We start from the raw sequence: 142,598 nt of genomic DNA on the forward strand, positions 1-142,598 counted from the left end.
AACATTTTATTGAATCTGTTTATATGTTAGCATGGTAATAAAATGTCAATAAAACCACATTTGATAATCTGGTTTTAGTACCTGCTACATTTTTATGGGCTTTGGACTTTTCAACAGGCAGAAGACGAACACTGTCATCTGATCAGATCATCCTCTCCGCCACAAGTGTTGTGTTATTGGACATTGCTGTTTAATTCTGTTTTTGCTTTTTTTTTTTAATGTAACACAATGCATTTGCTTGTTAATGAGTAAACATACAGAATATGCTGGATATATGGTAGGTATGTTAAATTAGAAATGTGAAAAAATACCTCAAGTTTTATGTGTTTTCAAATATATTTCCAAATGCGCCTGATTTAAGAATACAGGTGGTGGGTTCTGTTTATTCGGCTGTCCTGCTCCATATCCAATATTCTATCAAGTCAGCAGATCAAGGCCCCCATGTATTAAATTCCTGCAGAGGATGGATGTTTTTTGCGAAAATCAATACAAGTATTTTTCCTCTTAATTCTCTATGTACTGCATGAAGGCACAAATGAATGATTTTTACTGTCGATATTCTTTCAAGTTTGATCTTGCCTGTGTTACTCACTTTGCAAACACACTGAACAAGGGATTTAATGTAAATAAAAAACAAGAAAGAAAGGTACATTTGGAACATTTTTAACTGCAAAAACCTCTAAACTGAACATAAATTATTACAATAAAGAAAATAAATGATAAGTTATTCTTTGCAAACTAGATTTTAGTTTTATTTTACTTCACTTCTAACATTTAGCTAGATGCTTTTTTTCCGTCACTGAAAATAAAAAAAAATACATTTTATACTCTTATAATTGGTCATGAGTCTTTTTTTGCACTATGATGTGTTTATGAAAGCAACGTTGTGTTTCGGTTTGTGCAGATTTTCCTAAAAGACTTTGCGGTGGGGAGTTTCATCACAAAAAGAGGATGTGAAAGATTTTAAATGCAGGACATCAAAAACAGATAGAGAAGACAAAGTCAAATGTATGTTTTTGATTTTAAAGGGTAAATTTACCCTGTTTTTTCATCTGTGTTCTCTAGATAAGTAACACAGTGTTGTCACATTTTTATGCATGAGCTAAGTATCAGAAAACTGATCATGATGGTTCAGGTCAGGTGTTTCTCCCCTTTTATTTCTGCAGCAGTGAGGTGAGGCCCTGGAGAGGAAATGTAGGTGGAGGAAGCTCACGGTGGGGCAGAGTTGTAGAGCCAACTGGGATTGAGTCTGAAGGCTAAAGTAACGTTTAACTTGAGGGTCTCGGCCCTAGAGAGGCAGAGTTGAAGAGCCAGATGGAGCAGAAGCTTCAGGCTCAAAGTATGCTGGTGTTGATTGCAACAGACCTGGAGAGACAGTTCACCGTGTTGCAAAGCTTGAGAGAAAATCTCGCTGAAGAAGTTGGAGGGTCACGACCTCATGGTGGGAGTCATTCAATCTGAGGCTGCAATGGGTTTAGTGGAATGGCAATATACACGGAAAACTGCACCAAGCTTTTTTCTTCTTTTCAGCAAAAATCCCATTGAAATAAAAAAAGCCTTTGCTAAACATAATACTAATGTCACAACAATAAGTCATCTTTAGCTGTACTTTCAGTATGTACATGATTTAGTATAAAAAATGCATAAATACTGGTTAAGACCACTGGCAAGTGCATGCTCACTTCTTCACTAGTCACTTTCTGAATCATGTCTGCTACTAAATGATCCATATAGTGGATTCTAATCATGACTTCAGATTCAGCATCACACAACTGGTTCAATTCATAAGTGATTCTATCACCATGGGAACTCATGCTGCACCAGAGTGTCTAAGATAAAGTGTTAAGCTGCTACCAGTTTAACACTTGGTTACGAATACGCACAGAGACAGGTCTAAATATGTCCAATAACTTTAAGAATAACTTCATGCAAGTAGAGTTAAATTTAATCAATAAACCATGTTCGGAAGTTCCTGTAAGCACAGATGTTCCAGTTATGACATCTGCAGCATGAAGTCAGCCCAGTTTCATCAAGTATTCACAGTTTCAACCATAAATGTGTGAACTTAACAGTTATACTCAAGGGGATAGTTTACTTGCATCAGCTTTCTGCTGCAAAGGTTCAGATGAACAGGGGAACAGTATGTAGCCTGTTTAATATTTTTTGGAACCATGGAGGAGGACGCCTCTGCTTTATTTCTGTGTGCAGACTCAGGTGTTGGCCAAGCAGCCTGACAGACTGATAGACACGCCTCCAGCCTTGCTTCTGGTTTGGCTGAAAACAGATGCTTTGTGGTTCTTGGAGAATCTTCTTTCACTAATTTTAGATTAAAGGTCATGGAGGTTTCATACTTTTTCTTAAGCGTGGTGGTTTCAGGTTTCAGGGTGAGGTGGTCTGCTGTACGTCTTCAGGCTTTCAGGAACTGGTTGTGCTGTAACAGTGGCTGCAAGGTTTTATTCATTTCTTTTTATCTGGTCAGGAGGATGGTTTTGGTTGTGAGTGACTTGTGCAAATTTATTTAAATAAGGTGAAGCAGGGGAGATTATTCTTTCTAATCAGTAAGTTATTTGGATTCAATTACTGCAATAAAATCGTGCTTTGTGAGTTTTCTACAAATTCAGCAAGAATAACAACATCATTTATAATATGACCTGAATGAGGAAGATAAAAAATATTGAACCAGCTGGTTGCAGAAGTGTTACCAGATATAAAGGAGTTTAAATGCCAGAAAGCATTTTTGATCTTTCAGAGAAAACCTGTTCTATGAAGTATTTTTGTTTTTGAGGATTACATTTCAGGTGTTTGTTCCTTTTAATGTTGTTGATTGTGGATTGCAGCTGACTGAAACCATAAATAGATACTAATAAAATTAATTTTAAATCCACAAATGTTTTATTATGATCTTACTCACTAAAAAGTTAAAAACTGAAAAGTTTTTGTGTTAGGATGAGGTAGTTTTTCGGCCACATCGAAATTAGTGTATTTCACAGAAACATTTTTTTTGCATCACACTAGTCATGTTATCAACGACCGGATTTTACTACTAGGGGAAATCGTAAAAGAGACCATAGGAAGTGGTAGGAGGATGTTTTTAATGAATTACTACATGAACAAACTCATAAACTTGTGATTTTAATTGTTCTTTATTTAACAGAAACACTCCAATTCCTAAATTGTATTCTTTTGATATTAGTGAAATGTTTAAAAAAATTAGTGCATATTTGTAATGGAAACGCAGCAAATGATTATTTGGAAACTTTGACATCTGCTGTTTCTGCTCCACTGAGTTTATTTGATGAGATATTAAATCATTTTTGGCTGTAGGTGCAGTTTGTGTGTTGGGTATTGTTAATATATGCCACCTCCTCATTATTTCCCATATGTGTTGGTTTCATGGTGGAATATGAACGTGATTTGTTTTAATAAGCAAGTGTTGACCTAAAATCTTCCCAGAATCACAAAACACAGGATCCTTGAGGGAAAAGAAAGACATAAGATATTGATTTTTTGTGGGTTTGGTTTCCAGTATGAAGTTTCTTAAGTTTGCAAAGTTTTCATTTTTGGGAGTAAAATTTTAACAAGTTTAGATAAATCTACAAATTGAACTCTGTTAGATGTCATAAAGTCATGTATCCTGATTGAAAGCTGGATAAAATGGAAGTTAGAGACATCCTGTAGTTGCCCTCCCCTGTAGTATTTTGTCCATTGGTGGAGAAAGTTCTCAAACATTGTACTTAAGTAAAAGTACAAATAAACAGACAAAAATGTATTCTAGTAAAAGTACTACACTAACATTTTTACTGGAGAAAAATGCTTAAAGCATTGAAAGTACTTGCTGAATGTATTTCTTAACGTGATGGTCTAGAATATAATAAAATATGTATATTTTCTTTAATACATCAACAATGTTATGCCATTTTAATGAACAATGCTGCAGATAATGCATGCTTTAATTGTGTTTACTCTCTGTGACAGTTTACTCTGGGACTTGTGATTCTGTGAATCAGAATTTCAGTGATGGCCAGCAGAGTTAAATCCAATTAAGCTAAAAAAGAATCAGGAAATGATTGGACCTTTGAAATGTTTTGTTTTACACAAAAGAAAACCAGTGTGTTAACCCAGCTTCTCCTGCATGTTTTCTTTCTCTTGGAAAAGTGATCTTAAGAAAGGAAATACTTAATTTTCATAGTTTTGTTTTTATTACTTCCTAAGGTCAAAGGTCTATGCTCAAAGGAAGTCAAGATCAAGACTGATCCACTTCAAAAAGGAGATAAGGCTCTGTGTTTGTAGGTTCAGGATGGGCCACCAGACTTCAAATAGCTGCATAGAGGCAGAGCAGAAGATCAACAGCAGAAGACAGGAAGCCAGAGGCTAAATTATACAGTGGAGAGAGATGGAGATCATCTTTGTGGTGCTGGGGGAGAGGATGGCACTGCAGCTTGTGGAGGCAAGGACAACCCAATCGCTCAGCCGCAGCGGGCTTGCCGAAGCTGAACGTTGGATTAGTTCCCTGTCATTGTGATGTACTCGATTGGGAAAGATAAGCTCCAAAAAACTCCCCCTTCTCTTTCAGACCCTGACCCAGCACCCTTAGCTCCGCCCCCCTGCTGGGTAAATCTCCGGAGTCCTGATGAGGCTGCGCTGGGGGCCAATGCTGTGGATTTCAGGCGACAGATGGGAAAGTTTGCCAGCAGCTGAGCTCAGCTGGCCTCTCTGAGTCACGTTTGAGTGTGCGCTGATGTCATCTTTGTTTAGGGTTGCGTGTCCAAGGCAGCGGGTGTAGTAGAGAAGTAGGTTGTGGCAGAAGTTGCCTCAGCTGTTGCCGTAAGTTCATTACAGAAGCCACAGCTGGCCTTCAACAGCTGTGTGCATGCTGTCCTGCAAAGTTATGCAACAGCTGAGTGTTTTAGCTACTGATAGAATAATAGATCACAACATCACCATCCCTCTTACTGGTGGGATCAAACTTGATACATGTTCTCAGGGTGTGTTTCTAATAGAAATTAGACATTTAACTTCATCAGTCCAAGGCAGTCCAACTAACTAACACGTCTAACCAACAAATAACAAACACAAGGTATGTTATTTGACCCAATAAAGGTTCAAAGTGAATAAAGTTACTGTATCAAACCTTTTTCAAATATATTCAAGTTTTTTAACTTTACAGTATTGGAAATGGAAGATCATAACCTGCTACAAGTCTACCACCAGAAAACTTTGGGCAGAAAGTTACAGAAAATAGTTTTAAATGACCAATTATATTTTCTTGAACAGATTAGGGTAGCTGTGGGTAACTCAAAGCATGTTTCTTTACATTTTCTGCTCAAAATTATTCTTAGATAATGAGATTCTAGGTCATTTCTGCACATTTTGAGCTCATTTCAGAATGAGTTATTTTAGCACTTATTACTTTAAAGTCAAGCTGCTGCTGGCCATGCCCCCTCAACTCAACGTTTACTGTTAAACAGAAGCACAATTATACAACCGTACATCTTTGAAAAGCATTAGTAGAGCTTCCTGTACAACCAATAGTGCAGTAGGTGGTTTCTGGATGGTAAGTCAACAACAAAACACTTGTCTTTCCCAGCAGCCATTGTACAGAGCGTACAGTGGTAAAACCAGCTCAAATGTACCGTATTGTGCTTGGGTTGCAAGGTAACGGAGCTGGGCTCGGCTGAGGTTGCTAGGTGATGGCGCAGTTTCCATGATTGTGACTTAACAATCGGGAGGTTATTTTCCAGACACTAAAACATTAACTTACTTCCAAAAACCAGCTGGGTGGCATTTTTAAGCACCGGGGCTGTTTTTAGAAGCAGTTGAGACTCAAATGGCAGTATAAAGACCTGCTAAATGTGAATTTTGCATAATATGTTTCTTGAAATGTTCTGATGATGTCATCATTTCAGATTTTATCAACCTTCTAATTTTTCAAATATATTCCACTGAATATTGATTGATGTTTTGCTTTAGACTAAAACAAGAATGAAGGGATAATTTTTTCACAGCAGTGTACTGTATATCAAACTTCAGTCTGATTTCTTCTGTTAAAATGGTTTTAAAACCCACTTCCTGTTATCAGGAAGTGGGTCTGTGATTTCTGTTTAGCATTCTGTTCCTCCTAAACAAAAATCAATTTGACCTCATTACAGTTTCCAGGCGGTTCTTTAACCTTTACATGCTGGGAGCCAGAGCATCCAGCCTTCTTTACGTCTCCTGCTCTACTTTTGTCAGCCTTTGATTTGTCAGGTTAGAAATCAAAACTGACTCTTATTTTGCAAACCCACGATGCATCACTCCACCTGTCGCTTGTTTGACTGACGGGTGGTAGGTCATGTGTTTTTTGCTGATAGAGGAGAGCTGGCGATTTTTGTCCATGTCAGCAGTGGATGAATTATGCAGAATGTGTCTCCTCACACATTACTAACTCTTATTACTGAGTGCATAGATCATTTGGAAGGGCAGAAAACAAGTAGGCTTGACATTTCTCCAGCATTTTCACCCAGATTACATTCGGCTGAGGATTGATTTAGTACAATTCCCAAAGAAACTCAATGAATGACATGAGATTAAATCTTTATTTCAGGATAACTCGCTAAAGCTTGCAGGAATCAGCACTGTTTAGCTTTTTAAAATAAAAATTTTACTCATTTTCTACAGAAGTTTGTAGCCTCTTTGCTCTCATGCTCCTTTTATTTAACTGACACTGATAGCTGTATTTTTATAAGGTACAAATCAGGTAAAATGCTATAGGAATCTTGCCATTCTGTAAAAGAAAAATAGGTTATCGAAGGAAAAAGTGTAAAACCACCTGATTAATTCCAGATACTGTTTTTCCCTTCCTAAAGCAGTTCATGGTTATTAATGATACACATTTTGTGTTAAATTAAAGTGTTATATTCTTAAAAATAATACAATAGACTGTGATGATTTGGAGTAAAGAAGGTTTATTTATTTACCTGTTCATTTGACTAAATACATTGGATTTATGTGGGAGTTATAAAATAACTTAAAATAGATTTCTTTGTTAATTTTGAATAAACAAACTTAAATCAAGTTATGGATCTGAAATAAAATGTAAAATTGAAAAAAACACACATACACCCCCCACGCACCCATCCAAAAAACTAAGAAGCACAAAAGAATAGAGTTGTAGCAGTCCAGCTTATTATTAAAATATACAGTGTGCTTATGCAGAGTTTAATCAGTCAAAAATAAAAACTGTTGAATCGTCTGACAGAAGATATTTTCTTCTGCAGAATTTGAGACTGAGATGGACTCATATGGAATAGACAGTGACAGAGACATGGTGGTGAAACCAGCAGTGAACAATGAAAATCAAGGCACTTAAAAAGAAGAAGAGGTGTGATTAGTGGAATTAAAATCAGGTGAGTACAATCAGGGGAACACAAAATAGCTGAGGGAGGAATCTAGGCAAGAAGGTGTCAGTAAAACAAAGAGCAGAGGAGAATCTACAAACCAAAAAACATGTCATGTCCAGATCTAAAAAAGTTCATAAATGAATAAAATCAAAAGTAATTGGCATCCATCACTCTGGAAAGGCCTGCAAAACCATTTCTAAGGGTTTAGGTCCACTGCTGAATAAAAATATTCATCTCAGATTTGCCAATTCTGAGGTCGGTAGCTGGTCGTCTGTTCACATTCTCCTTTTCTTGCAAGTTCCCTGGCAGGAGGGATAAGAGAGGTGTGAAATGGATCAGACGCTTTTAGCTGAGAGATGTTATAATTTGGCACAGGCTTTACTGCACAGCAGGGATTTAGATGGGCTAACCCATATGGAACTCAAAAAATGAGAATCATAAAGAGCAAAACTGCAGTTGTGCAAGGCAAAAACATCATTAAACATCTATTAACGCATCACTCTGTGCTTGGTTTGGTGTCCAGTTTTATTTTAAAGTCTCTAGCATGAGGTAATTCACCAGTTTGATTCAGCATTACATTGAATATGTCTAAAAGGAACCAGTCACATTTGATGAACTTAAAAAGGAAAACATAAAAAAGTTCCAGCTTTGGTCCCTTTTACTCTTGATTTTTGTTCAAGTGCTTAACATTTTTAAACACCTGAATCTTCTTCTTCTAATAAAGTGGTGCCATCATCCTTTATAGTGCTTATAAGTGCAGTCAGAAAACAACCGTCCTACTGAAATGCATCACTTAGAAAGCCTTGGGTATGATTTGCATCCGTCAGCACAAGGGAAAATAGCTTTCATTTCATGTCAATAGAGCATTTTACCATAGATTTAGTCAGTGTATTAAGAATTAAAGGCAAAATTTCCAGCTTTGAGTCTGTTGCAGAGATATGACCGTGTAATAAGAGAGAGGAGGAAACTGTCACAGTGCAGTAAACCGTTGCACTTCTTAATAAGGTTGATAAAAATCATCTTACTTCTTATTTTTGCCCACATCATAATCTCCTTCAGCATATTCAAACACTGTATGGAGCTGAGCAACCGTTCTACAGCCGTAACGATGCATGCAGAACGCACTTTTATCTGCTTTACACCAAATAATTTACTTTCTGAAATAAAATTATGCTAAAAGCGATTTTATAAAGAGCTGAAATACTTTCATAGAAAACACTGAGGGGAATTAACGCTCCGTTTAGCGCCACCAGTGATCTGAGACATGTGGCTATAAAGTACATCGATTTTCTCTGCACCCCACTGAGCCACAGTGGTGATTCCATTTATTTAAATTAGAGGACATTCTGTTTTTACTCCCACTTCACAGGGGCTTAATTGGCATTTACACTTTATGTCATTTGGAGGAGGGCAGGCAGAGTCGGAGTTTGGACTTTGTTCAGAGACACAGCGCTGCTTGGCTCTTCTGAACCTGAACTTATGACCTTTCTGTTTAAGCAAATGTGTTTAGATCACCGTGTCACCAAGCAACCAATTAAGTCTGCCTCACATGGTTAACATCCTAGTAGATGTTGAGCATGTGTAACTTGTGTTTCTGAAAAAGTGGATTTAGCTCCCTTCTTAGGATCCAGAAACGGTGTAATATTCAATGTGATATGATCAGCATTTTTACACTAAAGGTCAAGATGTTGATGAGTGAACAAAGGCTTTTGGAATTAAGTTAGAAAAAAAGAAGACGAGGTTTAGAGTGTTCACATTTTCACTTTTTCTTGACTTTTGTAAAAAAAAAACAGATTATTATGTATTAAACTTTTTTGAACTCGGGTTAATATTCTCATACTTTTCACAGAATCAGAATTAGATAATTAGCACAAAACTGAACTGTCATTCAGGTAAACAATTTAGTGCTAAAATCTAGTTTCTAATCAAGTGATTAAGATGTCTGCAGACCTCATCGATACGCTTTCTTCCTACACGTTCTCATTTTTAGGGTAGATTGTGTAATTTTGTTTTGAAGACATGCAAAAAATAACAGTCTCTTGCAAATGAATACATTTTTCACATACTGTCATGTAATGAAAACAATCGTTAAGATATTTTAATGTGATATCTGTGAGAGATTAACACAAAAATAAGTATAATTGTTTTTTTGCTTCTAGAAAATTTGTTTTAAAAATATATTTATTCTTGACTTACTTTTAGGTTTAGAAAATGTCAATATTTCATCATCTCTAATTCAAGTGAGCAAATCTTTCCTTAATTCACTACAAGAGTCCTTTTGCCTTTCTCATTACATTTCACATTGACTTTCCCAAAATATTTAATTTTACATTCTCTTTTTTAGGTGGTGAGAGATGAAATAGAGGAATGAAATGATTTTCATTTTTGGGATAGGAGTTGAGCTTTGGATTGGATTATGAAAACAGAGGAATCCCTGCGGCGCGGTAAGTTCCACCCTGTCTCATTAATACTGACATTCACACCTTCTGATGTTTCCAGGCTGCACCTGTTTGTACTTCAACCCTTAAAACGAAATCAGTAATTTTAGAAAGCTTTGACATTTATCCAGCTCAGTTTAGTAAAATTAATTTCAAATGTTTGACATAAGCGAACATCTGTGGCGTCTGGTTGGGATTAAGAAAATGTGCAGATCACTGGCTAATGTGTGATGTAAGAAATCTGACATGGTATTAAAAAGACAAACCAGGTAACTGTGTAGAGCGCATAGATGCATTTAGAATATTGTATTTTATTATGGTGCATGATGGAGCAGCTGTTAGAACTATTGCCTTGTAGCCAGAAGGTTCAGGTTCAGATCCTGGTCTGAGGTCTTTTTGCATGGAGTTTGCATGTCTACCCCATAAATGAATGTGTTTTCTCAGCATACTCTGGTTCCTCAAAGTTCAAAAACATGTTTTTTCGGTTAACTGGTCTTTCTAAATTGCTCTTAGGGGTGAGTGTTTGCATGGTTGGTGGTTTGTACTTTGTGTCTCAGAGCTGCTTTATGATGGACTGGCAACAAGTCCAGGATGCATCCCACTTGCATGGATAAGTGCGAGTATATACACTGGATAGATGTAGAGACAACAATGCAGGGTTTTCGAAATGCATTCAGGCAATCTACTTATCTTTCTGCCATTTTATGCATCTAGAAACTTACATTTTTGCCAGTTAATCTTTGCAGAATAATTCTGGTTCTGTCAGATTTGCTATTTTAAATCTTGCTGCAGATTCACAAAGGTTTGAACTTTGACTAGATCATTCTAACACATGCGTAAGCCTTGATATTAATTGCAGTTTATTGTAGCAGTTACTGTGTGTTTAGGGTCGTTGCCCTGCTAGAAAGTAAATCCCAGCTTGCAGTCTTCTGCAGCCTCTAACAGTTTTTTTCCCAGTACTTTTCTGTATTTAGCTCCATTCATCTTTCCATCAGCTCAGACCAGGATCCCTGCTGAGGAAAAGCATCTCCACAGCATGATGCTGCAGAGTGATATGCAGTGTTAGTTTTCCACCCAAAATAGAGCTTTGCATGCAGCCCAAAGTTTCTACTGTGACCTGGTCTAACATTTTCTACATGATTACTCTGAACCTTGGGACAAATTGCAAACAGGGCTTTTATTCATTTATTTATTTACATTTTTTTAGAGTTAATGCAAATTGTATTGAAGACAAATGTAGATCACACTTTTCAGTTTTTTATTTTAAAAATAAAATTCCTTCCACTTTGGAATTATACATATTTTCTGCTGGCCTATTACTTAAAATTTCAATAAAATATATGTAAAGTAAAACAAATCTGAACAGGTTTTGAATCTTTAGATTGGCTAAAACTGTCATGCCAAATTTTGGGAGCTTTTGGATCATAAGCATATTTCTTACAACACTATCTTCACTCTAAATAAACATTCTGCTTTCATGTTATAAATCATCAGGTACTGGATGGTTTCTGCAGTATCTTGGTGAGGTTTTTAGGGTAATATAACAATACATCATTGCACATGACTGAGGATTTAAAAGGCTGTGCAGTGTTTTGAGGACATAAATCATCTCTAGCAAGAATATACTGGTTTATGATTGTGGTGAGTGTCTCCGTGTCCTCGGCAGAGGTTAGTAATAGCACTACTTCTATTATGTGAGGCCTGCGTGTACCAGCATGGTTTATTATGAAGAATTTGAAGTAGGACTGGCCACTAATGTAGACATGACTAAAGCATTGCCATGCTGGACTTGCAGAAAATGTCTGATTTATGTTATTGCAGTGCTCCAAGCAGAGGCTGATACGTGTATTGCATCTTGCCAGAACAAGAAAAATATTCTGATTTCCCCCAAAGCCTAATAGCATTTTGGTCCCCTCTTCTTTGCAGAATTGGGGGGTTTCCAGCCCAGAATGTCAATTGTTTTTAAGGAAACTAATTATTTTTTTCACACAGTTCCAGTTAAATTTTGATACCTTTTTGATGTCTATAGATATTAAAATGTTTTATTATTTTAAAACAAAGTAAACACCTTAGAGCTACATTGCAGTGTAGCTGCAGGTAACCAAGGAACATAACGATAGTTCAGCATAAAATGGAGGAGACAGAAGTTGTGTAATGAAGAAAAAGGACCAAAAGAATAAATTTGTATTTTTTTGTTAAACAGAATGGGACAAAAAGCAAAGCAGAGACTAATAAAGAAATGTTTTAAAGTTCAAATCACACATTTTGCTTAAATGTGTTATTTTTTTGTTTTGAATTAAAGCTGTACTACTTGTTTTTGTGCTTGTAGCCAAATCTGGTCAAGACATGTAAGGCTTTACGTGTAAATAAAGCCTTACATGTTGGTAATAAACTGACATATGAGGGTCAGTGTATTCCTAGGAGGTGATTAGTTTCCCTTTTAGCACAGTGGCCTAATCTGGTCTCTTCCGGTGTCTCACTTCAACTTCTAAAGATGTGATAATGCAATTAAATAATCCAGTTGCCTCGTTTTAGGTCTATCTATGGAATGACGTGACGAGTGTAATCAGCAGACACTTTTAGCCTCTTCTAATTCGGAATTTATTTGAGAAAATGTAACTTAATTTGATCTTCATGAAACATAACCAGTCAAAATAAAGTTTACATGTGCAGCTCTGACTTTCAGCTTCCACTTTTCTTCTATTTGTTGTGTTTACACCACAAAACGTACCTCCCAGAGTCCTCAAGAGTGCAAAATGCTACTGGGCAAAGGCTGCTTTAAATGCTATAAAACAGAATGTACAATTCATCTTCTGAAATATTTAGTTTAAGAACATTTTTGCCTTGGAAATACAAAATATTCTCATCTTGATTTCTTTAGACTGAGGAATAAATTTTATTTTACACTACACTGTACTATTTCTGAATACTCTACCCACTGTGAGTAACTTCACTGAAAGAAAAAGCAAAAGATGCATAAGATAAAGACACACCTACAGTTTAAATTAAAACAAGACGTCTTGTTTGTGCACAAATACTCTTTTACTCTTACTGGAGTAAAACTATGTTGAAGTAGTGCGGCTCCTACTTGAGTAAATTATTGAGGTATTCTACTCACCTGTGTTTTCTTAGTGTTTGTTGCTTTTTTCTTTTTTTGCTTGATTAACACAATTAGGGCTAAAAGAAAGCCTCTACAGTGAAAAGCATTTTATTTTGTACAAACTGTTGCAACATCTCTAATGTTTTTGAATTTTTTAAGTGACAGTGCAAAGCTACAACATGTTAAGCCTTGTTCTCCACTTTGAACTAGATGTGGATCTCCAAGATGTGGAACCTTGGCTCTTGGTCATTGTAATGCTGCCTTCACTGCATGTTAGGATAACCACCTGAAGAGGAACACAGAAAGATGTGCCCTCACTGAAACTTGATTGTAAGCTCCATGAGAGAACTGAATTTGAACTGAATTTTGAAAGTAAAATTGCATACAATGTTTTCTGTTTACCCACAATATGTGTTATTTTTCATAAATCTATGTGCCTACAGAATTTGTGCCACTGATTTGCTGAAGGTACGTTGAGTAGGATGAGTGGACAATGTGTCTTCTGTAAACATATAACTGCCACCCAACATTTGGTTCAATGAATGTGCATTAAAGCATAATTTCACCCCAAAGAAATACACTTTTGAATTTCCAACTGTAAGTGACAACATAATAAAGCACCTGACATCCGGTTATATCTTTCTGCTTTGGCCCCCATCTGGTTGAACCTCTGGAAACATGCCTGTTCAAGAGACATGTACAATAATCTTAAAATGTAAGAAAAACTGCCAACCATTGTGACAAGTCCTTAAATAAATATGTATATCTTATAGTTTTATTAAATAAAAAACTGCATGCTTACTAGAAAAAGAATGTATCACCATATAAAAAAAACCCCAACAACTTCACAACCGTGACAAGAGCAAAGATAAGATAGATAAGATAAGATAAGATAAATCTTTATTGTCATTGTCACAAGGACAACGAAATTCAAAGGGTGCCATCAGTCGGTGCACATGCCCAAAAACAAAAAATAACTGTCTCACAATTCACACACAACGCAAGAGTCAACAAACAACTGGCAAAAAAAAAAAAAGTAAGAACAGCCACATTCTCACATACATCATTTATGATGATTAATGGTTGTTTTTGATTGCATTTAGTTTTGTTATTGCTATCGGGTAGAAACTGTCTCTGAGACGATTGGTTCTGGTTCTGGTTGCTCTGTATCTTCTGCCTGAAGGCAGCAGTGTGAACAGAGAATGTCCGGGGTGAGAAGTGTCCTTTGTGATGTGTTGTGCTTTTCTTAGACAGCGGTCGCTGTGCAGGTCCTCCAGTGAGGGGAGAGGGCAGCCAATGATTTTTTGGGCTGTATTCACAACCCTTTGGAGAGCTTTCCTTTGAGCCATAGTGCTGCTGTTATACCATACGCAAAGGCCCTGAAACAAAGGATGTTTGTATTACAACATTAAGGAAAAATACTGAGCAATATTTAACAGCAATATTTAACAGCAATTTAACAGCATATCTTTCCTATAATGTAATTATAATGTAACACATGTAATCTGAGAGTTTGGTTAAACTTCATTACATAATTATAAGGAAGTTCACACCAATTTCCCCCTTTAAAAGATTTTTGTTTGTTTGTTTTACTATTTAGAGCCATTTTAAATAGTAAAACAAAGTATGTAAATCCCAACTGGGGTCAGTGAGGTGCAGTTCCAGCACATTGTTATCACAGGTGTTATTCGCATTTCCCACCAGTCCGGTGGGCCGTGAACGCGGCGCGGCGCTGCCATGTTGTTGTTTTATCTTGAGCGCAGAGTTTCCAGCTGCTGTCGGTGTCTGCGGACACGGTGGGCACTTTTTCAGGGAGACGCGCTCCTTTACGGATATTGCCTGGAGTACAGCTAAACATCGAGTCACCGCAAAAGTTACCACACCCCAGGAGCTACCGTCGGGTATGTACTTATTTTTGGCGTAAAAGTTGTCTCTGTTGACACTTTACTGATTGGCCAATGCTCGTTCTGTGGGTTTTGGGCTACTTTCCCCCCACCATTCATGTCTCTAAAAATCCGCTTCGTGGTTTCAAAGAAATATTCAGGGGGTTATGAAACCAGTTTCTTTTTTGTGGTCGAACCATACGAAAAGAAAAAGTTTGCCTCGGTTAAAAAGCGAAATATCCGAGGCGTTCGGAAGCTAACATCTGAGCTAGCCTGCTAATGCTGACAACTGACACCGCTTTACCCAACTTTGTGGCTTGGAAAGTAACTTAAACTGAGGGTTGTGTCGTGGGAAGTCGTGATAACTTCTTGTGGTGAGCTGGTGGGTCCAGAGATTACTATTACTCGCTCATTCAAGGGCAGAGCTGAATAGAAACTCTCCTCAGGCCAAAGACCTTTCCGAATGTAATAAAATATATCTTGAGATTTTATTGATAAATGCTTTCCATAGCAGGAAAATCTTTGGAAATGTCTCCGGCCTACTTCAGTAATCTGTAAGGTCAGCCGGTAAATCAGTCAAAAATCCAGTATCATTCTTACAAAGTTTAGAGGTTATGTGAAACTTTTTGCTACCACAAAAAGGGAACTTTATCATGTCTTCACTTCTTCTGAGTCAGTTTGGGAGTGGAGAAGGATTGCACTGCTCTACATTCTCCATTACTATTATCCGTTCTTTAAAATGCTGGAGTTGGTGCAGGGAGAGTCAAAGTTCATTCATATGTAATCAGTAGTAATGAGATCATTAGCTATTTACAGCAATGTGGCTTTTAGTTTAAGACAAGATTTTCTAATTCCATCTAAGAAATAACTTTCGGATTACAGTTTTGGAAATTTCCAAACAAGGCGCTCTTTTATTTTCTTCTTCTTTTTAAACTCATCATATTTAAAAAGCAGCTTATAAATGGTACATTTCACCTCCCGCTTTGAAAGGTGTGAGTGTTACACTCAAAGTAGTCTTGCATGGTAAAAGGAAACTAATGCTGTTGAATATTATGATGGCTTTATAGTTTATGATTAAAACATGTTTACTTCATTACTCTTTAATACTGTACTACTTAGCAACTTTGTAGAAAGCATTCAAACTTCTAGCTATTCCAAAAAGCGACTTTTTCTTTTTTAGTTGTAGGTCTGTACACGTTTTTAGGGTTTTTGTAGACTCTGATGTGAAACTATGAATCATTCTTACTCATTTCTTACTGATCATTTTGTTTATTGTAATATATTTATTGTTACAAATTTTGATTTATCGTTGTTAGTTTAAATTCCAATTAATGATGTTTAAAGAAAATGCAAACTGTCCATATTGTTGTCTTACTATTTACTCCACTGTTTGTTCAATGAGAATATGAATACATGTGAATACATTTCATAAATATATTTAAATACAGTTACTGTGTGCAGTTTAGAGACATTATCACACTAAGTTTATGAGACTGGTGTCCTAAAGAAGGGTATTACTGCAATATTGCACAATTTATGTTAAGATGGCAATAGTGATTTGATTTGTTATTCATCGCTTTCCAAAACTATGAAAATAAATTTCACCTGCTGTTTTAGCCTCTGCTGACTCACAAATTAACCTTAGAAACATTGCAAAAGCAGCTAGTGGTTAATTTAAATTAGCGGTATGTTGTTCTGCTGGTTTCAGGAAATCAAAATTTTATCTTTTTTCTTACGAATTGATATCAACTCAGTATCTGAATGTTAAACTGTGGAATACACTCAAGCAGAAAATCAGATATACCCCCTTTATCTTACCGTTATTAGAGTATTAGTACTATACTTCAGCCAATAAAAACTACTGGCTTAAGTTGAAGCTGAAGTTGAAAAAAAATTCTCACATGCTGTGTCTGGTGTGAAGTTTTATTCCTGTTTGCAGAGCGAAGTCAGCCATGAAGAGTTGACTGACTGCCGTATAAGGAGTGAAGAAAGGGCAAAGATCAGGGGGGAGATTCATCAAGTGATCATGGAGCTTTGTCTCATATTATAATGGAGACTTTCTGTATGTCAGGCTTTTTGGTGGCAGCCTGGCATGGACAGAGTTGTAGTGGATCCGGGTAGGAAGTTGAACTTCAAGTATAATATTTAGTAATCTTGTTACTTGAGCTGAAAACCTCAGGTGGGGGAAATTTGCTCAGGAAATGGTTTGTGAGATAATATCTTGTACTTAAAATGTGAGATGCCTGTATCTAATGTTCCACAGGTATTAGAAATCTGTGGGGGTTAGGCAGGTCTCTCCAACCTCAACATTATAATCATTACTTGTGCAGGGGATTTCTGTTAGGCTGAGTGTGTCTAAACCGTTATGCTGCGGTCACAAACTCTGACAAAAAGGCACATAGTTGGTATTTGACCTTTTTGTAGGTAATAAGTTCCTCCTGGAAGACAAAGTTCAGATGTGGGAACTACATCCTTAGCTTTAGAGCATTCCAGCTGCGAGTTAGAGTGGGATTTGCTGACACAAGCTATCAATAATAGGAATTCTCTCTATTTTCTGCAGTGTTGTACAGTGCTGTCTGTTCCACAGGTTTAGAGAGATACAGACTGTTAGAAGTGCTAATAATAAGTTTGTCGTGGCAAATTTAGCTAAGTTGTTAATGTTCTGCATTAGGGATGCACAATATATCAGGACTAAAACCAGTGCCCGCCGATATGAGTAATTTTTGAAAGAAATTGTATCGTCGGATAAATAAAACTGGGCCGATTATTAACAACCCGTATTTATTTCCATTTTGTTAATGTTCGTATCTGGAGGGGAAGTGGTATTTGTTTGGTCATGTGACAATGATGTATCTAATGTAGCGCGGGATTGTGGGGAGTTTAGCTAACGCAGGGAAGGAGTGGTGAAGTCAGCGATGTGTTTTCTTTTTCTTCAAGGTGTCAAAAGGATAATAAAATATATATAATGTAGCTAATGTCTATCATAACAGCAACATTACGATCAGCCTAAATTTTAAGACTGGTGCATCCCTACTCAGCAGCATCTTTGCTTTCAAAGCTCGAATTGGTAGTTCATTCTTTTTGTATTTCTGACTTTGAAAATCTGGTTTCTCAGTATTTATTAGACACCATGAATTCAGCTCCACTAAAAGTAGAAACTAATTTAGAAGTGTAACTAAGGATGCACTGATAAATCCTTAATTTTGGGAGATCGGCGATAAGGAAGACTGTGAATGTTAGCTTCTGTGCTTAGACGTTTTCACTGTACGTATTAATGCACACTGACGAATATGTGGTGTTTGAACTATTAAAATATATAGTTAAATGTTTTATCAGGTGGTTGTGGTCCTTAAGACTCTGTTAGTATTTGTTGTTTGTAGCTATTATTTGTAGTTCTATCTATCTGTCTGTCTGTCTGTCTATCTATCTAAACGTTTATAGATAGATAGATAGATAGATAGATAGATAGATAGATAGATAGATAGTTTAATTTTAACATAGCCTATAAAATAATAAACTTTCGTGTTGTTTCCATTTAGCATTAAGACAAAATGTGATCAGAGGTGCCGTGGTTTCAGTTCTTATATTAGATTTGGTTGATGATTACATAATTCTAGCTATTTTTTCTCCTGTAGTAATAGGGGAAGACTCAAACACTGCATTGTTTTGCATAAAGCCTCAGCTGCATTACTGTGGATATCTTTAAAACAGAGAATCCCCTCCCCCATGCTGTTTAAAATACTGAGTCGGTTACAGATCCCAGAAATCCCGACAGATGTTAAAACAGCCAAGCCAGGTCAAACGAGGACTGAGCATTCTGAAGATGTTGGGGATTCGCTTAAAGTTTTTACATTATCTATCGGTTTCTTTTAGTAGTGAGAACAATTTGGACGTACAATAAATTTTGACTGGCATAAAGAAAATTTAAAAATAGTGGTTTGCTACACATGTTCTTTACATGAAGTATGCAGAAACGAGGCAGCTTTTTAGAGAAGCACTTTTAAAAGTCTCAGTTTCTGTCACCCAAAAAGCATTTTGCACTCAGATAAGTGATACTGAAGTTATTTGTGGTTGTTTGGACTGGGCCTAAATGAACTAGTATGAAAACTGTATTTTTAGAAATGTTAAATTTACATGTATCAAGTCATATACAGGAAATAACTGTGACCTGCTTTAGTGTAAGCTGGTCATCTGAGGAGAAGTTCTTCTGTGTTAAGTAACGAGTTCAGGGACAATAGTTTTTTGTAAAACTGACTACTTTTATTTGAATGCCAGGATCTTGGGCTGAGTTATTTATATAACTGAAATGTTCTTAGTAATCATGACAATTTTACATCTCTTTAATTTAAAATAAGTATATTTTTTCTAAAGCTAAAGTGATGCATTAAAGATGAGCTGTAAAAATGAAGCAACAACTTTTAATCTTAAGTTAAAGAATGAAAACCCCATCCTCTGCTTTGTGACCAATTCTGCTTTTACACATGCTTAGGAAATGGCAAGTTTCTGAAGAGTCATGTGTCTTTGGGTATTGTCACTATGTACTTCCTTAATCTACTGAAAGCAAATGCCTCGGCGGGAAATTACTCTCAGACTGATTCCTGAGAGACTTACTCTTTGCAGTTTCTCCCCAGGGCCAGCTCAGTCACTAACAAGTTACAAACTTATTAAAAATCCACTTTATATGTTGAATAGACATTTATTTTCTAGAAAAACACTATGAATAGACATTGAGTTTACTGCTGGCAAGTCACCCTGATCTTTACATCCTTTACTGGTTTAACTAGTTCTGCCAGACCTGACAGGTTGAAGCAAACTAAACTGTTAGACGAGTCAACATTCCCATCTGCCATGTTTTTTTTATTTGTGTACTTTTTTCTGTTCACCTTACCAGAACAGAAACTCTTCTGCTTTCCTGGGTAATCCAACCCCTTGGAAGATAATCCAACATGTCTTGGTTTATAAATAGATGCAGATTACGTATGTCCATAAACGGACCGTGTCACTTCCTGCTTGTCACAAGTAAACAAACTGATTACTTCATGGATAGGATGAGTATAATTGACACCCATAAACTGTTCTTTCTATACTTTTAATTACAGTAACCATGATTGCCTGTACCTCCCTAAAGCGGAGAAAAGGAAGATTATAGATATTAGCTTTTGTTTTACCGCTAAGATGGTTTACACTATTCTTATTATTACATATTATGGTATATTTAGTGTTTAAACTATCAAAATAGGCAGGTGTAACCTTTATTTTTTAGAAGGTCTCAAGTATTTGCAGATTTAAGCTTTAATGGGTGGCTGTGGTTCCGAATATCAGGAGTCCAATGTATTTTAAAAATGCACAATAAGGTCAAAACAAATAAGCATCCATACTTGCTAAAATTACTATTGACTTTACTACTGGTAAAGTTATGAGAAAGATAATTTGAGATATGAGAGTTTTACCACAGGAAATACTCTGTCTTCAAGTTTGATTTAAGTTCTGATTTATTTAAGTAAACGGCAGCAAGTTACAGTTGCTTTGTAAGCTTTGTACTCAGCTGAGAAACAAATTTCCTGTAACTAAAAATTTCTACTTCAGGAAATGAGTCTTTGTCTGAAAAAAGTGAAAATGTATTCGTCTGTGGCATAAAAAAATCCATCAGAAACTAACATTTGCATAAGATGAAGCTAATTCTACTTGCTAGTGAACGATGAAAGTTTCCTGTAATATTTCATCATCATCTTTTGTTTCATCATGTAGGTTTAATTTTCTTTGATAAGCATTTGCTGAGGTTAAATATTTAATGCAATTAAAAAAATCTAACTTTCTAAATGTGTAGTATGCTGTGAGTGAAACATTACTTTATGTTTAACAAGTTTGTTCTTTGTACAAGTTCTGAATTTTGTGCATTTGAGTTTAGGGCACAAAACAGTGAACTAATAACCTATAACTGATAAAACAGATTTATATTTGTCATGATCCAAACAGGCAAAGAACATTTAAAATTGTATTGATTTATTTTCTTTTAAGAAAGTGTGAAGAATAAATTATATCGAATGTTAGTAGATCTGAATAATCTACTAACATTAGATTATTAGCACAAATAGACAGCAGCACTGTCAAAAATAGACAGTGCTGCTGTCAAAAATAGACTATGATTTATTCTTTTTGCTTTTACTTGTCTAGTTTCAACTCTGCACATCAGGTAAAATGGGCCCTATTGGTTTTAATGCATTTAAAAACTGCTGTTGGACTGTTTTGTAGCTGCAATAAAAAAAACCTGAAAGTAATTAGAGTTTTTCTTGAGGCAGCTGAATTTATTTCAGTTGGATTCCCTTTTTAAGGATAAATGGTTCAAGTTCGTTGTAGGTATGTCAAATGATTAATTTGTTATACTTGAGATAATATGAATGAAAAAGTATTAAAAGTTCAAATGTAATTTTGAGCAAGAAAGAATTTTTGGGAAAAACTATTCTGGAACAGAAATTAACTTGAAATGTTGTTTGCTGAATAACATCTCTCTCTCTCTCTCTCTCTGTTTTTTAACAGTGTTTATGGCTCTCCTTTATTCTAATAGTTTATATATAAGTATCTAATCCCATGAGCTGCAATTTTGTCATCTGTTTTTTCAAGGGTTTTGCATCATGTTGTTTGGGAAAGAATGAAATTATAAAAGTAAAGATGTCTGACCACCCTGGCAGCAAGGTAGGAAAAAAAAAAACATTGTTCCACTGTATGTTAGGTATTTCTGAATTTAAGTAGATCATATTTTAAACATATGTGCTGCTAATTATTTAACTTCCATTTATGGAGAAGACAACTGTCCTGGAAGTGGCTGGTTTATATGATCTGTGGACTAGAGATTAAAAATAGCAGAAAGACACGCTACTTGTTGCATAACCACGGCAACAAGGTATTTATTTATTATTTTTCTCACACCCGATTAGCATCTCAGAAGCTTAAATAACATCTGAACTATGACTCCAAATTCCAGAGGATAAAAAGGAGACAAATAGCAGAGAGAAAAGGAGGAAGTTTAAAGAGGAGTGGCAAAAGCAAATGAGGTGGATTAGCAACAAATGATGGTTTCACCCAGGACATGTTACTGTGGAATATCATCTCTGCTGCTCAGATGTTAAGGTGTTAGCATGTCATACAGCAACAGTGTTCAGTCAGAGGCCTCTTCAGATTCTGAAAACTGACTGCTACTGGAGGTTCTTCCTGCTCACAGCTTCCACAACTTTGAAGATACTCAGATGTTATGAGTTATTACATTTAATTGACTTTTAGTATGAGTTGAAGCTGGACCTGTGATCAGAATTTATAAAATACACTTTAATAATTTATGATGCACTTCATTTGGAAAATGTGTTAAAGTGGACATAGTAGCATCTAACAGTTTGCTGATATCCACCTACTCATCATGTAAGCATTATTGACACGTTTACACATGCTCTTAGCTAATTGGTTTCTTAAACTCCTCGCCTTGTTTTAAATCTGCCTCAACCTGCAGGAGTTGTTGGTAAAAACCTGATTTTCTGCCAACTATAAAGACATCAGACAGATTTTCAACGGTTTGCTGTCCGATTGCAGTTTCCTCAGAGTACCTAATCCGACTATTGTTGACAACTTAAAAGTTAAAGTGTTATAATTTTCTTAGATGATGATCTGATCTGGCCACTAAGCTGTAATTTTTAAGTATTAAACAAGAAACAAGTCCCAGTTTACCTGGTAATAAAAGAAAAGTAAGATGAATAGTTGGGTAATAATTTTTTCAGTAAGGCAGATTGTTAAATAAATTATTGAAGATTAAGTATAAAATGTAAATCTAACATCACCTTAAGCAAGTTATTGCTCATCGGTGAAAATTTGCCGATATTTTCTTTCTGATGCAATGTTTCACAACTTTGACTTTTACCTTGCGTGTTTTATCATGTCTGATGAAAGTCAGAGAGTGGCTGATCTTAAAGTGAAAGAGTTAGATTTAGGATGCTGGTTAGAGGAGGATATCCTGAAGATGACTGAAGATGACTTTTTCTTTTTATTTAGAGACCAGTGGTTTTTTTGATTCCTTCTCTGAACTACTAATTATGTGCAGTGTGGTCTTTAAATATGTTGTTTTCCTCATATGTGCTTGAGACTTTGGATTTTTATTCTTTCACTTTGAGCTGTTTGAGGTAACAGCACGTGATCGGACGCAGTGGTTTTGACCTGATTTTAACATTTCCCCTCCTGTAATAGTGGAAAGAAAAAGAATGGTAATGGTTCTTAGGTTTGCATAAATACAAGGGGAAAATGTGACATTTTCCTGTTCCTGTGTGTAAGATTTAGTTTGCTCTTCAATTTGAAGTTTTCCTGCTACAGTTTCCAAATAGCTTGTCAGAACTAAATTTAACTTTTCATGAGATGAAATGCTTCCTCAATGCTGAAAATCTACCCTTTCATGCTACTAGAAAACCCACTATGCTACTAGAAAGGCTTAATTTTTGTCAATTTATTGTTTGCTCCAACAATGGCCCAATTTTAAGAAATAGAAATCAGTCTGCAGACCACTCTGCTTATAGAAAATATATTAATGGATATTTTGAGATGAAGAGCTGATATTGCTAGACGAATAAATATGCTGCAGAATTTATTATAGCTGGCACAGCGTAATTTATTGTGTTACATATTGACTAGAATCTATAAATGCTTAGTTTGTTTGATCAAAATTAAGTCTTGTAAAAAAAAAAAGAATAAAAACAGAAACTTGCACAAAAAGTGCTTCTTGTAATGTGTTGTAGATGCACTTAGGCCTACAGGCCGTGGTGGACAACAACTTGTCCCAGAAATTATTACGATAAATGATAATATTGTTATTTTGAGACCTTATGCAAGTAGTATGATGACATAATATTGCAAGTTAGGACTTTTGTGATTATCAAGCTCACAAAAAGCTCACATGTTAATTTATTCTGTGACTAATTGTTTTATTGCTTATTGCGACAGGCTTGAATGCACCTTAACCTGTCAGACGTACTTTCTAGGATAGTTTCCTGGCAGCTGCAGCGCCTCTTGTTTTCACAGCATCAACTCTTGCAGTAGATTAGCTTCAAATCCTTTTATCCTGGGTTCATTCCCACTCTGCCCTGTGCTTGTGTAATCCTTTTTATAGACATGACGGGATGTTGTTGACAGAGCAGGAGGGCTCCATGTTCAGGTCAGACTGGCTAATAACGCTGTCCTGAAGGAGACGATCCTCTACAAACACTGTGTATCCTCGTCTGAATAGTCAGAATAGCTACAGGAATGGGAATTCCATTTTGAAGAATAAAATAGTACTTATTCTCCAATGTTTTGCTTATCTTTATTATGAGTTTAGAGTTTAATACCAAAGTAGCTAGCAGCTCATTTAAAAGCTGTAGATGACAATAGCTTTGTTTCTGCTACAAATGATATTCTGCTAATGTTGAAAACAATTGCGGTGTTTCCATTAAGTAAGAAATGCAATTAAAATCGCACGTGAAAATACTTGTTCACACAATAAGTCATTTAAAATCATGACGCCGACGGACGTAAACGTGATTTCCCATGATCTCTCACTCTGTGTGACTCATTGCCTCCCTTTTTCTCCCAGTTGGGTAACACTGTAGGTTTAAGTTCAGGTTATCAAGAAGAGTCCTTGACGTGACATTATCGATTTACATTTTCCAAAGATGGATGGTTTAGCTATACTTTTGCAAACCTCTCAGATGTATTATTTGTCAAACCAATTTTCCTAAAGAGCTGCCTGATTGAAGTGCCTCTCTTGACTTTACCATGTCAAGGTTTTTCCTGTTAAAATAGAGCTGTGGTATTCCCCCTGTGGTACGTTTATGAGATTTTATTTCAGACTCATAAAAGTTTAAATCAATTCCAGTAGATGAAATTTAATCTATGGAGGAGCAATTTTATGAGCATAATATTCCAGCATGTAGTTCTACACCTATTCTGCTCCCAGTTGTTGCTGCTGAAACTTGACTTTTATTGAAAACTATAGATCTTATGACCCGACGCGGATAATATTGCTCTGCAAATGTTGGGTAAATTTTCCTGAAGATTGCCTGTACAACATTACTTTGTACTGACGTACTGCATGGTTATTTATAGCAGGTGACAGATACTACGGTCTAAAGTATGCCTGACAAAATTTCATGTGGGTGCTACATTAAAGGGACTATTGTGGATAATAAGTTAAAATTTACTTGGCACTCAGAGTATCTGCAAAAAAGGGCCAGCAAAGAGTGCTTTTTCTAAGAAAACACGTAGTTTCAGGTTGATAAGTCAACATTTATCTTGTTTTATAGATCATAAATTGAATCTGTTCTTATCTTTTCTCTCTGTTGATTTGGAATTCTTAGTATTGGGTCAAAAAATGCACTTAGCAGAATAATACATATACATAATAAGATCTTAGGAGTTGAACAATGAACACTTACAGATCATCAGGAAAGCTAGTGCCATTTTTGCTGACAGCTCTCATCCTTTACAAGCTGAGTTCCAGTTTCTGCCTTCAGGCGTCCGGCTCAGACTTCTCTGTATGAAAAGTAACAGGTACACTCCTTAGCACTCCTTTGTTCCTATAGCAATTTCTCTTTTTAATGGTAAGGGAGACTCGTACCTCGTACCTGACTGCTTGTTGACTTGTGTTGTTATTTGTACCATTTATTACTCACATACATTGATGTACTCCTATCATGTATGGATTTATATTTGATGTCTTTTTGGCACACTTTGTTGTTTTTATATACTTGCTGTAACATTAATTGCCCATTTGGGACTTGAATAAATCTGAATCTGAAGTAACTACGTTGCAGTTTTTATTGAGGTAGGACTCCATTTGAACCCACCCAGTTCAACATCTACAATACTTTAATGATCGAACCTGAGTGAATATTTCTGTACTGAAAGTAGGTTTGTTAAAATTCATTTATATGTAAGAAGGGGTCAAGCTGGACTCAACTGCGGTACGCCAATTACAGATTCTTCAAGGCAAAGTTTGGGATTTGATAAACCTTAACTATATTTGATGATATTACAAATGGATCCTTTGTTTTCCCAACAAATATGTCTAAAATGTTAGGTGCTTCCCTTGTTTTTACTATTAGTCGCACATAATTTCCACTTCTCTAAAGGTTTGTGCAAAATACAGAATAGTTAAGTTTTGTTTTCTCCCTCTTAACCCTAAAATGAGTCAGACCAAGTTGGCTAACGACCTCTGCAACAAGCTCTGTCCGCACTTAAATCAGGGAAATGCATCTATGGATATATATAAAAACATCATTGATGTGTTTAGATTTTTGGTGGGGTAAATTTGGTGGGGTTTGTCAACGCAGCACGAGACAGGAAAAAAACGTTTTAATCCCCTTGAAGGGGGATCTAAAGGCTAAGCTACACATTCCCCCTGCCTTTTTTTTTTTACAAGCATTCATTGTAATTTTGTTTCACGTCATTCTTTGTGTAAAACTTAATGATTGTTGCTCTGTCTTTGGAGTATTGTGTTCATCTTACTGTGTGCAGTGAGTTGAACAAACTCCTTGTACAAGCAAATTTGAATCTTCAATGAATTCTCAGCAGAGAGAAGTAGTTTTATCATCTGTTCTCCTCCCCACCATGTTGCTGAAAGAAAACCATTTACATGAAAGTACAATTAGTGTGTTTCCTTTGCTACAATGAGTTGTCCTCATAACAAGCCAAAGGTCTGCAGAGACTGTATTTATAGATGCGTTAAATAGGAAGAAGAGAGTAACTGAGTCTCCCTTCAACTTTCCTAATGAGAATTCTCAACAGAATAAGGAACCACAGGCAATGTAGTAATTATGAACAATGATGTTATGGGTCATTAAGTTTTATTTTTTTATTTACATGTTCTGAAAAAATTGTAAAGTAGCTATTATCTTCCCTGGTTGTGTTTAGTAATGTCAGCTCTGTCATCAGACCGGATGGGACAAATTTGCTAACTTTAAACTCCTTGCAGTCCATTATCTAGTCTGTTATTTTGGATTTTCAAATCTGTTACCTTTTCTGCATGTCTTCCTCCTTCTCTGTCTACCGATTTCCTGTCTGATATGATGCAAATAAAGGACACTACTGTCAGAAAAACCTATAATTAAAAAATAAATTATACACTGTTTGTTTCTATCACAAACCTCTGGAACATCTGGATCTTATTGTGCAAAGAATGATTTTTTTTATGAAATCACAAAAATTACAGACAACCTGAACATCCTGTTCACTAAAGACCTCAGTCAGAGGCTTAATTAGAACGACAGTAATACAGGCTGCTACAGATGATCTGTCTTGCCGACAGCCATTAGCATCTACAACAACTCTTTAACAAAAATTGTATGATAGGAGTTACAACATTAATTTTCCTCTGGGATTGATGCATTATTTTGGAAACAGAGAGAGAGAGAGAACAGTGCTCTTGATAAATTAATTACAAAACCTATTCTGCTTTTGTAACCAATTACCACAAAAATAAAAATAGAAATGAATTTGTCCCACAGTTAAACCACCAAAAACCCAGATCGGAAAATAATTGTGCTCTAGTTTTGCACTGTTTAAACTTAGTTTCCTGAAAACTGTTGAGGTTCTGTGAAAATATTAGCTGAAATTAATAACAAGGGATGTCTAAATCTGAAATATTGAGTTAAATAATGTGCACCTGCTCAGTAAGCATTTCAAAAATGAAATCTAAACGATTATAAAATGAACAGCTTGAGTTTCAGTGCTGTTTTGCTCCAGTCTACCAGAGTATGAGCTACATCTATCTGTCCAGTTGGCCACCGATGGATAATCAATGTATTTATGTTCTCAAATGATGCAGCAGCTGGTAACTTGTAGCTTTACAGACGGCGGTGTTGGTACATCCAAGCCTGCCTCCTCTCTCCAGCTGGCTCAAAGGCAGGAAACCGACACCAAGTCCCAACGTAATGCAAATAAATAATTGCTCGTGGCTGTGAAGGTTATCTCCTGTGTCCACCACTTTGACACTCATTGAGGGGATTCTTATCAGTATAGTGCGTTAAATCATTAAAGCTGTTAAACTTAGTTTAGAGTAGAAATGTTTGGGAAGCATTTGAACATGTGTTAAGTACAATTACATGTTATTATAAACTATGTCAACATATTTAATCCTCACTAATATAATCATTCTCCCAAAGCCAACAAATCCTTCATCTTTAAACTACTGTAGGTTATAAAGTAAAGCTGCCACGTTGTATACATGGATTGTATCAAAGTAAAACAAGATTTTTGAAGATAAATTGAAAACAATGTGTTTTTTCTGTCACTGTTTTAAATAATTTTTAATTAACTAAACATCAATAAAGTATATTTTTTACAGGTATGTATTTAAAACATTGTAGATCCAAAACTTAAAATGTGACTGAAATGTTTGTCTCATTAAAAGAAAAGCACTTCATTAGAATTTTGTGTTGTTTTTTTATTTGAGAAGAAAACTGAAAATTTGGTTTATTTTTAACATTAACAGCTGTTTTCTTTGAAAAGTCTCGTTTTGCTTAGCACGGTTATTAAAATAAGTAAAAGCAGATTTGACTCCACAGCAGTTGGCTTTTGAGTAAAAATAATTGCATAGATACTGTTCTATTTACTGAAATGAAAAGGAACCAAAAAGTGACTCAAATTAGTTTTTCTTTCTTCACCGAAAGCGAACCGTGTCCAACTTTTTTATGGCAGTTTGATCGGCCCAATTTTGACCCTTTTTTAATCCGACTTTTACGTCATTGGTGTCATAATTTTGCATCAGAAAAAACCAGTTGAAGTAAATCTGGTTGTAAAACAAGCACAGCAAATCAAATTTCAGTATATTAATGTAGCCTAAATTGTAACATACTGATTTTAGTTTTTTCTTTATTTTTAGTTTTGATTATTGCTTAAATTATATGAGAAAGTTGAAGACAACCTGAGAAAACTTGTTTGTTTTTCTCAAATCCTTTGTTTAAATAATAATTTTAAACAATATGAACAGTAGAAAAAAATTTATTTTGTCAAACTGCAAATTGCACATTTACATAAGACTGCCCCATCCAATATTTATGTGTCCTGTCCTTTACATTTCAGTTTTTTTAGTTTTTTTAAACTAATCTTGTGTGTCTTCTCTGTCATCATCACTACTCAGCACAAAAAGCTTTATTTTTCCTGATGTATTATCTTCCACCTTTTACTCTCCTCTGCCTTGCTTTGATTACTGCTTTGGGAGACTCCACTCTGTATTTATGGCACTCTTCCTCCCTGGAGGCTCCTGCTCTTTGTGGCCTCTGCTCTCTGCGGTTGGGAGCTGGTTGCCCGGCGCTGGGCAGCCAGCCCTTGCTATCAGGCTTGATGTGTCAGCAGCACCACTGTCCTCTCCAAGGCTTTTAAGGCAGATCACTTGCTCACTTTGGGTTATTAGTGTGCAGATCACTGTGGAGTCGGCCCAAGCTGTTCTGGCATTTGCTGGCTAATTAGCATAGTTTCTACTTCTGGAGGTTTTTAAAGGGCAGGGAAGGAATACGTTTACACCAGCACATTAATTTGTGTTACAGTTTTGTTGTTTGTTCAGGAGCAGCCGACCCAGCTTTTAACAAATAAGTGGAAATCAAAAGTCAGTGCATGCATCAGGACGACTGGCTGTCATTCACACCAACCCTGTTTAGTCCGCTTTAATCAAACTTAGTTTGTACTACTGTACAAACTAATTACTACTGCGCAATTGCATTTCCAATAATGCAAAGTCTAGTCCTAAAAACCTTATGTCTTGTTTCGTTTGAATTGAACTCCAGTGCTGTGTGAATGCGTACTGAACGCCAAGTGGAGACTGCTTCAAAAGCAGATTATAGCCCAAGGCATGCTGGTTAAATGCAACCAAAACAAACACTTGTGTCTGGAAATGGTCTTTTGACCAATTGTTAAAATCTGATGCAACTCTATTTTTTTTACATTTTCTGAAGAAGGAAGTTCCGCTCAGTATCTTCTTCAGAGGTTTTCATGTTGTTTGTTTCAGTTGTTCTTGGTGCAGCGCCACCACAGGTGAGGAGGGGAATGGATTTTTCAAAGGGTTTGGTACGTTTGATACAGTGCAGCGTTGAAAGAGAACCACACCAGCTGAACATTTTACAAATGTTGCAATTTTGGTCCCCAGTCAAAGAAAATCTACTGGACTATCAGGTGTGAAAACTCCCCAAACCAATATTCTTAAGCTGTTGCTGTTTTCATTCAGTAATTCATAGAAGTCCAACATATTGTAAGGAGCTCAAGCTGCATAGAAAGCCAATGTCAGAGTCAATTTAATTTCAATGCTATTAAGATGTTAACATAGTAAATATTGCTTTGCAAGTGCTTGTCAAGCCCATTAAACTTGTTCATGTACGGTAATTATAAATTGAAAAATGTATTTTTTAAATTTTATTTATTTATTGAAGCAAAATGTATATGTTTTGCTTTTTTTTTCAAATTAGTTCACCAGTCAACAACTGTTTTATTCCATCTTAACATAACAATGTCAAACACTGATAGCAGTGAGATAATTGAAAAATTAAAGATGTAATTGGTTTTTCAAACCATTTACCTTAGAAATGACCTCATTTAGACCAGTTGACTCAATTTAGCACCGTTAATTAAATCCTATTAAGTTATAATAACCTTTGAAGTTCCCAGCTCAGAGCTGTCTGTAAACATTTGCTTATTTTGAATCCCACTGAGACTTGGAAACTATTTGATCTAATTCAGATTTTTTGTTTTGTGCATTTAAGTTTTCCTTCTTGACCTGCTGAGTCCTGAGGGAAGCATTGAGCTCTGTTGGACCTAAACCGCCCTCTCTGTCCTCCTGCTGCTCTGAACCGTCTCTGTCTGCCGATTGATCCTCAGCATGGAGTGCAAAGTGCATTTGGAGACTTCTTCTTCTTCTTTTATCCGTTGTTGACTTCTTGGGTACAAATCAGATGCTTTTGTTGTCTTTGATATTTTAAAGGTTGTACCTTTTTTTTGGACTCTAATATCTGTCCGTTCTACAGGAGGTTGAACAGACTACGGCTTTAAGTCCTGCTGCTCTTTATTGATAGTTTTACTGCAGAATGCTGGAAACAAAATGCATGAAAAGAAAAAAAAATATCCATAGCAAAGATAAATGAAAATCTTTAAACTTATCCAGAACTGAATCTTATACTTGTGTTTACTGGCATTATCAGTCTGCACTCAACCCTCCAGACTTGCCGGAGAGACGGAGAGCAATCACCCTTTCATTACTATTGCCGCTGACCTTTGACCTTGACAATGCTCCATTGTGCTTTATTGAAGAAGAATCCAGCAGTTGTGCTGAGTTTCCAGTTAGGTCATAGCAGAAAATGCAACACTTCAGTGTTTTATTCTTGTTTTTTCATTGAGTTTTATTGTAAAAGTTTCAAAAACTGGGCATTTCAGAAGCAACCATTTAATATACATAACATATCTTTTATAAGGAAAGAAAATATGTATTTATGAAATATCTTAGCAATAACAAAAGGTTGAATTAGGTGGTCTGGTTGTTAATTAACTTCATTAAATTGAGTTTATTCACGTCTCATATCAAAATAAATGTAGCAAAACACTATAAACAGGTTAAATTTATATGCAGTAATGTCCAAATGGAGTTCAAATTAATCCACTTAATTTCAATTTAATCTCATCATGTATTCAAATTTAAATCTGATTACATACTGAGCAATTTGATTCTAATCATAATTCAGTACAATTATATCCAGGTTCTTCTGAAGGCAAGTGGTAAAAAATTATCTAAGGAATCATTTAAGTGTTGTAGTTTTTTTTTAATCACGTTAACTTTTTTATCAGTGAAGACAAAGTGGATCAGATCCAAAAGTATCTGCAGTTGCTGAATGGTGAGAGAATTGGCACTAATTTCCAAACTCGATTCAAAGGCAGACCTGCTCCGAAAATCAGCGAATAATCTGTAAGCTCTCACACAGCTTTTATATGCAAGCATTTAGAGAAAAATGCTCCCATATGTGCATGTATTTATGTAAATCACATCCACGGCAAATGGCGTAACGTTGTTAAAAACCAGAGCTGTTTGAGTCAGAGAAAATTACCGCCTGCAGAAAGCTTCCGTTAATTTTTCTACAGGGGAAGAAAATGGAGGAGATCAGACCACAACCTCCCCCACCCCTGATTAAAAATGAAAGATCTTTTTAAGTAGGTGGAAATAAGTAAGAGGTTTATTTCTTCTGACATAATCTTACAGGTTATTGCATTCTTTAGTAAAGAAAGTCATATTTTGTAATTTGACCCTTTTGTTTTTCTTCTGTTAATGTTATTTAATGTCAAAGTCACTTCATCATGATTTGGAAACACCTTTGCTACATGATTCCTCCACTCATACAGTCTTAAAGTTTTGACGAATGCCTTGTCATGTTGGGATTTTTTTCATTAATTAAGATAATAATTAATGAATCTTTCATCTTGTACTTTTGACTGGAGAGCGGTCAGCTTTGACTTGACGCAGCAATAGGCACAGATTTCTCCCATCTGCTTGACTTTGAAAAGATTTTCTTCAGCATCCAGTTTGTGCAATCAGAATCTGCATTCAGAATCTGGTAGAGAAATTAGCAGAACAGCTGCAAAAATGGAGCCAACTGGGATGCTTAGAGCTTCCCCCTGTGTGTTTAGTTGAGTTTTTAAATAGCAAAGATTCACCATTGTTTAGAAAATGTGGAATGCAGCTTATGTGTTGCTGCTACAGAACAAATATGTAAAAAGACCTGCATGCCAGTGTTTCAGGATATAAAACATTAGTTTCAAGAATAAATACATGTAAATCATAATGTAAATCTGATTTAAATTTCTATAAAACTGATCAATTGCTTCAGTACCACAGAATAGTAGAAAAATTTTAAAAATTACAAAATTTTTAGCACTTTACAAAACTACTTGGTTTTGTTAAAAAAAGTTAATGAAATCTTTTTACATGTAAATGAAATTTTATTGTGATCTGAATTAGTGTGATTGTGTTCTGTTCTGTGTCACCATCAATCTCCAGACGATGTTTCAGAAAGCTCTTATGATGTTCACCATAAAACCGGTGGCCAGTTAGACCTTATTTCCAAATAGTTATAACTACACGTACAAAGTCTCAGTAAATTAACATTTTCCTTCTGCTGATAATATTTCCTTCCGCTCTTCAGCAATATTACTGAAGAGCTGGGCTAGGCTAATGCTAGCAAACTTCCTCTCTGTTTTGATACGACTCTTTGATAATTTGGAAATTTGGTCAGTAATTTAGCCTGTATAAAATTTTGATAAATGTGTTTTTCCACAAAATATAGAACATTGTTTTGAACATCTTCCTTTTTAACAGAGTCTCTGTGATTAGGGAGACCTGTGTCTCCCTAATCACAGAGACAGGAAGCTACAGAGACCAACATAATTGTAAAGGTTGGAAAATTTAATTTGTTTCTTTGTTTTCTTTCCCCAGCAGGCGAGGTGAAGATGGTGGACCGGCTTGCTAACAGCGAGGCCAACTCTAAGCGGATCGGATTGGTGGAGAGCTGCTTTGGCGCCGCGGGCCAGCCCCTCGCCATCCCCGGTCGCGTGCTAATCGGAGAGGGCGTCCTCACCAAACTTTGCCGCAAGAAGCCTAAAGCCCGCCAGTTCTTCCTCTTCAACGATATCCTGGTCTACGGCAACATTGTTATCCAGAAAAAGAAATACAACAAGCAGCACATCATCCCTCTAGAGGGCGTCACCATCGACACGGTGCCTGACGACGGCGAGCTGCGGAACGGCTGGCTAATCAAGACCCCCACCAAGTCCTTCGCCGTCTACGCCGCTACCGCCACGGAGAAGTCCGAATGGATGAACCACATCGGGAAATGTGTGAGAGAGCTGCTGCAGAAGAGTGGCAAATCCCCGACCGGCGAGCACGCCGCCGTCTGGGTGCCTGACTCCGAGGCCACCGTGTGCATGCGCTGCAAGAAGGTGAAGTTCACGCCCGTCAGCCGGCGCCACCACTGCAGGAAGTGCGGCTACGTGGTTTGTGGGCCTTGCTCAGAGAAGAAGTTCCTGCTTCCCAGCCAGTCGTCCAAGCCGGTGCGCGTGTGCGAGCATTGCTACGGGATGCTGTCAGGAAGCCTCGGGCGGCAATCGGAGTCCATGAGCCGATCGGGCGCCAACTTCAACAACACCCTGTCGGACGATGACGACGATGACGACAGCAGTGACTGAGGAACGCCCAAACCTCCACAGGACTCATCTTGTCTCGCCACTGAGGAGAATATACTCTTCCTCTCAAGATATCACCTAATTATTTCCTTATTTTCCTTGTTTCTTTGATCGAATCTCGATTCAAGAAGAGGATTTTTTTTTTTGTTTTGTTTTGTTTTTCAGGATTCCTTTCTATGAACCTAAATGATGAATTTCCTCCGGGAAAAATTAAGTTCCTGAAACAGTAAATCATCAGGAAAACCTGGAAGTAACTGGGTGACCAGCAGAACTCTGGGATTAAGTCAGACTGTTCATCACAGCTTCACCTTGTTCTCATGCCTCCTAATTAGGCTAATTCACTACAAAACAAAGGTGCTAACGAGATATTACTCCTGCACTGTCCCCTCAACTTAATTTCTCCTGAATAGTTTCTGTTGCTCCTTGTTATTTCATTTCTACAACTTAAACTAAGACGATAATTAGCAGGAAACGGAGAGTCTTACCCCCCTAACGCCTCTGTCGGCCTTTCTTCTAACAGATTATGGAGTTTCTCTACACTTTTTTTTTGTAGATTTGTCCTCAGATAATTATAGATTTTTCTGTTTTTTTATCTGATGAAATGTAGATGCCACGCTAAATGTAGAGATTTTCTAGTTGAACTAATGCAGTTGCTTTTGACAAATCAGCCAAGGTCCCCAAAACTAACTGTAGCCTCCGCCTGTACTTCACGTAGTGCCTTCTAGCAAACTGAGCTTATGCATAAATGAAACAAAGCTGCAAAAAAAACAAAAAGGTAAAACCCACCCATCCAGGATGGGTCAACTCCTGAACACCAGGCAGATTATCAAAGGAAGTGTGTTGTGATTGGTCAGGATCTGGCACAGTGCCTTGTTAGTCAGAGGATGGACAAGAGAATTATGCAGACAGTCCTCAGGTTTCCCAGACAGAAAACTCAGTAAAATGTTGCATAAATCGGATTTTGACCTGAATATTTTCCTGTTTCTTTGCGGTTTCAGTTGGTTCCCGTATCCACCGTTGTTGGTTGCATGTTTTCAGAGTTGCAATCAGCCTCCTGAAACTCACCCGCCTGGGAATTCCTGGAATTTGGACCTAGTATTACCTCATGGGTGGAGTTCTGTGGAAAACAAAAGGAAAACATGACGATGGCTGCAGATTTTACTTAGCTGGCAAATTGCTTTTCGGGAACAAACGTTCAAGTGTCTTTTGCACCTGGATGGATTTTCTTTTTCTTTTTGTGTTTTGATTAGAGAGGCATGGAACAGATTTAGTCTGATTTCTGTTTAGTGTGAGAAAAACCTAATAGTGACCTGAGATGTTTAATTTAGTGCTCTAAAGAGAATAAACCCCCCCTGTTTGTGTAGTCTGTTTACTATAATTAATGAATGAAAACTAGTAGTACTTGCAATAATCAGGAAGGGGTTTTTTCCTGCTTACATATGCAATTCCTCTGTGATCTGAGGCGTTCCGGAATGAAAGTCAGGAAATCATCGCTGCGTCTTCCTGCCCGTCTCTCCTCCCTCCGCTGATCTGAGGTCAGATGAGTCAGAAAACAAACAGCGATCCTCTGAACTCCGCTTCCTTCCCCTCAGTCGCACTTTCCAAGGAGCGGCCAGAGTCACATGGCGCCGTCATGTGATCAGGGACCAAACCTGGAAGTGAAAGAGGGCTGGGTGGAACCAGGACTACCTGTCCCAGCCTGCACAAGAGTTCATGTCATTAGTTCTCAGAGAGTCTTCTGGAGAGTTTCATTCCTCTAACAGGAAGTTTAAAATAAGAGAATGTTTTATAATAAATGGATGCTGAAGCTGAAAAGCAAGCAGGAGTCAGAGGATTTCTTGCTGCATTTCTGCAAAAAAAAGAATAAAAATTAACATTAAAATGCAAGATTAACAAAAATATCAAACTCTTACCAGTGTTTGCTGCTTCCTAAATAATAGTATTGAAGATGATGCAGTGCTTATTGCAAACAAACGACATAAACATCTTTATACCTGCAGGATATTAGCTCAGAAAGTGTCACAGGTTGAGTAACACTTTATCCGTCCTAACTAAAAATCATTTCAGCCAGCCGTGAAGCGAAGCTGCACATCAGTATCACATCTTTCTTGATAAATACATCAATTCCTATAGAGTTTTGTAATATTTGAACATTTTTGTTTGCTAAACTGAGTCAGGATGAATTAATTATACTGTAATTAGTCTTTGTCTTCAGTGTTTCCATCATTATTTCTTCTGCCTGCTGTTGGAATGAAACTCATTTGAGTTATGATTAGAAACAGTTCGGGGAATATAAAGTTTTATTTGCTTTAAATTCAGATGATTATTTTTTGTTTTAAACTGAGCACTATGTGTTGTTTTTTTTTTTGTTTGTCTATACTGAGTCGGCATTAAACACACCGCTTACGGCAACAGAAGGAAAAAAGGGATTTTCTTATTTTTGTCTTATCGATGCAATTTTTGTGTTGCTCCGATTAAATGGCCACCTGTGATTGGAGGAATGAGCAGGTGTTGATCACTAACTAGCTGTGCTTTATAGTTGCTGTGGCTGATGTGCTGAACCCAGAAGCACCGAGTCGGGCCTCAGGTTTGCTGTGGATTGCACTTAAATAGCCGACACATGGACTCTGCTCCGGGTCGCTCCTGAAACATCCTGTCAGACTCTTTTTTTTTTTTGTTCCTGATGATTTTTGTACATGTGTGCAGATTTGTTTTAGGTTGCGCAGTCCTGATCATTACCAGAATTTGTCTGTGCTCTGCTATTTTTTCTTTCTGCTTCCTTTGAGCTTTTTCAAAGATGCTTATCATACAAAACACACCAAGTAGGAATCTTTATGATTTAATCCTCAATTTACAGACAGCATTTGCGGGATTTTACTGGTTTATATTCATAACACTCAGAGGTTTAAGGGGTTTTATCCTAACTTGGCCAGCTTGATCAACCAAAGTCCAACAGGTTTGATTAAAAATTAAACGTTTATTTGATGCTGAAGCATCAGCGTTGAAAAGAAATTCTTCCAAAATGAAACAGCAGAGCAAAAATCCGTTGGCTGCCCTGCAGCGCCCACACACATCCAGCCATTACCTGAGTAACTAGGTTACCTGAGTGCAAACAAACAGGTTATTTACCAGTTTACAGTTGACTGACTGTGCAACAGAATAGAAATCCAGCAGGGGATCGTCTAAATGCTTCCTGATGGCGCACATTTACAACACGGTTAAAATCTCTCCTCTTACTGATTATGTATTAAAGGTTTCTGATTACATTTATGATGCGTTCTCTCCATTTTCTTGTTTGTTTTTGTTTTAAACGCTGCAGCTTTGATTATGACAATGACGCATGTACACAAATGATCAAGTAACCTGATTTTTATTGTTTTGTGGAGGGTTTATTTTAAACAAAGCTTGTGATGGGGCCACCAAGAGAACGGAGAAGGTTGTATTAATAAACATTAAACAAGGATTTTCTTCAGCTCCATAGTCTATTTGTTTTATTTTTTCAGTGCTGAAAAATGTCAAAACTCCCAAAGGTTATAAATAAATATCAGGATAATAACCAGGTGTTCTTGTAATATTCTGATTAATGTTGAGCATTTCCCCTGAACCCTGGAAGGTCTGGAAGGTTCTGCATGATCAACGCTCTGCAACCTGCAGCTCTTTAGACCTTCCTCTCTTTTTAACTCTGGATAAAATGATAAACACCCAACCCTTTTAAATATTAATATCAGAGCTGAGCAACATGGTCTTGAAATGTACCAACAACATTTTTGGGTATTTCATAATAAAACTAATAGAAGTGAGTGAAAACTGTTTACAACTTTTTTTGTATTTTTTTAGGGATCTGCATGCCACTGCAGTCAAAGCTGCATAAATATTTAAGCATATTTTCATATTTATTTATCCTGTAGTGAATCCATAACATCAGAGAAAATAGCATAAATAATTGCAACAAAACAAGCAGTTTTTAGGGTTTTCAATAAAGTGAAAGTCTTAAATTAGTGCTTTAAAATATCTTTAACTCATTTAAAAAAAGTTTTAGTTGGCCTTCAAGACCTGTTATTGGAGCTGTGACTACATTAGTCAAAGGTTTTAAATGTTGTGGCAGGACTTTTTAACGTTTTTCTTTTTTTTTCCTCGTTGAATTTTCATGTCAGGCAAAAGCTGAGTTGCACGCAGGCATCTTATTGTTCTGACTCGAGGTGATTGAGGCTACGAGCAACAAACTGCTAATATACAAAGGAGTAAACATGCCATGTTTTTAAATTAAGCCATTTTTCTCATAAGTGAAATAATCTGACAGTGGAACTAGTAAATTTTTATTAATATCAATGAATTGTTGACTTAAAACACTCTTAATTGTTAGTTTTGTCTTATTTCAAGTGTTCTATGATAATTTGCAATAGAAACTAGACCAAGGATACTTGTTAAGATTCTGTGTTTTTGCAGTGTATAAAATAATAGATCTCTTTCCTTTCACTTCATTTTAGCACTACTTTGTCTTAGTTCTAAAATGACAAATTGTGAAGGGTAGGATACACTTGGATCAATAGATGTGATGCCTTCAGGTATCACACAACCAAAACAAAACGCCACCAAAGCCTAGATGGCTCAAGAGAGAAAATATGAAATCTTTATTTTGTGGAAGCTAGAAGCTGAAAAACTTTGTTTCCAGAGTTTTTGCTCAATAATTCATGTCCATCAGTTAATTTAACAGAATATAAATGTCCTACGGTGTTCGAAAGCTACACAGTACATGCAGCTCACAGTCACAGATTTGTGACTACACTACAAATCATTCAGTGTTTGCAGTGCTCAGATTTATTAGCAAACCTGGAAAAGATGTGTAAAAAGTCTTAAAATACTCTGCAGTATTGCAGCAGCATAATCTGACAGAAAAATAATTAATTTGAGTATATTTATTCAGTTGGGGGGAAATCATGCAATCATCAGTGGACAATTATCTGTACTTGTAACTGCATTCAAAATGTAACATTTCTCAGTTTTTTGCTTTATGCCACTCTTTTTTAAATTAATCAGTTCTGCAAAACGTCTAGCAGAAAAAGTTTCCAAAGATCACTGTCGGAGAGTTTTGCAGGAAAAAGTACTTCAAGGTCATGATGTGTCCATGGCAACCATTAGATGCCATTTATATGGCTATTGGTTGTTGGGGACATATTCGGAAAAAGAAAAAAACAAAAAATACTTTAGGTTTTGGTAAAAAACACTCTGTGCCAAATAGTGTACATCTGTTTTTTGTAAAAGCTGCAAACTAAAAATTTGACTTTCTGCTCAATAATTCACATTCACCAGTTGATTTAACAAAACAGAAACGTCCTGTGGTGTTTGAAAGTCTCACAGTGTGACAATCCTCTGGAGAAAACTCAAACAAGAGATGCACAACTGGAAAAAAACGACTCAGTTCACCTGAAAGAGATGTAAGCCTTTCTATGATTCTTTCAAAGACCTTTAAGCCCATAATATACATTAATAAAGTCACACTAATTAAAGTTTCTATTGCCTACTCAGAAGGATAAAGGCATTTTTGAAGTGGATTTTCTTTTCTGAAACCATTGGTTTAATTTGTTCCTTCAGAACCAGTCACGTCTGAAAAGATGAAATTAAAAGTTTCCTGCAGACGTCGGCTGCCTCCCAGATCCCAGACCTGCTGCTCTGCTGCTCCGCTCCTGAGAATATTAATAAAAATGAAAAGCCTTTGTGGCTCACCTGTGGAAACACACTGTCCCTTCTGATTTATCAAAACAAATCTCGGAGAAATTCAAACACAAAGATCGGATGATGAATATTAATAGTATATTCACACAGAGACTGAGACTCTGATGCTCCCTGGATGATCCTGTCCGTGTTGCTGCTCAGAGTACTGAGAAGCTGAAAAAGAATCATTTTTAAAGTGTAACTGCTATTACTGATGCATAGTTCACCTCTTACCCTGAATTTAGATAGTTTATTAAGGAAACCTCAGCAAGTTTTTAGTATATTATCATGAAATGTTCCTAAAGTAATTTAAGTTCTGGTGTACACTAACTGAATGCTCAATCATTTTCATTAATATGAAAAGTAAATTTGAAATGAAACCTGTCTTAAAGTGACAAAATGATATGATATGACTTTAAGGGAGAAATTGACTTAATCCAAAAATTAATAAACAGACCAGAGCTACACTATTAATGTTGAGTCAAACCAAAAGTTGATCTCTTCACGTTAGAAGCATTTTACCTGCAGATGAGCAAGCACACACTAATGCTATGTTATTGCATCCTAAGCAATAAAATGATTATTTCTTGCTTAAAATGCAATGAAATAAACATTGCTATAATGTAGTAAAATTTCTAATGTTGTCTAGTATTAAACAATGTTAGACAATATTGATTATTACAATAATCATTGTTGCAGCCCTAATTTATTTAGCACCGAATTTCAGCAGAATATAAAGCCGGAGTAAACAACAGAAACATTAGAGAAAACAGGGGAGACATCAGTGTTTGGTGTTCCAGATTTCCCCCAACCAAAAAGTAGCTGCCTTTCAATTGATCATGTAACAGTGCAAATTTTAAATTATGAAAACAAATTCACTTAATAGAAACAAGGCAACTAAAAAAACAAACAAAAAAAAAACAACTCACGAATTTAAAAAAAACAAAAAAACAGGTTTGTTTGAATGAGGATGTTTTCCGGCTTTATCAAAATTTGTGTATTTCGCCAAACTGGAGTGGAAACACATTATTAGCGTCACACCAGTCATGTGATAAACAACTGGATGAAACTACTGGCAGAAAAGACGAAGAAGACAACAGGAAGTGGTTGGCGGCTGGTTTGTTTGCTATGATTTGCTAAGGCTGAACAAGTTTATTCACATGCAAATTTAATTGCATTTCCTATTTAATGGAAACACCAACATTGCAAAATTGTGTGTTTTTTTTGTTTTTTGTTTTGCCCAACATTAGCCGAATATCGACAGAGTTTTGCGGACATTTGTAATGGAAGCGCAGCTAATGACATTAAGATCATCTCTGATCTGGTTGTCTGTTGTCTTAACCTGAAGTGATCTGGCTTTATTGTGGGATGATGAATAGATAATTACTTTTCTCAGTGTAAGGCCCCAGTGCCGCCTTCAACTTCAAACTGTCTGCAGCATCACTATGAGTGGCAGGTAGCCGAAGCAAGCAGGCGCCATTAGCGAGCTGATAATGGAGGATAATTGCAGTAATCATGTTGGTTCATGAAAGGGGATCCTCATCCTGCATTACACCAGTGCTGGATGCTAAAACTCCAGGTCAGAGAGGAGCCAGATGCTCTAATTACTTTGTGGTCGTGAAACTGTGAATATTTTTACATAACTGAAAAGCAGGATTTTCTTTTGTTCAGGATCCACTGAGAATGAGCAGAAGGTTTGGAGAAGAGTTAATTTTTAATATGGTACCCAAAGGATTCATGAGACCATTTTTTTGTGAAAGATTTAATGTTCAGTTCAGAAATAAAATAACAATTTATGTGACAATTTGAGGTGACAAGTATTTGATTTAAGTACTCTGCCTTTAATTAGTAGTAACTGGAACATCATAAACTATCACCTGCTTTCCAACTTGTCATTGCTTTTTGACCCAACATTGCTTCTTTCATTTTTAGTGAAATGCTGCAGAACATGCTGTCATGGTCGGGAGCAAGTACCTGAATAAACTGTGAGTGGAAAAAAAACTTGAGCTTTTGTAAAATCTTTAGAAATATTAATCCAGAAAAGCTTCAAAAGGCTGACTGGTTGATTTTATTCACCAGAAAATAATTTAAAAGCAAAATTACGGCAGGCTTTTTAACATTCTTTCTTTTGTTGTAAAAATAGTGGGTGTTTTTATTGTTGTTTTTTTTTTAGTTTGGCCAAGTCAGACTTTCTATGTTAATAAAAAAATGAAATGTAAAAGTAAAAGTAATTACCAAGGCCCTGCAGTGACCACAGGAAGTAAATCTAAATGCTTCTTTGTAACGGTTTCTTCATTCTCAACTCTTTAAATGCTTTACTTTACTGTTGGTTTTATTGTTAAACAGGAAAAACAACCATGAAGAAAGGAGATCTGAGGTAGCTGCACAGATTTACGGTAAAAGTCAGTGAGCTGGGCATCAGTCTCCATGACAGCTTTCAATGGCTTCAGGCACATCAAGAAAGTATTTTATTGAATATTGTGACAGTTTTTGAAATTGAAAACTGAAACTGCTGCATAAATGAAAAATGACAAGTGAAAAAAAAAGAGAAGCAATTTTCTCCCCAGCTACAAATTAAATGGAACCATTTATGTGACGGTTTTATCAGTTTTCCTTTGCAAAAACCTGGAGCTCTATCAGATTGGATGGGAAGTCGCTGTGAGCTCTCCTGACATAACCATTTGATTTAGATATGGGATTTGACTGGGCCATTTTTTAAATGCTGGCTGCATGCTTAGGCATACGATGGTGTTCAAAAGTTACAACATAAATCTGATGGGTTGTGTGGGGAACAAATGCCAATAACCTTTGTAGCAGTCAGTCAAATATGTTAGAATATTCTGGGGTTAAATGTGTTTTTCTAATCAGTTCTTGTGTGAACTATGTACTGACCCAAATGCAAACAGGTGTCGACAACAGTAAAAACAGAGAAAGTGAGACTCCCGCTATAGCATCTAAGCAGCACGTTGCAGATGTTCTTCTTCTTCACCTTGTTGTTTTCTTCCCACACAACAAGTTGGTACACTACCGCCACCTGCTGGTCGGTCTGTGTAATTTTTAAATCAGTTGATCTTGGTTTGTCTTCATCTACCATCCAGGATGGTAGATCCTGGAAGAGAGGACCTAAATATGAGGGCATACAAACAAAAATCATGCATTTGCAAAGGTCTGAAAATGACCTAGGCTTAACATTTACTGTGGCACACATTGAGTTTGTGGTGGTCAAGCATGGTGGGATGGGTTTGAGATCCCTGGTTTTCTCATGGGTAAATCTTGCAACTTTATTTGTGCTCAGCCCTGATTAGTTCAATTTTTTTATTGTTTATTATTTTAATCAGTTCTTGTCATTTTCATTTTATTAAAGGATTTTATATTTACATATTTATTTCTACTCATGGCATTAACTTAGCAAAATGTTACCTCTTCCCACATCAATATATGTATATAAAGCAAAAAATAAAAAACTACAAAAGCAATAAATGTTTGATAAAAGAAACAAACTTTCCAGACCTCATCTATTTATTACAAATTTTCTATCCAACTCTCTTTTTCCAATGTTTGCTGACACAAGAACAAGAAAATAAATGTTTGACTAAATAAGCAAAATTAACTTTCTAATGAATAGATATTGAAAAATGTTGAAAAGAAATGATCACATCTGGGGGGGGGGGAAACAAGTGAATCAGACTATTTTGAATATAAACAAGAATAAAAAGCATGAAATTACCTGGTGAGATGATGTAACACCACCAGCAGAAGATTTTGTGATGTCACTAGTGAGGCAGTCTGTGTGATGTCATCAACTAGACATATATGTATAGAACACAATTCTGCATATCTTTCATTGCTTGCTATATCGCTGACCAGTTCAGACATACTCAAAGCTCTTTCAAATACCGTTCAGGTAATTTAGAAACCGACTGATTTTAGAGAACTTATTCAAGGGAAAATGTTTCATCAAAACCCAAGATACCACAATGGAAAGATGGGACCCCAGATGAGAAGGGGATTCCAGCACAACTCCCAAGGCAGGTTCCCTCCTGTGCACCCGAATGTTTTACACGAGGAAATCCAAAGGCTGCGTGGTTTTTTGGAAATGGAGAGAGCCCAAAGGTTTGAAGACAACCAACGACTGGCCCACATGGAAGAAGAGCTGGAAGAAACGAAACTCCAGTTAAAAAGGCAGAAAGCTATCAAAGAAGTCTTCATCAACAAGTCCAAAGAGTCAAAGAGGGAACTCGAGAGAGTAGAGAAGCTTAGTGATCCAGCAGCTGTCAGCGCTGCGATCCTTGCTTCCAAGGTGCACAACGATGTGAGACATAAGAATAAGAAGATGCTGCAACAAGACTTTGTAGATTTAAAGACGGCCCATCTCCTCAGCCAAGAAGCATTTTCATCAGAAATCCAGGCTGAAAAAGAGAAAGGTAAAGCCGTCCAAGAAGAACTGGACAAACTCCAGACTTCTTACGAGGAGCTTTGCTCTAAGTATGAAGCTGACATTGCTCTGGTGAGGCAGGAGGCTGAGATACAAACGTTTTGTGAAGAGAAGGATAGTGAGGTACAACAGCTCCTTGAAAATCTAAGAGCTGAAAAGGAAGATATGTTTCAAACAATGTCAAAAGAGATCAAATTTCTGCAAAGCAGCGAAAAAAGTTTGCAGGACGAATTGGACCAGGTCAAACGTTCATATGAAGAACTCGACGGGAAGTATGATCGAGATGTTTCTGGACTTAAAGCCCAAGTAGAAACATACAAGAAAGAGATAGATCGGGAAAGAGAAGCCAGTTCAGAGAGAGCGAAGAAAGACCTTGAGGAAATCAACAAACTGAAAGCTGAGCAAGATCATCTCTATGAAACAATGACAGAAGAGTTCCAGACTCTGCAGCAGAAATTCAACGGGCTCGCAAAACATTTAAAATCTAATATAGGCCAGTATGAAGCAAGCCATTTTTCACTTCAACAGCAAGTGGAAAATCTTCAGATGCAAATAACTGAGGAGAAAAAAGCTCACTTGGAAGACTTGGCTCTTCTCCACAACATAAAAGCCATGAATGCCGACCTCCAGGAAAACACAGCAAAAGATATGAAAATCCTGCAAGAAAAAGAAAGGGATGCGCAGACTGAGTTAGAGAAGATTAAAGGTTTGTACCAGGAGCTGATTTGTAGATATGAAACGGATGTTGCTGCACTAACACAAGCAGAAAAATATCAACAAGTAAATTGTGAGAGAAATATTAAATTGGAAAGAGAAGATGAGGATCTTCAACTTGCAAACTCTCTGAGAGATGAGAAGGAAGACCTACAACAAAAAACATCACAAGAGTTTGCAGATTTTCAAGAGAAGGAGAAAGATTCAGAGAGCCAACCTGACCAGGTTGAAGTTTTACATCAAGAGGTTTCTTCTGAGGAGGATTTCTCAGAAGAAACCTCATCAGGTTGTTCCACGGATTTGGAATCCACAGCAAAGACGGAGTTCGCTATAGAAACCATCCAGGAGAATGTGGACAACCCAGATCCTAAATCCATGCAGGATGGTAAAAGGAAAAAGCCAAAGCTTTCAATTTGGAAAAAACTACGAAACATTCTGTGTTTGAAGAAACAGAAAAAAGAAGGAAAAGAGTGAACGAAAATCAAGAACGTTTCACTTTAACTATCATGCCATGCGACGCTCCGTCATGACAAAATTTAAAAAGGCAAGTTTTTTCCCCCATTAACCAACTAGAACAAAGATCCCTTCCTAACCCAATTCAAAAAACAATCAAACGCTAAGATGAATTTGAAATAGAAAAAAAGCGGGCAGCACGGTGATGCAGTGGTTAGCACTGCAGCTTCACAGGGAGGATGTGTCAGATCTTTGCTGTGTGGAGTTTGCATGTTCTCCCCGTGCTTGCGTGGGTTTTCTCCAGGTGCTCTGGTTTCCCCCCCACATCTCCTAAAACATGTAGGTTAGGTCAATTGGTCAATGTAAATTGCCCCCCAAAAGTGTTCAAGAAACTGCAAGAATTGCTTTAAAAATCACCTAAAAGTCTTGAGGTATCAGCACTAAATCTAAGACTATTCCTTACCCAACGATGGCCGCTTCCTCTACTTTAGCCCTTTTCCCTTCACTTTTTTAGTGGCAGATGGCACAGTGCCACAACAACACATAGCTCAATATTTATAGCAACCGATTAATTTAAGAATTAAAATTCTTCTTGTAATAGAAATGATTTCTGTTTATTTTCTCTCTGTTTTTGTAGTTTTATGGTTTGTCCTTTATTTTACCTTCTCTACTCACATTTTATGTTGCACTTGCATTTTTTCGTAGTGAAATGTGTTTAAATCCGGAATTTAAAAAAGGTTAACAGAAGGATCATGCAGTGGCTTTTTAAAAAAATGTTCAGGGTGACTGTGGCTCAGTGGGTAGAGTGGTCGTCTTGTGATCAGAAGGTTGTAAGTTCGAGTTCAGCTTCCTCCTGCCACATGTCGAGGTCCCCTTGGGCAAGGCACTTTTGTTGCTTACCGAGCTGCATATCAGTGTAAATGGGTGAATGTGACTGTAGTGTGAAGTGCTTTGAGTTGTCAAAATGATTAGCAAGGCACTACATAAGTTCAGTCCATTCATCTTTTTGTTTCTTTGATAAATCCTGTGTTTGTTTTTTTTATACCAAACATAAAAAAGCTGATTTAACAAGTTTGGACTTCTTCAGGGTCCCTGGGTGTTAAATTAAGGTTAGAATTACATCTGTACATAATATTAGATGATAATTGTAATCATAATTTAATACTCTGGACCCCAAAGAAGCCCAAACTTGTTCTATCTGGTTTGTTTGTTATAAGAAAAAACAGGCTTTATCAAAAATGAAAAGAACTGTGTGATCTTTCTGTTAGTCTTTATTTAGAAAAATTGATCCAATATAGTATAACAAACTTAACAAAAAAGTGCAATTTAACATGAAAAACTGAGTAGAAAAAGTAAAAACGAAGCACAATCCATGAAACAGAGAAGATAATCAGAAATTATTACTGTTAGTGAGGAAAATCGATTCTTAAATGAATACATTGCTATAAATAGAAACCTATGTGTTGTTGAGCTAATGTGTAGTCTACTGGTATAAAGAGAAGAACGACAGGATGCTCAACATCTACAGAGGCTGTAGACCTCAACACAGTTATCCCAGGTTCAATTCCAAGTCTTGGGTAATCTGCTGCATGTCAGTCCCTTCTCTCTCCTCCAAATCTCCTGTTCAATTACTGTTTAATAAAGGCCACTAGAGAATAAAAAACTAAAAATGTGCCTGCCACCACATTGTACTCGTTTCCTCATGTTGAAAAAAAAGAGAAAAAAATACAACTCTTTCTTGCTCTCTCTCTTGTTCTTAAATAATAAATGTTACAAACATATACATACACACACCCAACATGCACACACATACACATCCCTTCCATGGGCTGCCACCTTATCATGGTGGAGGGGTTTGAGTGTCCCAGTGATCCTCGGAGCTCTGCTGTCAGGGGCTTCATGCCTCTGGTAGGGTCACCCAATGCAGAGAGGTTCTAGGTGAGGAACCAGACCAAGTGCAGCCCAAATACCCCTTATGATGAGGACCACCAATGGAAACAGTGTTCCCTCTCCCGGACGCGGGTCAACGGGGCCCCACTCTGGAGCCAGGCCTGGAGGAGGGGCACGTTGGCAAGCGCCTGGTGGCCAGGCTTTAACCCATGGAGCCCTGTCAGGCTAAACAATAAATATTTAGTTTACATCTACATTTAGCATTAAGCTAAATATTTATTTAAGCTTAAGATTTAGTGACCAAGCTATATATATGATATTGAGCTAAATGATAAGCCTTGAGCAAGCTGAATACTTAGCTCTGAGCTAAGTATTTGGCTAACAAGGCAAATATTTGTCTCTGAACTGAATATTTAGTTCAGACTAGTTTGGAGTATTTAGCTCCAAACTAGTTCTACTTTATTCACACTCAACCATTTGTTGGGTTTCATCAGCTGTGACTTTCTGAAACCCTGTGAAAAAAACAAACTGTAAAACTTTTAATTTCACTGAAGAACCAAAACTATAAACTTCAAAAAATAAAAACTTGTCTTCTTTCAGCAAATTAATAACAATTTCAGTTCAAACTCTTGCAAAATATAACTTGGTTATGTTCATTCAGAGGGCTACGGTGCAACATGCCTCACAGATTTTTAACATTTGCTAACAAAAAATGAACCAAAATGAGCCCAGTTATTTTGGCTGCATGCAACAATAAAATATATTTTATAAAATAATTAGAGAACTGGTTATGTGCCCAAGAAACTAAGGATGAGTCCTGTTAGTATTGGCCCAAACAAAGCAACAAAGGAGTGGTTAAGGAAGCACATGAAGGTCCCAAAGTGTTTAAAACGATTCTCCAGACTTCAACATCTGTGAAGGAATCTGAAACTTTTCCAGGAACCAGGAAATCCAAAAGATTTAGTTCCTGTAAAGGAAAGCGAATCCTTGCAAGCCGGATCGGTGAACAATGAGACGTTTCCATGGTGCAAAACTGAAATTACTATTTATGTCAAAGCTGTTTGGGGACCGGTTATTATTACCCACGGAGCAGAACTATCTGCTCCACACTCGTCATAATGGAGCCCAATCAGGAGCTCATTCAGCGCCAGGCTGGACACATTCTGGCTCAAACCTTTGCCTGTGTGTGTGTATGCGGGCGTGTGCATGGGTGTGCGTGGGGGGGAGGGGTGTGGGCGTGTGTGTGTGTGTATGTGTGTTTAGGTACTTTCTGTAGCCTTGAAGGCAGAGTGGCTCAGGCTTTTTTTTCTTGAGGAACAAAATATTTTGTCCTTCTAGTTTATTTGGCTGTCCATCACATTGTTACTTTGGTCTCCATCAGGTCTGTTTGGGCTTTCATGCACTTTACAGTAATTTAGCTGATTTGTCACTAAAGCCATTCTTGTTAAAATGTTTTGTGTTCAGTAAAACTTTGCTCAATTGTAAATTAATTTCATACACATTGCTCTGCATGATTTGGAAACACTCAGGAATTGGATTTGCGATCATAATCTAAGCTAACAAGAAATACAAAACAAATGTGATTTTAGTGTTTATTTCTTTAATATTTTAAAATGTAAAAACATTTTAGTGTGCTATAGTAGCACAGCCATCATGCTGGGAATCGAGTGACTTTTTATTTATTATTCAATTCAATTCAAAAATATTTTATTTATCCTGATGGGAAGAAAAATGCTGTAACTCACATCATCCAAGAATCTTCAGTGAGTCGTCTTGTAGCCAAGAAGGATCTGTGTTGCAGTCAGCTTTCCAAAGAATCTGAGGAGGCTTCTGATAGAAAACTCGTTTTATGACAGTTCATTGGCCATAATAACATACTAACAGATTTGTTTCCAAACAGCAGAGATGATATTTGTCCTGGATGACACCATCAGTTGTTGGTAAAAACTGCTAATTAACCTCATTTGCTTCTGCTGCTCCTCTTTAAATCTCTGTCTTTCTGTGTGGTGCTTGAAATGTCATGTTATAAACATGGTTGGTTTGTGGTGAGCTTAATATTGCAGCATTAACATGTGTGGTAAACGACCAACAGGGACAGCTTTTCATGCAAAATGAAAGATGAAGAAATGTCATCTGACCTTCTGCACCAGCTCCTCATTTATTATTATTGTTGAAATATTATTTTTTACAATCAGAATAATGTCTCATTAAATCAGTCCTTTCAGGTGTTTGAATAAAAAATGTCCTTGTTTTGATCTAAGGTGAGAAATGTTGTGATAATTGGTTCATTAAGTATTCAGTTTTTTCAGGTACTTTGTTTTGAGGTCACTTTACTCTTCACCTAGAACCAACAATGGTGAATGACCCAGTCTTTTGTCGACATTTGTGACAGTAATGTTAATATTTTAATTAAAAGATTTTTTTTGCAGCTCAACACATGGTAAAAAAATATATATATATACATATCGTCCATTTAATCAAACTATTTACTGTCATCTAAACCCAACCACTAAGCCGTGTCTCATCATTACAATTTTTCTTTTCAAATAACCAAATAATATAGTTTGTTCATATGAGAAAAAAACTTTTAAGTAGTGCTTGCAATAGCTTTTCTAAATGAAAACAGCTAATCTCCAGTTTTATTTGAATAAAAACACACTGACACTATCTTCTAAATTGCTAAACTGATTTAGAAAATGTTGAAATGTGATGCGATTTGCATAAATATAGTAAAAAGAAAAACTGATTCCTTGTTTGTGTAAATTTGCAGTTGTCAGTCACTTAGGAAGCCTAAAGTGGCCTCCTGAATGAAGGCACATTTCCATTCAAACCTGTGTTCACAGACAGACACCGTGGAGCTGCAGAGCGTCGATCTGGACGCCTCACAGTTCAGAGAAGCGAGCTGAGTCATTACGACTGTTTAGCAAAGATCTGTTTATAATAGCCGTCTCATCGTCGGGCCACAGGAGAGTTCAGTGGCGCGGTTCCGTCAGTCAGTGTAATTATAGTCTCTGCCGTCCGCTCACTTCTCCCTTCAAAACACTGCAGCAAAGCTTTTACCAGAGATTTTATGACTTTTTAATTGTTTTCTGATGGTGGAAGGTTTATGTAACTTCCAATTTTTTTGATAAAAAGTATTTGCACTTGAATGAATGGATTTTCTGGTCATATCAAATAGGTGTATTTCGCTAAACTGCAATGGAATTTTTTTTTTGCGTATCACAGGAGTCATGTGATCAGCAGCCGGATGTTACTACTGGTGAAAACAACGAAGAATACAACAGGAAGTAAGATGATGGGGGTTTTTTTTGGACAGTGTGCAGCTGGCTCCACCAGACAGTTTGAGCATGGGGCTTCCTCACAGTTCATAAAATGTTGTGTCTCATTCCAAATTGTTATTTCCATAGTTCTTCTGTAAAGGAAGAACTATGTTTACATCTGTCACTGCTATAATTTTTAATGACTTACTGTGTGAACAAGCTTGTTTACATGTGATTTTTATTTCATTTCTTATACAATGGAAACTCCGTAAGTGCGAAATTGTGTTTTTTCTACATTAGCAGAATATTGACAAAGTTTTGCGCACATTTGTAATGGAAACGCAGCAAATGAAACAATATTTTAAATGGAAAATGAGTTGGTCTCTTTTACGGTGATTTGTGTTACCAGGTCGGGTTGTGTTACCAGAGCGCCAGGCAGGCTGTGAGTTTGCACATTTTCACTCATTCACGCCTCTAGCACTTGGTTTTAAAAATGAGTCATGCATTTAGAGGCAAATACGAGGTCACACAGGGGTCAGTTTTAATACTACCCAGACACAGCTAGCGCTGACGCTTAGTAAAGAGGGCTTTTTCCAGTGGGAAGGTCAGGGGTTCAGTGCTCAGCAGCTCAATTTGTCCTAGAGCAAGGCATTGTACCTACAATTACTTAGAAATCAGTTCAAAAGGTTTAGTGTGGGGAAAAAAAACCTAAACTGATTTAAGAAGAAGCTAAAGGTTAATAAAAGCTGTGATTTGGCAAGTTTCTGTTTCTGATTCTTTGAGTTTAAAATGTCATCAGTTTGTAGAACCAGAGGAAGTTATTTTTTTTGTTTTACCTGAATGAAATGTGCTCAGCTCTGGTGGGCGGTAAAAGTCACCGAGGTGCAGGAGTTTGCTCCCGAGTGGAGCTGTTGTCATTATGTGGCAACATTAGAGCTGGAGGTGAGTCTGAAGACACACGAGGTTGAGAAAAGGAGGCAGTAAAGTATGAAATTAAGTTCCCCCGGAGATGTGGGCAGCAAAGCGGTGGAAACGTACGTTCGTCTTGTTGTAGCCTGTTAGAGTGTGAAGGGTCTGCGGATGTCCAGCTTGTTTTCCATTTCTCCTGGCTGTGACTGTGCGGTCGGTCGGTATTGTTTTTACTATACGAGTCTGTGGGAGTTTCTGTCAGCATAGAAAGTGTCTCAGAAGCAGCTTTGAAAAGTTTGGCATCTTTAAATCAGTGGTGGTGTCAACACAGAGGGAAGTAAAAGCAGCCTTTCTTCTGAATCTTTTTTTTTTATTGATGTTTGCCGTTAAATTTAAAGTATCTTCTTGAATTTTTTAATTAAAAGTCTTGCATTATAAAAAAAGAAATAGATTGTAAACACTTAGCTTTTAGGTTATTTTCACTCTATGTAATTATTTGTTATATTAATGTACAATACAATACAATGTTTTCACTGTTCCACTGTTTCATCTCCAATAGCTGTAGAGGCAGAATTTACCCTTTTTTATTCAACACAATCAATATGTTGCTGAAATATTTGATATTTGATTTCCACTGATGAGTCAAAATTCACACATAAACTTCATAAACAGATTTTACCACGAGACTAAATTCCAGCCAACAGGTAAATATGGGAAACATTGGGCTTTGCAGAAAGTATAAGAAGGCAAATGAAAACGCTAAGATAATATTCTGCTTATTTAATCCCAACACTATTCAGTAAACCATGAAAAGGAAAATATATTTGAAAGAGATGGCCTTGGATGCATTCAATGAATGGGCCAATAATTAAAAATTAATTAAAAGCAGGCTAACCTTACATGGAAGTATTTTTTAATTTTTCATTTACCTTCTATAAAATATAGTGCAGAATTTTTTATTTAAAAATTTTTCACCCAAATTCTGACATTAAATAATCATACATGTATTGCATCTAATATATTGAGCCCAAACCTTTGGGTATTTTAATGAAGTAGACAAACACAAACCATTTTTAAAATGAATCTTTAATAAAAATTAGAAATATAAGCTTATAATAAAAGTGAAGGTTGATTTGCAGGGTCATCACTTTTCTAAGCACAAAAAAGGTGTTTTTATTTCCTTTAATTGGTTTTTCTAAGTTGTTTGCAACTGTTTAATAGTACAATTTAAATAATGACAAAATATGTAGTCAAAGTAAATTTTTTTTTTTACCCCTCCAGGGGGTCTTTTGTGGGCTCTAGTGTCCCTTATATGACAGTAGACTGACAGGAAACAGGAAGACATGCGGCAAATGTCGTCGGGTCCGGGAGTCGAACCCGCAACGGCCGCGTCGAGGACTCAAGGCCTCCAAATATGGGTCGCGCTAACCGCTGCGCCACCACGGCACGCCCCAAAGTAAATATTTTAGTGACCCCTCTGGTGACACTAAAAGGATAAATTGAACTGAAACCTTAATTTGACATTTGTTTGTCTTGAATTTTTCTGCATTAACATTTAAAACCATTAATATTCTAGGACTCATTAAAATTTCTGTGCCCTTATTTGTAAAAAAAAACAACAAAAAAACCTAAGAAAATTATTGAAATGGACAAAAAACAGGTTCCTACCCTGTTCTCTACTTTCAGAATTTGGGTCTTTTAAGGTTCGTTACTCAAAAGGAAAATAAGTCTGAATAATTTTTACTTCTTGTGATCTTAATCGTTTTACTTCATTTTAGTACATCTTTATAAAATGCTTGCAAATTATTTTTCTTTTTGCTCCTTTGGAAGTTAAAGCTTTCAATCTATGAGGCGGTTTCTGTGGTTCAGTTTCTGTTATTAAAATGGAACATAAGAGCAGAAACTATAAAAAAAAATACTAACCCAGGTAAAACATCTTCATTGTTTTTCAGATTGTTTTATTTCTACATTTGCAGGTATTGTGCTGCTCCTGAGTCTGCAGCGTCTGATCTGATTGACCTCACTATGACCTGCAGAGGTGAGTGAGGACAGAAAACATGATCAGAAAGCACAAAGCAAAGTTCAAATTCCTCTTCAAACTTAAATTCCTCATCCAACATTTATTCCAGCAGTTCAACTGAAAAGCGAAACTCGTGTCCAAAAGCATACAGAACGATTTAAAAGAACATTCATGGAAAGTTTGGTGCAAGCAGAGTTCTGCCCAGATCCTGAGTAGTTATGCTGTGAAGTTAAAAAGTAGCTGGAAGCCTCATTCATCAGGAATAAAATGACTTTTAATTGCAAAAATTGACTTAATTTGCTAGATAAATGTGTTTTTAATGAGATTTAGGGTGGAAGATCTGGGAGATGATGATCTAGTCTAAAATATGTACCGAAATAATGCAGAGTGCTTTCTGAAAGCGAATCTAAACCTCTGTGGGTGGAAACATTTCATCAGGGAAATAAAAGCAGCAGAATAAACATATCCCATCATACCTCAGTCTGGATTTAAATGAGTTACCACAAACAGCTGTCTTTTCAATCTATCTTTAATTTACAAAAGCAGTGCTGATCGCATTTTCCATTAATATGAACTCATCTCATCACACAGAGGAAATAGGTTGGACTGAAATCCACACAGTGTGTTCTGCATCAAAAATTAACCCAGCATTCATTCCTCATTTCAGATCTGAACATTTCTTCAGATCAGGGATCTGTACTTCCTGGAAGGTCAGTTTGTTTGTGGATCCACCCAGTCCCAAACGTGGACGGACCCGTCTGAAGCTGCAGACAGCAGCGTCCTCGGCCGCTCGGGATGCCAGACGTGGGTGGTGATGAAGATGGGGGCGGAGCCATCGCCGTGCTGCGAGGAAACCGAATGGCCGGCGTGCTGGAACAGCGGCGAGGCGTCCTGCGGCTCCGCCCTCCATCCAGCGGTGTCGTAAATCTGAACGAGTCCACTGAGTCCTGGAGAGGAGAGAGAGAACCTCAGATCAGACCCAATCTGGTTCTGCTCCAATGAAATGTTCTGGAGGCTTAGTGTAATTTAAGTGATGAGGGACACTCAAACAGATTCAATTAAACTTTTTCGTGATTGCGTGGCGAAGGGCTGCGTTGTGATTTATTTCCCCCTAAATGTTATTTTTGCCATGGCAGTCTTCCAAAAAGTTAAAGTTGCTGCACATAAGATTCCCAAAAGAGGTATTGTCATAGTTAATATTTAAAGTGCAAATAACATTTTCAAGCGCCATCTTGAAATAACACCGTTATTAAAGACAAAATCATGAGTTGTCAAAATGTAAAAGAAGAATTCCATGTTGGTAATTCAAGTTAACATCAACTGAATACATAGAACATATAAAAATGGTTTTTGCTTGTATGCAGGTTCACCTTTCAAAAGACGTGAAAGATGAAGTTAAATGAAAGGGAGGCGATTGGTCAAAAATCCACTGAGTTGGAGTGATGAGTCAGAAAAGAAGGGAGTCCAGAAAACATGATTGGTCAGACTTGTGGAAAAGTTGCGAAGACTGGAGAAAATGTATGAAAGATTGCTTTAATAATATGATTGCAACTTCCTGGAGGGACTGAGAAGTTAAAGGAATCGTATTCAAGGTAAAATGTCACAGCGAGCTGAAAAAAAAAAAACTCATCCATCCTGATAAAAGAAAAAATAGCTTGATGATGATGATGAATAATTATTTAACTTTCTCTCCCCTATATTAAATTTGACTTTTTATGTCACAGTGACATTAGACATGCTACTAGATTACACAGCCACCTGCATCTGAAGGTTTTTTCAACCAATTTCAGTGAATAAATGATCCATCTCAGGTTATTGAAACTGCTTTTCAAGGCGACGAAATGTGTTAAAATAACAAAGAGGTAAAAATAAAAATGCTTACGCAACATTAGATTAAAATTAAAGTGTTTAGTCTTTTGAAGGAAAGTATTTTCTCCCTCTCAGGAAGCTGGGAAACATAAAAACTAAAGCTAGCGTCTGATCAGAGAATACATCAAAAATGAACAATTTTGGCCAAAATTAGCAGAAATTTACTGTATTTTTACTCAGAACTTTCTGATTCAGCTGGTAAAAAATAGCTTTTACAGTGTGTGCATTAACCAACCTGACACTGAGAAGCAGCCGTCCAAGGCTGGAGCCCACGCCACCGTGACATCCTCCGGTTTCCTTGGCGACGTCTGGACGTCCAGCTGAGCCCGACACACGGCTCCTCCCATATTCCTGAGGTCTGAAACGACGGCCTGACCCGAGGAGGAGAGCCTGATGACCCTACACTGCGGCGCTGCAGAGGCATCTGTCCACCAGAGGGCGCATTCCCCTGGTGGAGGTGAAGCCTGAGGTGGAGCGGACGTCCGAGTGTCTGCGAGGTAAACGGTGCCGTCACAGCAGCTGGCGAGGAACGCCGTCTCACTCACAAACTTTAAGGAGCTCAGAGGTTCTGTCGAGTCGACCTCTGTTGGAAGATAAGAGCATCAAACCCTGAAACTGACATGACGTCCAGCTGCAGGTGGAGGTTCAGTGGTCTACCGAGTCTATAGAGAGTCTGTCCTGTGCCGAGCTGGGTCAGATGGACGGCGCTGCTCTGAGCTCCATGAAGGACTTCAGGCGACGAGGAGAGTCGAGCTGCGATCCTGCTGCCGGTCTGAGAAACGCTCGTCCCCGGGAGACTTCCTGTTTTCCTGATCACATCTGGCACAGGAAGTCAGCAAACAGTACAGATGGTTATTGACGTAGGTAATATTTTCTATTAAAATTCTGTATTTCCCATGATTGGAATAAAATTCATAATCCTGCTGGGGATTTATTCACAAAGGTTTAATTTTTAACGTAAAAAGCAGCGATCTCTTGACTGATGATCTGTAATATTTTGAGCAATTAAACTGCTTTATCTGGCGACATCTTGGCATTGAAACCACTAATAGTCAAGTTAGATTATTTTGAAGTCATGTTGTGTCAATGAGGAGTTTTAGAAAACTAAAACTCACCAGTGTCGTCTGCGCCGAGGTCCCACAGCTGCAGGTCGGAGTTCAGCCCGTCATTGGTCACCGCACACCTGACAGAACAACAGTCTTCTAAATCATGTGATCATGATCTATTAAAAAACTAGATGGCAAAGAGGTTACCTTAAAATAAATCAGTTAACCACACGATCAGTTAAAACGAGCTGGTTAATTTCCATCTGCATGTTTGTTTTTCTCGTGACTCTCTCTCTTTCTCCCAAAGACTGTTTGGCTAAAGTCTTCAGTCTGGTGCTTTCGTCTCAAGTCGTTCCTTTTTTGAAGGACAATTCTGTTTAAAGAGACTGAATTATTGTTTTGTAAATTTATTTTGGATATTTAAAATGTCTTCTAGATCCAGTTTTAAATGTTCATTAGAAAATAAAGTCTATTAATCTTTGCGAGGGCAAACTTACATTATTATGCCATTATTATTATTATATTACATGAAAATGGCCCAAAAGAACAATTTTATCATTTTTCGCAATAATTTGTGGGACAATTATCATGCAGCAAAATTTATTATCGCGACAGGCCTACCGAGGAACTAGATTTGGGGTTTTTATCATAGATTACCAGACCTGGTATCAATCTGCGAGTGAAGAATCCATCCAAGTTTCACTTTTTGAACTGAATTACTGAAATAAACTCATATTCTAATTTATAGAAATGTGTCTAAATCTATATAAAAAAGTAAGTTTTAAATGTAAAAAGAAGTTTATAGAAGTGTATTTATCCCACCTTTGGAACATTTGTTATTTTATATTGTGCATTAAGCTGCTTAAATAAGAATTAATGGCTTATCCTATTGTTTGACAGAAAGCCTTTGTACTCAGTTTAAATCTCTGTTTCTGTTTTAATTAGATTTCTACTTAATTATGACTTTCTTCCATAGAATTAATCAATTTACATTTTCCTCAAAGAAAATCCCAGAAGCTTTGAAATCGTCACACATCACAGAGCTAAAACGTCAGCAGGAAGAAGAGAGAAGTTTCAGCTCAGCATTTTTATGACCATGAAAGAGTCAGAACCGACCTGGTTCCTGGAATGTGTCTGAGGCAGCAAACTGGGCCTTCTGAGAAACCACCATGGACAACTTTGAAATCCCTCTCTGCACAGAGACCCTGAACACATCAGACCAAGAGGTTGTTTACCAATATCTGGAAAACTGCTTAGAAAAATCAAGCAAAGACAATTCATGCACTGTTTTTTTTTTACCTTCTTTTCATCGGCTAAAAGTTTCAGCGGCAAGCGGAGCTCCAAGATTTCATTTTTACCCGAGCTGTATCCAGCAACACAAACGGCTTAAAACACAGAAGAGAAACTAATATGTGATTTACAGAAATATTCACACCTTTTGAACCATTAAAAAAAAAAAAAAAACATTTTCACTTTAGTCATAAACTTGATGTTTTTTGGGGGAATTTTTATAGACCAACAAAATATGTGAAGTGGAAGAAAGCAGATAACTTCTCTGGAACATTGTTTACAAATACAAATATGAAAAGTGACATAAATATCCTTTTCATTTCACCTCATAATATTTGTATGTCATGTTTTATCAACAGGATTTCATTAAAAGAGAACTTCTTCCATGGTGTGTCTCTTTTAATGTTCAGAAGTGAATATTTTTGCCACGTTATTTAAATCCACTCACTCTTTCCAGACGTCCACTCGATGATCTGAGTGGGATGTTCCAGCTGGTACACATGAAGATCCTTATATCTGCAGGAACCAGAACAGACTAGAATAAAACAGGAAACCCAGCAGGACATTACTTCACATGACAGGAATACAGGTTGGTTCTGGTCTGCTGTTTTCATCTAAATATATTTTGAAGTGATTCTACTCCGGAGAACTTTTCATTTGATCTGGGTGTGCTATTTTTAATAGAGATGGGCATTTATCACATCATTTTTCATTTATTGTGACACATTTCTGAGAGTTAGTATTTATTGTTTCCACAAATTTCAACTATGTAAAAAAAAATATATATATATATATTACCGTAATATCAGAAATTGTATTTATTCCACCGTTTATTCCAAAAGAGCATCAACAAAGATCAGTAAATTTAAAATATATGATTAAATGTAGTTACTATGTGCAGTTTAGTTGTATAAATCACACTTTAAATGGTGTTCTGAAGCTTATTTCAAATGCGAATGTTTTTCAAGAACAATATTTGTTTTTGTGGCGCTATGAATGTCGTGCATTCACCGTTTCATTTTATATTATTTCCGGGTGTATGAAGACACAAATAAAAGCTTATTAATGTACTATGTGATCGTATAAGTGGAAGAAAACTATTATTTGGTTATAATTGTGCAAGGTGAAGCAGATAAAGTTAAAATTGTAAACTTATCGATGCGTGTTGGTTTAAAATAAGCAAGCCGAATTTTAAATATATGTCTAATTGATACCTAGAGCAAGTTGTTAACATTTTAAAACCACCTGAACTTACAAATGTGTAAATCTTAAATGTTTTAAGGGGATTTAGAAGAAGACATTCCATCGCTGGCAGCTGACACAGACAAAAACCGACCGTTTGATGAAGAATAAAAGTTTTCTCACGATTTCAAAGACTCAATGAACCAGTCATCTAAAATATCATCAATCTCCACAGCCTCCGTCTCTCCCATCATCTCTCTTTAAAGTCGCTTCATTGCTGCTGCTCCACCAGTTCCCGCTCAGTTTCCGTAACGTTTTATCCAGACAGTGGCCGGAGAGCATCACCGCCACCTGCTGGTGTGGAGTTCTCACTGGTTTAGAATATGTTTGGAACCACAAAAAGTTTTGGGTTTTTTATCATCTAATGTTTACATACAGGGAAAAAATAAATTTGCTTCAATGAGACATTACATTTTTTTTAAAATGTTATCACAGCAAATTTGCAACCATAAGACTTTTATTTAATATAAAACATTTCATTCTTCGGGAAATTCTATGTATATATTAAATGATATCACCTAATGGTGATATCATTTAATATATCACCATATTAAATGACCATATTAATGCCACCTAATGCCTTAGGTGGCATTATTTTTTATTACCTTTAAATAAACACAAACAGCTTATTTCTTGAGCACTCCTGGGGAAAGTTATTAGTGGATGGTTAATAGGTTTAAGGTAATTTCACTCTTAATTTTATTATGAGCAATACATTTTGGTTCAAAAACAAAACATTTCTCTATCCAGGGGAAAATGGGATCAGAAACAACAGCATTTATTTCAAAACAAATATAAACTGTACTGTATCAGCTAATACCCGGTTAGCGATTTTCGAATCAAGTCCCAATAATTAAAGCTAATTGGAATACCTACTGTATATGTGTCTGTAATTTCTATTTGTTGCTGTCTTGACTTAATACCTCCACACATGTTTCTTATGTTTCATTTGGAGCCTGGCTTGTTTGTTTCACTGATCCAAATTACAGTACAGCCTGCTGTAAGTGTAAAGGACTATTCCTTAGAGAAAGCAAGAACAGTTACGTAAAGCTGTTTCATCAGATGATACGTCTTCGTAAAAATGTTACAATATTTTTCTTTTTCTAAAAGAGAAACAAGACCTTCTGATTTTAAAATTTCTAATATGGTCAAAAATCAGATGAAATTCTAATTCAAATTCAAAAATACTTTATCAATCCCAAAGGGAAATTAATTAACTTTAATAAAATTTTCATTGACCTGTAGGATGCTTTATGGTTCGTGTTGACCTGTGTTTCCACCATCTTGGAAAGAAGAAACAAGCCCAGAAATGTGAGCAGCAGGAGCTGACCTGCACTGTTATTTAGTTTCATTCATGCATACTTTCCAGACTAACTGGTAGAATACATACTGAGCACTCTGATGGGGTCAGAGGTGACTGTTTGTGTTTTGATGTCATTTTAATGACATCAAAACATTAATGCTGTGCATTTGTGAAATGCTGTGCATTCCACAAAAACCATTTTTGTGGAATGCTGTGCAAAAGTATTTATCTCCTTAGAGATTTCTTTGGTTTTTGCTAATATTTTACACAATCTATTTGTAATGTCAGAAAATAATAAAGTGAGCAAATTATTATTATTATTATTTAAATTCTTTATTATGAGAGGGAGAAAAACTCATTTGTCATTTATCAGTTGGAACAGTGGCAGTTCTTGCATCATAAATGAAGCGTGGGCGGGAGCCCCTCTTTTTTTGCTGCCCACCATCCAATTCATGTGATGTGAGAAAGTTAGATAAAAGTAAACTTTTTTACAGAACTAAATAAATGTTCTGCTGTTTTCAGAGACTAAAAGAGAAGCAGCAAAAATAAAAATAAAAAACTAACTTAACGTTTTTGAGATGACATTTTCTATTATGATAGAACAAACATGAGAACATGGAGGTTCTACTTGCTGCACAAGGCACAATTAGCTGATACTTAATTTCTGTTCAGTGAGTTTAATGAGAAAAGAGCCATCACAGATTCTAGAAATGGCAATAAAAGACCATTAATTAGTCAGTGATTCAGATAAGCTCAGGAAGAAACTATAGAATTGAAAAGCTTCTGCAGCTGCAGACATGGAGAGATAAGTTTTAGTTTTCTACAATAAGGCAGGGAAAAATCAATATGAATCACATTATTCAGCCTCTATATTTGATATGAGGTTGGTATATTTCAACTTAAAGTTGTTTTGCTTGGAATAGTAAAAGTTCATCTTTGCCTGAGTTTCTGTCATTTGTTTAAATTTTTAAGGGATTTTTAAGGAATGTAAATATAGGGATTAAAAACTTTATGAATTGTTTATGTAAATTTGTAGTGAAACTGTGCTTTTAATAAAATCAAGAAACTAAGGACTGAAGCATTTACTTACCTTAGATAGGATTATTAGATAAGATTTCAGCTATCCTCCTTTTAGTGCGGAAATTTCAGATTTGATTACATAATAACCCACCTGTTGACAGGAAAAAAGCTTTTATGATGCTTTTGGCAACAATGCTACCCACGATTTCACTGCAGCGCTTGTTGGCCCCGAGTTTTCTCCTGGACAGACTGGTGACTGCATCCTGCCCACGCCATGCAGCGCTCCATCACTGCAGCTGTTGTTTTCCTTCCTCTCCTGCTCGTCTTCAGCAGCCTCATCACTCTGTTCTTCCTGCTGTCTGACAGGCGAGAGTCTGAGTCACTTTCGGTAAGTCGGAAACAAAGAATCCAACTTGGGGTCTGGATTACAATAAAAATCCTCCATGAATGCATGCCGGTGCATCTAAAAAAACTGTTAAATATTTTAATGGCTATGGATTAGAGATAAAAACAACCTGAAATTCAATGTCTCAAAAAATCAGAATATAAAATAAGATCAATAAAAATGACATTTCAAACAGAAATATTAGTCTTCTGAAATGTATGCTCATTTTTATTCTTTCAATGTTTGGTTCTGGTTCCTTTCGCGTGAATTTCTGTATCAATGCGGCATAACATGGAGGAGATCAGCCTGAGGTTCTGCTGAGGTTCAGGAAGCCCAGGAGTTCAGTTTTTCTCATCTTCCTCCTGACAACACACCAGTCTTTGTGGGGGTCAAAGGTCAGGACAGTTCACTGGCCAATCAACCACATTTAGAGGCTCAGGAAGCTTTTTAGATATTTTGAGTTTATAATATGATAAAGGTGTGACACCATCTTTTTCTCACAATATTTTAATTTACTGAGATGCTGAATTTTGAGTTTTCATAACCTGCAAGCATTAATCATGAAATTTACATAAAATAAGTGTTGAAATATTTAATGTATATATAACAAGTGAGTTTCACTTTCCAAAGTTTAGACCACTTTATCAGACAGCCTTGGGTGAGACGGGTTGGTCACTGAAAAAAGTATTTTATTTGCTTTTTATTTGAACGAACATGGACTGTGATACTTTAGTAATAATTTATTTGACTACATGTGTCTCTTGGAAGCAACATCCTGCTGGATATGAAGCAAAACGGGAATAAGCAAGCTCAATAAAACGCAAAATATGACCTTTCTGACTGGATAAGAGTGAATTTAAGTTAGATCAGACTAGTCATCACAGCACAGACCCGTTCATGTCTGTTGAAATATTTCAGCATATTCAGAGAAGCAGTCACACACTAGTTGACATAGAAAACTAGTCTTAACTTCTAGCTTCTTTTTGAGAAAACTAATTTAACACAACATCCTGCGTCATATCAGCTGCTGCTGCTGGGTTTTTAAAATCACTGAGATCTGACAGACTTTCTTCCACTGCTGTAGTCACAGCAGGAAAGCTTTTACCCTCCTGAGTTAGGAGAATTGTTCAACTGTCCATGAGATGAGCCAGTTAGCAGCACGAATAAAAAACTTTCCCTGTAACCCAAAAAGAAAAAGAATCTTTAATCAGAATCATTGTTTTCATCATTTTTTAATGTTTTAGATTTATTTATGAAGATTTTATATTCTTCTCTCAAAGCTATTCTACTGTTAGTTGTTATGGCTTTAGGCGAAACGCTGAAACAGTCTTTACTTGTTGATGCCTGGGCGTCTTTTTTTTGGAGATTTACTCAGAAATAACACCCATAAAATGAATTCAATATATCTCAGGAACTGCAGGGTATATTTGAATGGTTCTGGTGTCAAAATAAAAGTAACACTCTATAGAATACTTTGGAGAGCTAAAAATCAACACTTCTATTGCTGAGTGACAGCAATAAATATGGCACAGTCAAAACTGGGAAAAATATATATTTTGTGATGTGGATTTCTCTTTGAGAGAACATCTAGCAATCCACAGTACACTTTAAGACAGCGTCCAAAATTGACTAAAAGAAGTTGGATGCATTAAAAAAACAGCCACTTCATAACCCACATTTACTCCAAAATAAAGATATTTCTTAAATAAAAATCAAGGAATGGACATTGTGGTTCATCTTGGTTTGAACAATTTTCATATTTTTACAAACAACAATCTGTGTTCTGATTCTAAAGTTCAGACGGCTTCCCTCAGCATCATTTTGCCTGTTAATAAAACGTGACGAATCGGCCTGTGCAAGTGTGCAACCTCGGCCAGCCTGATGAATACTAATGCTGGGAAATAGGTCATCTAATGAAATGATGCACATCAACAAGCTGATGGAGTGAGCACTCACTCGCAACAGGTGGGAGGCAAAGGATGTGGCTTTTCTGTTTGTTTGTCCTCCTTGTTGACACATCACTTAGGAACGATAATTAACCAGCTGGAAGGCATAAAGTTTGTCAGAACACACTTAGCAATAAAAATAGATTTTGCGCTCCTTTAATTAACAAATGTTTGGATGTGATGGAGTTCTGATGTGAATAAGTAGAGGTCAGCTCTAAATTATGTATGATCTGTTTACTAAAGTAGCCAACACGCACGCCTGTCCTGACATTTCCTCTGCAGAGTGACAGAAACAGAAACTAAATGTTCAGTATGGCTCATGAGTTCAACCTCTTTTAATTCTAAGGTTTTGTTCCAGTCTAATGCAAGCTGAGCTTAGCAACATATCTCATTTTTTGATCCATAATATTAAAAGTTTTTCAGTTTCGGGTGGTGTAAAAATATTTTCTCAGCTTGTATAAATCCTTTGGTTCTCATGTGAGCTTATCTCAAGCTGGATTAAGTTTGTTTTACAACCTCAGAGTCTAGAATGCTTTCCACAGACTGCTTTGCAAACTCAATATCTCCATTACTCTAACTAGAGACAATATTTATCATCAAAATGGAATCACACTGGAGTGTGATTTGGCTTTAAATTGTGGAATAAAATTTCATCAGACTGCTCTCAGTTTTAAAAACAGGCCTTCGAGTCTGTCATGTGATGACATAAAAATCATGAACTTTTATGAAATGATTATAATCATTAACAGGATGGTTAACTCTTTCTAAATTCAGTACTCTTTCTAAATTATGATTAAATATTGATGCCATAAAAACATCAGGTCACTGATGAAATATGAAGGCAACACTAACAAATCAGTCATGATGTTTTATGCAAAAATTAATACATTCATATTTAATTATCAAGCATTAGTACAATTAATAAAGGATTGCTTAAGGGATAGAAACGTGAGAAGATGCTTAAAAGCAGAAATAAACAAAAACACTATTCATTTTAAAAAAAGTTTTTACTTTGATTTAAAAAATCATCTGCATGTCGACTTATTTGAAGATTGCTTGGTCTGAACCTCCTTTTTATTGTTTCCATGGTTGCACATTTAATATTCTAGCTCCCTCTCGCTATAGAGATAACATTGTTTTTAATTTTGGGTCAGAAACTGCACTGAGCATGCTCAGTACAGTAATAAGTAAGCGACAGAATAATGAAGCATTTAACAGTTCAGGAGATACAGAGGCTGACAGAAACCAGAAAGAAAATATTAAATATTGGTCACAATCAATTTATGTTTGAGATGAGGTAAACTCACAATGGGATTCCACTGATGCAACAGGAGGAGAGAAGAAGATAAAATGTATATTCTGGGATGTAAAAAAAGGGGAGAACACAAAATGAATGCAAACTGAATTACAATAAAGATTTTTCTCATATTTTCTGGATTGCTCTCACAGTAACCATAAACATGAGCTCAAATATTTAAAAATATTTCACATCTCAACAGATTTTCTACAACAATTACTTCAGATTTTTATTTTTTTCTCTAAATCTTTCCTATTACATTAGCCTAAAATATTTTAAAATATTATGATAGAGCAACATTATTACATGACATTTCTCTTTGAGCTGTTTGACAAATATGAATCTTAAGACTACAACCATCGTAGCTTCTCAGATTTTACAAACCCTGTTCAGATCGGATATTGATATCAGGTCAAGTTTCACATCAGTGCATCTCTGTTATACACTTAGTATTAAGGAACTGTTACTGAACATTAAATAAAAGATAAAAACATTCTACAGAGAACAATATTGGGACCATTGAGGAGTCCAACAAAAAGTTCTTAAATGTTTTAAAACATATTTTTAGATCTCCTCAGGTGGCTGTTTGATTGTTTCAGTTCACTGAGTTTAACAAAGCTGTCTCCAAGTTTCATTTATGCTGCCGGTTTTATCAGTTAGGATTTACTCCACCATCCAAAACACATTTCTGTTTTCACGTCCAACTCATTATTACTCAAACTAATAAGTTTTAGTTCCATCATCAGGTTTTATAGATGTTTTATAGATATGTCTGAGAAACTATCAGCTACCATTTGTGGTCCATGCTGTGTGAGCGGCATGTTTCCCAGCTGTGAGCATCAGTCCAGATGTTTGCCACAGACCCATCTGAGCTGAGGCTGGTCTCTGAGGTCCGTCGTCTCTGAGCTGGAGAGCCAGTTGCACTGGCAGGCGTAAGCCCGCAAACCTTTCCTCTTCTTCAGTTTGGCTCGGAGCTTCTGGCGGTCCGGCACGTTGTTCCTGCAGCAGCCACAGAGAAAATGGCAGCAGTTTAATCACTCAACATGCAGGCTGCTCATTTTAGCAAAAAGTGCAATTTTCTCATTTAACACACAATAACACAGTTATGCAGTCATCATGTTTTGCTTTTTTTTAAACTCAACTATTCGACATAGCCAACAAGAAAATTAACCTTCTGGCTGTGAGCAGAACTTTTAATAACATAAAAATATAGTTAGGCCACTTCAAAACTACATAAATAGCTTTTGACTTCCCTTATCAGCCTTTAGCAAATTCACTGGAAGTAAAACTGATGCAGTAATGTTTTTTCAGCATTTATGAATGGTTATAAAATGTTGGAAACTTCAAAAATCAATGTGAGTGTTATACAACCTATGGCCTGCAAAGTTTAAACATGATAAAGACAGAGAGATGAGAATTTTCATCATCTGCATTTCAATATAACACTGAAAAAACACAAGAAATATGTAATAAATAAACATTTGTAAATATTTTAGCACACTTGAAAAAAGACACAACTAACTGTTTAGCAAGATATATAGGGGCTTGTTTTAAGTACATAATTTTTAATATTATGTACTTAAATAATTACATAGATTTTTATTATTTGATGAAAAAGTACGACTTTACATCCACAGGCAGATTATTTCACTTACAGTATGACTTGGGGGAAAATGTCATTACATAAAATAATCTGGCTGTGAAACTAAAACTTCTTAAAATCAATATTAAAAAATTATTAACTAATAACAAGCTCCCATATCTTTCTGAAAAGTTAATTGTAAGTTAGTTTTGTCTTACTTCAAGTGTACTGAGATATTTGCAATAGAAACTAGATTTTAAAAAAATCTAGTTGGAAAGATTTTGTGTTTTTACAGCAAATTATCAAAAAAGAGCATTTATGAGTAAAATCAGTCCAGATGATCTGTTTAAGAATAGATTAGAACATGAAAAACAACTTTTATGATATCTGAGCTTCTTTTGGTTTCATCTCACTTCAGCTCCATGTTTAAGTCTCAAAACGTTTCTGCTTAAAACGGTAAAAGAGGAGGAAGTGCATTAAAACCTAAACTGATGAAACCAGACCTGTGTGTGAAAATGATTTTTGCCACCACCTGCCTGCACTGTTCATGAAAGGCAGTTAAGGTCCATTAATTCCTGCTATTAAAGGCTCATTTCTGGACCCACCGCCAGCAGCTGCAACACCAATGAGACGCTTGATGTTTTAGCTGAAGCTCCTGAATGCTTTCTGCACAGTTTCATAAGCTGCACTGTTGCCACATTACCAGCTGATTGGATAATTGCTTAGCAAAGTGCTCACTGAAAACAGGCTTTAGCTTGTTTTAACCAAAACATTTTAATTACCAGTTGTGCGACTAAATTGGTTTTATCCAACATAAACTCCATTGGATTTAAAGCCGTATGATACCGTATGATAATATTAGAAGATATAAAGAACAGAGTGAAGTTAAACCTCAGTCCAGCTGTTTTCATCACAAGTTCACAGCTGTAAATCTGCAGCTGATGTGTACATGTATTATTACAGGTCCCTCTGCCTGTTTAAACAGCCAAGTTTTAAAAAGAGCATAACTAAGAAGTTTTTACAACATATGAATACATGTATATATTTCTTACAATCTCCATCTGCAGATTACACCTTATTTTACAGTCTCTATTTTATCTATATTATTATTGCCAACTCATGATAACTTCTCCACCAGGAGACAAATAAATTCAATTACAAATTCAATTTAATTCAATTCCAAAAAGTGACAACATCAGTCATAAAGAAACCTGTGAGATGTTAACAGAGGAAGAACATGTGTTTAGATGTTGACATAAAGCTGTAGAGGTAAACAGAGCTTCTTCATGTCCTGTCTGGTTTATTTGTTTCGCTGTTTATCGCCGAGGGGTTGGAGCTGCGACTGCAGCTTTCTGTCTGGATGATTCCGCTGACATTACAACTAGAAGGCCAAACTCATCCTCCTGAGTGCTCCTGAGTGTCTCAAAGTGTTTTGAACTCAAAGTAGCACAAAAAAGAAAATCACACAGAGCTATACAGAAAAAAAGGTTAGTGATAAAATGTCAAGGTGTCAAATGATGTGGGTAGATGTGAGCGCAGTGGAGTTGGCTTTTCTTTCTGAACTACAACAGGCTGACAACAAAAAGTAACTTTAACAACTTCATCCAAATTTTACCAATGTCTTTTTTGTATTGTAGTTTTCCCCCTACAAAATAAAGAGAACGTTCCCATTTGAATTAGACCTACTTTGTTCAGATGTTAAAACTTATCACCCTTTGGCACATCTCAAACTCTGGTTCATAAAGCAACACTGACTGACAATAACTTGATAGTAATTCAGACCATCACAAGATGCAATCAAATCACCTTTTTAAAATGAGTTTTATTCCATAACAAAAAGGAACAAAAAAACTTCCTTATGGGTGTGTTGAGGGAGCTGAAGTACTAAAGAACAGGAGGTGGCAGTTCATTTCAGCTGTTTTAGCTGTCAGATACTTTCAAGGATCATTTCTGTGTTTAACTCCCAGAAAACAGCCGCCCACTTCAACTCCTTTAATCTCTTACAAAACAACATGTCTGTAAGAATAACATGTCAGAAACATTTTTTTATTTTAACATATACTGTGTTAAAATAAAAACTATAATTAAAAATAATTATAATTAACAAAAAAACAAATATATATTATAAAAATGTTAAGTTATTTTAACATAACATAAAGATTATGTTATGTTAAAATACATAACATTTATTATGTATGGGTCATACATATTCATCCATTTATTAGACGGATCTACATATGAACGGACGGACGGACAGAAGGATGGATGGACAAATGGATGGATGGATGGATGGATGGATGGACAAATGGATGGATGGATGGATGGATGGATGGATGGATGGATGGATGGATGGATGGATGGATGGATGGATGGATGGATGGATGGATGGATGGATGGATGGATGGACCATCATTCGATGGATGGATGGATCTTTAATTTAATGAGTTAATTTCATTGGTATCTTTTGGGATTAATAAAGTATTTTTAACTGAATTGAATTTTATATAAAAACTAAAAACTCTAAAAATTTTGTTTAAGTTACTGTTGAATTAAGGCCATTAGTTCCATAAAATAAAAATAAAATAACCAGGCAGCTTCAACATTGTCGAACAGTAAATAATGTGTTGTGAAAAACAGTTCATGAATTCTCTAACGCATCTAAAATAGCAGAAGATTGCAACACGATATGATTGCTGTTATAAACAGCAGAGGTTCAATGTTAGAGACGACTGGAGCTTCTCCCTGTCTAGTATCAACATATTTTACCTTTTATGCTCAGAGCAGAAATCAACATCAGGAATAGTGGGGATTCGATGATTCATTCATGTTATTTTTGACCAGATGAGGGGAAACAGCCGAACATAGCAGGACTGAGAATGAGACAGCAGCCAAACGTGCAGACAGGTGTAATAGATCCATCATGTCTCTTTGTGTCAGGACTGCTTCTCCCTGTTAGTTTCAGAGTCTTCGTGTCTGGGCTTTACAACCCGATGTGCTGAGTTCACTCTTCAGAAAACACTAACAAGCCTCACATTTCCATCACTTGTTGCTGCCACTGGATGATAAAAACAGGCTATATTTCTCAGCTTAGTGAAGCCAGAAGAAATCAAACCTTCAACCTCAAACATTATCAGATTCACCAGAAGCTTCAATATTTCTAACCTGATCAGAGGACCTAAATTAAAAACTACACTAAATCTCTGGGCGAAATATCCAGATCTGTTTTGACAAGCAGGAAGCAAACATCTCACTTAGAGAAGGATAAAGGATAAACTCTGCCCTCAGAACTTAATCAACCTCTGGAAGCACCTAGACACACCTCCGTCATCTGACCATGGCGGCCTGTCAAACACAGTTACTGTAACAAATGACACAGTGTCACATTAAATCAGTTCTTATCCCTCTGGGTGACGCACATCTACAAACAATGTGACCATCACCTTGGGGTCAACTGCACCAGAAGATGGGGGTGATGCTGGCCTCAATGTGCGGTCACGTTTTAATCTGCTCCTGATTTTATACTGAGAACGTAATTCATTTACAGAGAGCTAATCAATCATATCATAAAACTGTGGCTGGACACTGAATAGCAATGATTTTATAAGGGAGATCAAACTGCACTCACTGAATCAGGAATTAGACATTATAAAAACGTAAGAAAAAGACATTTTGTAGGAAATTGTCTTCACACTAGCTGCATTTCCAATGACTATACAACTGTACAATTTGTCACCCTTTGAAACACTAAACCTAATTTCAAACCACTTTCCAACCCTAATTCAAAAATTTTATTAAATAATAAAGTATAATTATTGAATAATACAATTAAATACCTTATACTATTATCTATTTTTGCTACTAAAATAAAATATGAAAAAAAGTAAAACTAAATGTAAATATAATATAAAAAGGTAATAAAATTACAAATTTGTCACAAATATTTAAACAAATCAGACATCTAAACCAAATTAGATCCAGGTATTATTCAACCAGTTCCTGGTTATTTTACATAACGCAACAAAAGCCCAAAACTGGCAAAAATGTAACATTTTTGTCTCAATTTATAAATCACTGGTAAAAGAACCTAAGTAATGACTTTATTAGTTGCCAGGTTAGATTGCACCGTTGTGGTTTTAAAAGGAAGCCGCTGTGAGCTGGTTTGAAATAACATGAAGTCTGCTTGTTTATATTCTGGTCACATTGATGTCCAGATTACAGAACTGTTCCCATCAGGAGGAAAGAGCAGCAGCTCTCATGGCCTGATGTGGATGTGGGCGGCTTAATGACGCTCTTACATTTTTTAATTTTTATTTTTTACAATGATGCTCACCTCTTAAAAACCAGCTTTTAACCCTCTTATCTTCGATGCTTTGCGTTAAAGAATGTTAAAGGAAGGAAATAATATCCGCACGGGTAAATACTGCCACCTATTGGTGAAAAACTAAAATGTCACCCAAAACAGCAGTTTCCTTTTCACTCTGTGAAAACAAGTTTTTAACTGGGGTTTTATGATCTGAAATTAATTTTAAATTTACTACAGAGGATTCTTTTAGGAATTGAGGGATGATAAATCTGAGCTAATCCACCAATAATAACAAAATATGTAATTCAAGATGATACCCATTAAGAGTAAGGCCATTAAGAGTATACACATTAAATATGTAGAAAAAGCCTCTGAATAAGCCTTCAGACTCACCTGAGGAACAGGTAGTCACATGATGCGTCCCATTCAGAATCGTCAAACATCAACACCCGGAAATCACAGGAGATGCACCTCAGCTGGTCACATGACCTATCCATACAAACACATTGACAACAGTCATGGATTTTTTAAATAAACTTCTATTAAACACATTTCATTTATCAGTGAATTATAGTTGAAAAGTGCAAATTCTGCATGATCAGAATGAACTGGGATAAGAAATCAAGGACACTGAGGTTCTGTGTCCTGATAAATCCAAAGCAGATGAGACTCAACAGACGCTGTTGGAATAAATTTATGTTTTCACACCTTTTGGAAGTGGCTGTTCCAACACCGTTTGTTACTGAGCTCCCACCGATGAAAACAGGACAGCACCTGGAAGCGGAACGGAGAGCGCAGAATGTCTCAAAGTGACACACAAATACACCGCAGGGAAAATCAAAGTCGCCACGGCAACAAGAATAAAAGTTTTTACTGGTAGAAAATGAGAGATAAGATTAAAATCTACAGCTCAGATATGTCCAGTGCCCATGTTCAGTCAGGTGCAACATTAAAAGATTTTCTTCCCAGTTAAAGTTAACTAAATTTTTTTCATAAAAACAGCAATACAGAAAAAAATGTTCAAAGTAGCATCTTTCTTTTTTCTTCTTTTGTAACTGTTTCGTTTTTTTTCTTTTATTCAAACTAAAATACTCACTTTCTTCCAGCAGTCTGTGAAGAGAGTTTCTTCTCTGCTTGTTCTCTTTTAGAAAACTGTTCACCCTGAAAAAGAACAGTAAGAAAGAGATTAAAGACAATTAAATAATTTGTTTATGACTGTTTCATTTATCTTGTGTCTAAATAGTTTTTTAAATCAAACTTTCACAGGAAGTCACATTTTGATAAAAGCTTCATGAAAAGCCAAAGAAGAAACATCCCATGTGGAAACACTTTGTGCAATTAAGAATTTTAAGAAATCAGTGACAGTTCTTGGAATAGTTTTACATGCTCAATGCAAAGAAAAAAATATGTTGCAAAAGATTTTTTTTTTTCTAAGAAACCGTTAAAAAAGCACAAACTAAATAAACTTTGGTGTGGCATCTATGGAGACACTGTCTTTTATTTTTATAATTTAAAATGATTCTCTAAGCACCTCTGCCACAAATATTTTACAGACATAAGCCCACCTTTGACTGAGGAGAACTGTCGTACTCATCCTCCAGTAATTCCTCCAGAAGGGCATCAATATCCTCAGAAACGCTGCTTTTATGTGGCTCACATTTTGCAGCACTAAGTCACAAAAACAAAATGTTACTGTACGCAGTACTGAATACCATCTGCATAATTTATGAATAGTGGTTTTCCAGAAAGAGAGGAGTTTCAAAAACTTTGAGCTAGTTTGCAAACTTCCAAACACTTTTTGCTGACTTCAATGGTTTAGACATTTTGAACTCTTAAGTTATTAATGAATGACAAGAGAGATTTATGAAAGCTTGGCACTTGTTGAAATCATTTTTAGCATAATTTAAGTATGATGTTCGTTTTTGAACTGTTATTTATAGCCAAAAATGGAAAAGCTTGATATGAATGTAAATTTCTAAGTGGAGGATACAATGTCAGAAAGAGAGTGTTCACTGAATGTTTTAGCTGAGCTAATTATTGGAGAAACATATAATCAAAATCAATAGAATGAATGCATTCATGTTATTAAGTTTAATTTTCAATGTAATTACAATTAATTTAAATGCTCCTGTATTTAGATTTATGCTGATATACAAGTACATAAAAAAATGTGACTATAATAAAAAGTTCAATATTTTTTGTCCCTCATTTCAGAAAGTAAGGATTCATCACAAATAGAGTGAAATATTTCAAGCCATTTCTTTATTTCTTGCAGTTTTGATAACTATGGCTTACTGTTAAGGTTTTCAGATCTCAACTTGCAATTAAAATTTCAATTGTTGCATAAATTCATAATTCACCTGTTCACCTTAAAAAACGCAGAAACATAATTTATCTGTACTAAGGTCAAACTGACACACAAGTTGATCAATTATTGGGAGTTTAGGTGATATTTATTTGCTACCAGCGAACATGTGCTAGCAAAAGTAGCTTTGTTTACCTCCATTCTTCCTGTTTATTTTCGTCTTTGTTACGTTTTACACCGGAAGACGCTGCAGAAGCTTTACTACAGAACTTTTTTTCCACTTCATCCAACAGCTCATCCAGGTCATCGTCATCCATGATGAGGTATTCGTGTTGGCCCTGCTAGCTTCGGAGCCTGATAAGCGCTCACAGGCCAGCTTCCATTACCGATCTCGGCGTTCGCCGTTGCTAGGTAACAAAGCGGAACTCGACCAAAGTCGAAAATAAATGCTCTTCAAAATAAAAGCCGAAATCGAATTACACTAAATACTATAGGAGCTTTAGAGATAGTCCCCTTGATAAAAAACACATTGTTGCTATGATTAAACATCATAACTGTCCCAAGGTAAAATTAAGAGAAAACATGCGTCCAGCTGCACAACATCCAAAACCAGAAGGAATAATTGTCCAACATGAAACATGCTAATGCCTCAACCTAAACAAAGTAATTCGGAAAATAAAAGACTAAAAACAGAACAAATCAGAACTAACGTGATAGTGCTAATTCAAAATATTGCCAACATGAGCTACTCAACTAGAACTAATTTTCAAAGATAATTAAGAAATGTAAGACATTTCTTTGCAAATTTCTTTGAGTGATTCAATTTATATATTCACACAGCCTGGAGGAAAATTACAAAATATGCCAGGCAGTCACATTTTAAAATAGATCCAAGTTCCAACAGTAAAAAACACCTTTTTTTTCATTATGTCAAAGGCGCATTACTACGGAAGAGGATTAGGGCCACCGAAAAAGAAAAAAAAAAAAAAGAATTCTGACTTTAATCTCAGAATTCTCTTTTTTTCGGTGGCCCTAATCCCCTTCCGTACATTACTTATTTTTGTAATCTGTAGCAGATTTTATTTTGAAAATCAAACAGGAAGTACTCTTACAGCTCGACTAGTTGAAAATTCATTTAAAATAAGGTGCTAGTACCATAGAACAACAGTAAAGCGGGCAAGCAAGATAACCGTGAAAGAAAAGAAGCATTTTCTGTTGTGGGAAAAAGAGAAAAACTCGTTGTCGGCAGGATTCGAACCTGCGCGGGGAGACCCCAATGGATTTCTAGTCCATCGCCTTAACCACTCGGCCACGACAACTGGATAGCATATAGGGTGTGTAAATTCCTTTTTATACATAGAACCAGATCGTTTTTCAATCTGTGTATTATTTTGTTATTATCACGATTTTATTTATTACTTTAGAAAAGATGGATACATAACATTAGATCAGTTTTTCTCAAACTGTGGTCCGTGGGTTCCCCCTAGTGGTCCGCGAGGTACTTCCGTGACGTGAGCTCAAAGTGCGACGCTACAGCTAGCTTTCCAAAGATTGTGTTAAAAGTAATAATTGGCGTAAAACCGGCTCACTCAAAAGGAAAGCTTCAGATACCGGTGGAAAGAAAACAACTCCAGGACTACTTATATGATCAGAGGAAGCTGAGATTTTTGATATGTCATTCACTAGCGACTGTATTCCTTTGAACGGCTCTATGCGGTGAGCCGTACAACTCGATTCAGTTAGACAGAACTGTTCTTTGTTTTTTATGACTTTGCTTGGTAATGAATGATGCTCTGCTTACACGTCTACTATTGTTATTTTTATTTAATTAAATTAAATTAATTAAATATATTTAATAAGTACAATTAAAGTGGACTATTTTTATATTTAATGTTGCAGAAAATGATTTTTTGTTTCTGCTGAAGCACTCAAGTCTATGTTTCTTCAATTGTGATTCCATATTACAAATTTTATTAATGCACATAAAACTTGGTGGTAAATAACAGCTTCTTTTTTATTTCCATGTGTTTGACATCATGGGGAAGCTTAGACTCCACACTTTCAAAATCTGTAAATAACTCAAAATGCCCAAGTAGATGGGTCTTCATGTTTGTGACTTCGGCGTGGCCAGTCATACCAAACGGCACCATTCTTCTCATTAGGATGAACAAAGAAAACAACAAGTCAGTTAAGAAGCTAATAGTTTTATTTCAGGTTGCATTAAATATTAAGTTGTGTTATCGCTGGGCAATTTCAGGTTAGGTGGTCTGTGACTGTTCAACAAACAGTCCTCAGACTAAACAGGCCGAGGACTTTTTCAGGTTTGAGAAACTTCATTAGATGATCCACTTGCATGTAAACTTAAGAAAAAGCGTGTAGTCACCATAACTTCTCATTTAAAATTAATAATGTGATGTTTTAATCAATCTATATATACATACAACACATTATAAATAAGTTACCCAGAATTCTTCATGTCAAAAAACAAAATTGATATTGGGAGGCGACAAAGAAAAATTGAACCAACAGTACAAGTTTTCACAGGAGTATAATTATCATACATGTAAATACATGCAAAAATAATAACCAAAATAATCTTCAGAAAGTTTAGAAGCACCTGCCTTTTTGAGTATTGTGAATCCAAACCATTCAAATTCAAGAGTTTGTGGAAGATTATCAAGGTGTGGACTATGATTATAGTCAGTGACCAAGCACACACAGATGTGTCACGAGCGTCGTGTTGTTAAGCCACTACTGAACCACAGATGTCAGAAGTTGTACAGTGTTTTTGCATGATATGAACAGCTGACACTTGGTTATTATGGGTTAGACTGAGCTGCATAACCCCAACCCTAACCCTAACCCTAGCTCCAGGACACTTATATCATTGGTACATCAGTGTCACACTGGTTTCTTTCCAGTTAGTAAATTAAGAAATTTTAACATGAGTGTATGCTTAATAAACTGTTTCTGTAGCCCAGAGATCTTCCAGTATTATACAAACATTGGAAGATGTACAGAGTTGACACAAACCCACACTTAGCTTGTAGTTTTTATTTCAAGTTTAATGAATTTCCAAAAAACCTTTAAAACATAACAAAAAGTTCTATAGTGCACATGACATGTGTAAGAGATTCTACGTCACAGTATTAGCTGCCACAGCGCGTTATCTTACTTCCTTTTTCCATTTCTGGTTTAATGAAGACGCAAGCGGAAAGATTAAAAAGGGCTTATGATGGATTTTCCCATTTACGTATCGATTACATGACATATTAGGTTCCTCTGCAACAGCAGACTTTACTTTCCTAATAGTTATAGCAAACATTTCATTATTTCTTCGGCAAAGTATAAAATCATGCAAGGTTAAACCAGGGCAACAGCTTTCAAAGTTTCAAACCCAAGAAAAATCCAGAACTAAGAAACCAACATCTAAAACTTTCCCCAGAGTTAAATTTGCACATAACGTGGGTGTTTGCATATGTCTTCACTTTTCAGTTCTTCTTTTAAAAGGTTAGTCTGGTTCGCCCCCTCATACACAGAGTTTCATGCTTTTCTCATCTCCACAAACAAAACAAGACTGGAAGAAGGAGAACATGAACACCAAAGCCTGAAACACACTGTAGTCAGATTCAGTTTTAATAAATAATATATCTTTCACACCTTTGCACACAGACACAGTATGAGAACATGAAACTAGAACTCAAGCTATCAAGCGCTGAGTTCTGGAATGGCTCAGTAGCAGCTTCTACCTACATAAGGTCAACTCGCTGTAATCCCACAACAATGAACAGAATATATTTGTCAACTAGTGTTTCTCTAACTTTTTTTACTTTCTTTGTTTAGCATAATTTCAATTAAACATTTTCATAAAACTTATATCTTGAAAGTAAAATAAAGAAAGACTGTTTAGTATAACTCTGGATTAACTCCCCCTTTCACACCTAAGCGTTATCATTTCTACCCCATTTTTTCCATTTCTTACCTTTAAGCAAACCATTTTGTTTACATGTAGTTCGTCAGCAGTATATCTATCTTTTCTCTACTCTAGTAAAGTATTTTCTTAAATTATGGGGACAAATTGTGATAAAAATGCTCCATTCTCACAAATTTTTTAATTGGATTTTCCTGCATACCAACTAAACGGACCTCTTGTTGGTAGATATTAATTACCAGAGAATTATCCCCTTGGTGGATGGTTGAAAAAAAAAAATATTTTTAAAGGTATGAAATGGTGAAAGGATGAAATGACCGGTTTGGGAACATAAACATCACAGTAAGAACAGCAGTCTGACAAAAAAAAGAGCTTTACCAGCTAATAGATGTTAGCCATGAAATGTCCTGTGTATGAAGCAGCTAATAGTGCATTTATATTGTTTTTTTTTTAAATTGAGGTATGGAGCATCCAAGCAACAGCTTGCTGTGTATCTTTCTGGCCTGAACTGGAGCAGCCCAAGCATCCTGGACGATCAAAGTCCCGAACTGAAACCAGCCTGCAGACACGTTGATCGTCTCTCCATAGATCCTTCCTCCTTGCTTGCATTTCTGCTGCCTCAGAGGAGGTGGACTTTGTCACATCTTTCTCAGACAGTCTTCAGACACAAATATGCTGCAACTTGGACACTTTGGGACCCAGAGTGTAAATTAGCATCAAGTCCTTCTTTTCCAGGGGCTTGAGCGGCGCGTTCAACGAGATTTCTTTCTTGGCTACCTGGATTCTGTCCTTGACTGTATTCTTCAAACATTTCTAGGGAGGGAGAAAAAAAAAACTTCATTTAGATGGGGAATAAATGAGGATCAGTCACAAATACATAGAAGATAAAGATTAAACAATGTGAAGGTACTATTAGAGAATTTTTTGCACTTACATAGCTCAAGAAGGAAATGAGAAGTGCGAGCACCAGCAGCGCTGAGGCAAAAATAACCAGCAAAGGGGTTTCAGGTCCGATGGCATCAGCAGGACAATCTGGAGATAGGAACAGAGAGAACCACTTAGAACCTTCCACGTTAGGGATAAATGTAGGGATTATCACAAATTATTCAAAAATAGTAGCAATGATTTTAACACCAAACGATTTACGTATATTAAAAAGGGTTAAAAGCTAACTGGGGCTTTGCATACAACTTTAACCTGTACCTGTTTATACAGGAAGATGTTTTTCTGTCTAAAACAGTCTTGATTTGATAACCACAATAACCCACTTCACCATGAGGGGACTTCTTTTTACCTGGTATTGTGAGCTTAACTTTCCCCTCCTGGTTCTGCTGTCCCACAGGTGCAGCCAGAAAACACAGGTACACTCCACTGTCACTGCAGGTCACGTTGGGCAGGACGAGGTCAAGGGAGTCATCCTGCAGCTCCACTTTCCTGGTCACGTCTTTGTACCATCTGGTGGTGCCGTTTGGGAGGTATTTGGCCAGAAGGCCATCGCGCTGATGAGACGAGTCGCTTCCAGCCTGTGAAACCACAGCAAAACTTGTTACATGTTTGTAGGAATCTGAGAGATCAGAACAAGAATCTGACACAAGATGTTTAGGAACAGAAGCAAACACAAGCTATTATATATAGTGAGTTACCAGTTCTGTTTATATCACCAGTTTTCTTCATTTTTTGTTATTTATAGATTTAAGTAATCTATTATTAGACCTTTTAAACTGCCGCAGGTTGTAACAATATTTTCTCAAATTTTCTGAAGGCTATTCAAGTTTTTATTGGACACCAGCTGCTTTTCATCCATTTTCAAAGGAGCATTTTACTGCCACTGAACCCTGACTTACAAACTGTCCTGCTACTAAAATGCTTCCCAGCTTGCTGGTATGCTGAAAACTCAGCAAAGAATCAATTAGGAAAAGGATCTGTAGGCTCTTTGTTACCAACTAGTCATCAGGACACAATTTGTTCCTGTGTGAATCTTTGAAAAGTAGAGAAGATAAATGTTTTTTAACTTTAACAGTTCGTTCAGAAAGCTAATAGCAGAAAACATTCTACAGTAAACTAAAGGATGACACATTTCTCAAGTTATGTCAAGTTTGTACTTTAGTATCTTAAATATACATCTTTAAAAAGGGGGTGGTTTAAAACTTTTACATAGAGCAATTTTCACTTAGGTATGTTGTACTTATTTGACTCATTTTCTTTATTAAATACTTGAGTTACAGGTTTATTACAGAAGGTCAATAAAATATTACATTATGCTTCCCAGGTTTCTGGTAAGAATCAATTTCTTTGCTGATAATCCTTTATGAGGTCATAAATCAGTAAACAATAAACATGTTTGTATCATTAAACAATAAAAAAAACAGTGATGAAACATTTTTGATTAGTTATGCTAATTTGTAGTGTTTATCAAATGTGTTTTTTACTAGTTTTACCCTAAAGGATTTCTAACATATCTGACAGACTATGAACTAAACTGTAATCATTACACTGACATGGTCTAGCAAGCTGAAATCTGAGCAATGAATGGGCTTAATAATAAACAAACTGCAGTAAACAGTGAACCATAACAGCTTAAACAACCAGATTACAGTCTCTACTGGTGCTGCTGTTTAATTCTGACTTCTCTGTCGCAACAACAGACAGACTTCAATAATCCAGACTGCTGCTGTTCTTCTGATCTTGCAAGCTCAGTTTTATTTGCCCCAACTATTTCCAGTAACACATGAAGCCTTTAAAGGAAATCAAACTGAAACCAGCAGCGGTGTCGGGTAATGACAGGCGTGGATTTTCCCACTCGGATATCTGCCGCCCTTTCAAAAAAAGTTTGAATAAGCGGGTGTTCTTACCTTGTACCACCTCACGGCGCTGTACTGCACCCCGGGTATTTGTCTGGCGGTGCACCTCAGGGTAGAGTCCTGATCAGAGAGAGTGAAAACCACCAGCATGTCTTCGCTGTCAGCTCTGCTGGATGCCGAGCCCACTGACGGGTAGAAGAGAGGAATATGTCAGTAGGTTTCCCTTTCAGTTTGAATGACAGAAGCGTATTCAGAAATCAACTGGAGATTTCACATAAAAACAAAATCTATTAGAAACTCACCCAGTGACAGCAGCAGAGGAACACAGAGCAGGTGTGGAGTCATCATGTTGATGATTGAGTCCAAACGATAAACAGTCCGAGAAACGCAGACTGACTGTCTACGAGGTTGACTCCTCTTATAGCTAACTGTCGTGCACTGACGCTCCACCCTTTTACTTTTGCTTCCTCTTCCATGTTTACACTGCATAGTGGACTTTACCTTAGTACCAGTATATACTATACTTATTATTTGCATTTATGTGCCCGGTGAGGGAAACAAACAAAGAAAAAAAAAGAGGAAACTGAAAATTCGTTGAATTCTCTCCGGATCTCTGAAGAGCGTAGAGTTCACGTATAGTTAACTATAGCCTATTATTATATTATATTATTTATTTATACCTACTTTAACTATTTTACTGCCAATTACATTTTTGGACTTTAACTAAGCGTTTCGTTATGCTGCGTTCCGGGTGTATCTGGAATTTTCGAATTCCCAGTTGGAAAAATCAACTGGAACTCACTCGAAGTCGGATTTCCCACTGGGCAACTCCGACTATCCCCAGTTATGACTTCTAAGAGCGACTTGCCCTTTTTGTCCGCTGTAGTAAGACGTGTTGGAAATAGTTTATTTTACAAAACACGCATGCAAAAGCGCTTCTAAAATCAATGTTATATGTAGCGTGTGCAACTGTAAACTGTACAAATTAAAAAAAAACAAACTGTACAAATTAAAAGTAGTGCTCGCTTATGGAAATTAAAGCTTAAAATTATGTTTGTAAGATGTACTGTAAACTATGTTTATGTGTGTCGCCATGTTGACTTCACATTACGCAGTTCCGACTTCCGAGAGAAATGGGATGTTGGGGAGGAGACAGTAGGTGGCTCATTCCTTGTGCTGCGCGTCGGTGGATGCTCTCCTGCAGTTTGGATAAAATTAAGAAGTTAAAGAAATACAACTGTAGCCCAACTTTCCAAGCAACCCGGGAGACTGGAGAAGATATCAAGCAACATAATAAGAGCAACACAATAAAATCTTTAAACATTGTTGTCTTCTCCGACATGGCTAGTCTGACACCGAAAATCGTTGCAATCTGTGAGTATCAATGAGTAGTCTTTGAAATATTATTGCCTACATTTCTTATTGATTTAAATTCTTTTGACACCTAACTTGTGAAATGTTTGTCAAATTAAAATGAGCGCGTTTCAATTTTTCGTTTAATTATTATTTTTTGCACACAGAAGTTGTGAAGTATGTAGAGTGGATATTAAATACTCGAATGTAGGAAACAGAACATGAAAAAATGTAGGGTTTAGTTTTGAAACCATGCGGGGGCGACAGCGGGGGAACTGAAAGTGTTAACTTTATGTTTCATCACCGTGACAGCTGAAGTTTTTTTATTTAAAAACTCAAAGACTGTAAAAGCAATTCGATTAGAAAACACGTTATAATATAACGTGTATATTATATAATAATCATACTGATGATAATATTTTTGTCATAATGACATTCGGCTGAATGAAAGTGAAAGTTGCATATCCAGGTATCCCCCGTGCTCTACGTGGGGGTTTCCACGCGTAAGGGAAAGCATGTAGTTAAATGAAAGCTGTCAGGGAATTCCCGCCCCGCAGTGACGCAACTGGTTTGGTTAGTCAAACACGTGTTGAGACGTGAAAAACTAACCAAGATTTACAAGGAACTTAAAAAAAAAAAATAAAATCGAGTTTCGATACTACCAATAACAAAGCAACGCGTGTTATTGAACAGTCGTCTACACACTTTTATTTACTCTGTATTACTAGATATATATAAAAACATTTTAGATTTACTGTTGCTGTCAGTGTTTTGATGAAAACACACATGTCGCACGGTGCTGTGGGGTTGTATAAAATAGTTATTTCAAAGGGACGCGCTGAAAATACCATCAGAAGCTGCATTTCCATTACAAATGTGCGCAAACTTTGTAACTATTCATCTAATGTAAAAACAACACAATTTGCAATTGTGGTGTTTCCATTAAATAAGAAACACAATAAAAATCATACATGGATAAGTTTGTCATTCTCCTGCCACTTCCTGTCCTCCTCTTGTCTTTTCCAGCAGCAGCAACATTTGGTTGTTGATCACATCACTGGGAAAAATGATTCCATTGCAGTTTTATGAAATACTTGGATTTCGATAGAGCCATTCCAGCGCAAAAAACATCTTAGTAAAAACTTTTAGTTTTTTTGAAATTGTAATTTTTCCATTAAGCAAATTTATTATTGTAATTCCAATTTTCACATTTATATGGTCAATGGAAACACATCTACTGTGTAAAACAGTGAGATTAGTGAAAGAAACAAACAGGTGTCAGTGAGTGGCTTTTATTTAAGGGGGAACACAGCAAGTATTGTTACCTACATGCTGATTGTAGTGAAAGTTTGAGTAAACTGGAATAAATACCATTTAAGTGGATTAGAACAGCCAGAAAGTTGAAAACTGATCCACGCCGAGGTGATCAAAGGTCTACAGTTACTTGTGAGCATCAAGTAGAAAATATCTATGGCCATTAGGGATTCATAGTGAAAGAAAGATTACTAAAAAGTTTAAAACACAAAGCTTTAACCATTCACTCTGTCACCTATCAGGGTTAAACAGATGAATACTGAATTTTTAGAACCTGCTTCTTTCTTTTACTTTTCCTCAGGTGTCATGTTGGTGAGCAGCAGCTCAGCAGTTCAGCAGACAACTTCAGCGTTCTCCTGCTGTGAGCAGGCTGTAAACTACTTACATGAAGTTTCATGTGATCACATATGGAGTGCCAATAAGACGGTAAGATTTACTATGTTCATGTTAAATAGGTTTAAACATGCAGACAACATCTGCTGACAGAGATGAGTTGGATAAATCAACTTCCAGATCTGGATTGTTTAGATTTTCAGAAAGTGTTTTTTCTCTTTTCTAAAAAATTGGACTCTGAATAACTATAGTTGTAAACGGGGTCGGGGTGAACTGCTATACAAAGAAGGAAAGAGCATTTTCTGGAATTTTTACAAACTGAATAAAAACACAAAACTGTGCTTTAAGTAATCGACATTTGGTCTAAGATTCTTTATTTATTCTGAGACAAGTCCTGGATTAAAGAAATGAGGGACCTAAACAGATTCTGAAAAGCAGTTGAAATCTCACTTTAATCTATGAAATAGGATTTAGGGGAACTGAAAAAAATTCTCCCTAATCCCAGAAAAAAAACTGATACTAATAAGTCAGAATATTTTAGTTCTCTGAAGTAAAACATCAGTTTTTCCATTTGTTCCTGTAGAACATTGCTGTAATCGCTGATGGGACCAAAGTCTGTGAATCTCCATGCAAGGAAATCAATGACGACGGGATAATCCTGGACAGATGTGTGAACGTGGCCGTGAACACTGTGTGCCATGTACGTTTCCAGCTTTCTATTTTATTTTAATCTAACTCTACTAGAGCTTGAATTTAAAGTTAAATACTTGATAAGGGGTAAAATATGTGTATTTAACCTTAAACTCATCTTTGCAGGTAAATGGTGTAATTAAGGAGACATGTGTGACCTTCTATGGCCAAAAGTGTTCTCGCCGATTCACCAATGGGACGACAACGGGAAATAAGAGTAAGTCCTTACTGTGTTTTTTTTTTTTTTTAATCTGATTATGAAAGTTATGAAAGTTTTCATCTGATATTACTATATATTAACTTGTAAAATGTCTTTGGAGAACCACTAAAGATTGTCCAATTGTAGATAAATTGATTTATTAATCATAATAATAAGAAATCAGATTTTCCCTCAAGGAAATTGACACCCATTACAGTAGGGCCAAAAGAATTGATCGGATTAATCATAAGGAATTGATTTATGAAATAATCGTCAACTAGTTTAGCAATCGATTAATTGTTAACTGGAGTACAGAGGCTCAACAATGAATGCAGATGCATTCTTTGCTAGAGATGATCATGAAAGTAATGTTGTTATTGCATTTTAGGCAAGAAAATGTTTATTTTCTTATTTAAAAAAAAAGAACTGACATGTTTATTTCTATCTGTTAATGTGTTTCTAAAATTGTATAAAAAGGCTTATGTGGTTAAATGAAAAATCTGCAGAATATAAAATTTTTTATCCGATGAACTGATTCAATAATCAATAGAAATATCTATTACTAAAATAATCATTAATTGCAGCCCTGCATCACATACATACACACTTAGACATACATGCAGAAAAACAGAAAAAATGGAAAAAGAAACACATTAAGCATTAAAAACTTATTCCAAAGTTTTTAATGCTTAATGTGTTAAATCTGAATGATTAAATAAATAAATAAATGATTAAATAATTTTTAAATCTAAATCCACCCGGGGTGTGAATAATTTTGGCCTCAGCAGATCCCATTAAATGAACGAACAGTTAAAGCTCTTCTGGACTAATTATTGTGGGTTGTTTGTTTTTTTTATTTCAGATTCTGTGGTGCTGCTGCTGCTCACTTTCCTGACTGGACACCTTCTGCACTTCCTCAGTTAGGATTCGCCATGTCAAAAAGTGTGCAAAATACTTAGCTATATGGAAAAGCTGATTTTTTCTGACTGCACTTTATCCTCATCTCAGAAAATCTTTCATTCTCACCAGTTTTCTTTTTGTGTCATAAGAGCGGTCGGTTTCTTAGTGTCTTTTAGAACGGCTTCTGTCTGTTTTTCCAATGTGACTCTAAACTCTTTTTTATAATCTATAACCGATTTGTGACTGACGGTGCAAATGAAATTATCATAACTACTGTAAAAAGACTTATTTACATCCGACCAAATTCCCTAAGTTAAAGTTTTCCCCAAACTGTGTGAATGTATGCAAAAACACCTCTGAAGAACAAAACACTGGCAGCTGAACTTCAAAGTACTGTGACGTTTTTAGGTGGTGACAGAAACAAACAGTGAAATCTTGAATGAAATTCTAAACAAAGTGTTTTAGAAGAGCTGTGATTAGGTGGCCAAAAAAGGATCTCGTAAAGTATAGAAGGACTAACTGTTTTACTTTTGCACTGAAACGAGTCTTAATTGTTTGATTTTATTATTTCCTGCATCTACAGTTAAAAAGTTCTCAGGAAAAAAAAAAAACTGTGGATCTGAATATCGTTGAAGGAAGAAGCACTTTACTGGAGCGCCAAAGAGCATCTCATGGGTCTTATGTCAATATTTCCATAAAAGAAACAGAAACATTGAACAACTCTTTGACTTTGGTGCAACCATTTACTAAAATTGGCTAAATACAGAATATTTTTTAATATATTTGAATGAACGTACAAATTAACTGTTTGGCTAATTTTATAAAAATATTACTTATTGTTGTTGATCAGATGAAAAGAAAATTAACACTACAGTTATTTCTGGATTTTTTTTTAATTTAGAGAAATAAATAGTTTCAACTTCATAAATTTAGTCAACATGCCAAGAAGTTTGGAACAACCTGATCTAATGTAGCGGTACAGACCTAAGCAATGGTACAAAATGTTATTTTGACTGGTGTAGCTATATGTAGTATCCATATACTGAAAACATTTAATCCAGATTATAATAAATCAAACAACACATCAATTCTAATTTAAAAGTGTGCTGCTCGTTCGCAAATATAGCGATATAATCACTTTTAGATTCAGCATTACAAAACTGACATAGTGAATGTAAAAAGTTCAACAATCAATTAAGCCAGTTATCTAAATAATATGGTGCTTTTTTAAAACCATTTCTCCCAACATTAGTCCTCCTTTATAAGCTATTTAAAATCTAATGCAAACAACCATATTTCAGGGGTTTTTTTTGTAAAATGTTGTTTCTTTACACATTCCAGTATTTTGTCAGCAGCGTTTCCGTTTGTTCGTTCCAGTGTTATTCTCTCGTTCTACTTTTAATGCATTAAAGCTGTCGCTACGTTGATCAGTTAAAAAAAAAAAAATTCAGTTTAAAATAGTTTAAAATCACCCTGAGAAAATTCATAAAATTTGTAAAATTTGTAGCGGAAAAGTAAGGTCAGTGTTAAATATTGCAAAAAAGTATGCTTCTAAAAATATTTAAGAGCTTATGAAACATTTAAAGACTTGAACGAATAAAGTAAACCAATTAAGATAATGCCTGAGTATCAACACTGAAAAAGGGAGAACAAATTTTTGTGTATCGATACTTAACAATGTCACTACTACTGCTGCTGTCAGTACTATTTATTATTTTAATATGTTATTTATTATTCATAGTTTTAATAGCATACCTCGTTATAAACCACTTTACCTCAGCTTTATTCTGTTTGCTTTTATTTGTTCTCATTTACTTTCCTCTTATTTGGTTGTTTAGATTAGTTTTTGGTTTTTACTTTAAGGGAATCTAGACTAAAAACAAAACAAACAATTTTTTTGGTTCAGTTCATTTCTATTAACTGCTAGATTAACATACAATTTATGTTTCAAGATAAATTAATGAATGTTAAGTATTTAATTTTAATAATTGTTCAAGCACAATTACACTTTATTCTAGACCAAGTGATCATTTTAAAGGCTCCGTCATTTTGAAGTTTAGATTAGTTAACACTCCTCTGATGCTCTTTGTTGCTCCAGAAACACCTCAGGTCTTCCTAAAATCACAGAAACTCTGGCATTATGCTAAATTATAGTAACTTTTAGCAATAAAAATCTATATTACTGACATCAGGATGGACATAGGAAATCACGGTTCCTAAATGAGCTGTGGTGAAATCTAACATTTATACTTTGTCCTTCTTTGTTTTATTTCTTTTTTTGTAGTGATTTTTTAACCCATGTTTTAATAATGTGTGTCCATGTTACAGTCCAAGGAAAATAACTCAACCAATCATGTATTGATGCCCAAATTATTCTATTTTGTTGTTTTTGAAAATCTTGCCATATCATGTTCACCACCTGCCAAACATAACCCTTTATTGTTTACAGTTTTTATACAGAGTTGCCTTAGTCCATGCAGAGGGCCAAGTTTGTACTGTTGTGTTGCTGCTGCTTCATTTTCTTTTGGAAAAATAAAAATGATTTTTGCACACTCCAAACCACTCTGTATTATTTATTTAAACCAACTTGATAATTATAATATTTTAATGAAACATTTCACAATGTCACCCTTAAATATATCTGACCTGTTTAGTAGTAGTTATGTTTTGGATGGAGGTGATGAATTAATTGGTTTGAGTGAGTAAATATGAAACAACAACTTAGACACTTGACACTGGGGTTAAAAATATCAGTTTATCTGAAACAAAAACAAAGCATAAACTTTATACTCTTTGCATATTATGTACATAAAATGTGTTTCTTTATTTGGAGGAGGAAAAAATAGACAAAGAAGGAATCTCTCTTAAATAATTTACTTTTTCCTAAGTTTATATTACAACAAATTCAGCTGAATCAATTTGAGCTCATGCAAGATTTGCCTTTTTTCTCTTATGCAACTTCTCAGTTGATCAACTTGCTGCAATTTGTACCATCGGTTGTGACGTCTGTTATTGTCCTAAAAGCACAAACCATTTTCTCACATATTTATGCAGATTACTACAATAAGCTGCAATGTTGGACGTAGGAATTCTGTTCTGTTTGGAGTTTTTTTCAGGCTCAGATGTTTGAGCTTGCGGGTCCTTTCACCAGGCCCTGCTCTTTGCGCATCACCGGCGCATAAATGCCACAGTCCCGCATCTCGCAGAATCCCGGCACACCCGGGGACCCGACCGAACCAGGTGGCCCAACCGAGCCGGGGAAACCACGGGGCCCGCGTGGACCCTCCGTCCCGTTTTTGGGTTCTGCTTGGTGACCCTGTTCACCTGGGGAAAAAAAGTCATGACATTCAGAAAAGGATTTGTGAATTTTTTTATTTTGCATTCCAATAAGATTTTAAGTTAGTTAGTTCAATATTTTATTAATTTGAAGGAAAAATGTTGTTTTTTGCAGTTTTGTGTTGATTTTATTAGGAAATGAGAGAAGAAGAATCCCACCTCTGGGTCCCTGTGGTCCATCTGGACCCTGCGGGCCTTTACCTGGATCTCCTGTCGTGCCTTTAGCTCCCTTCGGACCTATTGATCGAAATACATAAAGCAGCAGAGGAAAAAAATGGAACTGGGAAAATATGGACATATTCCTTATTTCAAGAGGTGTGAAGAAATATTTCCTTACAGTCATTTTGTTTTCACTTTTCTGTCACTTTAATGTTTCACATCCAGCAAATTTTGATATTAGACAAAGATAAGAGTTAACACAACATGCAGTTTTCAATAAGTTAAATTTATTTTTAAAAAATTGCTAAAATGGATGGATAAAAAATAAAAAAATTATAAACTACTCAACCAGCTCAGCCCTCTGTGATAAACTTAATTGATGTGAAGGAATTTTTACCCATTTTTCTTAGCAGAATTGTTTTAATAAAACGTCTGACTGACTTATTTAAGATGTCATAAAGGAATCCAGCACAACTAATAAAGCTCTGCACTGGCTTTAGTTGGGGTCAGAGTTCATCAATAAGAACTAGCCCAGAATGGCCTCCATGGCAGAGATCCGACCCAAATAAACACAAAGAACTGTTTCATATTTAACAAAAAAAAAACATCTTAATGTTCCAGAAGGTGCTTGAGAAAGTTTTCTAAGATTTAATTTCTTGAAAAAAATAAGCTTTAAGGAAACAAATGATAGAATATTAAAGAAATGAAATGATGAAATTGTTCAAATGAAATAAAATATCAAATGTATGTTGGTGGAGAAAAAAATCTGTAGCCTTGATTTCATTTTCATATCAGTTTATTAGCAGATTTCCAAAACATTGAAGCTGCTTCACACGATTACTGAAAGTTGATTCCTGATGCGGGGAAAAAAGTATTTGACTGCAAAATGACATGCAAATATGGTTATTTATGGATTTTTTTGTTGACATCTTCTCCCTTTTCATTAAAATAAAATTACCAGAAAAAAATCTATGTTTGGTTTTTGCTTGTAAGAAAGCAAAATGAAGTTCTAGTTTCACTCACAGTGTAAAATGGTTGAAGGTGGGACTGTATATCGGAATAATGGTTGTTTTTTCTGCATTGATCATTATAGAATAGAAAAGGCCTGAACTGCAGTAAACAGGAATATTTACCTCTTTGTCCCTCAGCTCCTTTCTGTCCCTCCAGTCCTCTCTGTCCTTGAACACCTCTGGCTCCCTTCTCTCCAGCTTTTCCTGCTTTGCCCTGGTTATTAAAAGTAGAAATGTTGGATAAATTCCTCCACAAAGTTGGAAAACTGACTGGAGTAAACTGGCAAAAAATACACAACTGAGGAGAAAATCAAGGTATTCATTCATGAAGTTCAGGGAATTATGGGATTATTTTGCAACACAGCTTAAGCAACATAAACTTAATTAAGATGTGTTATGTGTTTATTTATAGGTTATTGCAAAAAAATTAACAGAAGCCTGTTTTTAAAATATATCTTTTTAGAAGCACTCGGATCATCTTGCTCTGCAGATCTAGAACAAAACAAATTGGCAGTATATCAGTGATGAGAACCTGAAGAAGTACTCACAGCTCTGCCAGGTGGCCCCGCTGGTCCTCGGGCCCCTGGAGGCCCAATCAGAGTCCGGTTATTGATGGGGCAGCCCTGGGTGCACTTGGCTCGGATTGAGGCGGCGTACTGGGCTAACTGGGCCGTGACCACGCCTCTGCAGAGCTGCAGGATTTGTTCATCGGTCAGACCGGGACCCTTCAGGACCAAAAACCCAATCAGGTTATATTCTGATGCAGAACGTCAACAACATGGCTTAAAATCTAGTTTTATGAAAACTGATGGACTGCCGCCACATATTTAAGAAACAAAAAGCAATTTTTAAAAATTCTTATTTTATCTAAAGTAAAATAGGTAAAAGTTAATAAATGTGTCCATATTTTCATCTTTCACCTCTAAGGAATAATCAAAACAACAGAACCACCTGTGAAACCTCAGCAGGCAGGAATAACAGATGCAGCCAAAATGACTGTATTCACATATTAATATCCAAACTGTCCAGAATAAGAACTTTAAATAGAGATTTTCACTTTTTATTCCTTTTGTACATGAAAACTAAACTACTGAACTAAAACCTCAGCAAAATAATATTTTGTCAATATCTCGTCATGAACCAATCAGTTATGGTTTTTTTTGTTAGCAAAGTGGGATAACAGATGTAATTATCTGAACAGCTTCAGTAAAATGTTGTTTTGATATATTTAATCTCTACAGCTTCTGCTTTATGCAGCTTTTACTCACAGCTGGACCTGGAGCTCCTTTTGGTCCCGTACGACCTTTGCCACCAGGGTCACCGATTGGACCGCGGTCTCCTCTGGAGCCAGGGACGCCGGGTGGTCCAACAGGACCTGGGACGCCGTTACGGCCTCCTGTGCCTACTGGTCCTCGCTTTGAGACAAAAATGGATTAGAAAGAAAAGAGTTAATTTAACATCCATAGTGAGTCTGTTAATACTTCATTTATCAGTATGACCTGAACTACAGAAAATCCAGAATAGAATTTTATTTCTCCTTCTCACACAATCAGCTCTATCGTTCATCAGAGATCTGATTGTTTCAGATGATCCAAACAGATCACCCTTTTAAGACAAGGCTTAAAACTTTCCTGTTTGATAAAGCTTAAAGTTAACCCAGCTTGTGGTTTTCCTGAGCCGTTTTTGTAGTTATGCTGCCATAGACTTAAGCAGCTGAAGGACAAACTGAAATCTTTTTCTGCTTCTTCTACTTTTTAATTTGCATTATTTGTTATTTCAACTGTTAACTTTTTGTTTTCTCTCAGTATTTTTTCTCTCCATAGAAGCTACATATGTTCTGGCGTTCTGTTTGGCTATGCTCCCAAATAAAAGATAATGCTGCCATAAACTAATCGTTCGCTGTCTTTTGGTATTAACTTTTTACTTTCATGAACATAGAAAATAATCCTACATCAGCTCATTAGTTTCTTTTTGTGTATCTGCTCTGTCTTCTCAAACTCCCAGTCCGTTGTGGCAGATGCCAGCTTATACTGAGCCAGGTTCTGGTTCTGTTGGTGGTTTCTTCCTGTTAAACAGGACTTTTCCTCTCCACTGTTGCTACATGTATTATGTATGAGGGCTGTCGCTACGTCCAGGAGGAGTGAATGCTGCAAGACAATGACTCGATAATATCCTCTGCGTTTCCTTAGAAAACTTTTTCATTAATTGAACTATTTTTTGGTAACTGAGAGGAATTGGAATAGATGACTAAATGGACCATTGTAAATTGCCTTGAGGTGACTGAGTTTGATTAAGCTTGTTAATCTGGCAGTTTGCTGATTACAATTAAAGTGAAAAATGTGCATCAAGGTAAGTCTTCTTTTAGCTAAAACTTAATGAGAATTGATTTTTTTTAACTTGCTCCTTAAACAAAGCTTTGTTTAAACAAAATTTGAAAGTTTATGATTTAATCACACAAATAACTCTTTCCTATTTCAGACGCTTTCCAAGAGATGTGTGCATTTCTGCATTGGAAATCCCCAAATCACCTGTCCTCTGTCTCCTTGGACACCTTTTCCTCCCTGAGAGGAGAAAAGAAAAAGGAAGAGATACACTATACGTTAAAAAAAGAGCAGCAGTGGAAAGGAGAAGTGAAATAAAAAAACAACCGATTTGTCACATGCCTATGAGACATGAAAAATACCTTTTGGCCTTTCTCCCCCTTCAGGCCTTTCAGGCCTCCTGCACCCTGTGATATGTAAACAAACAAAGGTGTGAAAAACGAGGGAGTTGAGATTAGTCATTAGTTTCACGAAAACAACACCTGACCTGGTTACAACCATATTACAGTTTAAAAAACCTTGAAAAACAGGAAGAACAAAAATGCAAAAATAAATGTCAACACAGACGGGAAATTCCCTTCGAGGCCAAGGGACATTTTTTTAGCCACTTGTGGGTTGAAAACATGACTTTTGATACGACATACAGCACTTGTTGTTGCTCAGGAGGCTAGCTGATCATCCTTCAGTCAGAAGGTGATTGGATCAATCCCAGGTTTCTCAATTGTTAAAGTATCTTGTGAATCTTGTATCACAAAGATTAAAATATTAGCTGGATCCAGAGTTAGTCATTAGCCAGAGTTAGTCATTTAGCTCATTTATCATTTTGTACCTTTCCTGTTTTGGTCTTTTCATACCAAATTGTTTTGGGTACATTTGTACCGACAACATTGTTAAATAGATTAGTTAGTTTAGATAGTTTCTACAATCTTCTAAAGTCTAATAAAGTAAAGTATTAGATGTAATTTCAGAGTTTTGGGGGTCAGAACCATAATAAATGGAAGTATAGTATAATGCAAAGTTTTTACACCAAAAAGCAGACAATTAAACTAAATTACACATTTGATTTAAAAGTTTTTACAATTATTTTTTATGATAACTAATCAAAATACATAACAGCCAGGATTTTTTTCTCTGGTTGTTACTTGTGATTCTTTACAATCACTGTCTCTCACAAAGATCCCAGCCTACAGATAAATCCACTTCCATCTCTGAAAACAACATTTCAGTGATCTAGCTTTGTGTCAAAAATAGCATTTTTTATTTGTTTTTTATAAACTTCACCTTCTCGCCATCAGGTCCAATCTCCCCTTTGGCTCCCTGAAGGAGAAAAATGAGTTAGAAGATGGACATATTTGAAAGGTTTTACATTTTAATAAGTAAAAACCGTTTGTATATAAAGTAAGTAAATAAAACATCTTGTCATAAAACATCTGTGGGCCTCCAGAGTTCAAGAGGATTCGTTTAATTTGGTATAAAACTGAAAGAGAAAAATTACATTATATCTTAAAATACTTCTTTTGTTTTTCATTTTTTAAAATTACTACTTCAAATTTCTTTAAGTAATCTTTCCTTCCTATTACAGTAAAAACTTTGTAATTATGACTTAAGGAGAAATTATTTTAGATTTGAACTTGATTAGTTCTTGTTTGTATTGTTACCCTTCGGGATACGTACTGTTGGACCCTGCAGACCTTTGGGTCCATGTTTTCCTGGTATTCCAGCATCTCCAGGTTCTCCTTGAGCTCCCTGTCGGAAAAACAACAGAAATGTAACAAAGTTGATTCTTTACTCAACATTAGTTTTAAGAGCTTAAGAAATCATTCATCCCCATCTACAGACCATTGAAATCTGGATAATTTATTGTGGTAATGTTGCAAAGGTTTATACAGCAAACTGTAGTGTAACAGCTTGAAAAAAACATAAATTAACACAGATGAAAATAAGGATACTTTTTTTTTGGGTTGTATTGTAAAAGAAAACTGGAGAAGAAAGAAACTGAAGAAATCACACTGAATTTAGTTTTGTATAAAGTTGTATTGAAAGTCCAAGTATCTCAAATATAATACCGGCCTGATGTTATTAATTATTAATAAACTCACAGACAATAGTAAACTAAATATAGAATCTTGTAAAATAATTAATATTCCATTAATTGTTGCATATTTTGTCACATAAAAACCTCAAACTTCAATGTATTTTGTGTAATGGCCCAGTCAAAGTCCAGACAAGCTCATTTCGGACTCTGTGATTATACTGTTAAGATTAATGGTCACAGATGCTGACAGACGCTCTTCAACTCAATCTGCTCAATCTGACTTAGCTTGAGCCAGAAATATCGGCAAATGTTTCAGCCTGTAGTCGTGCAAAGCTAAAAGAGACGCTTCATATTTCTACTTCATGAGGATCTATAACACAATGTCTCAGTTCACATTAACTGTAAAAAAGTGCAGAATCATTTGCAGCACTGCTGCCAGTTTAAAAGAAAGCAGAAGCCTCTTGGGGAATTATTTACAGTGGTCTGACATTTGACAGACGTTTGAAAATACAGAAGTCTTTGCAAAAATATTTCAATATATAAAATAGTGACTCACTTATTCAAATCAACTAAAAGCTTAAGCTTACACAAGTTTGATAAATTGAAGAAGTTTCCCTCTTTATGGGAACAAACATACTGAACAAGCAGTGTTTGTTGTTTTACTCTCCAAGGGGAATTCCCTTTCTGGTTTCAGATAAGGTCACTGGTAATGATGACATTCGCACCAAAAACAATGACTGACCGCTACGCTTTGAAAATGTCCAACACATTTTATTAATTTATATCTATAAGAACTTCCCTATTAAACATTTCTTTAAACCCTAAACAGGGTTTATAGAAACCCTAGTAAAAAATCTTGTTCAATCCTATTGATCACTTTAAATCTGTTTGCACTAAAAATAGTTGGGATGGTTACACCAAAAAAAAACAGATTTTAGATTAAAATAACATACAATAATATGTGATACAGACTATTTTAGATTTATTTGGTAAGTTTGGCATGTCTTCATGTATTTTACTTTATTGTACAAACTTACAATACAATAAAGTATTGTATTGTCTGGGAAACTAAAAAGTTCCAGACAGGAAATTTTTAGTTCAGTGGAGAGAGGATATTTGGTGTAATGTTTAGCAGTTTCTAGTTATCAAGTTATTCTTGGTTTTACTGCTAATAGCTGGATGAAATAAAGGTGTTTTCAAATTATTTAACACGTGCATCTGATTTAAAAATAAAAAAATCACCCAATAAATTCGGCTAAAAGTTTCATTGCTTTTTTTTTCTTTTCAAATGAAAGGAGTCTGTTTTCACTTCCTAAGACTAAAAGCAGATGTCAAGACTTCCCTAATAATGCTGCTGCTGACGTTCAACTATGCTATTCATGGAAAAACAAAAGATGAAAAGTAAACAAAACAAAAGACATAACTTCTCTGTTATTTCATAAGAACCCAACTTTTAGTACAGAATCAAAATTATGCATACTGGCTCAAATATATACATACAATCCTACTAATATTTAATTACATGCGTTTATAAGTTGCAAAAACTCAATGCATTTTAAGTCATAATTTAATCATTGTTATCAATGGAAGGTTTAAATTAAAACCAGTTCTTCTAGGATGATACCAATTTATGGTTTTCTTTGAGAGATGGACTGCCAATTACAACTCTGACACATTTTATTACTATTATTTTAAGAGCTGTAACACCTGAAGGAATAAAAATGCTATTGATGGAGATAGCAATTTTGAATCAAACAAAAAATGAAGGAATTTATAGCATTAGTCATATAGAGTTACAAAATAATGAAAAGTGGATGCTGTTCATGTGCGCACGAACAAAAAATGGTGGAAGTTCTTAGTTTTTATGATTGTATTGAACAGCAAAAAACAGATACATAAGTAAAAGAAAAAAAATATTTCTTAATATTTAATCCACTAATGACCGACAAAAAATGATCAGGAGGAAGCTGGCCCATTTCCTACCCCAGCTAATTGATTCATGCTTCTATACTTACAGTGGTTATACTTCAACTCTTGGTTTTATTTATTTTTCTGATTGAAGCAGGAACAAAGAGTAACCTGAAGTAATTTAAATAAAGAAAGCAACAAACGCCCAGAGGAAGCTGAGGGTTTAGGGTATCTAAGGTCTGGGAGATAAATGTTTGGAGTAAGGTCATGTGTGCAGGACATCGACTGCAGGTGGGAAAAAAAATTCCTCTCTATTTGACTGGACATATGCTCCATTAGAGAGTGGATAAAATAGAGGACATTACATGTGCATCATTAGTGGAAAAAAATTAAATAAAACACAGACTCAGCAATTATCCAGAAAAAAAAAACAAGAGGAAATCGTTACAAGTGTTCATTGTTTCTCTCTGGGAATTTCTCATGAATTGTGCATGTTAACATCTCCCACTCAGAGTTTGGTTCCTGTTCAAAGTGCCAGAAACTCACCACTCTGCCCAGTCTGCCCCGGGGTCCTCGAACACCACGATCCCCTTTACTGCCCTGCACAGGATGGGAAGCAGTGAACAGATTTAAACATAATCTTGGCAGGTTTATAACAACTAATTTAGATATACAGTAATGTGGGATTTATTTCTTCCTTCCTTCCAGAAATTACTCAGTTATGACAGGATGATTTGTATAGACTTGTGTGACAGGGAAAATGAAACCCACATCAGTAGCGGTGGAATTTAATACTATCTGGGTTGCAACACAAAAAGATTCAAAAAGAACAACTGCAGGCAGTGACTATCTAGATTTACTGCCATCCTCTTCCACAGAAAGTGGATGGCAGAAAGAAAACACCGTGGAGGTTTTCCCAGCTGAGTCATTTTAAATCAAGAAGTGTTTTGAATCACAGCTGATAGCCTGAGGAGATAAAATGATCAATTATCATAAATAAATTATCTAAAGTTGTTATAATTATTTGATAGGCAGTAGACATATTTTCAGCTACCTTGACACCAAACAGCCCCGGTTCTCCTATCACACCTGGGACTCCTATTGGACCCTAAGTAGGCCAAGCGAGAAGAAGAAATAATCTTTACAGTAACAACAGATCATAAGATCTTTTTTATAACTTTGTGGCCTTAACCCACTTACATCTTCCCCAGGGTCACCTTCGCTTCCTGGAAAGCCACCCAACCCTTTAGAGCCCTGAGTAACAAACGAGAAAGAAAGACAATAAAGAAGAATAAAGTAGAGATTAGACATGATATACAAGCTTTTGTAAAAAAAAAATCCTAACATGAAAGACAAAAACTAAACCACTAGTGATGTAATTAATTGGCAAGTAAAGATCAAGGCCAACTATTAATGAACAGCATAGAATGAGTCGTAACAGAAATGAGTTCATCTCTATGTGCTAGAATAAGTTAGGACAAGGTTTCTGAGAAAAGCTTAATGTGTCATGATCCACTGTTGTCTGTGTTTTTGGTTTTCATTTGTTTTCTGACTGTTTCTGAGTTTTTTAAATTCTCGTCAATGCCATTTTCCTTACCGGTCCATTCCCCGGTGTTTTTTATTGTGGTAATTTGTCTCTTATCAGTTCATTCTTTTGTGTTCGGCTTCTTACTTTGATCCTTTCCTAACCTCAATATGACAGAATGTGTTAAAGCTTACGATGCTGCGTCTTCTTTTTAAATGCTACTAAACACATTTTGATGATAGCATGACTCCTGTCAGAATTAAAATCAATATTTCTTTTAGCAACTGCAATCAGCCGTGAAGATCCATTGATAAATGAAATGTCATTAAAATGATCATTTTTTGACATTTAGAGTGACTAATTAACCGTACAGGGCCTGGTAATAAGCTGTTTGATTAAGGTGTGATAGAACAAGGAAGCATCTAAAGGTTTCATGGTAAAGTTGAAGACCACAGAGGTAGATAGATAAGGATAAATATCAACGGATGGATTGATCAGACTTTATATTGATTTTGTGCTTGCTATACAGTGTGGCTGGTTACCCATCAAGTTGAAACTAAATATTTATTCAAATAAAATAAATATAGTAAATTAAATAAATAAATGACAAACTACAGAATGTGGTTTTGATCAATAGTAATTATACCTAATGCTTACACATATTAGTTGCAGGGTATATCTGTAACTAGCATGCTAATACTAAATAAATTTAAAAGTGAAAGTGTTGAAAGAACACAAACCAAAAGTAAATATAACTAGACCTCACTTCCCATACATTTTTTGTTTCATTTTTGCTTTATTTATATATAGTTAAACACAACAATCCTGATCTTATAATCTCTGACATTTGGTTTCAGTTTCAGTTTTTTTTTTCCGCTCTAAATGAAGCGTAACATCCGGGAAAATCCGCAGTAATCCCTTCACAAAGTTCCTGAAAAACTCCACATGAGTCTGCTGGATAACCTGTTAGAGACAAATACTGTTTTATACTTAGGGAAATATTACACAGCACTTGTCATAAAAGATTAAGGCCCTGTGTTTATGAGTGATGACTGTACCTATAATCACACAGAGCTATCAGCAGAGGGAAGCTAGGGGAACTCCAGAAACTAATGGAACACACTCCAGACGGTATTACACATAACACAATGTATGAAGTCACTTTCACTCTGGCATTGTTTACCTGTTCTTACTATCATACATACATCAGTAGTGAAGACACTCCTGTTCATTCTGACATATAGGGGCAACGAAAAAGAGGTTTTTGGGGCATTTTTACAACTTAAACTGAAAGTTTCAGGGGCAGGCCTGTGTGTCATTTCATTGTACCAAGATAATAATTTTTGAACTTTAAAGTATTCCACATGATAAACATGCTGAGTCTTCAACCTTCAAAGGGGAATTATACTCTGACTAACATGCACTATCTTTCAGTCATCAGATAAAGCAACAGAAAACTCATTTTCTCTTTCTGTGTCAGTTATTTACTCAGGAAAAGAGATTAGATAAAAAGTAGGACTTTCTCCTTTGTAACAGCAAATCTTGTGACTACTCAAATTGCCCATGTGTTGTATTAAGATACGATGTGTTAAAATGTGTGTAATTGTGTTTACATTATCTTAAGTTATATTTAAAAACAAAGCATAATTGCTTCTCTGATAATGCATCACTGTGAAAGCATAACCAGGTGAAAACAGCTCAAAATAAATGCAACATATTGTCGTTTGTGGCAAGCAGGTTTTCTGGCACACTTGGATCAAGAACAATAATCAAACAATCTACAGCTTTGTGGATAGATGCCACTATGACCTACATATTTGATTTTCAAACAGTTTCTATTTATTTCAAAACTTCAGAAATACTGTAGCTGAATTTGTTACGTTAAAGTTCACTTTCTCTTTTCATATGACTAGTTGACAGTTTGAATGTTGACATATTAAATATGTTTTCAGGTAATCATGTAGCTCTGTACGGCTTTTGACTACAGAGAGCTGTTGAGCAAAACGCACAGCAAGGTACATAGTGAGATTGTGCTGCAGCAGAAAACTCTCCTTCATAGAGAATAACATTGTGAATGAGGAAAACCTCTTAGATATTTAGGGAAAACCTCTAAGCCACATAGAGGCTAAAATTGTATCGGTTCTGATTTTGTAGAAAGTATTTTTCACTTAAAATGACTTAGAATTTCAAAAATAAAGTAAGGCAAAATATTAACAGTTCACAACAATTTGCAAAAATATTTTTAAACCAAAGAATAATTTTTTGATCTACCAGCAACCTTTCTATTTCCGCCCTGAAGTTATTAATATTAAGGTCTGTATTATGAAAGTGAAAATCTCCAGAGATGTCAGCAGCAGTTTTATAAAATGCCAAGTGTACACACCTACATAAACTCCCTAAATGTTAGACGTACTTTCACCCTCAGTGAATAGTAAAATGAAAATACAAGAACTATTTTCGCTGTGGTTCTGTACCTTTGGTCCATTTGGCCCAAAAGGTCCTGTTTGTCCTGGATAACCCTGGAAGAGAGGCAACGATTATTAAAATGTGATGCACAGATGGGAGAAAACAGGAGAAATCTTTATTCTCTCTGTTGATGCTCAACTTTATTTGGGAAGTTCGACATAAACAAAAAAAGGAAAAAACATTCTTTCACTGATAGTTGTAATGGAAACAAATTAAAGGGAAATTTTCACACACAGTTTGACTGAAAATGTACAATGTTACATAATTGCTCAGTGTGTAATGATTAGAGACGAGTTTTCCATGTCTCTAACCGTAAAAAGAGGGTTTTATCTTACAGCGCTGCCTCTCTCTCCGACGTCACCTGGAAACCCGGGGGCTCCTATTTGACCCTGAGAGACAAGATTAAATATTTGATCTAGATTACTCCTGCTTATTAGCTAGCTATATTTAGATAAATAAATATCACAAGTTGATCATTTTAGAGTAGAAATAAGCTCAGCTATTAAATATGTTCTTAAATGTACATTTATAAACGCATACTTACAGGATTTATTTGAATTCTTGAGAAAAACCAATACTGTCTCTAGTGCAGATGTTAGAGTTTTATTATTTTACCTTGTTTCCATCTTTTCCCTGAGGACCTTGCTTACCCAGGTCACCACGAGAACCCTGAACAAACAAAGACAAAACAAACTATTCAAATAACAACAACCAAAAGCATTCATTGTTTTAAAAAAGTATTAACAGAAAATTAACACGGATTAAACATCTTCTAGATATGTAAATTCAGATCATTTCTAAACATTTTCTAGCACTTCTGTGCAAGAATTTTTAATTTTACATGAGTATTACATGTAATAAATGTATTTGTACTTTTTTAATATGTTTGCAAATATATACAGTATATATACTGTAGCTACACTGCAAATAGAACCATTACAGATCAAAAACTCTGGTACCTTGACACCTTTACCTCCTCTCGACCCTGGAGGCCCGGGGTCACCGCGAGGCCCCTGAGATAAACCAGGGATTAAATTAAATATTAACAAGGTAAGTAATAACAATTCATTGGTTGTAAATCACAAACTCAGCTAATTTGAAAAGTTTTAAGTAGGAGACGAAAAGAAAAGACCGAAAAAACATTGTTAATGTGAAGTTTAAATATTAAAGAAATATATTTAAAATGTAGTGCAGTTGATTGCGTCATGAGATTTCAGTACAAAACAGAGTGCTTGAATCTGACTTATAACATATAAAGAGTGAAGGCAAAATAAAATGAGGTCAAATGGAACTAAAAGTGAAAGTAAAATTTAATCCCAAAAGAAGGCTTTCTATTACAACAAAGCTTCAACTTGTAAGACCCTAATGGGATTTGGTCCCACTAATTAACAGCTGCACCAGCTGCTGGCCAGCAAACCCCCCTAATTCACCACCAGCGTCTCTATTTTGCTTCGTTTAGTGTCAACAGAGCAGCAACTATGGCCGTTGGTGGTGAAGCAGGTTCTGGGTGGTTTCCAAATGTATCTGTCACCTACCACAGCTGGTTCACCTCATGAGAAGGTAGGATGTGTTAACTGCTTTTACCCGCCTCAACGTAAACATGTAGAACCACTGACAAGCCAGAATTGTCTCAATTACTACGAAAACAACTTTGTTTCATCACATAATCACACTACGGCACAAAATGCATCTGTTATCAATACAATACAATTTGGGTTTTATGTTTTGGTAAGTGATGATGATATTTAAGAAACTTAAAAAACATAAAAAAAACAATATCCTCAGTTTTTAGCCAACAGACTAAATGTATCTGTGAAAACAAATTTCAAAGAAATAAAGGCAGCTGGATTATTTCTTCTTGAGGTCAAGAAAGGACCGATTTCCATTTCAAACTTTCCCCAGTTAGGCAGCAGGTTTAGTTCCTTACAGTCTCACCAGCAGCTCCTTCTCCTCCCCGCGGGCCCTCCATACCGACATCACCCTAAACAAAGTATTATAATGACAGAAATATAAATAAATGTAATTAATTAAACATAAAATCTCCATGATTCACCACAGTTTATGATGGAGTACCACAAGGTTCTGTATTCTCACTGTTTCTATTAGTTAACATTATTATTGTCTTTTTCTGTCCTCAATAGACTTCATAGTAGATGGTTCTTCTCTGCCACTTTACACAGGACTTTATTGTTCTTAGTATATTTAGTATATTAGAGACAAAATGTTTAGCTGGTAAACTATCAGCTAGTCATTCCGCACAACCTGTAAACTATTTTTAAATACTGGCAAGTATCTACCATCTTTTCTTTCAACACTTGTCCTTAATGGGTAAGGAAAATAATCTGGCTTTTATTTTAAGACGTTGTAAGTGGGAGGTACCTTCAGACCGAGCTCTCCACGCTCACCTGGGTCACCCTGAAGTCCAGGTTCTCCCTGAAAAAAAAAAAAAAAAAAAAAAAATCAGTTTGTTTTCCCTTCCTTATCAAACATTTTCAGCTTAAATAAAGTCTTGTGAAATAACCCAATTAAATACTTTTAGAGCTAAAGTTTACATATGATATCGTCAGATTCAAACTGTGCTAAGCCATCGTCATGGTTTCCACCAAAAAACTGACCATCCCGCCAGAGAAACCTGAAGCTCCTTCTTCTCCTCCAGGTCCAGCATCACCCTGCAAGGGCGAAGAACAGTCAGATCTAAACATAATATCATTTTGCTCAGTCTTTTAAATTTCTTCTGCGTAGAGATACACTTATTTTATTTTGGTAATGTTTGAAAACTTTTCGTTTTACTTTTTCCATATTCAAAGAAATTCTTTTAAAGCTAGCAACTCATTTTGGTTTCTCTTCACCCAAACCGTCCTTGATATTTTTACTTCTGGTTTCATTTTCACCTGCAGTTTTAAAATCTTCTTTTACTTTCAGTTCATGCTTATTATGCAAACAGTGGTATTATGGGTTAAACTCATTATTATGAGCTGCAATCCATTGTCTCTGCTGTTGTATAATTTACTTACAACAGGCCCAGTGTCTCCTCCTCTTCCCTGAACTCCTTTAGCTCCTTTATATCCCTAAAATGAACAGCATACATTGAATCCACCCTCATTTCTGCTTCTTCTGTCTTTAGGAAACAAGTGACAGCATAGATTTTAGACTCACCTCTCTACCTTGGATTCCAGGCAGGCCAGTTTGACCTTGTAGACCTCTGGACCCCTGCCAAATAGACAAAATCATGACATATAAACTAAGCGCTTGTACAATCAATTCCAGGTAAATTTAATATTTGGGAATAAATAAAGACATAGAAGCTTCAAACAATATTTAAAAGGTAATGAGATCCCAAAGCTGCTCCTTCACTTATAGAAATCTCAAAATGTTTGATCCATTTGGTTTAAAAAAAGATGTTGTTTGAAACTAAATCTTTTTATTTACCAGACAAATAGTTTCCTTCAAGAAGGAATGACAAGAAAATAGGGATTATTATGAAATGTTTTCCTATTTAAATATTTATTAATAATGACCTAAAAACATCCATAATTGAAAATCAGAGACAAGAAGTTTTAATAACTCTGGCAAAAAAGCAGCCAGAGGAGAAACATTTACTTTTTGCAGAAGACTAACTCTTTGGTTTGTCTATTACTGTAAGCAGGCCGCAGTTTACAATAAAGAAATTAAAGTGAATGACGTAATAATGTCATACCTTTGGTCCTGCAAAACCAGCAAAACCGGGTTCTCCAGGTTCACAGTCACACTCAGTCGGCCCCTCCTCTCCGAGAGCCGCATCGCCTCCCGACTCCTCTGAGGAGTCTGTGTCCGGTCCAGCTGGGTATTTTAAAGGCACCTGGAAATAAAACCATTAAAATATCAGCAAACTGTCACAGAAACCATAAAAGACTTCCTGATTTATTTTACTTAAAAAAATCTGCAGCTGAGTTAAAATGTTGGATTTTGTGCAGATGTATAAGTGCAATACTACCTGACATTTATATTTATTCATGCATTTATGTTAACATTTATTTTTTAAAACCACAGTAGTAATAATGCTCTGCAGCAGTTTTGTTACATTAAAAAACTAAATTACCTCTGATGATTGAAAAGATCAGAATTTGCACTTAGTTTTGTGCAAAAGAAGAAGAAAAAAAACTTTATTATAGTGTGCTGGATTACTTTGGCTGACTTTGGCGCCTACTAGTGACAGATTATAGAAAGGCAGAGGTATGTACACCCAGAATAGAAGAAATAGAAATATCTTTTAGTGTCCAATATTGGGGAAATTTCTGTGCCACAGCAGCAAAGTGACAGGCAGTAACAGAAAACAGACTCACACAAAGCCAGAATAAAATAATATATATGAAACAGAATGAAGAATAAAAAGATACAGTACAATATTCCTGAAAGTAAACAGTTGTGCTGAGGCTCTGTTATTATTTTGCATTGCAAATATTTTTGCATATATCTCAATGCAATGTTACAAAACTTAATTTCATAAGACTGCAAGGCGTTCTCTGTTTTAATTGATTTGTAGCATGGTCACCAAGGCTTACATAAGTTCATGAAAATACGACACAAATATTGAACAAATTAAACCCTGTTATCAGGAAGTTCCTGTCTTACCTGCATGGTCTCTGTGTCCTCCTTGGCGTAGTGGGACTCTGTGGTCATGGCAAAAGGAAAGATGTCCTCGGTGACCATGGTAACCCTGGGTGGGTCATAATCCTCCTCCACTAGCTGCTGCTCCTCATCATAGTACTGAGTGGGCTCAGGTTGATGCTCTAGAAAAAACAGTTAATCACAAAACTTCAAAGATGATTTTGCACGCTACAGCTGCTGCTGGTGAATAAAGACTAATCTTAACAGTCGGTGGAGTCCTACCAGGTCGACGAGAGCCTTTGTCGTTATAGTGGTCGACTGCAGACGACTCATAGGCGTGCTTCTCACCTGCATGGACAATAAGGGACGTCAGATTCAAGTCACCAGGTGAAATGATGCATTAGTGCATCAGGAATTTGACAAAAATGATTAAAATAACAGTTTATTTCAGTTCGCCACCGAACACAATATTAAAGTTACAGCTTCAGTGCCTGAAAATTCTGACTGGCTTAAAATTGTACGATTTATAACAAAAAATAATTTTAAAAAAAGCGAAATCTGAAGATTGTTTTGTGCTTTATTTATTTTTCACTCATTCAAAAACGCTTTTAAGTTTTCTCAAGAATTCAATTTAATTTTTGTTTTGGATGTGGATCAAGCTAACTTGATATCAACAACTGGTTGTTATCCTGTGAGACAACAGTCAGATACAAACAGTGAGAGCAGAAAGATTATTTTAACCTGAACATGGAGCAGCTCTGACCTGAGTGGTATCCAGAGTATTCATCCTGGCAGAGAGACGAGGAGATACACAGCACCATCAGCAGAAGCCCTGAGAGGAGGGAAACCTGATGAAAACACAAATTATTTAATATCTATAGACCACACCTGCTTGGGACCTTTCAGCTGGAATAAGGACTTTTAATCTTTGTATAGAAATCTGAGTGAGATGAGCTAAATTAAAGAAAATCTATGCAGATTTAGAGTCATATGGTTACTGAAAATCTTCAAATTGCTGTGGAGGTGGACAGACAGAAAGGCTTTTAATCCACTCAAGTGATAAATATTGACTATATTCACATTTTTTAGCTCTTTTAATTATTTTATTTCACAGCTACAAATATTGACCTCCTGTATGGGTCCTCTGTGAAATATCTCCACTCTGACCAGTTTACATTTACTTTTTATGAAAACGACACCAGGTTTAAACTGTTGCAGGGCTAGATTAAGGCTTAAGGTGGCTGAACGACGTACTGGTCCAGTTTATCAGGATCTTTTACTGAAACCATGGTGGTTTTAGCCTGTAGATGTGACTCAGGCTGCGTTAGGGTGAGAACTCAACAGACTGAGGATTCTTTGTCTTGGTCACTGTTCCAGTTTTTCTCAGACTCGTCTGACATTCCTGAAGCTACACTGTCAGCCTGAAGATCAACCAAGGAAAAGCTCTAAACTATAACCACATAAACAGCTGATAGACCTGAACACAAAGTCAATAAACAGATGATTGATGAGGATGAAACCTTAACCACAACTTCCAGGTGTAAACCTCACACTCAATTTAAGGAAGCTGGGTTGGACAAAAATAACAAATACAAGTTATTTTAACCTAAACATCATTGTATTTCATTAAATTCAAAGTTGCGTGTTATTGCAATACGCAAGAACAACAGATACCTTCTACCAAGATTCAATAATTCACCTTGTAAACAACATCTAATGCAGCATTTAAAATTCTGTTAGATAAAGAACAGAGCGGTCAGAGTGAACCAACAAGCAGAGGGATCTCTGGGACAATCAAGTCAAAACTATTCAATGGAAAATACAGTATATTTTATCCATTTTATTTTAATTAGGAAAAGTAATAAGATCTGATAAATGTAGCAAAATGCATACTTTCTTACTGAACTTATGAAAACGACAAACCAAGCAAAGTGACTTTCAGGAAACAGAGAAACTTCTAGAATAGCAGACAAATTAAGGTTAGAAAAATTATTCTTAGCAACAGGTAAATATGTTTACGTTCTCTTAATATGCTAAAAATGGTAATTCGGCAAAATTATCCATTGTATGGGGATTTAAAATGTTTTAAACTTCTGAAGAAATGATAACTTCTGAAACTGATTTGAGGTTATTTATAGGATTACATGAAACTAGTGAAGCATTTGATCTGACGGCGTTGCAAATCTTTTTTTCTCCTTCTATTTAAAATTACTTAGCAGATATTTTCAATTTAACCAATAAAATGTTAAATTTGCTTGTTCTACTCTCATCCAATTGATCCAAGAATCAAGCTAAAAGTTTTTTTCTCTAATCATTTGATTAATATGCATTTATTTTTTGCTTATCCATCGTAAGCAAAGTTTGTTTGTAAAAAAAACAAACTTTGTACTACATACAGATTATTTAATCTAAATGGACTTTAAAAGACAATAGCAGAATAATTTCAGCAGAGCCTGAAGTTATCCTGAACTGTTTCCTCTCACCTTATCCCTGCAGGCTCCCATGGTGTCTCCTCAAACCGCTCCAGATGTCCAACAGGATGTTTGGACAAACTCAGTCGGCTGTTCACCGTCACAGCATTATCTCAGGTTTGACTCCGGCCCGTCTGCCTCCAGGATCCGTCGGGCTCCCAGGTTCTGATGGGATCTTCTCAGTTTTCTACCTCTGACTTCCCAACAGGGTGAGAAATACCAGATCCAGGAAGCAGCTTCAGCAAGAACCATGCTGCATCTCTGGATTAAATCAGATGGACTTCCTTAGATATCTAATGAATTACCTAAGATGAACTGAATTTGAATTCATTATGAATAAACAGAATTTTCGATTGAGCCATACTGGAATGAAAAGAGTCGACTTAAAATTAAACCCAACTGGATTCTTCATGATTAGAAGTGAACTGGAAGCACTAAAACACCTTGACAATATATTTGTTTTGGGTTTGTATAGTCAGACTTTGAGATCTGAAGTGGATTAATTTGGTTAAAATTGTGAAGATAATTCATAGAAGATCTGATGATAGCTTCCTCGCCTTAGTCGAAGTTTTTCTTTTGAATAAAAAGCAAAGTGAAAGATTTAGTGCAAGTCTTCTAAAGACAAATCTGTGAGCTTTAATTAAACAAAGGGCAGTTTGAAGATGGTTAAATCCCAAAACATAAAAATATGACAACAACTTAGTTACTTGTGAAACATTGAAGTAAACCAAATTCCTTCAGTTTAATCTTGTTCCTAATCAAATTACTTAGTTTCATTGCTTTTCCTTTTTCTACAAATACAGTTTCAAACAGTGGGCTTGAGTTTAAAGACATTTACTTTTTGCTTTATTTGTTCAACTTACATTACAGCGTGAGACTTTTCCTAATCCATCCATCCTCTATGCTTGCTTATCCTTGCAGGATTACAGAGTGGGGTGGGGGTTGTGCCAATCTGCAACAGGAATAAAGCAACAAGTGCAGTACAACCTGGACAAGAGATTAAGAGTAACCAGTTGATCTAATAGCCATGTTTCTGAACAGAGAGGAAGCTGGAGTACCTGGAGAGAATCCACACATTCAGACAAACAACAGGCAAACTCCATGCAGAAACATCCCAGGTTGATAGTAGGAAAACATGCAAAAATAAAGGTAAATGTTGTATAGCAACATGATTTGCGATTTTATATTTCTTGTTTCATACAAATAGAAAAAAAAATATTTGTTGAATGACTGGAAAAGGGATTTATGGAAGACTGCGGTAAACATATTAATAAATCTAAAAAACTGACATGAAAACATGAGAAAACAGAATGAAAGGTTGTTTGCATAAATCTTTATTCACATTTTTTTTTTTTTGCAAAAATCAGAGTTAGCAAATAAACTGATGACAGCAGCAGGTTTCAGCTGTAAGAAGTTTTGATGCTACAGAGCCAGCGTTCTCACTTGTCCTTCTCCCTGTCATCTTTCTTTTTCTTCTTCTTCTTCCTGTCATGGTGGTGGCCATCAGGGGATCGGGAATCCCTGCCAAGAGCAAAATTTGAGGCATCGAAAACATAATTCTCTTTTATGAACACAAAGTATCCAAAACATGTTCTTTTCTAAATGTTTATAAGAACATGAGAGATTTTCATTTCAGAAATAAACATGTTGGAGATCCAAACTGTGAGGGCTTAATACGACATTTCCTACCTCTCCTTCCTTTTCTTCTTCTTCTTCCTCTCTTTGTCTTGGCTTCGTTCTCGACTTCGTTCTCTGCTGCGACGGCGCTTACCGTACGAATGATGTGACTCTGAGGATTTCGACCGTCTTCTATCCAGCCAGCGACTGAAAACACACCATATTATGTCTTTGCAACAGTGATTTATTTATTTACAGAAATAAATTCTTTTTTAATTTACCCTTGAGGAGATTGAACAGATCTAGATGAGTGCTTCTCATCCTCCTCCTCCTTCCACTGTCTGGCGAGTTCCTCTGAATGGACACTGATCACCTCTCTGATTACCTGCAGAATGATAAACATCTAACTTTAGCTAAAACTGTAACTATTTTTACAGTTTTAGTCTTTCCATTCAGATTTTGTGCACTTTTCTATCAGCTTTGACAGAAGATGATTACAATTAATATTTTAAAATCAATTTATCTTTACCGTATTTAAATGAGTTTGAAGCGACTCCAATAAATACTATTTCTCAGCAGGAATCCACTCAGTTATTTCAATTTGATCAGGATCTCAAATCATATTTTATGCAAATTAACAGAATTCAAGGATACAATCAATAGAAATTCAGTGCAACAGATAACATAAATAAAATCATGTGAGAAATCAGCTTTCGTTATCTTGTAATTATATTTTTTAATTTCAGTCCTTAAAATACCAGAATTTGCATAGAACTTTATATTTTTGACTAAAGGAGTAAGCTTTAAATCAGTTTTATTATTTTTAGCAGTCTTTTAATCAAAAAAGTATTTGAAACAAGCATACGCTTGTAAAAATGTCTAAATAGCTGCTAAAATGTTAATACACAAAAAAACCAGACAGATATGTGAGAAGAAAAGTTATATCATAAAGAATAAAGAAGCAAATTAAAGCTTTTATGAACTTATTAAAAAATAAGGAATTTAAGTTGCATTTAACTGGAATATATAAGAACACTTCAGTTCGATGGAAGGATTTACCTCAGTGTAGGATTTCTTAGTGATGTGGACGTTCTTGGCTCTGTAGGACTGACGTCGCCTCTTGTAGTCCCTCATCTCTGCCATCAGCTCCAGGTGACTCTTTGGCTCATTCTGCTGTTCATCTGAACCAAACAAACACAATCAGCTATCCAAGTCTGGAGGAGAAGTGAAAAATATAATTTTTTCCATTTATTCAATAGAAGACACTACCAGCGTTGAGTGATTGTCACCTTTTTTAAGTTTTGAAACCAAATCTACGTAGAGATCATCGTTGGAAGACGCAGTCTCACTCTGCTGGCCGAGGACGCCGACCACATGATCGTAAAGAGCCAATCGGTCAGCAACAGTGAGGTCACACACCGCCCGCTTGTGGTTCTGTGGCACATCGACGGGCTGGCCAGAGTACTGACCTGATGAAGGACCACAGAGGTTTTACACTCCAACAAAAGACTCACACACCCACCAGGTCACTTTAAAGTCACAACTGACTCCCTGACACCAACAATACGTATCAGATAACCAATTAGGAATTAATATAGAAATAAAAAAACATACTGAAACGTGCAGAATTTTGTTCATTTGGCACAAATTTATTATTTCTTTTTTGTTGAAATTAAGGCCAAAATGAGTGTTGGTCACAATCAGTGTAAACCTGCAAACACTCACACTCAAAGGATTTGGAATTTGCTCTGCTAAAGTGAAATAAGCTCAACTGGTTCAGTTAAAGTCATGTGATGGGTTACGCATGACACCTTCTATACCATTGGTGCTTTATTTTATGACACCACTGGATGTCGTCAAGAGTCTGAAAGAGTTTTAGGTCTTGAAGCATGTGTCAACAGAGTGTGCAGGTGCTTTGAATAAGTCTGTCACAATAAGCAGTTAATTCCATGATAAATTAAAAATGTGTATTCTGATGGTGAATATATTTTGTAGAGCAATTTTGTTCACGCAGGCATAACAATCCATTTTATTTAGGCTTTGGTTGTGTGTGGTCTTTGTTTCCTTTTTATTTGTACAAATATGTACATATATATTTATATTTGGTTGTTTTGTCTTATTTTGGAAAATGGTTTCCAGTTCCAGAGTGGAGTATTTGGTACAAAATTAAAGCTTTGTAGTTTTTGAGAGGGAAAACTTGCACTATTATGCCATTATGCACATAGTAGTTAAAAATGGTCTCAAAACAACAATTATCACAATATTTCTGGAAAATTTTTAAAAATAATTTAAGTTCAATTGTTTTCCGGAAGAAAACATTAAGCTCAGTGTTGAGTTTATTTACCAATACTTTATGCCACTGAGTTATTTTTTACAGATGACAAATTATAGTAGCTATATAGTAGCTATGAATTAAAGCTGTTCACTTAATTCATTTGATAATTTTTTAGATATTATAAACATCATATTCCAATATGATCAACATTATTATCATAATTAATTGATCGTTTTCAGTGGGATACGTTTAAAAAAGACAATTGTATGAATACAGGAACTGAAAATGTTTCTATTTGGAACATTCTCTGCAGATCTGACTGACTGTGCCTTCCCCAAGACGTAAAGGGAAAAGTTGGTGCTAAAGAGTCCCACAGCCCCACCTTGTGGTTTAAAAAGGATATGACAATAAAAGGATACTGCACGTTATCAGGCAAGCCTGAACCAGAGCAGCAGCATTTTCTAGAGCCCATCTCTTCTCTAATACTCACCACTGTTGCTGCAAACAGAACACACAATACACAGATCAGAAGGGATATCTAGTGGAGGTATTATGTCTTGGGTGTAAAAGTTAGACATTGGATGCCTCCTCTTTAAGATTAGAAAAAGAAGAAATGCTGACTGGTTGTTTTGAGTAAAGGTTCTTAAGTTGAGATGGTACCTTGCCAGAAGACGCCTTCCATCTTCATCAGTGGAGCTGCAGATCTAGCCTGAAGGATAACCTGGTGCTGGGTTGATTTGTCTACAAAAAGAAAAATTAAAACAAATTAAAATATCTAAGAAACTGGGATAAAGAGTACCGGTAGTTTACAGTTTAAAGTTAATCTGAATATTTAATTAAATTAGAATAATTTTATTTTCATTTCTCAAAGCACCCTTATAGAAATAAGAAGTTAAAAAGTTCAACTTCAGGAAATCCCAGTAACATGAAATTAACTGACTGAAAGTAACAAAAACAACAACAAAAAATAAATAAATAAAATAAAATGAAGTGAGTAAATTACAAAACAGTCAAAAATTATTCACCCATTAAAAAGGTTTTGATGTTTCTGTTTTCGTAACAAACAGAGGGATCACACATCTCTTCCTGCAAAACAGTGACAGGAAATATTACAACATTTACACAAGAGGAACATGATTCAAATCATGCATCATATAAATCTGTATATATTTTCTCTGACATAGAAAAAACATCTTTCCACCATCATGCATAAATCTTTTAGTACGGACGTCATCTGATGCAAGGAGAGCAGAAAAAGATCCAATATTAATAGTCAAAGAAATGGTTTGCAAGCTACAGAAAAAAGTGACATCTAGTGAAGGCAGTATGTCTTGGGTGTAAAAGTTAGACATTGGATGCCTCCTGATTAAGATTGGAACAAGAAGAAATGCTGACTGATTGTTTCTTAGATTGATATAATAAAAAAAAGTTGTTTTTTAGCAGTTTTCATTTTTTTTCCATGGAATATTTGCACAATAATATTTATTTAGACATATTTTTCTAAATATAAATTTTCCAAAAATCAGAAGCAAGAAAATGTACCCACTCTCTTTTTGCAAAACATTTTGTTTTACTCCTTACAGTGAACGCCATGTAAGATTTGCAGCATGGCGGCAAAAATAGATATTTTGATTCTAAAGGGTCTAAAGTGTCTCCCTCCTTAGGTATTTTCCCTTTAATTAGACCATCACCTGTTCCTCAGCAGAGTAACCCATTCTCCGCAGCATGCAGGAAGCTTTGTGTTTTTCCAAGTTTCTGACTGGAACTATGTGGTTGGAGTCATAAGGACATTGCTCCATTGGTTCCTGGGAAAACAAGAGCAAGGAGAAGAAAATGGAATCAGAACAACAAAAACGCCATACCTCTACTTCATGTTAAATAGTTACCTATCGAGCACATAAAAGCTCGCACCAAAAAGCTGTACAGGCGAAATAAACCCGAATCTGACACTACAAAATGAGAGAACGCATAGTCATATGAACAGCATAATTTATTCTAACAGAGAAAAAGCACAACTAAACGCTTCAAGAGGAAATAATAGTAAACACACCAGACCAAATACGTAAATTAGGTATTTATTTCTAAAGAAACAAATATGTTTTATAGGGTTGTAAATAGAAAGCAGAAGCTACCTGATTGAAGTCCTCGTCGTTCTCCTGCGACCATCCCAGCGTTTCAAATAGTTCATTTAACTGTTTCTGGCACGTCTCAGTAAATTCTGTCAGCTCCTGTAGACGGTCCAGGCGGTCCTGAAGGGCTTCCGACTGAACAGGGTCCGACATTGTTGCGTTTTAGTATAAAATTAAACCAAACATTTGACTTGCAACCTCGAAAACGGTACTGGAGGAAGCCATGATGTTTTGCCGCTCGAGATGATGACGCATGCGCAAGATGGGCGAAAATGTGTGACGCATATTCTTCTTCTTCGTCTTCTTTTTTAGATTTCAACGGCAGCTTTCATATAACGTTGCTCTACTGCCATCTCTTGGATTTTATTACTTATCACCTTTCCTCAAATTCTCCTAAGTATTTTTCAAAAAACGAAATCTTTCATTTTCTTTCATTGCGATTTAATTGAGCAACCACGTTTTCAAATTTCAGTTCCTTATTAAAAGCCATTTCCATATTCAATAATCTTCTTTGATTCACATATTTCCTACAACTAACAAAAACATGTTCAATAATTGTTTTACATCAATTACATAAACCAGTAAGATGTTTTTCTATTTTAAAAAGAGTGCCATTCATAAAATTATGACCAGTTCTTCTTCTCCATAACATATCGTATGCTTCCTTATTAATCTGAGTTTTCCTAATATCATCTTCAATTGATCTTCATCAGGATCAATTGCTCCACTTCCTCTATGAAAGCCACACTCATAAGGAATCATTATATTTACATACTTTTTAAATTCTACTTCAATAATAATATTGTGAAATGCCACAGCTCTTTCTTGAGAAAAATATCTGGATAATCTTCCCATTGTGATTAACTTCACTAAATTGTTATGGATTCTGTGTTTTCCTCTATCTCTTTTAACTGCTTACATGCATACTGCTGCTGCTTACATAACCATATCACATAAGCCTGTCGACAGTCACACATAAACTTACGTTTCAATCTTTGCTTCACCTGGTTTTACCCCTAAGGTGAGCTTAGTGAGGTCCAGCGCTGGATGATGAATATCACTCTGTATTTGTTCCATTTCTATGACTGGCATGGCTTGTAAACATTTGATCATTTTTGGCTAAAGCTAAATGCTTAACCAAATCTCATTATTTTTCAAGGTAAGGATTAGTGTAGCTTGGTAAGAATTTGGCATCTGAGTAAAGCAGCTGGTTTGTTTTCTTGTAGGAAACAAACACTTCATGTCAGATGCCGTTACAGTTTGGTCCCTTTCTAAGAGTAGTTCTGTAAGACAAAAATATGTCTCATGCTCTGCTTTTAAAATTCTCTATGTAAGAGAAAAATGTACACCTGAAGAAAAAGTAATGGATTGAAAATACAGTTAATACCTTTTATTTGATTTGCTTTAAATCAAAGAAAAATGTGTCGATTTTAGTCACACTTAAACCACAAGGGGTTTAGGAAATTCCAGGTAGGTGGGGGCTGAACTAACCACAACACCACCATACAAACTGCCTCAATAAACAAAGAAACACCAATATTGCAAAATAATCAGCAGTGAAATGAACAAAATGGCTGACAAAACAGTTACAGTAGAATATCACACTCTGATGGACAGCTTACATGATAACATTATGTAATAATACTTCATATTCTGCTATTGCACTGGATATTAAATAATTTTTTTTAAAAACAGAGATTGGGTTAAGAAAATACTTTAGCTGTCTGTTTACCTCAAGCTTAAGATGATCAACTGTAAAATGATGAATGCTTTGATTTATAGTTAAGATGAAGAATTATGCCAGTTTTCACAATATATTTCTGAAATTGTCTACAGAAATCAGAGCTTTTTATGGTTTTGTTTTTGGGGAAAGTCTTCACAAAAGTATTTTCTCTTCTTTGCAGTTTCCTAATCCCTTGTCTGGTTGGTTGTATACAACACCACAATGCATCAAATTAACATGTTTCATCTTTAAAATTAGTCTCGAGTGAAGTTAATCTCTTCAGTTGTGTGAGGTCCTTGACTGAAAATGCTCTCAGAGGGACATGTCTGGAACGATGGGCTTTGCCGAGTTCAAGGATCTGTGCCAGGCCCTGAACGGCTGGAAAGCCACCTTTTCATCCTTCGATCGGGACCACAGCGGCACAGTGGAGGGCCATGAGCTGCAGCAGGCCATCACTACCATGGGTATGGACTGATTTTAATGATTTTTATTGTTTTCAACTCATCAAAACAACTTAAAATTAGAACTATGTAGAAACGTCTTTTAATTGACATTGCAGCATCCATCTTGCTTCTTACTCCAAAACTGCAAATAGATTTCTCAAATCTGTGCTGAAAGCCTAACAACTTCCTTTACTTCTGTGTACCCAACTTTAGTTAATTGTGATTTGACTTTCCCCCATTACATCACAAGACTGAGCTAGTGTTTGATCCATTTATTGCTGATGAAAAAAGCAACTTTTTGGAATGTGGCAGAATTTATTGCAGTCTGTGAGAAATAAAGCTTTTGTGTACAGAGTAGTTCAGTAATATTTTTATGAAGTATCACTGCTCTTCCTTAAGTAAAATTTCTACCCATTGTAAGTAACCTCGCTTAGGTTTGGTGTTATGATCAGTACTTGGATAAAATTTTTACCAAATACCATTTTTTAACTTTTACTTATTTCTACCTGAGTAAAAATATGAGGAAGTGCTATTCATACTGGCGTACAATTTTTGGGTACTCCTTCATTAATAACTCACCTCTGTATATGAATGATATTTAGCCTCTTTGAACTCTAGTACAATTATTCCTTGCTGCAAATGAACTTTTTAAAAGCTGCTCATGTTTGGTAAAACTGCTTAATAGCAAAAGTTCAGGTAAAGGCACATCGTGCAGCACACTACTCTTAAATTTCCTTCCCATGCTTTTCAGTTTCTTACTATGACAAAAACTATATACATTTTTATTGGCTTCTGTTTGTGTTATACATGTTTAAGACAAGATGAAGAAAGTCTCCTTGCCATTTTGAGAGGCTAAAGACACCACTGGCTTATTGTAAAAGCCACCACCATGTCTATTGTCTGGGTTTCTACACTCATATACTGTTGACTTAAATGGAATAAGTCTTATTAAAACACAAGAATAAGTTTAATTAAAATCATTCTGTTTTAATTAAACAGAACTAATATAAATTCAAAACAAGAACCCAGTGTTCAACCATGCAGGTGGTAAACTGGAGAATAAACCCTAAATATTGTCCATAAATTCCATCTCCATTTCTGATAAATGGCTGCAAGGATGATAAAACTAGATCTGAAGTTCTCGCTCATTGTTCTTGTGAAAGTAGGTGCTTCAAAAAACAAAACGCAGTCAAAGACTCAAAGTTCTGAATAAATTAAATTTTTATCTCATGTCTTCATGAAGAACAACAGAAAATTGTTGAAATTAGGCTTTTTAGCCCTCATTTTTCTTGGTGCTCTTCTCTTCATCTAGATCCTGCTTCATAATTTCAGTTCCTTGTTTTTTGCAAGCGGCATCACATGGAGGCTCCGATATTTTCAATTGTTGCTTTATTTGATTTATTTCCTCCTTTTTTTTCTTGGGGTTGTATACCAAAACTGCTGCTTTCTGGCCAATCTGTGAATACAAGAAGGTTACTTATAGTTAAGAAACCTTAATATACAGTTGACATAAAAGGAAACAAGCTGCTGTTAAAATTCTAAGGTTTTATGACAAAAAAAGAACAGCATACATTATTTCAGATCTTTTCTCTTTTTAATGTGATCTTTACAATTCAACTGAAAAAGAATTTAGAGGAAAAATATAAAAACAGAATAAGCTCCAACATCCTGATTACATAAGTGTGCATTCCGTTAAACTAGGACTTTATTAAGCAACCTTTTGATTCAATTTCATCATTCTTTCTCTTTTTGCAGGAGTCTTTAGCATCTTGTGAAGACATCTCTTCTTCATCCCCCAAACTGATTTATCTTTACAATTGCATATTTTTGCTTTTTGTAACCTCTCCACCCACTATGGCTTTAGCTAAAGGATGCAAATGGAACAAGGTACAGAATAAATAACATTGTCCCATTATTTCAATTTAATCATATTCTCTAAAGTTGATAGCAAATAAAATATGTATGTTAATGCTGAAACTGAATCAAAAAATGTATCATAAAAGTATTTGAACTGTGTGCATGCTTATGTAATCTGGTTATTGCAGATTTTTGTATAAACATGTTACCTCTAGTAGATTTTTTTTTTCCAGTTTGATAATACAAAATTTGTCACATTTGAGATAGAAAAAATATTTTGTTTACATCTCAAAAACTTGACAGTTCAATAGGAGTGTATATACTCTCTCACTCTGCTTCAACCAGCCACATACCTGCAATGAAATTTTCTCTCCGTAACGTATATAATTAGCCAGATGTTCGCAGTTGTTGGAGAAGGCTTCCCAAATATCGGTTTTTGGGTCTTTCCCGCAGCTTTTATACTTCTCTTCAATTCGCTTTGTTATTTCTGCTGTAGATACTTTGTTTTTGTAACTTTCTATTTTGTCCAGGTAATTATCCTTCTCATAATGTTGGATATCAATTTTATCAAAGATGCAGCCACCCAATAATGCATTTCTATGGAAACCTATGGAAATATGTATTTTTAAAGTTTTAGTCAAAGTCTGACATATTATTTATTTATTAATAACTTAGTAAAATAAGCTAACATATAGAAAGAAAAAAATATTGACATTTCACAGTGGTCTTAAATTTGTCAAAAGATACATTACCTGTAAAGTGAAATATGTTGTCATCTGCTTTTTGGCCTTCAAATCTCTTTTTATCCAGATAAATACCATAGTGCTTCAAGGTAAATCCGAGGATTTCACGACTCCTGGAAATGATGTCACCATATTGTAGCTATAAGACAAGAAAAATATTTTGGAAAATAGAAGTTAATAATATTCAAGTATTCCATCAGAAATAATAACTGAATATCCAAAAATGTCTTCCAGATAAACACATCGGGAAACAAACTGTAACTCCCAGTTATCACACAATGTAACTTTCCAGGCTTCAGAGTATATCTATTAGTGAAAACAAACTGCATCAAGAAATTACAAGATGTTGAGATGCAAGCAATATATTTAATGTTAGAAAACTTCTTACTTCACTCTTAGCTGCTCCACTGACCAGGTGTAAGGTCACAACTATCAAGATCAGGATCTTCATTTTTCCAAAGGTTAAAAACCTTTGAAAGTAGAGTACAAATGACATAATCACACCAGCTATACTGTGACAACATTTTTCATCATTAAACCTTGAACCCATTAAACAGATTAATATTACGCTATAGTTACCTAGAAGGTTTATGCAGAAAATAGTCTGGTCTGTTGTTGAAGTTTCTCTTGAATAAATGAGAGATTCTTCTGTCATAGAAAATAAGCTCCTTATATAGAACAGTGAACGTAACAGAATGGATTCCTAGTCCATTCCCACTTTGAGGGGTTGGGCTTAGTGGAAGGCTTAACCCATAGATAAAAAGATAGACTAAACACAGAAACTGTATGCTATTTTCTTATTGAAGTTGCTCTTATTAATATATTTTCCTGTTATAACTGTCAGAGTAATTGAGTGTCATACTTTGAATGAGAAATAGCCTAAAAAACTACTGTTTCTAATTGTGGCCGCTGTCAAAGGACTGAGAGGCTGTTGCTTCTTCTTTTGGTTTAAAAATTTCTTATCCTGTTACATATTAGCAGAGTGAACAGTTAAAAGTGACAGAATGCATTCAGGTGAGGGGTTCAAAACTTGCAGATGTATTCAAATTAAATAATTCAGCATAATTTTATTGAATATCCTGAAAGACTAAAGACAAAATAATTCCTCCAGAATTAGATCTTAATGCTGCTAAGAATGAAGAATTAAGATATATTTCTTAATTCTTAGTAGAATAAAAATTCTGCTAAGAAAGAAAAAGGGAAAAATTTTGGTTTTCCTTTAGGGCAAGCCAAAAGGGAGAGGTATACATGATCAATAACGTGACCCACAAAAATGTAATGTAATGACAATTCAGTATTTGTTTTATTGTAAATTTGCTAATTTTGCTCATCAATTCTCATTTTTCCAGTTTTTCTATGTCTTTAAAATTTGTGAAAATATGTTTGCTTCAGTTTACCTTGCACTTCCTGCTGGTACGCCTGATCTTCGCCACTGTGAGAAAAAAATATATGATATTTCTATTTCCCACTGTTGTTCTCAAAAGAGACACTAAAGTCAGATGCATGGTACCTGTCCAACTACTGTGTTTCAAAGCCATGTCCAACAAAACTCTCATTGCCTAAATCATCAGAAAATTCATTACTGTCAGACCTATCCCTGTCTTGATGTAATCATAACAGCAGGTGTAACATACAGTTGTACTAACTCAGCCATAAACAGGAAAATGACAAAAAAAATAATTTACAATACGATTACAATAGGTCTTGGCAGCTCTTTCGCTGCTCTGGCCAAATAAGTTCCTCCTCCTGCTGGCTTCATATTCTGTCCACAGCTCACTTTAAAAATGTTTTGCCTATCACAGTTTCTAATCTAATTCAAATAGTAAACTCAACCATTTTATTTGGTGTTCTCCCACAGGCTCTAAAATCAGCAGTTATCTAACCACTGCTGAAAAAGAACATTCAGGACAAGCTGCTGTTGGCCAATCTCCCATTTATCAGTAAAACCATTGTAAAGAGTTGTGTTCAACAGTTTATTAGTTTCTTAAAAATGACCAATGACTTGGTAATGTCACTGTACTGTCCTGTGCTGGTTATGTTGGATTTCAGTGCAAAATTTGACACTGTTGACTATGACATACAGTATCTTTCCTGTCTTACCTTAGCGTGCTTTTGTTACTCGTCTCTACTTATAGTGACAAATATAACAAATGATGTTTTGTTTTGTTTTTCCGTTTTTTTTCTTCTTCTGAAGACTTTCTGCTTTCCCTTGATCTTGGAGAGCCTGTAATGACGAACAGTCAGTGAGAGAAAGAAAGGACAACCGCCGTCTTCTTCCCCAAACTCTGTCTTTATTACAAATTATTGAAATTATGAAATTATTAACATTTCCTAGAACAATCACATTCCTGTGTCCTTTCTTCTGCTACAAAAAACCACACACAGCCTTCACCTGTGTAAAAAGGTATCAACTCTCACCAATCAATCCAGAGTGCAGCGATATACATTAAAAAAACCATTTCTCAAATAAGAGGATTAATTATGTTGAATACTGCAAGAGGGAGATGTAATAATGGACAAAACCTTAAGCTCGCTCTAATGTGTTTTCAATAACTACTGTCCGACTGAATAAACTACAGTTTAATTGATTACATAGCGAGGGAGAAAAAGTAAAGTCTATAGTAATAATAATAATAATAACAATAATCATAATAATAATAATAATAACTCCTTTTTAACAGATAAAACAACACAATGTATCTCAGGGTACCAATGTTTAATCGGGGAGTGGAACGAAGCTAAAAAAAGATACATGTAGCGATCTTCAGAACGGCCGTTATGCGACCGTTGTAGCTAAAATGTAGCTAACTGCGATCCTAACAAATCCTTTTTTTCTTTATTTATTTTCAATGTTTCAGCACATCTATCAATCAAATTACAAATCATATCCAAATATACATTGTTACTCCACATTTTTAAAGGGGGGGCAGCCCTCACCAGCTTCACACTACTAACCTGTAATGACGAACAGTCAGTGAGAGAAAGAAAGGACAACCGCCGTCTTCTTCCCCAAACTCTGTCTTTATTACAAATTATTGAAATTATTAACATTTCCTAGAACAATCACATTCCTGTGTCCTTTCTTCTGCTACAAAAAACCACACACAGCCTTCACCTGTGTAAAAAGGTATCAACTCTCACCAATCAATCCAGAGTGCAGCGATATACATTAAAAAAACCATTTCTCAAATAAGAGGATTAATTATGTTGAATACTGCAAGAGGGAGATGTAATAATGGACAAAACCTTAAGCTCGCTCTAATGTGTTTTCAATAACTACTGTCCGACTGAATAAACTACAGTTTAATTGATTACATAGCGAGGGAGAAAAAGTAAAGTCTATAGTAATAATAATAATAATAACAATAATCATAATAATAATAATAATAATAACTCCTTTTTAACAGATAAAACAACACAATGTATCTCAGGGTACCAATGTTTAATCGGGGAGTGGAACGGAGCTAAAAAAAGATACATGTAGCGATCTTCAGAACGGCCGTTATGCGACCGTTGTAGCTAAAATGTAGCTAACTGCGATCCTAACAAATCCTTTTTTTCTTTATTTATTTTCAATGTTTCAGCACATCTATCAATCAAATTACAAATCATATCCAAATATACATTGTTACTCCACATTTTTAAAGGGGGGGCAGCCCTCACCAGCTTCACACTACTAACCTGTAATGACGAACAGTCAGTGAGAGAAAGAAAGGACAACCGCCGTCTTCTTCCCCAAACTCTGTCTTTATTACAAATTATTGAAATTATTAACATTTCCTAGAACAATCACATTCCTGTGTCCTTTCTTCTGCTACAAAAAACCACACACAGCCTTCACCTGTGTAAAAAGGTATCAACTCTCACCAATCAATCCAGAGTGCAGCGATATACATTAAAAAAACCATTTCTCAAATAAGAGGATTAATTATGTTGAATACTGCAAGAGGGAGATGTAATAATGGACAAAACCTTAAGCTCGCTCTAATGTGTTTTCAATAACTACTGTCCGACTGAATAAACTACAGTTTAATTGATTACATAGCGAGGGAGAAAAAGTAAAGTCTATAGTAATAATAATAATAATAACAATAATCATAATAATAATAATAATAATAACTCCTTTTTAACAGATAAAACAACACAATGTATCTCAGGGTACCAATGTTTAATCGGGGAGTGGAACGGAGCTAAAAAAAGATACATGTAGCGATCTTCAGAACGGCCGTTATGCGACCGTTGTAGCTAAAATGTAGCTAACTGCGATCCTAACAAATCCTTTTTTTCTTTATTTATTTTCAATGTTTCAGCACATCTATCAATCAAATTACAAATCATATCCAAATATACATTGTTACTCCACATTTTTAAAGGGGGGGCAGCCCTCACCAGCTTCACACTACTAACCTGTAATGACGAACAGTCAGTGAGAGAAAGAAAGGACAACCGCCGTCTTCTTCCCCAAACTCTGTCTGAAGAGCGAGGGGCGGGGCTCCTCAATTCCGGTCTCCTGGTGAGACGTTGCCCGAACCTTCGTTACCCCTTTTTTTGTTTTTTTTTTAAAACCCATATATGTAATTAGTTGCGATACTATTAATTTCTGTGTGGTGGCGTATATTTTCTTAAACAGATTTTCTGGACTATCACCAAGTGATAATTAAATTCTCCCACTTTATGGTGTATCACACACTCCCCAACAAACAAAGGTGGCTCCTGACACTTAAGTCTCCAAAATAACTTGACTGAACATACATTTTTTTCAAAACATTGCAAAACAAAAATATGTAGTGTTTTGTGTTGCAGGTCGCTCAAGGTGAGTATACAGTGTATGATGTATATTTTACAGTAGATGGATATGTAATGTATGGTGTATGTGTGGTTCAGGTATGTAACTATCTTTCCCAAGTGTTCTATCTACAGTGTATTGGACACATAACAGGTAGGTAAGGGTAAGGGCTAATGGGTGGGGGTTGGATAGGATGGAAGTACGGTGAGGGGAAACACTGGTGCATACACTGCATTGGTTGGGTTCCAACTGCATTCACCATGGGGTGCGGCTGGTACACTGGTTGACCCAGAGTCGTGTAAGTGAACATATGTCTTGGTCGTCTTTCTCTTGTAGACCGTCTCAGGGGGACTGGGTGTTCCATGTCAGGTGTTGGGGTATTATCCTCTTGAGGGGCAGAATGTATGTCCTCCATGAATGTGGACTGGAGCTCCTCAACATACTGTCCATCTCCACTGCTTGACCCCTGCCTTCCACTTCTGACACATTCTCCTTCCTGTCCAGGTTCGGTTGGGATTGCTTCCATCAAACTGGTTTCATTCTCTTCAGCTATCTCTTGGAAAGCATCGGTAGTATTTTGATCAGGTGGGTGACCGTTTGGTCTGGGTCTCTCCACAGGTATTCGAAGCCAGTAATGAGGTGTTCCCTCATCCTCCTCTTCATCAGAGTCATCTGTGTTTGAGTACAGTACAGCATGTCTGGCCTGAAGGTCGTTTGAACTCTTTTTGGCTTTCCTTTGTGACTCTGCTGTACTTGTGGTCAGGTTCTGGACTGGTTCTATAGGTAAGTCGTTTACCTGTAACAGTAGGTTTCGGTGTAGAGTGCGAACTGGCTGACCTCCTCGCTCAGGGCTGACTTTATAGACAGGATTGTCACCCACCTGCTCTCTGACGATGAAGATCTGTTGCTCCCAGTAGTTTCTCAGCTTTCCAGGGCCCCCACGTTCACCGAGATTGCGTACCAGTACTCTGTCTCCAGGCTGAAGGACGACACCTCTGCTCTTCTTGTCATAGTATGTTTTTCCCTTTATGCTGGATTGTTGGCTGTTTGCATTGGCTATCTGATATGCCTCAGTCATTTTTCGAGCCCACCTCTCGGCATATCCATTTGGCTCTTTAAGTTCGGCCTCCTGGTCTGTTATGAGACCAAAGAGGATGTCAACAGGGAGGCGAGGATGTCGACCATACAACAGATAGTACGGGGAGAACCCTGTGGCCTCATGCTTTGTACAGTTGTAGGCATGGAGCACATGAGGTAGGTGATCCTTCCAGTTCTCTTTCTCTTTCTCCCCCAGAGTCCGGAGCATCTGCAGTAAGGTACGATTTAGTCGTTCGGCCGGATTGCCCTGGGGGTGATATGGGGAGGTTCTTGAATGGGCCACACCAGCTAATCGTCTGAGATTCTTAAAGAGCTCATTCTCAAACTCCCGACCCTGGTCATGATGGAGTTTGGCAGGGTACCCAAATCTCGGGATGAAATCATTGAAAAGCCGGTCGGCTGCTGTCTTACCAGCCTTGTTCTTGGTGGGATAGGCTTGGGCAAACCTGGTAAAGTGGTCAATCACAACCAGGATGTACTCGTACCCACCCCTGCTGGCTTCCAAGTGAAGGAAATCGATGCATAGCAGCTCGAGAGGAGAAGTCGATGTAATACTTCCCATTGGAGCTCTTTCATTTGTGACTGGTTTCTTCTGTTTGATGCATGAGCATTTCCTGGTGATGTAGTTCTCTATATCACTTTTCATGAAAGGCCAGTAGAATCGCTCCCTTGCCAAGCTCAGCACTTTTTCAACGCCAACATGATTCAGGTTGTTGTGGAGGTGAGTCAGAACTGTTTGTTTATATGTGGCGGGCAGAACCAATTGTTGTCGACTCACAGTTTTTCTGTAGAGCAGGTCATTCTCCAGGTATAATTTGCCCCACTCTCGCAGCAGCCTCCTCGTGTGTCCATCAACTTTATTTCTTTCTTCCTCTGTTAGTGGTTTGTCTTGTTGTTTCAACTCCACAACTTTCCCAATGGCGGGGTCTTTCCTTTGTTCCCTCACCAGCTCATCATGACTGACTGTCTGCAGACCCTCGAACTGGGTTTGGCTAGGGTGTGACAAGTTGAGGGCTGCCACCCAGGCCACATCTCTCTGTTGAGCTCTCCGGCTTCCTTCCCATGCAGCACAGACTGTGTCCTCTGATAGTTCTTCAGAGCATTCAGCCATAAAAGTGTCTATATCTAGGGGCCATCGTGACAAGGTGTCAGCATCAATGGCAGTTTTACCTGGTCGGTATTTGATGTCAAAGTGGAAGTCAGCCAACTGCCCCACCCACCGGTGACCCACTGCATTAAGCTTGGCAGTGCTCAGGATGTATGTGAGTGGGTTGTTGTCCGTGAAGACTGTAAAATGTGGGGCATAGAACAGATAATCACGGAACTTGTCACATATCGCCCACTTCAATGCCAGGAATTCAAGTTTGCCACTGTGTAGGTGATAATTCTGTTCCGCTGGTGTCAGTGTGCGTGAACCATATCCAATCACCCTCATTTTTCCATCCTGAACTTGGTAGAGAACCGCACCCAGACCCTTTTGCGAGGCATCAGTATGAAGTGTGAAAGGGCGATCGAAGTCGGGGTATGCCAGCACTGGGGGTTTGGTCAGTCGGTCAATGAGCTGCTCAAGGACCTGTTGATGTTCTTTGGTCCACTCTATTGGGGTTCGAGAGGACTGCTGGTGGCCTTTTGTTTTTCCCTGTGGCGATTTAAGCTGAGAAGTGTCGGCCTTTGACTGAAGCAGGTCATACAGGGGCTTGGCTATACGTGAAAAATCCTGCACATATGTTCTGTAATAGCTCAGGAACCCGAGCATTTGCCTGATGTCCCCAACTGTTTGTGGTGTCTTGTGTTTCAGTGTTTGTACTGCTTCAAAATCTTTGGGGTCCATCCTTACTCCATCTGCCGACACCAATCGCCCAACGTACCTGACCTCCTTGCGAAAGAGCTCGCATTTCTCTGGTTTCAACTTTACACCATGACGCTGTAAGGCTTGGAGGACTCTGCGTAACACCTGCACATGCTCTTCAAACGATCTGGAGAAGCACAAAACATCATCGAGGTAAGGGATGCAGCACTCATCTCTCAGCTCGTCAAGCATCCCCTCCATGCTCCTTTGAAAAGCTGCTGGTGCGTTTGACAACCCAAACGGTATTCGGACCCACTCGTACAGGCCCCATGGGGTTATGAACGCAGTCAGGTACCTTGACCCTTCAGCAATGAAGCCTTGATGGTAGGCCTTCCCTTGGTCCAGAATTGAGAACCAAGCATATCCTCCTAGGGAGTCGGTGAGGTCTTGGATTCTAGGGATGGGGTGGCGGTCAGGTACGGTTTTGTTGTTGAGGAGCCGGTAGTCGACGCAGAGTCGTAAGGACCCATCTTTCTTCCTGACACATATGACAGGGGCTGCATATGGTGACTGAGATTTCACAATCCAACCTTTAACCAGAAGTTCCTGGATGTACTCCTTCACTTCTTTGTAGAGTGGCTTTGGAATGGATGCATAGGCTCTTTGGACTGGGATATCATCCTTAGTCCTAATTTCCATCTGCAGAGAAGGGATGCATCCAATGTCATCACCGTCACGGGAGAAGGCTCCACACTCCTCACAGAGCACTTTCTTCACCACCTCTTGTTGTTCGAGGCTTAGGTGACTGACCTCGACAGGAGGGAGCCAGGAGTCAGTTGGAGAGCTGCTGGAGGATGCAACTCCATTGACCCTAACTGCAGCCATTTCTTTTTGGTGGGACCCTGGAGTGCTGGTCTCCAGGACCTTTGTGACATGTTGGATGGTTCCCAGGGGGGTTCTTTTGGGTAGGGTGACCTCATGTTTTGAGTGATTGGAGATGGGCACTTTAACATATGGTCGCCTGGCCTCATTGACTTTTAAGAAGCCCTCCCCCACACCCAAGTGTCCTAAAGCAGTGCTCCCCTCTGCAGGCTCATATAGGACAAAAGGGTCAATGATGTTAAAATTTGGGGGTACCCTGCACCACACATGAACTGTTCTCCCAGGGGGGATAATAGTGTGGTCTCTACCCACCCTTATTGTGACTGGATCATCATAGGCTCTGGGAGGCACCTGGATGAAACTCACAATGGCCTCCACCTGTTCCTCCTCTATCCCAAATGCATCACGGAGGAGACTGACCACTGTGGTAACCGCCTCACCCGAGGACTCCTTCCTTTTAATGATCTCTTCCAGTACATTGGCTCCAAGAAGGGGCTGGGGCAGGGGCAGCTGACTGACAAGAAATGGAGCCTGTATGGTCAGGTTGGGGTCATCGTTTCCTGCTAAGTTGACAGTGAGCTCCACCCATCCGCTGTACGGCACTGAATGACCTGTAACTGCATAGACACTGAGTTCCTCCTCTAATAGCTCAGAAAGGGGTCTCACTGTACAATTTGAGATGTGAGTGGCAGCCCATTCTTGGTCAATTATACTCACTTGTGACCCTGAATCAAATAGGGCTGTAATTGGGTAGCCACCAAGCAGGCATTTCAGGAGGCTTTTCTTTCCAACGAGGGGTGCTTTACAGGTGACTGTTCTCTGGCTGAGAGGTGTATGAGGCTCCTGACGTTGTCTTCGTTGGAGGCGTCTGGCTATTTGACTTGAAGCTTGACCTACTGTTCGGGACTGGAATTGCTCACCGGTCTCTGGGTGTCCCTCATCAGAGACCGAGTCCCGTTTCCCTGTGGCTGGCCTCGCTTCAAGCACCCAATCGCCCTGTGCCCTGCTTCTCCACATGTAAAGCAGTGGTTACACACCTGTGAGTTCTGCTCAGTACACACAGGGCAACAAGCCATCCTGCCCCTCATCTGAGCTGCGGGTTGCCTCAACAGAGGTTGTGGCCAGCTGCTTGAGGATGGTTGGTAGGGAGGGTGTGGCTGCATGTGGGCTGACCTAGTTAGAGGCAGAGACACTTGTGGGTTAGCTGTATGCAGGTCCATCAATGAAGCCACCATCTGAGTCAAGGCTTCAACTTGAGCACTGAGCTGTCCTATTGTCTGGAGATTCTTACTGTCTGCTGCTGCATCTTTTGACTTGTTGTAATCACCTCCTGTTTCAGCTTTGGTACTGTGTGCTTGTGTTGTCTTTTGTCTAGGGAGTTGGCCCAGCCTGCGTTGGTGCTCATTCTCATCACTCATGATTTTCATGACTTGGCTGAGGATTTCCTCATCTGTAACTTGGCTGTTTGCAATCAGGGGCCTCAGTCTCTGTCGGAGGTATGCATGTTTCGTTCCTAAACCCTGGTATATGGTGTGGAGAAAGACTTTTTGGATGGTCTTGGGGTCATATGTGATGTCTGTACTGGTGTGCCGAGTTTGAAAAAGAAGTTTCTGTTTTAGCCCAATCATGCGGTACAGGAACTGTTGAGGTGGTTCTTGGTCTGATTGCCTGGCACACATCAATTCCTGGAACATCTCAGTCGATGCTTTCTCACCGAGGTGGGACCTGAGGAAGCCTTTGAGCTCAGATACAGTGATTGAGTCTTTGTTTACGAGCATGTCTTTAAAGGCTCCTGGTTTTATAATCCTCAACACCCCCCTGACCACTTCAGTCTCTGTGAAACCCTCTTTTACTCCCTCATCGATTTGTTTACTGATGTTGTTGTAGCTTAAATCAGAGTTCTGATCTCCAACCTGACCACCGTGTACTTTGAAATCTTTGCGCTGCAGGTAGGAGAGGTCCTTCAGACACACAGGTTGATCCGGGGTCATTTGTGGCCTGTTATATAACTCTGACTCAACTTGGTGGAGAGAAACTGGAATTGGTGTGGTCACACTAGATTCATACTGCCTGAGTTTCTCGCCCAGTTCTTCATACAGCTGTCTCAGACCTTCTACCGACCCCATTTTTGTGTTGGGTTGGGTAATAGAGTCAGGCTGGGACTGCATGACTGTACTGTTAAAGTGAGCATGGGGTTGTAATGTGGAGTGTTTGATTGTTATAGACTGAGTGTGACTAGGTTTAATGCGTGCACAAACATCATCTAACACACTTTCTCCAGAATTATCAGTAGCATCAGCATTCGTTAGCTTATATATCAAATCATTCAAATCCAGCAACCAACCCATACCTTTGTCTTCCCTCTCGAGTAAGGCATCAGACTGCAAAAAGGAGATGGCAAAGTCCATGCAGCTTTCTTCATCGTTTGGGTCCAGTTCACCTCCATACTGGCTATTAGTAGCAATGTCTTTTGCCACCTGATAAACACTGTTGCTTGGGAGTTTGAAAAGTTGTTTCTTAATGTTCCATATTAACTCTTTGCGAACCTCTGCCATGGTGTCTGGTTCTACTACAGATCGGTCCTCCAGTTCAGTCCTCTGATAAATTACACGTTGTCCTCCAAATCAATGAGTTGACTCCTCTGAAGATAGCGTACGTTGTCCTCTGGATCAGCAACTTGGCTCAGCTTCAACTAGAGTACGTTGTCCACTGGATCAGCAACGTGGCTCAGCTGCAGCTCGAGTGCGCTGTCTTCTGAATCGGCGATGTGGCTCCTCGGCGATCAGCTTACGTTGAACTCAGGATCAACAGTGCAGTTCCGGTGGAGGATCGCGGTTCCTTCCCACTCTGATCTTCCACTTTGGACACCCACGGGTTGACTCCTGGCCTTCAGCTGTGTCACCTTGGTCACGTGGTTCTGGTATCTCTGGATCTTCTCCCAATATTTTTGATGAGGAGATCCCGGACGAGCCCCCACAGTTTGTTACTCGTCTCTACTTATAGTGACAAATATAACAAATGATGTTTTGTTTTGTTTTTCCGTTTTTTTTTCTTCTTCTGAAGACTTTCTGCTTTCCCTTGATCTTGGAGAGCCTGTAATGACGAACAGTCAGTGAGAGAAAGAAAGGACAACCGCCGTCTTCTTCCCCAAACTCTGTCTTTATTACAAATTATTGAAATTATGAAATTATTAACATTTCCTAGAACAATCACATTCCTGTGTCCTTTCTTCTGCTACAAAAAACCACACACAGCCTTCACCTGTGTAAAAAGGTATCAACTCTCACCAATCAATCCAGAGTGCAGCGATATACATTAAAAAAACCATTTCTCAAATAAGAGGATTAATTATGTTGAATACTGCAAGAGGGAGATGTAATAATGGACAAAACCTTAAGCTCGCTCTAATGTGTTTTCAATAACTACTGTCCGACTGAATAAACTACAGTTTAATTGATTACATAGCGAGGGAGAAAAAGTAAAGTCTATAGTAATAATAATAATAATAACAATAATCATAATAATAATAATAATTAAAGCTGCAAGCAACCTCGGGCGGCCCTCGCAGCAAGCGCCGCTCCGGCCTATTGGCCACCGCGGGGGTCCCGGCCACCGCAGAAGCTCTCGCACGGTTTCCAGAGCCACAGCCCGCTCCCCACCGCAGAAGCTCTGCCGCAGTTTCCAGCACCGCCGCCCGCTAGCTGCCGCAGAAGCTGTCGCAGAAGCTGTCGCGCATTTTCCCCGCCCGTCCACTGGGCGACACGCGTGAATGCGTTCGGCGGCGCTCCCCGACGACTGTCAAAAAATCTGGTGCAGATCGGTCGATGCATCGAGGAGATACAGCCGATGTATTAACTTAGGGGGCGCAGTGGAGTCAAATTACATCTCAAACCCGTTGGGCTCTTTAGAGGTGAACAAAGGTCATACATATCCAGTTTGGTGCCAATCGGATGATCCATGTGTGAATTAGAGCCAAACGTATGAATATGGCGAGGGACTGATATTCGCCATTTGGCCACGCCCACACGGATCAGCCAGCAGCGAGCATTGACAGAGTTTATCATCCGAATCATCTTGATTAGGTCAAGAGAGCCATAAACAGAGCTTTCCAAGGAAAAGAACGGCACTTCCTGTTCTGAGGGGGCGGGGCTTAGATGACGTCATAATATGATGACGTAGGATCGACGGGCATCCCACCAGGATCACTCAGGCCAAGTTTGATGCAGCTCAGTCAAAGTATGTGGAATGTAGAGGCAAACGTATACGAACGGCGTTGCCGCCATTGAAAACTTTTGGCACTTTAAAGCAAGCGAGACCAACTTCCTATCTGTCATCCAACACAGAATCACCTTGATTAGGTCAAGAGAGCCATAGATGAAAGTTTCCAAGGAAAAAAATAGCACTTCCTGTTCTGAGGGGGCGGGGCTTAGATGACGTCATAATATGATGACGTAGGTCCGACGGGCATCCCACCAACATCACTCAGGCCAAGTTTGGTGCAGAAGCTATCGACCGTTCACAGTAAAATATGAGACTTCCTGTTGTCAGGGGGCGTGGCCTAAGTGATGTCATCATTTGACCATTGGATATTATTGGACACCCGATGATGATCAATAACTGAAGGTTTGGTGTCTCTGTGAGTTTTTGTGTTAGAATTACAAATTTTTTATTTTTTCCTTTTCATTACAAAATTGAACTCTGTCATTCCGTAGGGCAATGCTGCCCTCTGGTGTCAAATTACTGACATAATGAAACTATTTCAGTGGGCAGCAGAGGGCAGCATTGCCCTACAAATGACGAACATGGACTGTTTATTATGTAATTACACAGAAGATCTCTCTAATTCATTCTGAGGGGGCGGGGCTTAGATGACGTCATAATATGATGACATAGCATTGTCAGGCATGACACCAGGATGAGTCAGGCCAAGTTTGGTGCAGCTCGGTCGAAACATGTGGAATCTAGAAGCAAACGTATGGCATCGGCGTTACAGGTCACTTCGCCACGCCGCCACAACCAGCTGCTTCATCGCAGCTGGTCAGGGCTTGGATCCACAACACACCAACATATCTTCTGTCTCTGGACACAGTTTCATGTTGATTAGGTCAAAGGGCTAAGATAGCGACCGTTCACAGTAAAACATGACACTTCCTGTTCTCAGGGGGCGTGGCCTAAGTGATGTCATCATTTCACCACAGGGTATTTTAGGACACCCGATGACGACCAATCACTGAAAGTTTGGTGTCTCTGTGAGTTTCTGTGCAGGATATATAAGAGTTTGGTGTTTCATGGCGAGTAGGTGAACTTTGACCCCTGGTAACCCCCCTTCAGCAAGCTCATACAGTCACCAATTTGATAACTTTAAATCAAACATGCCTTATGATCAGACTGACCGAGTTTGAAGCCGATCAATCGAAATCCCTAGGAGGAGTTCGATCAAATACGAAGGCTGTAAACGTCAAACTCGAGGTCCAAAATGGACCTTCAACACAAAATGGCCGACTTCCTGTTGGGTTTCGACCATGGCTCTAAGAGACTTTTTTGTACGTCCTGACAAGATACACATATGTACCAAGTTTCGTAATTCTAGGTTAAAGCATGGCTTGGGGCTGTTCATTTAAAATACTCTAGGGGGCGCAATAGATAAATTAGGCCACGCCCACCAAATTTTGTTATGAATTCCTGTCGGTGGGTGGATAAGGATCCATCCTAGTGAGTTTGGAGCAGCTGGGCCCGAAATTGTGGAATTCAGAGCCAAACGAAATTCGACGGCGTTCGCAACGCCGCCACGCCCACCTGCTTCATCGCAGCCGGTCGGGGTTGGAATCCACAACACACCAACATGTCTTCTGTCTCTGGACACAGTTTCATGTTGATTAGGTCAAAGGGCTAAGATAGCGACCGTTCACAGTAAAACATGACACTTCCTGTTCTCAGGGGGCGTGGCCTAAGTGATGTCATCATTTGACCATAGGGTATTGTAGGGCACCCGATGACGATCAATCACTGAAAGTTTGGTCCCTCTATGTGTTTTTATATAGGAAATATAAGAGTTTCGTGTTTCATGGCGAGTAGGTGAACTTTGACCCCTGCTAACCCCCCTTCAACATGCTCCAAAACTCACCAATTTGATAACTTTAAATCAAACATGCCTTATGATCAGACTGACCGAGTTTGAAGTCGATCAATCGAAATCCCTAGGAGGAGTTCGATCAAATACGAAGGCTGTAAACGTCAAAATCGAGGAAAAAAATGGACGTTCAAGACAAAATGGCTGACTTCCTGTGATAGTTGGCTAATAACATTAAATGTAAGTTCTGAGTCTTTTGGTGAGCTCTACAAGTGTGCCAAATTTCATGTCTCTACGATGAAGTACGTTCATACCATTGTGTTAACAGAAAATTGCTAGTTGCCGCCGTTGAGCAATTTTTTTTGCGATTTTTGCAACAACCTTAAAATTCAAAATTTTTAATTTTTCTAGTTGCGACCGCCAAGTTTGGTGAGTTTTTGAATATGATAAAGCCCCCAAAAAGGCACACGAAGAGGTGGGAAGAATAATAATTAAAGCTGCAAGCAGCCTCGGGCGGCCCTCGCAGCAAGCGCCGCTCCGGCCTATTGGCCACCGCGGGGGTTCCGGCCACCGCAGAAGCTCTCGCACGTTTTCCAGAGCCGCAGCCCGCTCCCCATCGCAGAAGCTCCGCCGCAGTTTCCAGCACCGCCGCCCGCCAGCCGCCGCAGAAGCTGTCGCGCATTTTCCCCGCCCGTCCACCGGGCGACAGGCGTGAATGCGTTCGGCGGCGCTCCCCGACGACTGTCAAAAAATCTGGCGCAGATCGGTCGATGCGTCGAGGAGATACGGCCGATGTATCAACTTAGGGGGCGCAGTGGAGTCAAATTACATCTCGAACCCGTCGGGCTCTTTAGAGGTGAACAAAGGTCATACATATCCAGTTTGGCGCCAATCGGATGATCCATGTGTGAATTAGAGCCAAACGTATGCATATGGCGAGGGACTGATATTCGCCATTTGGCCACGCCCACACGGTTCAGCCAGCAGCGAGCATTGACAGAGCTTATCATCCGAATCATCTTGATTAGGTCAAGAGAGCCATAAACAGAGCTTTCCAAGGAAAAAAACGGCACTTCCGGTTCCGAGGGGGCGGGGCTTAGATGACGTCATAATGTGATGACGTAGGATCGACGGGCAAGCCTCCAGGATCACTCAGGCCAAGTTTGATGCAGCTCGGTCAAAATATGTGGAATGGAGAGGCAAACGTATACGAACGGCGTTGCCGCCATTGAAAACTCTTGGCACTTTAAAGCAAGCGAGACCAACTTCCTATCTGTCATCCAACACAGAATCACCTTGATTAGGTCAAGAGAGCCATAGATGAAAGTTTCCAAGGAAAAAAATAGCACTTCCTGTTCTGAGGGGGCGGGGCTTAGATGACGTCATAATCTGATGACATAGAATTTTCAGGCATCACACCAGCACCACTCAAGCCAAGTTTGGTGCAGCTCGGTCGAAACATGTGGAATCTAGAAGCAAACGTATGGCATCGGCGTTACAGGTCACTTCGCCACGCCGCCGCACCCAGCTGCTTCATCGCAGCTGGTCAGGGCTTGGATCCACAACACACCAACATGTCTTCTGTCTCTGGACACAGTTTAATATTGATTAGGTCAAAGGGCTAAGATAGCGACCGTTCACAGTAAAACATGACACTTCCTGTTCTCAGGGGGCGTGGCCTACGTGATGTCATCATTTGACCATATGGTATTGTAGGCCACCTGATGACGATCAATCACTGAAAGTTTGGAGTCTCTGTGAGTTTTTGTGTTAGAAATACCAATTTTTCATTTTTTCCTGTGTATTACAAAATCGAAGAATTTCATCTGCAGGGCAATGCTGCCCTCTGGTGTCGAATTACTGAAATAATGAAACTATTTCAGTGGCCAGCAGAGGGCAGCATTGCCCTACAAACGACGAACATGTACTGTTTATTATGTAATTACACAGAAGATCTCTCTAATTCATTCTGAGGGGGCGGGGCTTAGATGACGTCATAATATGATGACATAGCATTGTCAGGCATCACAACAGCATCACTGAGGCCAAGTTTGGTGCAGCTCGGTCGAAACATGTGGAATCTAGAAGCAAACGTATGGCATCGGCGTTACAGGTCACTTCGCCACGCCGCCACACCCAGCTGCTTCATCGCAGCCGGTCAGGGCTTGAATCCACAACACACCAACATGTCTTCTGTCTCTGGACACAGTTTCATATTGATGAGGTCAAAGGGCTAAGATAGCGACCGTTCACAGTAAAACATGACACTTCCTGTTCTCAGGGGGCGTGGCCTAAGTGATGTCATCATTTGACCATAGGGTATTGTAGGGCACCCGATGACGATCAATCACTGAAAGTTTGATCCCTCTATGTGTTTTTGTATAGGAAATATAAGAGTTTCGTGTTTCATGGCGAGTAGGTGAACTTTGACCCCTGGTAACCCCCTTTCAGCAAGCTCATACAGTCACCAATTTGATAACTTTAAATCAGACATGCCTTATGATCAGACTGACCGAGTTTGAAGCCGATCAATCGAAATCCCTAGGAGGAGTTCGATCAAATGCAAAGGCTGTAAACGTCAAACTCGAGGTCCAAAATGGACCTTCAATACAAAATGGCCGACTTCCTGTTGGGTTTCGACCATGGCTCTAATAGACTTTTTTGTACGTCCTGACAAGATACACATATGTACCAAGTTTCGTAATTCTAGGATAAAGCATGGCTTGGGGCTGTTCATTTAAAATACTCTAGGGGTCGCTATAGAGAAATTAGGCCACGCCCACCAAATTTTGTTATGAATTCCTGTCGGTGGGTGGATAAGGATCCATCCTAGTGAGTTTGGAGCAGCTGGGCCCGAAATTGTGGAATTCAGAGCCAAACGAAATTCGACGGCGTTCGCAACGCCGCCACGCCCACCTGCTTCATCGCAGCCGGTCGGGGTTGGAATCCACAACACACCAACATGTCTTCTGTCTCTGGACACAGTTTCATGTTGATTAGGTCAAAGGGCTAAGATAGCGACCGTTCACAGTAAAACATGACACTTCCTGTTCTCAGGGGGCGTGGCCTAAGTGATGTCATCATTTGACCATAGGGTATTGTAGGGCACCCGATGACGATCAATCACTGAAAGTTTGGTCCCTCTATGTGTTTTTATATAGGAAATATAAGAGTTTCGTGTTTCATGGCGAGTAGGTGAACTTTGACCCCTGCTAACCCCCCTTCAACATGCTCCAAAACTCACCAATTTGATAACTTTAAATCAAACATGCCTTATGATCAGACTGACCGAGTTTGAAGTCGATCAATCGAAATCCCTAGGAGGAGTTCGATCAAATACGAAGGCTGTAAACGTCAAAATCGAGGAAAAAAATGGACGTTCAAGACAAAATGGCTGACTTCCTGTGATAGTTGGCTAATAACATTAAATGTAAGTTCTGAGTCTTTTGGTGAGCTCTACAAGTGTGCCAAATTTCATGTCTCTACGATGAAGTACGTTCATACCATTGTGTTAACAGAAAATTGCTAGTTGCCGCCGTTGAGCAATTTTTTTTGCGATTTTTGCAACAACCTTAAAATTCAAAATTTTTAATTTTTCTAGTTGCGACCGCCAAGTTTGGTGAGTTTTTGAATATGATAAAGCCCCCAAAAAGGCACACGAAGAGGTGGGAAGAATAATAATAATAAACAGTACAGATACAATAGGCCTTCGCAGCGCTTTGCTGCTCGGGCCTAATAATAAACAGTACAGATACAATAGGCCTTCGCAGCGCTTTGCTGCTCGGGCCTAATAATAAACAGCACAGATACAATAGGCCTTCGCAGCGCTTTGCTGCTCGGGCCTAATAAGAAACAGTACAGAAACAATAGGCCTTCGCAGCGCTTTGCTGCTCGGGCCTAATTAAAGCTGCAAGCAGCCTCGGGCGGCCCTCGCAGCAAGCGCCGCTCCGGCCTATTGGCCACCGCGGGGGTTCCGGCCACCGCAGAAGCTCTCGCGCGTTTTCCAGAGCCGCAGCCCGCTCCCCACCGCAGAAGCTCTGCCGCAGTTTCCAGCACTGCCGCCCGCTAGCCGCTGCAGAAGCTGTCGCGCATTTTCCCCAAATTACATCTCAAACCCGTTGGGCTCTTTAGAGCAGAACAAAGGTCATACATATCCAGTTTGGCGCCAATCGGATGATCCATGTGTGAATTAGAGCCAAACGTATGTATATGGCGAGGGACTGATATTCGCCATTTGGCCACGCCCACACGGTTCAGCCAGCAGTGAGCATTGACAGAGTTTATCATCCGAATCATCTTGATTAGGTCAAGAGAGCCATAAACAGAGCTTTCCAAGGAAAAAAACGGCACTTCCTGTTCCGAGGGGGCGGGGCTTAGATGACGTCATAATATGATGACGTAGGATCGACGGGCAAGCCTCCAGGATCACTCAGGCCAAGTTTGATGCAGCTCGGTCAAAATATGTGGAATGTAGAGGCAAACGTATACGAACGGCGTTGCCGCCATTGAAAACTCTTGGCACTTTAAAGCAAGCGAGACCAACTTCCTATCTGTCATCCAACACAGAATCACCTTGATTAGGTCAAGAGAGCCATAAACAGAGCTTTCCAAGGAAAAAAAGGCACTTCCGGTTCCGAGGGGGCGGGGCTTAGATGACGTCACAATGTGATGACGTAGGATCGACGGGCAAGCCTCCAGGATCACTCAGGCCAAGTTTGATGCAGCTCGGTCAAAATATGTGGAATGTAGAGGCAAACGTATACGAACGGCGTTGCCGCCATTGAAAACTCTTGGCACTTTAAAGCAAGCGAGACCAACTTCCTATCTGTCATCCAACACAGAATCACCTTGATTAGGTCAAGAGAGCCATAGATGAAAGTTTCCAAGGAAAAAAATAGCACTTCCTGTTCTGAGGGGGCGGGGCTTAGATGACGTCATAATCTGATGACATAGAATTTTCAGACATCACACCAGCATCACTCAAGCCAAGTTTGGTGCAGCTCGATCGAAACATGTGGAATCTAGAAGCAAAAGTATGGCATCGGCGTTACAGGTCACTTCGCCACGCCGCCACGCCCAGCTGCTATCTCAAAGCCGGTCAGGGTTGGAAACCTCAACACACCAACATGTCTTCTGTCTCTGGACACAGGTTCATGTTGATTAGGTCAAAGGGCTAAGAGAGCGACCGTTCACAGTAAAACATGACACTTCCTGTTCTCAGGGGGCGTGGCCTACGTGATGTCATCATTTGACCATATGGTATTGTAGGCCACCTGATGACGATCAATCACTGAACGTTTGGAGTCTCTGTGACTTTTTGTGTTAGAAATACCAATTTTTCATTTTTTCCTGTGTATTACAAAATCGAAGAATTTCATCTGCAGGGCAATGCTGCCCTCTGGTGTCGAATTACTGAAATAATGAAACTATTTCTGTGGCCAGCAGAGGGCAGCATTGCCCTACAAACGACGAACATGTACTGTTTATTATGTAATTACACAGAAGATCTCTCTAATTCATTCTGAGGGGGCGGGGCTTAGATGACGTCATAATATGATGACATAGCATTGTCAGGCATCACAACAGCATCACTGAGGCCAAGTTTGGTGCAGCTCGGTCGAAACATGTGGAATCTAGAAGCAAACGTATGGCATCGGCGTTACAGGTCACTTCGCCACGCCGCCACACCCAGCTGCTTCATCGCAGCCGGTCAGGGCTTGAATCCACAACACACCAACATGTCTTATGTCTCTGGACACAGTTTCATGTTGATTAGGTCAAAGGGCTAAGATAGCGACCGTTCACAGTAAAACATGACACTTCCTGTTCTCAGGGGGCGTGGCCTAAGCGATGTCATAATTTCACCACAGGGTATTTTAGGACACCTATTGTTGATCAATAACTGAAAATTTGGTGTCTCTGTGAGTTTCTGTGCAGGATATATAAGAGTTTCGTGTTTCATGGCGAGTAGGTGAACTTTGACCCCTGGTAACCCCCCTTCAGAAATCTCAGACAGTCACCAATTTGATAACTTTAAATCAGACATGCCTTATGATCAGACTGACCGAGTTTGAAGCCGATCAATCGAAATCCCTAGGAGGAGTTCGATCAAATACGAATGCTGTAAACGTCAAAATCGAGGTCAAATGAAATTCAATCTAAAATGGCCGACTTCCTGTTGGGTTTAGAGCATGGCTCTAAGAGACTTCTTTGTACGTCCCGACAAGATACACATGTGTACCAAGTTTCGTAATTCTAGGTTTAAGCATGGCTTGGGGCTGTTCATTTAAAATACTCTAGGGGTCGCTATAGAGAAATTAGGCCACGCCCACCAAATTTTGTTATGAATTCCTGTCGGTGGGTGGATAAGGATCCATCCTAGTGAGTTTGGAGCAGCTGGGCCCGAAATTGTGGAATTCAGAGCCAAACGTATGGCAACGGCGTTACAGGTCACTTCGCCACGCCGCCACGCCCACCTGCTATGTCAAAGCCGGTCAGGGTTGGAATCCTCAACACACCAACATGTCTTCTGTCTCTGGACACAGTTTCATGTTGATTAGGTCAAAGGGCTAAGATAGCGACCGTTCACAGTAAAACATGACACTTCCTGTTCTCAGGGGGCGTGGCCTAAGTGATGTCATCATTTGACCATAGGGTAGTGTAGGGCACCCGATGACGATCAATCACTGAAAGTTTGGTCCCTCTATGTGTTTTTGTATAGGAAATATAAGAGTTTCGTGTTTCATGGCGAGTAGGTGAACTTTGACCCCTGCTAACCCCCCTTCAACATGCTCCAAAACTCACCAATTTGATAACTTTAAATCAAACATGCCTTATGATCAGACTGACCGAGATTGAAGTCGATCAATCGAAATCCCTAGGAGGAGTTCGATCAAATACGAAGGCTGTAAACGTCAAAATCGAGGTAAAAAATGGACGTTCAATACAAAATGGCCGACTTTCTGTGATAGTTGGCTTATAACATTAAATGTAAGTTCTGAGTCTTTTGGTGAGCTCTACAAGTGTACCAAATTTCATGTCTCTACGATGAAGTACGTTCATACCATTGTGTCAACATAAAATTGCTAGTTGCCGCCGTTCAGCAATTTTTTTTGCGATTTTTGCGACAACCTTAAAATTCAAAATTTTTAAATTTTCTAGTTGCGACCGCCAAGTTTGGTGAGTTTTTGAATATGATAAAGCCCCCAAAAAGGCACACGAAGAGGGGGGCAGAATCGTAATAATAATTAAAGCTGCAAGCAGCCTCGGGCGGCCCTCGCAGCAAGCGCCGCTCCGGCCTATTGGCCACCGTGGGGGTTCCAGCCACCGCAGAAGCTCTCGCACGATTTCCAGAGCCGCAGCCAACTCCCCACCGCAGAAGCTCTGCCGCAGTTTCCAGCACCGCCGCCCGCTAGCCGCCGCAGAAGCTGTCGCGCATTTTCCACGCCCGTCCACCGGGCGACACGCGTGAATGCGTTCGGCGGCGCTCCCCGACGACTGTCAAAAAATCTGGTGCAGATCGGTCGATGCGTCGAGGAGATACAGCCGATGTATTAACTTAGGGGGCGCAGTGGAGCCAAATTACATCTCAATCCCGTTGGGCTCTTTAGAGGTGAACAAAGGTCATACATATCCAGTTTGGAGCCAATCGGATGATCCATGCTTGAATTAGAGCCAAACGTATGAATATGGCGAGGGACTGATATTCGCCATTTGGCCACGCCCACACGGTTCAGCCAGCAGCGAGCAATGACAGAGCTCATCATCCGAATCATCTTGATTAGGTCAAGAGAGCCATAAACGGAGCTTTCCAAGGAAAAAAACGGCACTTCCGGTTCCGAGGGGGCGGGGCTTAGATGACGTCATAATGTGATGACGTAGGATCGACGGGCAAGCCTCCAGGATCACTCAGGCCAAGTTTGATGCAGCTCGGTCAAAATATGTGGAATGTAGAGGCAAACGTATACGAACGGCGTTGCCGCCATTGAAAACTCTTGGCACTTTAAAGCAAGCGAGACCAACTTCCTATCTGTCATCCAACACAGAATCACCTTGATTAGGTCAAGAGAGCCATAAACAGAGCTTTCCAAGGAAAAAAACGGCACTTCCGGTTCCGAGGGGGCGGGGCTTAGATGACGTCATAATGTGATGACGTAGGATTGACGGGCAAGCCTCCAGGATCACTCAGGCCAAGTTTGATGCAGCTCGGTCAAAATATGTGGAATGTAGAGGCAAACGTATACGAACGGCGTTGCCGCCATTGAAAACTCTTGGCACTTTAAAGCAAGCGAGACCAACTTCCTATCTGTCATCCAACACAGAATCACCTTGATTAGGTCAAGAGAGCCATAGATGAAAGTTTCCAAGGAAAAAAATAGCACTTCCTGTTCTGAGGGGGCGGGGCTTAGATGACGTCATAATCTGATGACATAGAATTTTCAGGTATCACACCAGCATCACTCAAGCCAAGTTTGGTGCAGCTCGGTCGAAACATGTGGAATCTAGAAGCAAAAGTATGGCATCGGCGTTACAGGTCACTTCGCCACGCCGCCACGCCCAGCTGCTATCTCAAAGCCGGTCAGGGTTGGAATCCTCAACACACCAACATGTCTTCTGTGTCTGGACACAGTTTCATGTTGATTAGGTCAAAGGGCTAAGAGAGCGACCGTTCACAGTAAAACATGACACTTCCTGTTCTCAGGGGGCGTGGCCTACGTGATGTCATCATTTGACCATATGGTATTGTAGGCCACCTGATGACGATCAATCACTGAAAGTTTGGAGTCTCTGTGAGTTTTTGTGTTAGAAATACCAATTTTTCATTTTTTCCTGTGTATTACAAAATCGAAGAATTTCATCTGCAGGGCAATGCTGCCCTCTGGTGTCGAATTACTGAAATAATGAAACTATTTCAGTGGCCAGCAGAGGGCAGCATTGCCCTACAAACGACGAACATGTACTGTTTATTAAGTAATTACACAGAAGATCTCTCTAATTCATTCTGAGGGGGCGGGGCTTAGATGACGTCATAATATGATGACATAGCATTGTCAGGCATCACAACAGCATCACTGAGGCCAAGTTTGGTGCAGCTCGGTCGAAACATGTGGAATCTAGAAGCAAACGTATGGCATCGGCGTTACAGGTCACTTCGCCACGCCGCCACAGCCAGCTGCTTCATCGCAGCCGGTCAGGGCTTGAATCCACAACACACCAACATGTCTTCTGTCTCTGGACACAGTTTCATGTTGATTAGGTCAAAGGGCTAAGATAGCGACCGTTCACAGTAAAACATGACACTTCCTGTTCTCAGGGGGCGTGGCCTAAGCGATGTCATAATTTCACCACAGGGTATTTTAGGACACCTATTGTTGATCAATAACTGAAAATTTGGTGTCTCTGTGAGTTTCTGTGCAGGATATATAAGAGTTTCGTGTTTCATGGCGAGTAGGTGAACTTTGACCCCTGGTAACCCCCCTTCAGCAAGCTCATACAGTCACCAATTTGATAACTTTAAATCAGACATGCCTTATGATCAGACTGACCGAGTTTGAAGCCGATCAATCGAAATCCCTAGGAGGAGTTCGATCAAATGCAAAGGCTGTAAACGTCAAAATCGAGGTCAAATGAAATTCAATCTAAAATGGCCGACTTCCTGTTGGGTTTAGAGCATGGCTCTAAGAGACTTTTTTGTACGTCCCGACAAGATACACATGTGTACCAAGTTTCGTAATTCTAGGTTTAAGCATGGCTTGGGGCTGTTCATTTAAAATACTCTAGGGGTCGCTATAGAGAAATTAGGCCACGCCCACCAGATTTTGTTATGAATTCCTGTCGGTGGGTGGATAAGGATCCATCCTAGTGAGTTTGGAGCAGCTGGGCCCGAAATTGTGGAATTCAGAGCCAAACGTATGGCAACGGCGTTACAGGTCACTTCGCCACGCCTCCACGCCCACCTGCTATGTCAAAGCCGGTCAGGGTTGGAATGCTCAACACACCAACATGTCTTCTGTCTCTGGACACAGTTTCATGTTGATTAGGTCAAAGGGCTAAGATAGCGACCGTTCACAGTAAAACATGACACTTCCTGTTCTCAGGGGGCGTGGCCTAAGTGATGTCATCATTTGACCATAGGGTAGTGTAGGGCACCCGATGACGATCAATCACTGAAAGTTTGGTCCCTCTATGTGTTTTTGTATAGGAAATATAAGAGTTTCGTGTTTCATGGCGAGTAGGTGAACTTTGACCCCTGCTAACCCCCCTTCAACATGCTCCAAAACTCACCAATTTGATAACTTTAAATCAAACATGCCTTATGATCAGACTGACCGAGTTTGAAGCCGATCAATCGAAATCCCTAGGAGGAGTTCGATCAAATACGAAGGCTGTAAACGTCAAAATCGAGGAAAAAAATGGACGTTCAATACAAAATGGCCGACTTTCTGTGATAGTTGGCTTATAACATTAAATGTAAGTTCTGAGTCTTTTGGTGAGCTCTACAAGTGTACCAAATTTCATGTCTCTACGATGAAGTACGTTCATACCATTGTGTCAACAGAAAATTGCTAGTTGCTGCCGTTCAGCAATTTTTTTTGCGATTTTTGCGACAACCTTAAAATTCAAAATTTTTAAATTTTCTAGTTGCGACCGCCAAGTTTGGTGAGTTTTTGAATATGATAAAGCCCCCAAAAAGGCACACGAAGAGGTGGGAAGAATCGTAATAATAATAATAATAAACAGTACAGATACAATAGGCCTTCGCAGCGCTTTGCTGCTCGGGCCTAATAAACAGTACAGATACAATAGGCCTTCGCAGCGCTTTGCTGCTCGGGCCTAATAAGAAAC

At 37.5% G+C, this 142,598-nt stretch overlaps 7 protein-coding genes, 2 long non-coding RNA genes and 1 other non-coding gene across 13 annotated transcripts; 3 read left to right on the forward strand and 7 right to left on the reverse strand.

The window, feature by feature from the left end:
• The first annotated feature begins 14,711 nt into the window (after window positions 1-14,711).
• Window positions 14,712-37,493, forward strand: plekhf2 (pleckstrin homology domain containing, family F (with FYVE domain) member 2). Of its 2 annotated transcripts, none has more exons than XM_032558639.1 (2): window positions 14,712-14,818; window positions 33,276-37,493. In XM_032558639.1, exon 2 carries the CDS (start codon window positions 33,290-33,292, stop codon window positions 34,022-34,024), a length of 735 nt encoding a protein of 244 aa, XP_032414530.1. In that variant the 5' UTR covers window positions 14,712-14,818; window positions 33,276-33,289; the 3' UTR covers window positions 34,025-37,493. The 2 variants fall into 2 exon arrangements, with proteins under 2 accessions (XP_032414530.1, XP_032414531.1); XM_032558640.1 differs by having other exon boundaries at window positions 33,279-37,493.
• A 15,842-nt stretch (window positions 37,494-53,335) lies between these two features.
• Window positions 53,336-59,141, reverse strand: wdr73 (WD repeat domain 73). Its single transcript, XM_032559507.1, has 8 exons — window positions 58,985-59,141; window positions 58,068-58,135; window positions 57,629-57,714; window positions 57,446-57,534; window positions 56,399-56,466; window positions 55,941-56,102; window positions 55,519-55,866; window positions 53,336-54,361 (listed from the first exon to the last, which is right to left on the reverse strand). Exons 1-8 carry the CDS (start codon window positions 59,053-59,055, stop codon window positions 54,126-54,128), a joined length of 1,128 nt encoding a protein of 375 aa, XP_032415398.1. The 5' UTR covers window positions 59,056-59,141; the 3' UTR covers window positions 53,336-54,125.
• Window positions 59,142-62,237: 3,096 nt separating this feature from the next.
• cfap418 (cilia and flagella associated protein 418) lies at window positions 62,238-73,417 on the reverse strand. The gene is made up of 6 exons (XM_032559481.1): window positions 73,198-73,417; window positions 72,263-72,365; window positions 71,794-71,858; window positions 71,406-71,471; window positions 71,091-71,186; window positions 62,238-65,811 (listed from the first exon to the last, which is right to left on the reverse strand). The coding sequence occupies exons 1-6, from the start codon at window positions 73,317-73,319 to the stop codon at window positions 65,652-65,654; spliced, it is 612 nt and encodes a 203-aa protein (XP_032415372.1). The 5' UTR covers window positions 73,320-73,417; the 3' UTR covers window positions 62,238-65,651.
• Window positions 73,418-74,239: 822 nt separating this feature from the next.
• trnas-aga (transfer RNA serine (anticodon AGA)) lies at window positions 74,240-74,321 on the reverse strand. Its single transcript has one exon. It is a non-coding gene; the product is annotated as a tRNA-Ser (tRNA).
• Window positions 74,322-76,041: 1,720 nt separating this feature from the next.
• On the reverse strand, window positions 76,042-80,401 carry cd83 (CD83 molecule). Its single transcript, XM_032558670.1, has 5 exons — window positions 80,037-80,401; window positions 79,786-79,919; window positions 78,228-78,456; window positions 77,868-77,965; window positions 76,042-77,746 (listed from the first exon to the last, which is right to left on the reverse strand). Exons 1-5 carry the CDS (start codon window positions 80,269-80,271, stop codon window positions 77,594-77,596), a joined length of 849 nt encoding a protein of 282 aa, XP_032414561.1. The 5' UTR covers window positions 80,272-80,401; the 3' UTR covers window positions 76,042-77,593.
• A 350-nt stretch (window positions 80,402-80,751) lies between these two features.
• On the forward strand, window positions 80,752-87,082 carry LOC116717350 (uncharacterized). Its single transcript, XM_032558671.1, has 5 exons — window positions 80,752-81,108; window positions 82,703-82,827; window positions 83,318-83,434; window positions 83,551-83,641; window positions 84,486-87,082. Exons 1-5 carry the CDS (start codon window positions 80,868-80,870, stop codon window positions 84,545-84,547), a joined length of 636 nt encoding a protein of 211 aa, XP_032414562.1. The 5' UTR covers window positions 80,752-80,867; the 3' UTR covers window positions 84,548-87,082.
• Window positions 87,083-87,259: 177 nt separating this feature from the next.
• LOC116717347 (collagen alpha-1(I) chain) lies at window positions 87,260-107,516 on the reverse strand. 3 transcript variants are annotated; one of them, XM_032558667.1, is made up of 27 exons: window positions 107,205-107,516; window positions 106,354-106,602; window positions 104,634-104,702; window positions 104,153-104,218; window positions 103,895-104,052; window positions 102,981-103,121; window positions 102,440-102,493; window positions 102,298-102,351; window positions 101,899-101,952; window positions 101,663-101,716; window positions 101,211-101,264; window positions 100,243-100,296; window positions 99,899-99,952; window positions 99,619-99,672; window positions 99,292-99,336; window positions 96,493-96,546; window positions 96,347-96,400; window positions 95,839-95,892; window positions 93,024-93,095; window positions 92,631-92,666; window positions 91,712-91,756; window positions 91,557-91,589; window positions 90,297-90,443; window positions 89,577-89,753; window positions 89,152-89,242; window positions 88,019-88,096; window positions 87,260-87,847 (listed from the first exon to the last, which is right to left on the reverse strand). In XM_032558667.1, the coding sequence occupies exons 3-27, from the start codon at window positions 104,689-104,691 to the stop codon at window positions 87,642-87,644; spliced, it is 1,947 nt and encodes a 648-aa protein (XP_032414558.1). In that variant the 5' UTR covers window positions 104,692-104,702; window positions 106,354-106,602; window positions 107,205-107,516; the 3' UTR covers window positions 87,260-87,641. The 3 variants fall into 3 exon arrangements, with proteins under 3 accessions (XP_032414558.1, XP_032414557.1, XP_032414559.1); XM_032558666.1 differs by having other exon boundaries at window positions 104,634-104,718; XM_032558668.1 differs by lacking the exons at window positions 104,153-104,218; window positions 104,634-104,702; window positions 106,354-106,602; window positions 107,205-107,516 and having other exon boundaries at window positions 101,689-101,716; window positions 103,895-104,006.
• On the forward strand, window positions 98,182-114,577 carry LOC116717352 (uncharacterized). The gene is made up of 3 exons (XR_004338730.1): window positions 98,182-98,197; window positions 99,162-99,163; window positions 114,402-114,577. It is a non-coding gene; the product is annotated as an uncharacterized LOC116717352 (long non-coding RNA).
• Window positions 107,660-112,603, reverse strand: snrnp48 (small nuclear ribonucleoprotein 48 (U11/U12)). The gene is made up of 9 exons (XM_032558669.1): window positions 112,366-112,603; window positions 111,925-112,038; window positions 111,259-111,319; window positions 110,894-110,974; window positions 109,248-109,427; window positions 109,018-109,139; window positions 108,240-108,343; window positions 108,031-108,165; window positions 107,660-107,862 (listed from the first exon to the last, which is right to left on the reverse strand). The coding sequence occupies exons 1-9, from the start codon at window positions 112,513-112,515 to the stop codon at window positions 107,781-107,783; spliced, it is 1,029 nt and encodes a 342-aa protein (XP_032414560.1). The 5' UTR covers window positions 112,516-112,603; the 3' UTR covers window positions 107,660-107,780.
• Window positions 114,578-115,731: 1,154 nt separating the features above from the next.
• Window positions 115,732-119,235, reverse strand: LOC116717916 (uncharacterized). The gene is made up of 5 exons (XR_004338841.1): window positions 117,708-119,235; window positions 117,517-117,598; window positions 117,138-117,267; window positions 116,739-116,992; window positions 115,732-115,984 (listed from the first exon to the last, which is right to left on the reverse strand). It is a non-coding gene; the product is annotated as an uncharacterized LOC116717916 (long non-coding RNA).
• Between the last annotated feature and the right edge of the window lie 23,363 nt (window positions 119,236-142,598).

The sequence above is a fragment of the Xiphophorus hellerii genome, chromosome 3, assembly GCF_003331165.1.
Source record: "Xiphophorus hellerii strain 12219 chromosome 3, Xiphophorus_hellerii-4.1, whole genome shotgun sequence".
Taxonomy (NCBI): domain Eukaryota; kingdom Metazoa; phylum Chordata; class Actinopteri; order Cyprinodontiformes; family Poeciliidae; genus Xiphophorus; species Xiphophorus hellerii.

Coding starts and splice junctions, on each gene's coding strand:
- cfap418 (XM_032559481.1), bottom strand. CDS start 73,319: ATGGATGACGATGACCTGGATGAGCTGTTGGATGAAGTGGAAAAAAAG. Junction 71,472..71,793: donor TCACAGACTGCTGGAAGAAA/GTGAGTATTTTA, acceptor TTCCGCTTCCAG/GTGCTGTCCTGTTTTCATCG. Junction 65,812..71,090: donor TGTGACTACCTGTTCCTCAG/GTGAGTCTGAAG, acceptor TGGCTGCTGCAG/GAACAACGTGCCGGACCGCC.
- LOC116717350 (XM_032558671.1), top strand. CDS start 80,868: ATGGGATGTTGGGGAGGAGACAGTAGGTGGCTCATTCCTTGTGCTGCG. Junction 81,109..82,702: donor ACCGAAAATCGTTGCAATCT/GTGAGTATCAAT, acceptor ACTTTTCCTCAG/GTGTCATGTTGGTGAGCAGC. Junction 82,828..83,317: donor TATGGAGTGCCAATAAGACG/GTAAGATTTACT, acceptor TTGTTCCTGTAG/AACATTGCTGTAATCGCTGA.
- snrnp48 (XM_032558669.1), bottom strand. CDS start 112,515: ATGTCGGACCCTGTTCAGTCGGAAGCCCTTCAGGACCGCCTGGACCGT. Junction 108,166..108,239: donor TCTGTTCAATCTCCTCAAGG/GTAAATTAAAAA, acceptor GTGTGTTTTCAG/TCGCTGGCTGGATAGAAGAC. Junction 107,863..108,030: donor AAGAAGAAAAGGAAGGAGAG/GTAGGAAATGTC, acceptor TGCTCTTGGCAG/GGATTCCCGATCCCCTGATG.
- wdr73 (XM_032559507.1), bottom strand. CDS start 59,055: ATGATGGGAGAGACGGAGGCTGTGGAGATTGATGATATTTTAGATGAC. Junction 57,715..58,067: donor CGAGTGGACGTCTGGAAAGA/GTGAGTGGATTT, acceptor CTGTGTTTTAAG/CCGTTTGTGTTGCTGGATAC. Junction 54,362..55,518: donor CGGCTGCTTCTCAGTGTCAG/GTTGGTTAATGC, acceptor TCTCCTCTCCAG/GACTCAGTGGACTCGTTCAG.
- LOC116717347 (XM_032558666.1), bottom strand. CDS start 106,374: ATGGGAGCCTGCAGGGATAAG. Junction 102,352..102,439: donor CTGGAATCCAAGGTAGAGAG/GTGAGTCTAAAA, acceptor TGTTCATTTTAG/GGATATAAAGGAGCTAAAGG. Junction 101,717..101,898: donor CAGGTTTCTCTGGCGGGATG/GTCAGTTTTTTG, acceptor TTTTTTTTTCAG/GGAGAACCTGGACTTCAGGG.
- cd83 (XM_032558670.1), bottom strand. CDS start 80,271: ATGCAAATAATAAGTATAGTATATACTGGTACTAAGGTAAAGTCCACT. Junction 79,920..80,036: donor TCCTCTGCTGCTGTCACTGG/GTGAGTTTCTAA, acceptor TCTACCCGTCAG/TGGGCTCGGCATCCAGCAGA. Junction 77,747..77,867: donor TCATTTCCTTCTTGAGCTAT/GTAAGTGCAAAA, acceptor CTCCCTCCCTAG/AAATGTTTGAAGAATACAGT.
- plekhf2 (XM_032558639.1), top strand. CDS start 33,290: ATGGTGGACCGGCTTGCTAACAGCGAGGCCAACTCTAAGCGGATCGGA.